This window comes from Pempheris klunzingeri, chromosome 10 (genome assembly GCF_042242105.1).
Source record: "Pempheris klunzingeri isolate RE-2024b chromosome 10, fPemKlu1.hap1, whole genome shotgun sequence".
In the NCBI taxonomy this organism is placed as follows: Eukaryota; Metazoa; Chordata; class Actinopteri; order Acropomatiformes; family Pempheridae; genus Pempheris; species Pempheris klunzingeri.
In genome coordinates, this window is record NC_092021.1 from 26,525,024 (window position 1) to 26,665,366 (window position 140,343).

Consider the following 140,343-nt stretch of genomic DNA (forward strand, 5'->3'; position numbering starts at 1 on the left):
AGGAAATAAATAAACGAGCAGAATAACTGTGACAACAGCTCGAAGCAGTGAGAGGATTTTACCAGTCGCTCTTATTGTGTGTGTATTATGTGTCTTCCTGCACAACATCACACTCACACTCATCATAGGAAGGTGATATAAGTAAGAACTAAAACTTTCCAGGCCTTTAAATCATTCTTTTATATTTAAAGTCTTCATGCTGCAGCAGGAGATGAATGCATGTGATTCATGTGTCCATCAACACCCCATTTGTTTTACAGTGAAATAAACAGACTAGCTTTTAAAACCCAAAATACACACTTTTATTCACTATTTATCAAAATAAACTATATTTGTTTTCTTTTTTTTAAAGTTTGCAAGATCCAAACACTGTTTACACCAGTTTATTACAAGGAAACCACTTTAAGAAGATGACAAATTGAGAAAGAGTGTGAAAAACATTTGAATGTCTTTTTTGCAGTGTATGTGTGTGTGTGTGTGTGTGTGTGTGTGTGTGTGTGTGTGTGTGTGTGTGTGTGTGCAGAGCGCGGCGGAGGGAGCTGATCTCAGAAAGGACCCGCGGAGTGAGACGTGTTCCCACAGAGACGATCTTCGGCCATGATGTCTGCAGCTCCGCGCTGTGAGGAGCCGAACTGTGCGGACGGAGAGCAGGTCTGGGACCGGGTCTGGGACCGGACCGGGCCGCAGTAGGTGAGGATACACCTGTACACACCGGTAGCAGAGCTGTGTGCAGTGCTGGACACCACGAGGGGAGGGGGGGGGTCTACTTCTTCTAAACCCGCTGCCAGCTCTCGTGCTGGTCTCTGTTGCTAAGCTAACGCTGTCAACGGTAAACACATTTAAGCTAGCAGAGCTGAGCCGTGCCGAGCCGAGCTTAGCTGTCAAATCTGAGCTCTTCAAAGCGTGAGAGCCATTTTTAAGAGCTTGTCTGTCAGTCTGTTGTGAGGCAGCTTAGTTAGTTAGTTAGCTAGTTAGCTGGTTAGTTAGCTAGTTAATGTCAAGCTAAGCTAACTCCTGTGAGCACACACACACACGTGAAAGTGCTCCCACTGCCAGCAGGGCCAGTGTGGACACCAGGTGTAACACACACACCAGGTGTAACACACACACACACACACACCAGGTGACCAGATGGGAAACTATGGTGTGAGCAGGAGAGGCAGCTTTAGGGGCTCAGGCTAGCTGGGCTAACTTCAGCTAGCTCACACAGCCTGGGTGTCAAAGGGAGGTGATCTCAGTGTAACTAATCACAACCGTTCAGCCTGCAGCTGGTTCAGTACGACCTCTGCAGACAGACAGACAGACAGACAGACAGGCAGGCAGGCAGGCAGACAGACAGACAGACAGGAACCCTCTTCACTGACTCTGCCTCTCCTCTCCAGGTGTCAGCTGTGGGTGTGTTTCCTCCTGTGGACCAGCTGAAGACGAGATGACGACACCACCGTCTCCTCCTTAGAGCTCGCTCGGCGGTGTGAGCCCAGGCTGCAGTCTTAAGGATCCCGCTGCTCACGTTTCACCCCCCCAGCAGGAGAAATGGCCTCTGGCTCCGATCAAACTGTGTGTGGCCGTTAATTAGAGCGGGAGCCACTTTGTCTCAGGAAGTACAAACCCTCATGTGCCTGCCTGCCGGTCTGGGCCTCTGCTGAAGGCCTCTGGCGGAGCGCACTGCTGTCACTGCGCCTGTGGCGGCAGTTATGTTTTCTGTTGGTCAGGATTTGTCAAGAACTTGTAGTGGATGTCCAGCAGCCCCCCCCTGCTGGAGCTGACACCTGAAAGGTAATTCAGAAGGAGCGCCCACCTCCACCTCAGGCGTAGCTATTGTCCCGACTGTTAGTTCCTGTTCTGTCGATCTCCACCCAGAGGACTTCTGCCTCTAAACCACGTCTTGGTCGCGCAGTGCCATGCCCACCAACCAGTCCTCCCCCTGGGGCGGGGGGAAGCTCAGGGCGTGCTCCAGCGGAGACATTCCCGCCACTGCACCCTCGGTCAGCACGCACGGCAAGGCGGTTGCGGCCACTAAAGTGCCTTTTGGTCAGACGTCCCTGGAGCTGTCCAGGAGGAAGGATCAGTCCAAACCTCTCTGCTGTAACGCTGCCCCACCTGCTGCCCCACCTGCTGCCCCACCTGCAGCAGCGGCGGCTTCTGTTTGCCAGAATGGGGACGGACACAAACCCCACACTCAGAGTCAGGTCACCGCTGTGCCACATGGGTCTCCAAACCTGCCGCAGCAACGAAATGGGAATCAAAGCACACAAGAGGCACCGGCGGCAGGACCGAGCGCCCCTTCCTCCAAGAAGGACCGGCAGATTGGGGTCACCGTGTCGCTCCAGCCCTCCCCGCCTGGAAAACGCGTAGCAAAGAGCAGAAGTCAGGCCGCCGCAGGTGATGCACCGCTGGGCCTGTCAGACTGTGATGGAGAGCTGTCCATCAGAGGGCAGCCGTCCCTGCAGCACACGAACAAGCTGCTGGTGAGAAAAAGAATCAAGCTGTTAAATGTTGGGGCTGTAAAGTTAATATAGTTTGCACTGAATGCTTTGGGTTTGTTGTATGAAAGCTTTGATAAACTGAATATTATTTAGCTTCACTTGAAGGAAACAGTTTAGTCAGTAGATCATAGTTAGGATTATTATTTCTGAAACATTCCTTTGCTGATGAGCTGATGTCTCCTCCTCCACATGTGACCTGTCCTTGCTTTGTCTTCTCAGCCTGAAGCTGCAGACCGCTCCTCCCTGCCGTCAGTGCCTCCTCTCAGCCTTACTCTGTGTGAACATCAGGGGCCGGCGTTTGGAAAAGATGCCTCCAGCTTCGACGGCACAAAAGTAGAAATAAGAAGCACAAGAAGAGAAACGACAACTACCAGGAGGAGCCACTCGGCTAAAGCAGCAACAAGATGCAGTCGGACGCTAAACGGTGATTTAAACAGTCTGCTGGTCAGAGGTGGTCCTCCAGCAGTGGTGGCAGCAGCTACTAACAGCAAGCCCCCAAAAACAGCATCACTAGAGCTTCACAAGCAGGCGGCAGAAGGTCAGTGCCCACCAGGAAGCACCTTGTCCACGTGCAGAAGGACCAGCCCCCTCCCTAAAGGCTCCACGCCAAGTGTGCTCAGTGCCAGTGTCAGTGCCACTCAGGAGAAGCAGCCAACGCCGCTGGAGGCCGGCACAGGTAACCTGAAGACACCTGCTGAAGCTGTCAGAGAAAACTCAGGTGGGGAGAATGGTCCACTGCCTGATCATCAGCTCAGTGTTACTGCTGCTAGTAATACTGAGCTGATGATCAGAGCCACATGAAGTCCCTAAAGGTTCCCCATGCTGCACTCAGATGAGCAGATTTTAGCTCAGTGAAACCAAGATGAAAAAGAGGCAGAGCTGCTGCCCAGTGACAGACTCACTGAAGCTCCTGAGCTAACAGTGTAGCACAAAGCTAAGGGACAGCTGTGGTGTACAGAACAAACAGGAATCACTGCAGCGGGGGTGGAGGAACATTTGTTTTGGTCCGTGTTGCAGACATCTTGTAAAGAGAACCTTAAAGAAACTTTATTAATACTCCCCTTTAGAGACAGAGTGCAGTTATCCCCCCCCAACATGGCAACATGTCCTCTTGCAGATGAGGACACCTGCACATGTGACCGTAGTCTTCTGAGAATATTGTTGCAGCATCAGCTAACAGAATGAAATGACTGTTTCACATGGTTAGAAGGCTTCTGTCTGTTGCACTTGTGAGGAGCTAAATCTGTTAGCTTTATTTCAGAAAGAGTGGCCACAGTGTGTGCAGAGGAGTGTGAAGGGCCCTGAGAGCTCATCTCTTCTAATGGGATCCTGCATGAACACACTGTTTTAGGAGAGTTTGGGTTCTGACGTGAGATTTCCACGCTTCTGTGCACCAGTTAGGATTCAGCTAAGCCCAGAATCTGACCACTGATGAACCAACACACTGCCTGTCTGACCGTCCTTTCTCCCACAGGTGAGGCCCCCGGTCCTGCAGGAGCCTCTGTAGTCTCTGTGACCTCTCGGATATCTGCGATCCAGCTGAGCAGGCCGGGGCAGGCTGCCTCCGTGCCACCTTCATCGCCGCCGCCTCCCTCCCCCTCGCCGACGGAGGAGTGTCAGGCTGGAGACGCCGAGCTGTCTGGGTGAGCTCCAGCTGATCGCTGCTCCAGCTGATCGCTGCTCCACCTGTAGAATCACTTCTGGCTCTTCTCTCACTCCGTGTTTCACCTGCTGTTCGTTGTTTCCAGACAGGTGGATGGAGCTGAGGAGGAGCTGCCTGATGAGCTGGAGAATGCCTGCAGTGATGACGGTGAGACACACACACACACACACACACACACACACACACACACACACACACACACACACACACACACACAGCTGACAGTTTTTATTTATTGATTATGTTTCTTTGTTCTCATCAGATGATTCCGACTGTTCGTCCATCGATGGCACCTCATCCACAGCATCCATGGCTCTCCTCTGTGGGTAAGGCACCATGTTGACATCAGAAGAATTCACAGTAACGATATTATTGTGATTATAAATAGAAGGTTTTAAATAATGATGATGATAATAATAATGATTATTATAACACCACCATCAGTCAATTCAATCATCTTTATTGTGTCTATTGGGCCGTTTGTCCCCCTGTTTGGGTAAATGAATCACACCGGCGTAGGGAGGTAGAGGGAGTCGGTCACAAACAGAGCGGTGAAAAGGCTGAAAAGATAAACTGATAAACAAAAGATCCACGAGGCCGAACATCTGCCGTCAGTCCAGAGTGACGCCCCGGGCTGACCCAGCGCTCTGGGACTCTTCATCCTGACATGCTCCACCTGACGTTAGTGTATCACCACAGGAACAGGAACACTGACAGACGCTGATCTGAGAGAGTCTTTCCTTCACACTCACTTCTAATAGTAATAATAAACTGTATTTACTCAGCACCTGTCATACATTAGATGAGTGAAAGCTCAGAGTGCTTCACAGAAAAGCAACCAAAAACTAAAATCAGTCACTCAGATATAAGAAGAAGGAACAATGATGTGTATCTGTATTATAACATTAGTTTGGAGTACGTTCCAAACCTCTGGGGCTTCTCCTGGTTGTTTGTTGTTCACTTCGCTGTATGTTCGGACCCTTATCTCCCTGTTCTGCACCTGGAGAAGCATAATAACTGTCAGCAGCTGTGAAACCACACAAATCTCTCTATGAACTACGTGTGCCAGTGTTTCACTGAGGCCGTAGGAACGATCGGTGATCAGATAAAAATGAGTCGATAATTAAAAGACATGCTCGTTCCTTCATATATCCTCTCTTTAGTAGTGCACTTAAAAACATTTTTGGTCCATTTCACAGACTGTAAACACACGTGTGAGGGCCCATTCACAGGTGTTTATACAGCACAGCTCAAAAAGTGTCCGTCCTTTCCTTGGACGCTCGGCCCTGGTTTCTAATTGGCCTCCTAAAACCACATAAAACACAAAATCCACCAGATCCTGTGGATTCTTTCTTTCTTTCTCTCTTTCATTCTCTCCCACCGCATTGTTGAAAGAGGCTGAAAGCAGCAGAGCGTGGTGGAAAGGTCTGCTGCTTTGTTCGTCACATTGTTCCACACTGTGATGGCCTCAACAGTAGAACCCCCCACCAAAGACTCGGAGCTGATTCTTTGCTAAAACAGCCTGGATAGGGACAGCTATTGTCACCTTTTTACCCGACAACCAGCTGATTTGTTTATGTGTACATTTACATACCCCCCCCCCGCGGCCACCCCCCCACCCTCTCCTGGAGGCTGTAGCTGTATGTGTAGTATAGTGTTAAGTTGGCTGTAATGCCGTTGTGTACCTGCCGGTGGTGAAGGGATTTTATTTAAGAGAACTTTGAAGAGGATAATCTCGTCCTCTGTCCAGCTCTCCTTCTTCCTATGACTGTCATGTGAGTGCTTTTTTTTGTTTCGTGCCTAAATTCTCATTATTTTGTGGAGTTATGTTGGAAATGTTGGGCTGTCGTAGAGGAGCGTTCTACCGCTGCTGTCGTGGAGGTTATTCATGTCTGCTGTGCTCCGTTATTGGCAGCTTCACCCGTCTGTGTGAGCAGGAGTGCTCAGATTTGAAATGTGGGGACATTAATTTTGAGGTCTTCTTCTTCTTGAAGGCCTGTTTTGTTTGTCCTGACACTTGTCCTCTGTGTGTGCTCACACAAGCATCATGTTACCGGCACACAGTGCAAACTTGTGTTACCGGCTGTGTTGCCAGCTCCTGTGAGTTAGAAGTCAGTGAGCGTAACTCTAGCTGCATTACTTTTTAATTTTGTTGTGATCCTGCAATTAGCTCATGTAATTGGAACAAGCTAAGCGGAGCTGTAGTTCTGGAAGAGCGTATAGAAAGTGAAGGTGTTGTCTGTGGAGTGTTTGCTTTGTTACCTGACCTCCAGTTATGATGCTGGGATACCTGTGTGTGTGTGTGTGTGTGTGTCCACTGATCAGCCGTCTGCTCGTTTGTCTCTTCGCCTCAGTGTTGAGGAGCCGATGTCATTGGGGCCGGACGATGATCGAGAAGAGAAACCGGCTTTGGTTCCCAGTCTGTTCCCCTTCATCTCGCCGACGCTCTACTTCAGCACCGCCAACGAGAAAGGTCAGGACACACACACACACACACACACACACACACACACACAGCAGCAGCAGCAGCACCACAGAGGCTCAACCTGTTTCCACCAAACACAAAAGGGAAAATATTCAACCTGAGCTAAAGATCCAAGCTGCTGACCTGATGATGGCACTCAGACAGGAGAGGAGAGGGCTGGAGAAAAGCCTGCTAAACTCTGATATCGTGTCAGTCACTTGATTCTAGCTTTTGGTTTTACTGATGAAGCAAGTCGGCACGAGCAGTAGCCTGGTCAGCTCCCCAGCTGGCTCTCCTGTCGTCGTGTTCACTCACGCAAGAAATACCAATAAATACAAATGATGAGGCGAGTAAGACGGGGCAAATATTGGCTTTGTGTTCAGTGGAAGTTAGAGAGTCTTAGGATGTCTTCTTAGAACAATCAAAGGTCAAGCAGACGACAAAAACTGTGAATCCCAAAAAATGTTTCCAGGAGGAGAGAGTGTGTGAGTGTGGGGCTGATAAACAGAAGGAAAGAGATCAGCACCCTGCTGAACCTGAGCCGCTCAGACACACTTGTTTTCACACATTTACTGGTTTGTCTGAGGATTTTAGGCCACAGTTGTGGTTATACTGTACTAACCCACCGGTTAACGCTGATTCCTCTCTGAAATGACTAAAGGAAACTGAAGTGTGTTGTGTTTTTCCATGTTGTTAAAACCAGTGTAGATGTGATTGCTGCTGGGAACAGTTTAGGTCTTACATCTTATCGTCGATGATATTTTGAGCCGTCTCAGTATTTGCACTCGGCTGGTGCATCACTCGTAGAAATGAAATCCATCCACCGTTTGTGCTGTGTGCTCTGCAGTGGAGCTGCTGCCTGCAGAACAAAGACGACTGCTGAAATGGAAGGTCAGCAACGTGACTCCAAACGTTGTCAAGCAGACCGTCGCCAGGTCACACTTCAAGGTCACCAAGAGTAAGTCAGGACGTGTCTCACACAGTGAATGATGTCATTTCAAACATGTGGCCGTGTGTTTCTGTCAGTGTTCACAGAAACGGTAGTGTCTTGTAGCCTTGTGTGTGTGTAACAACATGTCAGATAACTGAATAGTTGCTGATGAAAGTCTGCTGTCGATGCAGAAAGCCACGACTGGCTGGGCTGCTGGGGACATCACATGAAGTCGCCCTGCTTCAAATCCCTCGGAGAGCACCAGAAGGTGAGGAGCCTGAACTTTAAAGGAAGCTGAGATCATCCGGTCTGGTCAACCACGTCCAGAATGAACCTGCTCGCTCTGCTTGTGTCTCCCTTCCCAGCTGAATCACTTCCCGGGAACGTTCCAGATCGGCAGGAAGGACCGGCTGTGGAGGAACCTGTCTAAGATGCAGGTTCGCTTCGGCAAACAAGAGTTCAGCTTTTTCCCCAGGACGTTCGTCCTTCCTCAGGACATCAAGCTGCTCCGCAAAGCCTGGGAGGACAGCGGCTCCAGGCAGAAGTGGATCATCAAACCTGTACGTTCTGCTGGAGCGCAGCCGTTTAGTCCATCTGCTTTGTGTGTGTAGAACTACGGCCTGAACAGAAAGATAGATCTGCCTTTAATTTATTGATATTTTCATTTTGTCTTTTGGATTTCAGATGCTCGTTAAGTCGTTATTGACTTTACTTGATAGAAAAGTTGAAGTTTGGAGAATAATTAATGTTCCAAATGAGTCCAAAGGAAAAATCTGTGGAAGTTTAAGGAGATGTGTTATTTGTAGCTGCCACTGTTATCAGTTCACTTGTCCCTGACACTCTCTCTGGTCTCGGGTAGCCGGCTTCAGCCAGAGGAATCGGTATCCAGGTCATCCACAAGTGGAGCCAGATGCCCCGTAAGAGGCCACTGCTGGTCCAGAAGTAAGTAGCCCGGAAAAGGCCGTCACCCGGCACTACATAATTCATCAGCCGACAGGGTAAAACTCTTCCTGGCTGTGCTTCACAGGTACCTTCACAAGCCCTACCTCATCAGCGGGAACAAGTTCGACCTGCGGATCTACGTCTACGTGACGACCTACGACCCGCTGAAAATCTACATCTTCTCCGACGGACTGGTTCGATTCGCCAGCTGCAAGTCAGTTTTCACACAGTGACGAGGTCAAATACTGTAGATTAGTCATGTGAAAAGGAACATAAACGATCCCCAGGTGGAAGCCAGCAGAGTCTGGTGCCGTCTATGTATAGTACATATAGATCTATACAGATGTGTAGTCTAAAGTCAGTATGGCTGCTTGGTGACTCTGAAGATGGAGGTTATAAGTGTCCTAATCCCACTCGTGTGCTTCTCCTCCTCAGGTATTCGTCTTCCATGAAGACTCTGGGGAACAAGTTCATGCACCTGACCAACTACAGCGTCAACAAGAAGAACTCTGAATACCAAACGAACAGCGATGACAAGGCCTGCCAGGGACACAAATGGTAAGAGAGAGACTCAAAGTGAGACAGAGCAGAGGCCTGTTCACCTGATGGCTCATCCTGGAGACGCCTTTCAAAGTAAAAGCTGTCTTTAAGATTCTTATCTTAAAGATCAAAATGCATCAACACTAAAGGACTAAAATCATGTTACACACCAGACTACATTCACAAAAACAGGGATTTTAGCTCACAGAACACAGGAGCTGCTGGTTTAGTTGCTGTGACTTAGAAGTTTCAACACGTTAATTTGGATGCAAACTAACTCATTAAAACACCCAAATCACACAATAACACAAACAAACTAACCCATTGAGGCAGTAATGGACCAAGAACTCCTGTGTCCAGTTCTCTAAAACCCCTGTTTTAGTGAATGTAGTCTGGTGTGTGTGCTGTTTGTGGTTAAACCAAAAGGATCTTCCAGGTCTCTCTCTGTAGGGATCCTTTCCATGATGCTGTCACACACTTAGAATAACACTCTGAGCCTGTCAGTGGATCAAACAAGCTCTTTTAGTGGACCTACTGTGATCAGGTGCAGTTGTCCCAAAGGATCACGTTGCAGCCATTGCAGCCCGTTTGGTGGCTGCTGGCTGAGGTGATCTACTGGACCAGTTCCAACACTTTTACTACCTACCAGTCATTTCAAACCCAGTATATGTGAAAATACCAGTTATCCATTGATTTCTATCTCAAGTGTAATTCTTCTTCTATTTATGAATTTTATCAGAGAAACTGATAATTATTAGACCCATTATAAGAAAAAAAAAAGTTATGAATGAGGCTCTTTGTCACTTTTGAGCAAACTGATTCTTCTCATTTATCCTGACATACAGACGTTAGCACTGCGATTGGTTTCCAGCTCTCTCATCTCCCACAAACGTGTAGAAGTGAAACTGAAATGTGTGTCATGTGTGTTGTTCTTGTGTGTATTCAGGGCTTTGAAGGCCTTGTGGCAGTTCCTTGGTTCTAAAGGAGTCAACACCACTCTGATCTGGGAGAAGATTAAAGACATCGTCATCAAAACCATCATAGCGTGAGTTTGCCTGTTCAGACCTGCAGGATTATCAGTTTCTAATTTATGAAAGTTTTCAGTAATGTTTCTTTCTCTTCATTTTTTTGCATCAGAGTCTAATGAAGTGAGATGTTTCACCTTTTCAGATGAAACGTCAAAGACGGTCTTTAAAACTAGTTTTTCACTTTGCACTAAATGTTGTGTGACGTAGATGATGTGTGACTGTTTTCAAAGGAGATGGACTATTTTTATGAATACAAAAATATTTACTGTGCAGACGAAGTGAACTCTTCTTATTCACCATTTGCTCCAAGCTGCAGTGGTCCAGATGCTCCTCAGTTTGCAGCAGAGCGACCGATCCCTCCTCACTGATTATTTGTCCAGAAATAAAAAATAAAAAATGATGCTGAACGTTAGAAGGAGCGAGGGGTCTGGTCCACTCAGCCGATCTTTGTTTTTAGCCTTGGAGGCTAGCGCAGCTAACGTTAGCAGCTTTAACAGATCTCAGGGTTGCTTTTGACTCCACCCTCTGAGGTGTCGGTCACTTTAAGATAATGGAACAGTGATCATGAAATAAGCTCCCGTGTGTGTGTGTGTGTGTGTGTGTGTGTGTGTGGTGTGTGTGTGGTGTGTGTGTGTGTGTGTGTGTGTGTGTGTGTGTGTGTGTGTGTGTGTGTGTGTGTGTGTGTGTGTGTGTGTGTGTGTGTGTGTGTGTGTGTGTTGGTTTGCAGGTCGGAGCCGTACGTTAACAGTCTGCTGAAGATGCACCTTCGGACGCCCTCCAGCTGCCACGAGTTGTTCGGCTTTGATATCATGCTGGATGAGAACCTTAAACCCTGGATCCTGGAGGTCAACATATCACCAAGGTAGCACGCACACACAGACACACTCACACACTCACACACACACACACTCACACTCTCTCACACACACTCACACTCACACTCTCTCACACACACACACACACACACTTCCAACCACACACTTCTTTCTAACTGCTGTGTTTCTGCTCCAGCCTTCACTCCAACACGGCGCTGGATGTTTCCATTAAAGGTCAGATGATCAGAGACCTCCTGAACCTGGCTGGCTTCCGTGTTCCCCAAAAAGAAGATGTGGCCGGTCCCTGCAGCAGCGCCTCCAGCTCCACCAGCAGGTAGGGAGGGGGAAGTACACCCAAATGATCAGAAAGCCTCAGAAAAGACCCTGTTGTTGAGTCACCTCCTGTGTGTGTGTGTGTGTGCAGTCTGAGTGGGGGCATCAGGGAGAGGACCAAGTCAGATTTGTCTGCTGATGAGAAGGTCAAACGGGCCTTTTACCTCACCCAGCGCTACGCCGACCAGGTAAACGAGGACAAACACAGTCAAAATGTGGACCAATCAAAGTGAATTACTCCGACGCGCCCTGAGCTTTGTCTCCGTCTGTCTCTGTCAGGACTTCCTGTCCACGGTGCTGGACGTCTTGACCCCGGAGGACGTCCGCGTGCTGGCGGAGAGCGAAGACGAGCTGACTCGACTGGGACAGTTTGAGCGCGTGTTCCCGTCCCCGTCGTCGTCTCGCTACCTTCGCTTCTTCGAGTGTCCCAGATACCTCAACGTCCTGCTGGACCAGTGGGAGAGGAAGTACTGGAACAACAGGTCAAAAGGTCCGTGTGTCCCATTTCATTTGCCTAAAATAGCAGAGAGGAGTCGCATCAAGATGTAATGTGTAATGCGAGGTGGTAACTAGATGCAGGAATTCACACAAATGATAGTTAAAGGTGATTAATCATTATCAGAGTCCTGCTGCTCACAATCTGACCAGAGAAGAGACGAGTCCTCATCTCTCTTCAGCTTAAGGAAACAATCAGTATCAGGTTTACTAGTAGCTAAGTGGCTTGGCTAACTAGCCAAGTAAGTTCTGACGTTACGAGGACTTTGTCTTGTTCTATTGAAACACGTCTAAAGTAGAGACAATATGAGATTAAGTCTAAAAAGTAAACATGTTTTTAAATGACAGAGTGAGATCAGGTTCGATGGGTTCTGTGTGTGAAGTGTCTGTTTTCTGTGCAGGTATCAGTCTGCTGAGGACTCTGTGTGGGAAAGGAGTCCACCTGGGAACCAGTGACCCAGCTCACATGGTGAGGAGCCTCTCTGAGACCACGTCTGAGTGTGGTGTTGTTGTTTACAGCCACAAAGTCAGTGGGGTTTTTATTCTCCTCTCTTCTTCTCCAGTGGTCCAAGTGTAGCTACGTCTCCAGGGTTGAGCCCCACAGACAAGAGCTCAGCAGCCCGTCCAGATCCAGGTACACACACACACACACACACTCACTCATGCAGACATGAAAATATTACACAGGTTTTGGAGCTCTGTTCTTGTAAAGAAAGTAATAATATAACATTTATAATATGGATGTGCAGGATTTAATTACATAATAAACATTAAATATTTCTAATTCTATGTTGCACATTAATTGTATAATTAATGAGTAAAATTTGGTTAATAAATGATAAAAATAACAAGACAAAATGCTCAGAACAGTTCAGTTACTTAGTTTTCTCTTAAGAGAATCAGACCGATGCTCCTGTGTGCTCCTGCAGGGTGGTGGTCAGCCATCAGCACCGCTCCCCCCACGACGACGATGACGGCGGCTCAGACAGGGAGGGGCCTTCGGCCTCCAGCCCGCCTGCTTCACCGAGTCCCGGATCCAGTGTCACCAGCAGTGCCTGTACGAGCCCCCAGCCCGGCCACACCCAGAGCCCGCCGCCCCCCCCGCAGTCCGCCTCGCTCTGAGACTCAATTTGCTAACGTGATGTTCAAACCCAGAACACACACCCAGAGTCTACAGCTGGGTTCAGACTACACCACACTCGCCCCCGTATGGAGGAAGAGCACCGGGGGGGGCAACGCTGCTGCTGCTGGGACGTCTGAGCTGTAAAGAAGAGGAGACCAGTGTAGTCTGAACCCAGCACAGGACGACACTCTTCTACTGATCTGATGTCTAGCTGTGATACTCTGGATGTGACATGTGTCTTCAGGACCATAAGCCTGGAGCTCAGACTGAAACACTGTAGGAGAGGGGGGGGGGTCTTTAACATAATTGGATTTGATCAGAAAGAAACCACATGATAACTAAATATTGAAAAGGGAGCAGCTTATGGAGCGCTGGCTAGTTCAGCACTAACATCAGTCAGGAAACGGCAGCTCATCCTCACTACACTTAAAGGACCATACCGGTGTAATGTCTCACTATCAGCATGCGTTAACGCTCATTAAGGCCAAGTACAAACATTAATACTGCATGAAACAACAGCAGGAGCACATTAACTTCAGTCAGACGTTGACGCCTGCTAGACGCTCAGACTGATGCTGCTGTCATCGTTCTGCTGGTCACCCTGCGGTCGTCTGCTAACTCTTCAGATGCACGTACAGCCTCGGTCTTAACGCTCGTGGCTGTACCACTCCATCTTCTCACCTCCACATTAGTCCTCAGCACTGTCTTCAGACGCTGTGAAGCCGGCTCTTAAACTGTGAATAAGACACACTTGGCTTCCTCACGTCCTGCTTTAGCTTCACATTAGCCTACAGGAGACGGTGGTGATAAACGCCGACACAACACTGTGATTTCTCTCATGTCTTAACGCTGAGACTGTTATTGGTTTGGCCGGTGTCACATTCCTGACCTTATGGACTGAGTGTTTGTGTGGAGACGACTGAAGGGAGGGATGAAGCTCAGAGCTCTGCTGCAGCTCTCACACTTCTTTTACTTGATTTTCTTTCCGCTGGTTGATGGTGGAAACTGGTGTGTTTCACAGAACCTCATTTTGATCACTAGTGTAAACTTACAGTCTGTTAGAGATACTTGAAGATGAAGCTTTGGTTGCTCCGTTTTACATGCATGTAGTAGACAAACAGTCTGTGACTGAAGCTTTGAACTAATAACAGCAGCCTACTGTGACTTTTAAAAGGGTTTCTCTGTGGACACAAACGTCCAGCGGCAGTTTAAGCTGACAGTCGGCACAAACATTTGTCCTTAACGTTTTCCTGGACAGCTGCTGCTTTAGGTTTCAGGTTTCTAAAAGACTTCTAATTGTATCCTCAGGGAAAGAGAGAAAAAGACTTTACTGTGAGGACACTTTCAGAAAAATATGTTTCCTTAAAGCCAACGTCTGCAGTAAGAAACTGAGTGTCAGAGCTGGTTGGAGACGAGGAAGATACTTCCTCCTCCTCCTCCTCCTCCTCCTCCTCAGTTTGACCCACGTGAGCACATGAAGCTCCAAACAGTCATGATCAGATCCTAGTGAACTTTATTAGAAAAGGTACCAGAGAAAGTGTTTACCGATGACTTTATTAAGCAGTTTACTACCAGATGCCAAACTCCTGTGCAGTGTCACAGTGTGGCTCATCTTCATCTTCATCTTCATCCTGATTAACATTTGGTTAATTCACATGCAGTAGAGGGACTAACAGAAGGCACTTTGACTGAGGCCAGTTAAACAGAATAGGATGTGAGGCAGAAGCTGGACGTGCTCGCTGTATCTCTGATCAGAGGAGTGGATGCTCCTCATGGAGCTCCTCAGGGAGCACGCTAAGGCCCCACTGAGGAGAAACATCTTAAATTCAGTGTATTTCACGCAGGGCTGCCTCTCGTGGTTATTTCATTCCCTACTAATCTGATTCTAATAAAGATCTACCAATGAAACTACAGGAAATAGAAATAGAAATCTCAGAGCTCAAGCTGACGTCTTCAAAGAGATTCGTCTCAGTAAGAGAAGCTGGAGCCAGTGATGGTTTAAATGAGTCTCAGCCAACCATCAAACCGTTTAATCGACTGGTCAACAGTTAAATACAACAGTAAAATAGATCCAATGAGTGACGAGGGCTTCCAGTCCAGTATTCACTCTCACTCCTGGGTTTGTTTCTCTCTCTCTCTCTCCTCTGATCTGAGCCTCACACAGCGTTAGACACCCGGCCGCCAGCAGCACGTGGTTTTGTACGATTCTGCTCATTCACATTTAACATATCACACATATTAGAATTTATTGTCTTGTGCATTAATCTAAAATATCAGCTGGATGAGCTAAAACATACAAACCTCACTGCTTAGTTTATAAAGTGGGGGAGAACGAATCGTCTTAATGTTTAACAGAAGTTCCAACCTGCTGCCACACATTTAGCTGACTCCACTTCAGAGTTTGTGTTCGTCATGAAGATCAATAACACGGCGTGAAGTTGTTTTTACCATAACAGAAAGAAATAAGTGGGGATGATGATATTTTTTACTAACTCGACAGCTGTAAAATGTCTGTGTTAAAGGGCTGTATGATTAGCTCAGGATGACGATTTCAAAATAAAAGTTATTTGTGGTACAAGTGTCCTGATTGGGTTTTTATCTGGGGGAAGTTTTATGGTGTGTTGTTAACTAAACTAATAGCACTCTGCTTTTCTGGGCTGCCTCTTGAAGTCACTGCTAACATTTAATAACTAAAATATGAAAAACACAACCTGACAGAACCCAAATTTATGACCTTTTACTGAAGGTGCTGAAATTATTACATACATTAAATCTACTTTGCTATAAAAAAATTTAAAAAAAGGACTGACTTTAGTCTAATTAGTTGATTTTTAGCCTCAGCAGTTAAAGGTTATGGCAATAAGTTAGAATTTGTGGCCTTATAAAGCAGTTGGCCGACGGAAACAGGGTCACGTTTGAACTGCACACACACACACAGAGTGTAAGCGAAGTGTGTGTGAGGACACAGAAACCAGGCTGTGGAGCTCTGACTGTGTGTCGGGACTGTAAGCAGTTAAACACTATAAATATCTGAGCTCCTGTCTGAGCAGCAGTGTCAGGAGCTGCACCAGAAACCAGAGTTTCTAAACTCTGAAGAAAGAAAAATCAGCTGGAACAAGTCGGTGAAGTTTCACCACCAGAAGGTAGTTTTCTGTGCTGAGCGCAGTATTTAAATAATGTGTGTGTTTGTCTGGTCTGTTGTTGTGATTTAAGAGGGCAACAGTAAGAACTAGACTAACTGGGTTTGTAAGCTGTGTCTGGAAGATCTTATATTTAGCAGTCTGCAGATCAGTCGTGGTGAATTTAAAGTTTGCATGTAAACAAAGAGCTTTGAGAAGGAGGGGAGTGTCTGTTCGGTGTCTCCAGAAATAGTAGTAGACATGTAGTGGCCTGCTGAAACTGTATCGCCTCCGACAGCAGAGCTGACGGAGACTTACAGCTGCACTGCTCTCATTTTTAAAATCTTTTTGTTAACAAGTGATGCTCAGTGGAGCTCCAGTTATCTCTGAGTCTATAGAAGTGGGCGGAGCCAGCGTGACGTCACCAGCTGCTGTTTTGAAGCCTCTAGTTTGGCTTCACAGGCGTCGCCATCTTGTTTTTTGGAGCCAGAAGAGATGCCTCTTCCTGCTGTGCTGAAGAAGACAGTAAACTAGAGACTGAGAGCAGAAACTGTTCACTGAGCTGATAAATCATTTCCTCATTGACTTCCATCCAATCAGACTTCTGTTTGGAGCTGGTGGAGTCGCCCCCTGCTGGACACTAGAAGTTATCACCAGACTCAGAACATTTTAGTGTCTTTTAGCTCTATTTTTCTTCTTTCAGTTCGTTCTTCCAGCTCTCATCGACCTCGGTTTCTGTCCGATAGTAACCAAAGAGTTAATACTGTATGGTATCATCAGCATATAATCAAAGATATCAGCTAATGATCAGTGCTTGGATTGATTTCCTGTCGTCCATTAGTGTTTTCACAGGAGCATGTCTATCTTCAGCCCCCAGCTCTCCCTGCACGTGTCCCCTCCCACTGCCCCCCCTCCCTGTGAATGCCACAGGCCTCCCACCCCCCAGTCCAGATATAGACCCCAGTCTTTCCCAGACATTCAGACCCGGCTGGCTGGAGCTGGACAGCGCTGCGCAGACTCCCTTGTCTCCCCCCTTCCTCCCCCCCCTCACCATGGCCGGACTTCCCTCCTTCAGCTGACATGGCAGCAGGTCCCGTCAGGTGTCCTGGTCGGACAGACCGAGGCTTCTAGTCCAGGGTGTCCCCGCTCACCCACACAGGCAGGAGAGCTGCTGCTCCTCCCCAGCTATGGAGCCTCTCGGAGAGGTAAGGCCCTCTGCTGACCCCCCCCCCCCCCTCCTGCAGGCCGTCTGCTTGTGTTGGTAACAGAAAAGTCTTAGTGTGTGTTTGGACGTGACTTTGTAACTGAGAAGCTGCAAAAGAGAAACAGTGAGGAGACTTTTACCTTCTGTCCTCTTTACTTCCCTCTGTTTCCCTTCTGAACTAACAGCCTGAGTGCACACTGATATGATTTAACCTGCTGCTGGTCAACATCTTCAGGTCAGGACAGAGGCACTGAAGCTGTTAATCTGAGGGAACAGACACCAGGAGGTTGTTTTCATCATTCTGCTAATTAAATGTCCCATATTTTCTATTTACCACAAGAACTTTTTAATGTTAATCTTGTTTGCTGCTGAACTCTGAGTTTATAGATGCACTTTAACCCACAGCAGACACGTGTGAACTCTGGCTCAGCACACCAACCAACCAAGTGTCCAGAAACACGATCCTGATGACGGATTAGTTGTAGAAATATTGCGCCCATAAAACCAGGGATTATCTGCATCGAAGCTGAGCGCTCCTGTTTTAAGGTCAAGCTGTGAACAAAACAGTTTCACAGCAGAGACGCTGTGGACACACTGATCGGTCCAGCTGCTTCTGTCCAAACAATCACTCCTCAAGTTCATCATAGCAACACTGGACAACAGAGCTGCAGCCACTTCCTCCTCTCTGTCCCTGGTAACTCCCAGGCATGCTGGAAGTTGTAGTCTTTAAATGCTAACATGCTAACAACATGCTGATGTTCAGCAGATGTTCACCATCTTAGTTTAGCGTGATAAAACGAGCTGATGAGCCATAAGCACTGCCTGAGCAGGGGCTGATGGGAGTGCTTTGCATGTATTTGAACAATGCTTCATCCTCAGGGGAGCCAGAATGTGTGCAGCACATTTAATGGCCGTTTATCTAAAAGTTGTTGAGACATTTCACTCAAAACCACAAATGCCAACCTCGAGGGGCTGTGAGGGGATCATGAAAGTCATTAAGATTCATCCTCTGGGGACCACGATTGAAAGCAAGCTTTCAACAGTTGTTGAGATATTTCAATGTCCGGCCAGTTTAACGTAGTATTTTCTGATATTCTGAATATTTTACTGGTTCTTTACCAACATAACTTACTAACAGTTTTATATCCTATCAGTCACCTTCAGTAGGAACCAGCTTCTTCTACCGTGTCAGCTGAGATGTGAAACACTGAAAGGACGAGTCGCCCACAATAGTCCACCTCTGAGGAGCCGTCTGACTGGGCTCAGACCCCCTGGGGCAGGACTTCCTCCCTTCCTTCGGTCCCGTTGAGGAAAGCTTCACGAGTCACCTGATCGTTTTCGTGGACTAGAGCTTGCTTGAATTCCAGGTTTAATAGATGGGCCGTAGTTGTCGACAGCAGCTCTCCGCTCGCTCTGCACGTCGGGCTCTGACTGATTCCTCCCCTCCAAGCTGACGTCCACCAGCAGGTTCCTGGCTCGCTGCCAAGACCTGCACCATCTAAAGCGGACACTAACAGCTGCTTCACCTCCAGCAAACCCTCAGGGTGCATCTGGACAGGCCTGACCGACCCAGTGCAAACTGTCCAACAGCACAAAGGGACTCAGAGGAAGTGTTTCATCTTACTTTAGAGTTAAGTGATGTGATAAACATCCATTTCCACAAACGTGGCTTTAGCCTGGAGCACGGAGACCTTTGGCCGGTGGAGGCCCTCTGAAGCTGTGGGTCCTGGAGAAGTAGAGGACGGGACACTGTGGTGTAAAGAGCAGTTAGTTTACAGCTCAACAGCTGAACCGAGTGAGTGCAGCAGCAGCTCAGATGTCCAACGTCCATCAAGATGAAATGACATTATCTATCCACAGGAGCAGTCAGATGGATCCACGTAGAGCCTCCATGGCCACCAAACATGGACGGTGATCACGGCACAGCTGTTTGTGCAGTTAACTCAGTCTTCACAGAGTAAACTGGTGATGTGCTTCCTCCCTCAGGTCCCCTTATTTGAAATGGACGAGGAAGAGGAAGAGGATGTTCTGTCAATGAAAAGCAGAGGTAAAGAAGACGTGGAGATGCCGTCTCTCCACACATCACTCGTCTCTGTTGCCACTCCTGTATGTGACATGTTCCACGTGTTCCCACGTCTTTATTTTTAGGTGCCTGTACATATGCGGCCCACGGTCATGTGACCCCTGCAGGCCCAGACCCCGACATGTTCATATACATGAACTTCATGAAGAGTCACTGCTGCTACGACGCCATCCCCACCAGCTCCAAACTGGTCATCTTTGACACGACGCTGCAAGTATGGGACCCTTGTTGGGCTCATTGTTCTCCCACAGATGCAGTATTGTGTTGTAGCTAATAAAAAGCGCTGCGTGTGTTTGTGCCAGGTGAAGAAGGCGTTCTTTGCTCTGGTGGCGAACGGAGTGAGGGCAGCGCCCCTGTGGGACAACAAGCTGAAATGTTTTGTGGGTGAGCGATAATCCATCTGTGTGTCCTGCATGCTCACGGTACAGGAGGGTTTCTCCACAGCTTAAAACACGTTGAGCAGCACGGGTCTTATTAGGGAACCTGTTGAGGTTTGGCCGTGAAACCAGCTCAACAGTCCTCCAGGCCTGGCGGAGCTACTTCCTGTATGATGGATGCTGGCGTGCCATTGGCTGATAGGTGTGTGACCTACTTTGGGTCTGTAGCCACAGTTTTGGAGCCGAGGTCTGGGGCTCAGGTTTCCTCGCTGTGGGTAGGTGGTTTCAAATGATCCCGACCCAGTTTGTGTGCTAACATTTAGAGGAAAGAAGGTCAACTACAAGCTGTAAGTGTTGTATTACACAGCGCCGCTCACTGAACACACACAGCTGGTCACCGGACCAGGTCTGTGGGTGCTCATGTCCTGCCGGTAATTAGGACGCTAACGACCTGCAACACGTGTGTTAACATGTCCGTCAGTTTGGGTGAACGGATTCAACCCCAAAGACACAAAATGCCCAGTGGGGTCAAAGTTCTTCTTACACTAAATAGTTCTGTATGTCAGAGCTAAATAAAGTGTGGCTGAGGAACGGTTACATGTAGGATGTATCTGTTCATGTTAAACTACGTTTGAAAAACCTTCAGTCAGGTTTAGGCAGCAGCCAATCACACACACACACACACACACACACACACACAGGTCACTGCTGTCTCTGTTATGTGTGGAAACAGTATTTATAAATTGTAAGGTTTAGAGGTAAGATTATATCTGTTCGTAACACTGCAAACATGTCGTCATGTGAAGAACAGCTCTGCTCTCCATTAGATGTACTGTGTTACTGCTGCTGAGCACTGATAAAGGTGTGTGTGTGTGTGTGTGTGTGTGTGTGTGTGTGTGTGTGTGTGTGTGTGTGCAGGTATGCTGACCATCACTGACTTCATCAACATCCTCCACCGGTATTACAAGTCTCCTCTGGTGAGCTGTGGTCCCTCCTGAGCGGTGTCTCTCCCTCCTGTGAGGCCTTTCAGTGTCCGACCATCACTCCCTGTTTGTTTTGTCTGCAGGTTCAGATCTATGAGCTGGAAGAACACAAGATAGAGACGTGGAGAGGTCGGTGCCTTCAGCGGGGATTCACAGAATGATTCCTTTAAAAATGTGGTTAACAGCTTGTGTGTGTGTGTCTGGACAGAGATCTATCTGGAGTACTCCATCAACAGACTGATCAGCATCACTCCTGAGTCCAGGTCGGCATCAGTCATCACACCTCTCACTATGCACTCACTCCACTCTGGTCAATTATTAAAAGTATAGTGAGAGTTATCGTCCCACAATGCATCACGGTAGTGCACTACTAACTCACCGCTGTCTACCATCATGCATTGCACAGAAAGAAGACATCGTGTCTCAAAGTATTGATGGATATTTGTGGATGAGCTCGCTGTATGGTCACCGTAAACATCGCCATGGTTACGCTCCATCATTTCAAATGCAGTATTCAAAGGAGGTCACCTCAGATACTGTATTAGTACCGCTGGTTAACATGTGATGTATGGTGCTTCACTACTTCAGTGGTCTAACATGTGGTTCATGTGCTCTTCTCAGTCTCTTTGAAGCCATCTACTCTCTGCTGAAGAATAAGATACACCGGCTGCCCGTCATCGACCCGGCGTCGGGGAACGTCCTCCACATCCTCACCCACAAACGCATCCTCAAGTTCCTCCACATCTTCGTAAGACTGGATGATTGGATAGAAACTGAGTAGATGACACTGCAGGTGTTGGTCTGTAGGATTGTTTTCTTTCCTAGTATGATTACTAGTATGATTGTGCCCCCCCCCCCTGCAGGGATCTATGATTCCTAAACCCAGGTTTCTTCAGAAGCGGATCAACCAGGTGGAGATCGGTACCTTCAGGCACATCGCCACAGTCCAGGAGTCGGCGTCTGTCTACGACGCCCTGAGCATCTTTGTGGAGAGGAGAGTGTCCGCTCTGCCGGTGGTCAACGACAAAGGTAGTCTGACACCTGCTGGTCTGACCCCCCAGGAAGAAAGGCTTTTTAGGCTTTTCCTGCTACATGAACCTCTGATCTGCAGCCCCCCGCCCCTCTCTGTCAGTCTGTCTGGCCCAGGGTCTGAGGACACTGGGGCTCAGCCCAGACCTCTGTGGGGGGGCTCTTACATGTTAAAGCCTAAAACATATCATGTGTCTAGCTAACCCCTATTTTCAGTGATGCTGTTTGTGAAGCTTTAGTCATCTCCAGATGATGTGTGACGTCCTCTAACGTCTTCATCTCTGTTTTACAAGCTCAGCACTCCGTTTGGGAATTTACGGCCTGCAGCCCCCAGTTACCTGACGTGACACCAGTTTATGTATTAGAGGCACATAAATGGAGGGTTTCATTCCAAAACCCTTTACATCCATTTTATTACTTTACAATCATGAACTTGATGTCCAGCAGTCAATAATAAACAGAGGAGTCCTTCTGATCAACATCAAGTTTCCAGCAGACGAGGTGACTCCTGCTGTATCTGTAGCTCCGTCTGTAAATCTGTCTGTGTGTCTGCAGGTAAAGTGGTGGCGCTGTACTCCAGGTTTGATGTCATTGTAAGTTCATTTCACACATCCTGCATCACTGCAACTTAGCTAGCTATGAATAAGTAATAAACAGTGTGATTCTGGCTGATCACATAGGGAGTTAGTACAATCTAGTGTGAAAACCAAGTTTACAAAGGTTAAATGAACTGACTCTGTTCTTCATGCTTTGAGGAAACTGTTTTAATCCACAACATCGAGTCCACAGGAATAAAAGACAAAAGGCCCAATGGTTTATTAGCAGTAAACAGTGGACTCAGAGTGGCTGCTCATTTAAAACCAAGAGTTAAACTCACTGAACATCTGTGATGTCAGGCCTGTCGGCATTAAATCAGCAGTACTGTCCCCCCCCCCCATCAGAACCTGGCAGCTCAGAAAAACTACAACAACCTGAACATGACGATGCGGGAGGCGGTCGCCTCCAGAGCCTGCTGCGTGGAGGGAGTCCTCAAGTGTTACCCTCATGAAACACTAGAGACCGTCATCGACCGCATCGCCAGGGCTGAGGTAACACACTCACACACACACACACACACACACACACTCACACACACACACACTCACACACACACTCACACACACACACCTGTAGGACAGATAGTTCCTGACAGAATCACTGTTTCCTCCAGTGAAGCTCAGGTGTCACTGGACAATAATAACGAGACTCTTTGGACATGAAGATGATGATTTTGACTGATGCCCTCCTCCAACCTCCCCGACCCCCCAGCTAATGGCTCAGTGTGGACTTATAAGATGGGGGAGGCCAGTTAGCCGCCACAAAGCACATTTATTTGGATTCAGTTACGTAACTGCACCTGAATTTAAGAGCAAGTCTTCAAAAACCCATTCCTGCTTTTCCAGGTTCTGATAAACAAAGACTGTCTGACTTCTCCTCTGCCTTTAAGGCTTTAACCTTTTGTAAAGTGACTTTCAGTGACGCTCTCTAAACAGGATGTGTTTCTCTGGCAGGTGCATCGCTTGGTGTTGGTGGACGGTGACGATGTGGTGCGAGGGATCGTCTCTCTGTCTGACCTCCTACAAGCGCTGGTCCTCACCCCCGCAGGTATTGATGCACTGTGCTCCTAACGCCAACCCTCCATTCATCCCTCGCTCTTTCTCTCAGTCCGTCCGTCCTCCGATCCTCTAAAGCTTCCAGCTGGTTCCGTGCTCCCATCGACCCTCCTCCTCCTCACAGAACTCTTCTTCGTCCGACCTTTCCTCCTCCTCAGCACGGCGGCCGTCTTTGGTCTCAGCTTCTGAAATATTCTGGTGAAGTTCCACCTTGTACCCCCCCCCCTCATGAAACAACCTACAGCTGGAGGCCGTCTGCTCCTCAAAGATCAACCTCTGACATCTTAATCTTAACTCTTGCTGTGATCATCCAACCTTCTGCTCCTTCAGCTCCGACCAGCGTCTTTACATTTCCTCCAAAACTCTCATTTGAACCATCAAACAAAATGCTCACAGATGCATCGTGGGAAATAAAGCAAAGCTCCACCAGCCATCGTCGACTAACCACCTTCTGCTTCCACTGCTGGACGCTCCAACATTTAAAGCAGCTCAGTCACCTCCACCACAATCCTCTCATCCTACCCACCACCCAACAGTTTTATCGTCTGACTCCAGCCCTCCACGCCGTCTTCATGCTGCAGATCCTCCTCTGAAGCACCAGAACCTGTTAGCCAACACGTCCCAGGTAGGAGGCCCAGCCTGAGCTGCTGGGGGGGGGCTGCCTGTCCGAGCTTGCATCATAGCGTTTCCTTTAAATCACCGCAAGGTCTCGCCGCTGCTTGTTGTGGTCCTTCTCTAGATTCTCCAAAAGGCCAGTGCTCGTGTAGCCATGGCGTCTGTCTCAGATGGAGCTGATTCTGTTTACAGAACGCATGTGCTGCACGGTGGTTCAGTGGTTAGTGATGCTCGTTAGCTGGCCTGGTGAACGCTGCACTGGTTCTGAAGTACGTTCTGCACTGAACCACGACCAGCTGTTACAGACGCTGTAGTTCACACAGTGAAATCCTTTATTTGTGAGCAGCTAGTGGCTGCAGTGGTAGAATGGTTCAGTACAGGACGTCCACCCAGGAGATCAATGTGTGAGTCCATGTGAGGTCTGCTGTCCACCTGTAGACTCACAAATTAAACTTATAGACTTCAGCTTTCTTTTATTATCAGTTTTCAGAGGTTAGCTTTAGGACAAGACGATGGTTTGGGTGAAATAATAAGTCTAATAGTCACATTAATCACAAAATATACTCTTTCCAGCATCAGAAGTCAGAAACAGAAAAACACACCCAGTTAGATTTATAGTTTAGAGATCATTCAGCACTTAAGACTCATTTTCTGCTGACAAATGTGAGAATCTGAGCTTTAAGTCTCCTCGTATGTAACCTGCGTACCTGCAGGACTGTTGATCATTTGTTCTTTTTTAATACAAATGTGTCATTTATAGTTTTTTTTGCTGTCAATTCTTATTCTTATAAAAAAGAAAATCAGAATCAGCCGAGATAATTATTAGAATCAGTGCATCTCTACATTCATCACTTCAGCAGTGAGAGACACTGAGATGTGATTCCCTCTTCTGTCATCTGGAGATTCACGCTGACGGGAGTCGGCATCGGTGTCGGACTGATTTGGTTCAGTTGCCCCCCCGTCCGGCTGTCAGAGGGGGCTCTGCTCTCCTGACATGTCAGAGTAACAGACCACCTCTGGCTTCTTCCTGTTCCTGCACATTTTGTCATTTCAGCCAAACTGAACTAACAACAAGGTTGATTCCAGCTCTGAGACGGTTTGACCAGCCGTCCCAGAATGATACCAGTTTTTAAGACGTCTCATCCACGTCGCTGTGAAACTCCTCTGCTGACGAGGACCAAGTGATATGACTGAAAGCTCAGGAGCAGCTGCTCAGTGGACCTGTGGTGAGATGTGTGAGGCTGCAGACTTCACAGACCAGCTTGTGTCTCAGCATGTCAGTGCAGTGTGCTGCATTTCATCATACCAGATGCACCCTGAACACAAGCTGCCATCTTGGAGGGGGGGGGTATTTGTCCAAGTGGGGTGTGTAGTCCAACAGTGTGAACATGATGCAGTTTGTGGTTCCTCTGATATGATGTGATGGTGGCTGTGACCGCCTGTAGCATCACACCGTGAGCTCACATCCTCCAACACTGACCAGATTCTAGACCATCTGTTGTGAGAAGATTTGGGCAACTGAAAGGCACTTTGGATCAAGTTTCCCTCTTGTTCATGTTCTCATTTCATCTTTTCCAGATGTTTTTGAGGGACAGCGCTGTCAGGACTGAGGAGAACAAGCTGGAGACTGGTGACGTAAAGTGAGTTAGTTAGTGGAGCGGTGAACACTTTCCCAGTAACACTGATGTTCCCCCTAACGAGGACCTTTATTCCCAAGTGATGCTGCTCAGTGGTCGCTGACAGAAAAGACTGTTTGTGTTGAACTGCATCATGGGAGAGCGTTGAACCGATGAAGCACATCCAGAGACGTCAGAACCGAGCTGGACTACAGCATCAGACTGAGGTTCTTTTCAGAGCTGTATCACTTTTTGTAAACGCTCACTGTGACGGAGAATAAACCACTGTGTCGTTCTGACGTCTGAAGTTTTGTAACGAGGGAACTTAGCTGTGCCGAAGAACACCTGAAGGATACTGAGCCGTCTGATGTGGGACAGATGCTGCATCACAACAAGGGTGGAGCCCGATCATTAGCCTGCTGATATCTGCTGTTAATTAGTGCTAATGTTGTGGTTTATTTTTGTAAAAGGGTAAAAATGGAGTGAAAGAATGAGGTAATGAAAACTTAGACTTAGACTTTATTGATGATGAATGAAACACGACAATGTTGTGATGCTGGATAGAAAAAGGCAATAATGAACAATAGAGTGATGTCATTTTATATTTTGGCAGTAATCAGAAGTTTATATCAGTTTAACATCTTCATCTTCATCAAAGTCACCAAATTCACTTTATCTGTTGTGTTTTTTCCCACCTGGAAACAGAAAAACAGTAAAGAAATAAAAAACAAACACATATGTTTGTGTATATATTTGAATGTGTGTGTATATGTGTGTGTGTGTGTGTGTGTGTGTCTGTGTGTGTGTGTGTGTGTGTGTGTGTGTGTGTGTGTGTGTGTGTGCCGGCAGGTGATTGGACAGGTGATGTGATGTGCAGCTGACTGTCTGCTGATCCTCTCTGACTGATGAGGTGTGACCGCTCTGTTTACCAGGGGTGGATTTGTTAACTCTGCCTCCTTCATACATCCTGGTCACATGGTTACCAGTTTACACACACACACACACACACACACACACACACACACTGACCAATGATCAGATTGGCACCAATAATACAATCAATACTACTGCTGCTTTAACATTACTTACAACACTACTACCCTGCTCCTAAATAGAAAAGAAGGTGGAGCATCATGAGAACCATGAACAGACCAAAGTGTCTAACAGTAACAGTAATAATAGTAATAATAACAGTAACAGTGTCTGTGGTGACTCTGAAGCGTCCAGCCGGTGAAGAACCAGGAGGCGGCCCTCCATCAGCCACATGCTCCCTCTGCTTTACAGCTTCATCCTCTGAGCAAACACCTCAGCCGCCAATCAGCTGACAGGCTGTTATTCACCGCAGACTCTGACTCTGTCTGAGCCGACTCTCGCCCACAGACGCAGCCGAGCGTGTCCACCTGCCGATGAGTGACGCCGACTCCTGAACGCCCAGATGGATCCCAAACCGAGGTAGGAGAGCCACGGCGCCGGGGCTTCACCAGGCTGCTGCTTCTCACTTTAACTACTTACTTTTTAGACTCTTCCAACCTGAAGGAATGTGTGAAAAGTCTGTTTTCACACATGAACTTCAGTTTTCCTTCATTCAGATCAAACAAAAGATACTTTTCCAAGTTTTAAAGTCTTGTTTAGGCTCAGAATGCTGTAAGGTAAACCCAGAGACACTGAGGCTGTGTGCAGGTGAACTGCAGCAGCCTCATTCATTTCAATAGGACCTCTGCGTGTAGACCAGGAACAGTAACATCTCTGCAGACCCCTCACACCCCACACATAAACTCTTCAAACTCCTCCTGTCTGGTAGGCGCTACAGATCACTGTACACCACAACCACCAGACACAGAGACAGTTTCTTCCCCCAGGACGTCACCCTGATGAACTCGCACTAGTCTCACAGTCTCAGGATCCCCCCCCTGCACATTTGCAACATTTTGCACTGCAATTTCTGCACCACACCTCCCTCTACTGTACATACCGTTGTTGTTAAAGAGTTCTATATAGTTTATACTGTCCTGTATTCTTTTCCTGCTGTTGTAGTTTATTTCTACTTCACTTCCTCACTGTACAGAGAGTCAAGCTTCACAGAGTCAAATTCCTTGTTTGCCTGTTCAAACTTGGCCAATAAAGTTGATTTGATTTGATTTGAAGAGGGGTCTGCTGCCCTGAGGCAGGTCATGACTAAACCTAACCAATCAGAGGTGGGGAGAGAAAACCCTGTCAAAACGTCAATTCTGACTCTTATTTCTTGTATACTCATATCTTGTTGTTTTGGGATTAGAGAGGAGGAGGAGACGTCATTTAATCCTTTTTTTCTGGAAAAATTATAAGCGGCACAAGTTATTAATCAAAAGCATCAGTATTCAGTATTTTAATAAATCTTAAAGATGTTTGGAGGGATCAGGAGCATCTCAAATACTGAGGGGATCTATGGCACCACAGAACCTCCTGCCCCCCCGAGGAGGTGTTTCAGCGTCTGTCAGAGGAGATTTCACACGTTGGATACCTAAAGCCCCCCAGTCATGGTTGTCATGTGTTTGCATCCCTGTTAGACTCTGCAGTGAACACAGTTGTTCACAGTTGCTGGAACAGAAACTTTTCCTCCACTGAATCAGACCTTCAGACTCACCTGAAGGTTTGTAGAGCAGCCAATAGGAACGCTCGCTCTCTCTGAGGCTGGACATAGTCTCCTGTCTGACAACAGCTCAGAGAAGGAGGTTTGCCTCCCCCTTGTATCTGGACAGGACAGGATGCTCCCCTCCGTCCAGGTGGAGTCTGTTTGTGTCCCAGATAAGGAGAATAAAGACCTGAAGCACAGTGCAGGTTCTCTTGGCTTTCAGCTCCGCTTCAGTTTCACCTCCTGTGACGTCTAACAGGTGAACAAACCTTTTCCCATAAAAAACTAACCATACAGTGCTCAGGGCTACTCACTGCATCAAACTCATATTAATCCATGCCTGAAAATAGTCCCCAACACGGTTTCCTGCTGCTTTTGTTAAAGAAATGTTAAATGTTTTATAAACTACAGTGAGGAGTCTTCAGTAAGACTCAGACAGGCAGGAAACCACAAGACTTTTCCTGTGATTAGCTCTCCCTCCTCTGTATTAATGCCTCTGTGCAGTGATCTAACACCATAAGCCTCAGTCCTGCTCACCAAGCCAAAGACATTCAGCTTTCTCCGGTCTGAAACGGAGCGAGGAGGGCACAGCCCTTCACCTAATCCACAAACCAACACCTCAAACTAAGTGGAACCACAGCAAGTTAAACACGGAGAGCGAAGGGATCCAAATGTTTTGTTTAGGAGCTGAGCTGAGCATCTGCACTGGAAACCAGCCAGAGCCTCTAATCCTGGAGCTGTTGTTGTTCAGCTGAGGCCGAGGCAGGACAGAGAGCAGGGAGAAGAGAGGGAACACGTCCTCTGACAGGTGTTTAGCTGTACACCGAAGGACCTGAAGCCTCCTGCTGCCTGTTTGGAGAAGAAGAGAAAACTCATTAGGACTCGAGCAGAATGGACGTGTCAGACAGTCCTGCAGCTCAGCGCAGGTGAGAAGCTTCACCACGTTAGATGGTCTCTGTTACAGTTAGATACAGTGTTCTGTCTTCAGTGGAGGATGTAGTGATGATGAAGCTCAGTATTCATGATCACATGATCAGGAGCAGCAGCATGTCTGTGGCACCTTCTTTTATATATATATATATATATGTTAGTTTATTCAGTGGAGTTCATTGTTTCTCCTTTTACTAGATCTTCAATGTGTTTTTGAGGAAAGATCTGAACTGAAGATGCAGATGAAAGAAGTGAAGCAGGACTGAAGTCAGCATGTCGGGTAGCAGAGAGGATCCTCTGGTCCTTAACAGGAAACGATCACTGCATTATAAGTAATATAGGTACTAATATAAGTAATATAAGTACTAATATAAGTAATATATGTACTAGTATAAGTAATATAAGTACTAATATAAGTAATATAAATACTAATATAAGTAATGTAAGTACTAATATAAGTAATATAAGTACTAATATAAGTAATATAAGTACTAATATAAGTAATATATGTACTAGTATAAGTAATGTAAGTACTAGTATAAGTAATATAAGTACTAATATAAGTAATGTAAGTACTAATATAAGTAATATAAGTACTAATATAAGTAATATATGTACTAGTATAAGTAATATAAGTACTAATATAAGTAATATAAGTACTAATATAAGTAATGTAAGTACTAATATAAGTAATATAAGTACTAATATAAGTAATATAAGTACTAATATAAGTAATATATGTACTAGTATAAGTAATATAAGTACTAATATAAGTAATATAAGTACTAATATAAGTAATGTAAGTACTAATATAAGTAATATAAGTACTAGTATAAGTAATGTAAGTACTAATATAAGTAATGTAAGTACTAGTATAAGTAATATAAGTACTAATATAAGTAATGTAAGTACTAGTATAAGTAATATAAGTACTAGTATAAGTAATATAAGTACTAATGTAAGTAATATAAGTACTAATATAAGTAATGTAAGTACTAGTATAAGTAATATAAGTACTAATATAAGTAATATAAGTACTATAAGTACTAGTATAAGTACTATAAGTACTAATATAAGTAATATAAGTACTAGTATAAGTACTATAAGTACTAATATAAGTACCATAAAGAGGGCAGGACACTGACGATAGTTTCTGTGAATCCTTCCTGTTGAATTCCTGAATCGTTGAGTCTCTTAATGAAACAGTTTGTTCTGCTCTTTATGGAAAGAGTCTGAGAGAACACTGTTGTGAACTGGAACTCTATGAGTAAAGATTGATTGATTGATTGATTGATGTGACACTATTAGAGGTTTGTTGTGAATGTCTTAGCATGTCTGACGGCTCATCCTTCAGTTTGTAGTCAGATGTGCAGGCTGAAGCAGCTTCGAGTCGACCGTGTCTGTTTCTTGTGGTGTGACGTTGTAGCTGAGCCGTGCTTTGTTCATGTGAGGAGCAGAGAAGATGCAGAAAGGTCCGGCCGCTCTGTTCCTTCTGTCCTTTAAATGTGTTCTTGTCATCTATGTTTTGTCCTTTTTTCGGCTAATTACTGAGGTAACGACAAACTAAGTCACAGCTCAGCTCAGGCTCAACCAGAAATGTAGTGTTTGATGTAAAGTTGTGTAAATGTCACATTATTTATTATCATTTTATAGAAAACCACCATCCTGGATAATAATGGATGAGAATGTATAAACATGGCTGTGAATCCTTCAGTATTCACCCAGTCTGGATGTGAACACATCCGTACAGACCAGTCAGGACCCCAGTCAGGTCTCCAGTCAGGTCTCCAGTCAGGTCTCCAGTCAGGACTCCTGTCAGGACTCCAGTCAGGACTCCAGTCAGGACCCCAGTCAGGACCCCAGTCAGGACTCCAGTCAGGACCCCAGTCAGGACCCCAGTCAGGACTCCAGTCAGGTCTCCAGTCAGGACTCCAGTCAGGACCCCAGTCAGGACTCCAGTCAGGACCCCTGTCAGGTCTCCTGTCAGGACCCCTGTCAGGTCTCCAGTCAGGACTCCAGTCAGGACTCCAGTCAGGACTCCAGTCAGGACCCCAGTCAGGACTCCAGTCAGGACTCCTGTCAGGACTCCAGTCAGGACTCCAGTCAGGACTCCAGTCAGGACTCCTGTCAGGACTCCAGTCAGGTCTCCAGTCAGGACTCCAGTCAGGACCCCAGTCAGGACTCCTGTCAGGACCCCTGTCAGGACTCCAGTCAGGACTCCAGTCAGGACTCCTGTCAGGTCTCCAGTCAGGACTCCAGTCAGGACTCCTGTCAGGACTCCAGTCAGGACTCCAGTCAGGACCCCAGTCAGGACTCCTGTCAGGACCCCTGTCAGGACTCCAGTCAGGACTCCAGTCAGGACTCCTGTCAGGTCTCCAGTCAGGACTCCAGTCAGGACTCCTGTCAGGACTCCAGTCAGGACTCCAGTCAGGACTCCTGTCAGGACTCCAGTCAGGACTCCAGTCAGGACCCCAGTCAGGACTCCAGTCAGGACTCCAGTCAGGACTCCTGTCAGGACTCCAGTCAGGACTCCAGTCAGGACCCCAGTCAGGACTCCAGTCAGGACTCCTGTCAGGACTCCAGTCAGGACTCCTGTCAGGACTCCAGTCAGGACCCCAGTCAGGACTCCAGTCAGGACCCCAGTCAGGACTCCTGTCAGGACTCCAGTCAGGACTCCAGTCAGTTTGACTGGCTGAGTGAAAGTTTCCCTTCTGTCTGTGAGCAGGAAGGCCAGGATGATGTTCGGCCTGAAAGTGAAGAAGAAGAAGAAAGTCAACACAGACCTGGTCCTGGCAAACAAGGGAGCTGTGGGTAAGGCCTGGAAAGCAAACACACACACACACACACAGTATATTTCCAGTGTACAGCAGAGTAATTATTCCTGTCATATAACGGTTGGGGAGACCATCCCTTGTCAAACAGCCACATGCTGAACACCGGTGTACACAGCAACAGTAAATACAGCTAACTCAGAAATACCCAGAATGACTTTAGGGTCATTTTCTCCTGTGGTTCCACCTGTTTCTGCATCCTGTGGGGGTGGAGTTAACCCTTTCATGCACAGAGGTCACTACAGCTCTTCAAAAGCTGTTTTCTTGTATATGCATGAGTTTTGATGGCATAGTTGCACATCAGCTACTACAGTGAAGCTACTGCATCATCTCACACACTGACTGCTGCCCAGAGTGAAGCCAAGATGGCCGACAGACACCCAGAAACACCAAGGTGCTCTTTTTTTTCTGTCCAAACCTTCTAGAAAAAGAAAAATATGGGGACATCAAGTAACATCTAAGGAGGAAATTATGACTAATCACATGTCCACTGAAGTGTACATCATGCATCACTGGCTGTATTTCAACTACTGGACATGAAAATATATCTTTATAAAATATGGGTGGAAACCAAACCTTGTTTTTCAGCCTGAAGATGAATAAAAACACTCCTGACTGAGGTTATCATAGCTCATGGATGAAAGGGTTCATTAGAGCGGACTGAGTATTACTAAATATTTGAAAGGTCATTTCACCTGTGTCTGTGTGTGTGTGTGTGTGTGTGTGTGCAGACAGTGACGTGGAGGGGGCTGAAGCCTCCCCCCTGCTGGAGGAGGGAAACCCTGAGGACCAACCAGGGAGCTCAGCAGTCAGAACCAGAATCAGACCGAACAATAAGAGGTAGGAGGTATTAACACTGCTGTAACTGTTTGGATGTTTCAGAGGCTGAACACTGATGGTTGGTGTCCGTGAACATAAAGAGAAATCAGAGCGTCTCTGTGATGCTCAGACAAAAACTCTTCATGTGTGTGTAGCTTTTCTTTGTCTTGGTTAAAAAGCCTTAAGTCTGTTTGTGCTGTGACGATCAGTCTGAGTTCACTGGTCACTGCTCCAGGTACAGTGTGTTCTTCCTTATTACTCTATCAATAATCAATACTCAGACTGAGGCACTGACCTGAACAGTGAAACTTCCACAGGGCCAAACTGAAAACTCGCATCCAGGACAGCGAAGGGAAACCACAGAGCTTCCAGGTAACAACAGACAGAACACACAGATACAGACCGCACTGGAATCACACTGTGTATTAACTGTGTATTTACTGTGTATTAACTGTGTATTAACTGTGTATTTACTGTGTATTTACTGTATATAAACTGTGTATTTACTGTGTATTAACTGTGTATTTACTGTATATTAACTGTATATTTACTGTATAGGACCTCAGATGTGAGATTATACTGAAGCCAGTGATCATCAAAAGAGACAAATATGTACAAAATACGACAAAACAGCGATAATTAAACTGAACCAGTGACCATTTTAATGACAACACAGAAAATAATAGCACATATTTATGACGGACAATTATACAGAATGGATTTTTAATTAGAATATAAAATAGTGTAATGATATATAAGGATGTGCTTTGCAGTGTGAGACATCGGTAATATAGTATAGAGTATAGAGTCTTTTGTGGGAGTGAATCCTGACAGAATCCTCCTCAGAGTGTGTTTTTATTTTGTACTGCAGATTGCCATTAACATCACAGAGGCCAGGCAGCTGGTGGGAGAAAACATCGACCCCAGTGTGGTGATCGAGATCGGCGATGAGAAGAAACAGACTTCAGTCAAAGAAGGAACCAACGCTCCTTTTTACAATGAGGTGAGAACACAGCAGGACACTGGTTGATCTCACAGAGCGAACGGCTGCATTATAAGGATCAATAAGTTCTGCACTGGCAGGCGGAGGTGGTGGCAGAATGATTGATATACATACACGAGTCAAGTCCTCTGTGAAAATAGCCGTCAAGATTTCTTTAGATATATATTTTTTATATAACTTGTTGACTTCAGGCTTCTGTTATTGTTTTCAGTCACAGTTTGGTTCAGTTTAGGCACCAAAACCACACGGTTAGGATTAAGAAATGATCATAGTTTGGGTACAAGCACATCAAACACACTTTCCTTCTTGGCTGTAAACAGCATCTGCTATAATATTTTCAGCCTTCGTGCTTCATTATTCTGTCCTTCTTGTTCTTCTCCGTCAGTATTTCGTGTTTGACTTCTTCGCCCACAAAGAGGTTTTTTTCGACAAAGTCATCAAGCTGACGGTGAGTTTAGAAATAAAAATAAAGCAGTGAGTTGTAGGTGTCGTGTGTCATGGTCCGTAAGTGAAATACGTAATCTGTCATAGAAATTTAAAGCCAAAAGCGAAGTAATCGTTTGTTCTTTGCTAACATGGTCTTTTAGTTTTAGGTTGGCAGGTTTTTACAGTGTCTCCGTGTGTCTTTCCCTCCAGGTGATGCACTCTAAAATGCTGAGGAGTTTCTGTGTTGGGTCCTTTAAGCTGGATGTGTGGACGGTCTACAAACAGCCGGGTAGCTCACATGTTTCTGACGTCTCTGAGTTTACCAAGAGAAGGGCTTGACAGAGCTCTGCAGTGCTTCCATTGTAATGCTGAAGCAGCCCTGTGAAAACCTGCTCACTGGTTACATCTGCATGAAGACACGCTGACAGTGTTACTCACTTCAGTCACTCTTCCACCCAGAGGTCACCCTGCCGTCTCTTGTTCCCTTTAGGGCATCAGTTCATCAATAAGTGGGCAATGCTGACTAATCCTGGTGACATTAGCACTGGGGTCAAAGGTTACGTCAAGTGTGACATCAGCATGTCAGCGAAGGGAGACGCCATGCAGCCAGGATCAAAAGCAAGTGATGTTGAGGAGCAGATTGAAAAGTAAGACGCCCATTTTTCAGTTCAGTCCAGTTTTCTGGGAAAGGTTTCAGAAACAGGAAGGTTACAGGAGAGGTAGTTAAAGTCTGATATACAACATCATCAACACCTCAGGAACTGTTTTCACCTCTCAGACCCTGCAAAAAGGGTTACACCATCAGTTTAAAATGTCCTGAAAACCTAAAAGTGTAAGAATCCAGAAATCTCCAAAGATGAAATTTGAATAGATGTACAGTGTATAAGAAGATACAGTAGACATGTAGAAGATTTTACTGTTCAATTTTATCAAATTCTTCTTGTAATTTGTTCCACATGTGCTACTAATCTGATCTCTTCCATTATTTTAATGTAAAGCCTTAATAATCGCATCTCTTTGTACGCAGATGACACTCTGCTAAGTTTACATAACATCTGACCAATCAACCCTCTGCCTCATTGAAGCGCATCCTTTTCTGTGGATAATCAGTGTCCCCAGAGGATGGATGCTAATTATTTTGGTGACCCTGTGACCTTTTGTCATGCTGCAATATTGAGGAACAATTACCACTTGCACTTTTAGTAAATGGTGAAATCCTGTGGGCAGATGGCATGAATTTACTGTATGACACATACATGTTCCCCAGAGGATGAACTCCCTCTTTTGTGGATACAGTCAGATCAGCATAACAAGTTTACACATGAGATATCTTATAATTGGATGTAATGAATATTGAAGCCTCTGTATAAGCTATTAGCACTGCTTAAGACCTTTTAGAGTCTTTGTGTAATTTATTTCCTCTTAAATTGTTAACCGTGTTGTTGGAGCGGCTTTATGAATCAGCTTTGGCTGGGTTGGACTCCTGTGTTATCCTCTTCCTCAGGAACCTGCTGATACCAGAAGGTTTTCCGGCCGAGCGGCCCTGGGCTCGTTTCTATGTGAAGGTGTACAGAGCTGAAGGCCTTCCCCGGAACAACTCCAGCATCATGGCCAATGTCACCAAGGCCTTCATAGGAGACAACACAGCACTCATAGACCCATATGTGGTGGTCAGCTTCTTCAAACAAGTGGTGGGCTCAACACAAGCTGCTAGAGGATGACATTTTAATGTGTACCTTAGCTTTTATCTCGTGTTTCTTTCCTGTGTGAGTCCAAATCATCTTCTGATCTCCTCACCTCACCTCTCAGGGTCGTACGTCCACTCAGAAGTCCACAGCAGACCCGGTGTGGAACGAGCAGATCGTCTTCACAGAGATGTTTCCTCCTCTGTGTCAGAGGCTGAAGCTCCAGGTCTGAACACTGTCATGTTGGAGGAGAAGGAATGACTCACAGTTTGATTTAAAACAATTTAAATGTACAAATACATGATGTATAACACGAGTATTCTGGGTTGTCTCTGCTCACAGGTCTGGGATGAGGGAAGCATGAGTGATGTCGCCATAGGAACCCATTACTTTGACTTGAGACGCATCTCCAACGAACAGGATGGTGACAGAGGTATGGACAGGTGAAGGGAGGGATGAGGGATGGAGAGAAGAAAGGAGGAAGAGTTTAGTTTTAGAGGGGGCTCATCATTATGGGAGCTGTTGGCTCATGTAGAGACTCATCCTACACTTTATCTCTTGCTCCTTCTGCAGGGTTTTTACCAACCTTTGGTCCTGCTTGGATCAACCTGTACGGCTCTGCCCGAAACTTTTCATTAGGTGACGACACGGGGGAGCTTAATGAGGGCATCGGAGAGGGCGTGTCCTACAGGTCAGATCTGATAACTATTAACAGACGTGTGTGTTATGAGAAAAGATCAATAATCAACCAACAACAAGTGGTGTAACTCTTGCTGGTACCAGGGGGCGTGTCTACCTGGAGCTGACCGTGGAGATCCTGTCAGGAGGGACGGGTTCGGAGTCCAAACTCAGCAGAATGGTCAAACCTTTAAAGGACGCCAAAGCAGGAAAGGCCGGAGGGAAGGATGGCAAGACTCCTGCAGGAGGAGGAGCAGGAGGTGGAGCAGCAGGAGGAGCTGCCGATGATGACAAAGGAAAAGCTGTGGCAGCAGAGGTCCTTCCTGTGGAGTCTCCTCCTGTGGTAAGAAGACACAGAAATATTTCAAATCTGTTTCTGCTAAATACATTTTCAGGGTGAGACCGGGGTGATAAACACTTAAATACCCATGAGCCTTTGCCATATATTGTATAAAAGATGTGTACATGGCCACCGTGGCATCATCATGACCTGTGTTAACTGAGGTAGTGAATTAAGTGAGAAGTCGGCTCATTTTCACATAGACTTCCATCCAATCTGGCTTGTTTTAGACGCCCCCTGCTGACCGTTAGATAGAATGCAGGTTTAAGCATTCATCCTCAGCACTGGCTTCACTTTTCAGACTGCGTCCACTTCTTTATACAGTCTGTGGACTTTGTTTAGTCCCAGTTTGCCTTAATGATTACATTTGAGTCAGAGGAATAACTTCTGCTCTGTACTGTAAAAGAAACACAGCAGGCTGATTGATCGTGTTTCTGACCTTTGAAGGAGAGCTGTGACGTCTCGCTCGTCATAGCAGCTTCTTAAGACTCTTCTGGAGATGAATTAAAGACACCAGAGTGTTTCCATGTTGCAGTCAGGATCAGAGCACAGAATCATCGTTTCTTAATTCATCCAAAAGAGTCTGACAAACGTCTCTGTGTCCAGCTGAATGCAGACAACATGGAGACGTTCCTGCTGTTCGGGGCCTTGTTTGAAGCCACCATGATCGACCGGAGGATTGGAGACAAGCCCATCAGCTTCGAGTTCTCCCTCGGTGAGTCACCAGATCCACCGAACGCTTTCCCTTCTCGTCCTTTACAGGTGTTCTTTCACCTGAAGCACAGATTAAAGTGGACAGATATGGTAGTCAGGTGATGCTCTGATGTTATTTTTAGAATAGTCTGTTTTATATTGTAAAGAGTTTCTGTTATTTTGTCCACTTGGCACTGGTGTTTCTCTCTCTTGTCTTCACACACTCCTGGTTTAGTTGTATTACTTCCTTCCTGCTGATACATGAAGACGTCCTCGTCTACGTTCGGTTCCTCCCTCAGGTAACTTCGGGAACGTCTTGGAGCCTACAGGCCAGCCCAGCCTCTGCACCCCCAGCCCTGCCGTCAGGAGGAGGAAGGCTCTGGAAGTCCCAGACAGCGGTGACATGTTTGGATCCTCCCCTCTCAGCTCCTCTTCCATGTCCCCGTCGTCCCCCCTCCTACCCAGAGAGCCGCAGGACGCGGCGTTGGCCTCGAAGTCCACCACACCTCCGGAAAAGCCGCTCATCGTCGAGGGGAACAGGTAGAGTCACATGGTGCTCAGACCCTGCAGAGGAAACGCTCCTCAGTTTAGACCTGCAGCCACTTTTGATCTTCATCTTACAGATGATCCCTCAGGCCAGCGAGTGCATGATCCTCAGCTGGACCCTCCTCTGCCTTTGTCCTTAGCAGCCAGGAAGTCACCACATGAGTGCTAACAAGTGTGTCTTTGCCTGAATCTGAGCTCCAGCTGACTTTATGCTGACAGAAAATCAGGGTCTTAAAGCAGATTAGTGGCAAATACATCAGTCACATAGTGAAGTCCACCTCATTCAGTCAGCTGCTTTAATGGTTACAGTCTCTAGATCCACTTACCAGCTTTTTCAGGCACATTCAGCCACATCCCATGGTGCTGTGTGTGTGTGTGTGTGTGTGTGTGTGTGTGTGTGTGTGTGTGTGTGTCTGTGTGTGCGTGTGTGTGTGTGCGTGTGTGTGTGTGCGTGTGTGTGTGTGTGTGTGCACTCAGGTTCTACATGTACCTGCCGCTGGAGACGCAGAAGCCCTGTATCAGTGTGCTGAGCCACTGGGAGGACAGACCCTACCGACTGTACAACTCCAACATGCTGGAGAATATCGCTGCTCTGTTTGTATGCACACACACACATCTTAAACACACACACTCACACACACTCTCTCATCTTAAACATTTCAAACTAACAGGTCTCTCGTCCTGTAGGAGGAGGGGGTGGCCAGTGCTGCTGAACTACACAGGACGTCAGATCCGGGGGCGGAGCCAACGCTCAAAACAGCCCTCAAAGAGTTCTGCATGGACGCCAGGTATCCAGACGGTCTGATGAGAGCACGATGAGAACGTCTGTGTGTCACTGCACTTCAGCTCATTTCAGTCTTTCATGTTTCAGTGTCGTCGTTTAAAACAGAGTAAACCTGCTTTAAAAGCAGATCAGTGATATTCTCAGGATCACTTTGTGTTTTTAAACATTTTTTAAACATCCCCAGTGTGAGTGATCAAACCCTGTTTGGTGGGTGTTTACTACAGTTTCAGCTGCATCAGTATTGATGAACAAACGCCTGATTAGCCAATAACTACTATTAGTTTAGCCTCCACCTTCCACCCACCCACGTCCAGCGCTGCACGACGCCGGACGTGATGTGACGTGTCCAATAAGAGGAGCCATCTTGAACCATTTGATCATGTAAATTAGTGTTCGCTCCATGTTTGGAGCTTCTGCTTCCTTCTCCACTGGCCACATGTTCCTGATGTACAGTTCTGCAGCACTGGAGCCTACGGACGTCACATCCATCACATCCATCACATCCATCACATCCATCACATCCATCACATCCATCACATCCATCACTACGTAGCTAACATGCACCTACTACCTTGAAGCCAGGTTTACGATGCTTTAGCCACCTGGTCTGCTGCTGGTCTCCTCTGCTGGTTTCCAGTGGAGTCAGTGAGGACGACAGTAATCTTCTCCAGTGCCGACCTTCAGCCCACCGTGATCAATACTGTCTATCACAAAGTGAAGCACAGACTGTGAACTCCTTCAGAGAGACAAACCCCCCCTGTGGTTACTGTAAAGGTCACAAAGTGAACGAGGTACCAAACACCTGTCTGTTGTTCCACTGGGGTCGACAGTGAAATGTGACCCTGGACTATAAACTAACACACAGCTGTACCTCCTCCATAGCTGGTGCATGCTGCCACCAGCTGCTCCCTCTCAGCTGCTGCGGAGCTTCATTACAGCACAGACTGACCTCTCTAAAGCCTGCAGGTCCACGTTTACAGGCCTCTGTCTCATCCCGTCAGCGTGGTAAATGTGTGTGTGGTGTTTTTCTGCAGGAGTTTCATCGCAGCAGCCGAAGCCAAACTGAAGGCCGAGCTGAAGTCGAGCTACCTGACACAGCTGGACAGGAAACGCCTCACCATGTGTAAACAGGAGCTGGTAGGAAACACTGAGATCCACACGTAGAAACGCTTATTGAGCTTGTGTTTGGTTCTACAGTTCAGTGGATTCATGCATCTGGACCGTCAACACCTGTGGGCGAACGCTTCTTATGTCATCAAATCTAATCAAATGACACTTTATTTATAAGCACAAGTCATATGCAGCTGAAAGTGCTGAACGTGAGTGGAAATAAAAAAACATTAGAAAGAACATCAGGGTTTAATGATAAGACTGTGTGTGTGTGTGTGTGTGTGTGTGTGTGTGTGTGTGTGTGTGTGTGTTACAGGAGAGTATGATCGGAGAGGCGGAGTCGTTGGGGGAGAGGAAGAGAAAAGCTGGTGGTGTGAAGGAAATGCTGCAGGATGCAACAAAACTCACAAACAAACTACGTTTTCTGGTGGAGGAGGTACGGACACACCCAGTGTGTGTGTGTGTGTGTGTGTGTGTGTGTGTTTAAGACGTGTGTGTTGTCTTACTGTACAGCCCCAGCACACAGTGCCCGACGTCTTTGTGTGGTTGCTGAGCAACAACAAGCGTGTTGCATACGCTCGGGTCCGAGCCAGAGACCTGCTGTTCTCCAGCAGCCAGGAGGCCCGAGGGGTCCACTGTGGGAAGATCATCACTCTGTTTCTAAAGGTGAGCGCACACACACACACACACACACTCAGGACTTCAGCGTCAGCAACTGTAGGAAGGCTGGCAGAGAAAACTGATACACTGTGTGTGTGTGTGTGTGTGTGTGTGTGTGTGTGTGTGTGTGTGTGTGTGTGTGTGTGCAGCCACCAGGGAAGCGTGTTGCAGGCTTGTCTGTCCAAGCGAAGCTGGATGTGTATCTGTGGTACGGAGCCTGTTCAGACTGCGGCCACATGCTGGACGACCTGCCTGCAGGATTCATCCCGGCCACAGGGGGCTGTGAAGCCGGCAGCCCCCCAGCGTACCTCACCTGCACAGGTGAGAGGCAGACACGTCTGTACGACCCCCAGATTCTGTGGACATTTATGGCACTTTGTCTTTAAAGTCCACTCATTGTAAATAACCATGCTCACTGTTCATGGTCTCTTTTTGGGGCTAAACCTGATTCTGCCTGCAGTGTTTGTCTCATTTAGTCTGGAGAACATGATTTACATATATATATCCTGTGTGTGTGTGTGTGTGTGTGTGTGTGTGTGTGTGTGTGTGTGTGTGTGTGTGTGTGTGTGTGTGTGTGTGTGTGTGTGTGTGTGTGTGTGTGTGTCTCCAGAGCAGAATCAGTTCCAGCTGAGGTGCCACATGTATCAGGCTCGAGGTCTGATCGCTGCCGACAACTCGGGCCTGTCGGACCCTTTTGCTCGGGTCACCTTTCTGTCACACAGCCAAACCACCAATGTAAGTGTGTGTGTGTGTGTGTGTGTCAGTGTGTGTCAGTGTGTGTGTGTGTGTGTGTCTTTCATATTAAAATATATAAAATATATTAAAAAAATATATTAAAATAAATGTTTGTGGTGCTGTCCAGGCCTGACTTGTTTATCTGTGTGTGTGTGTGTGTGTGTGTGTGTGTGTGTGTGTGTGTGTGTGTGTGTGCTGTCAGGTCATCAGTCAGACTCTCAGTCCGACCTGGAATCAGTGTTTGCTGATGAGCCGCCTGCAGCTGGGTGGAGATGTGCTGCAGGTCCAGCAGGAGCCTCCTCACATTCTGATCGAGGTGTACGATGAAGATGCTCTGGTAACATCACACGCCTGAGAACATCACACACCTGAGAACATCACACACACACCTGAGAACATCACACACCTGAGAACATCACCCTTCACTCATGAGCTGTGTCTTCATGAGTAACTTGTTTCTAGTGTTTCAGTGAGCAGAACCATGAGTTCTGTTCTAGAGTGCTGTGTTCTACACTAAAACACTAAAAGCTGGTGGCCTCCTCTCCCTGATCAGGGGAAGGCGGAGTACCTGGGAGCCACGGTGGCGGTGCCTCAGGTGTGGCTGTGCTCTGATGCCTACAGCCCCCCCACTCTGCAGTACAGCCCGCTGCACTGTGGCAGCCAGCCGGGGGGGGACCTGCTGGCTGCTTTTGAACTGCTGCAGGTCAGTGACCTTCATCTCCATCAGCTTCTCTTCTTCACGGTAATGAGGCTCTGATGATGAAGCCGATAATGAAGCTGTGGTGAACACGTAGATCCCGGAGTCCGGAGAGTCCGGTCTGCCGGCGTTGGAGGAGCAGGAAGGAGGCACCTACACAGTCCCTCCTAACATCAGACCAGTTCTCAGCACCTACAGGCTGGAGGTGAGGCTGCCTGTGTGTGTGTGTGTGTGTGTGTGTGTGTGTGTGTGTGTGCTCCTATAGTACTTACAAAGTGGAGTCAAACCGTTATTTTGGTGACGGTTCAGGTCGGAGTCAGGGACAGGTTAGTATCCTTCAGGTACCCACTGACACAGAGACACTGTGTGTGTGTAGAGACATTAGTTTGGCTTTCTAAACACTGAAACTATGTATTTGTGACCCAGTTTTAAAAGAGTTCTTCTGGTACATCAGCAGCAGCAGTGTTAGGAATGTGACCAACAGAAGTCTGATAAAGGTGTGACAGTCCAGATCGTATCTGTAACACACCTGTGTGTGTTTGTGTGTGTTCCCTCCACCAGCTGTTGTTCTGGGGTTTGAGGGAGCTGAAGAAGGTTCAGTTCCTGTCTGTGGATCGTCCACAGGTAAACACACACACACACACACACACACACACTCTGACATGAACAAGCTGTGTGTGTTTCATCTGGGCTTCACTTGGTTTCATTAGTTCACCCTTTGACTCTAATGCTGCGTAGCTTTTTTTTATTTTGGTATCATCACACACGACTTTAACAAAGACAGAAGTGGATCCTTCACAGCGGGGAAACAGGATCCTGATACTGGGATCATTTACAGAGCAGAAGAAAGGACGGACGTGGGGACAGGAAGTCATTAGATGAAGCATTAAAGCCGTCGTCTCGTCCTCCAGGTCTTCATAGAGTGTGCAGGGAAAACACTGCGCTCCTCCGTCATTCAGAAGTACAAGTCCAACCCAAACTTCACCACGCTGGTTGATGCCATAGAGCTGGTAAGTAAGCAGAGCACGGCGGGGGGGTCCCTTGGTCTGCATACACCACGTGGCCGAAATATGGGCGTAATGTTCAGGTGTCCACATACTTTTGGCCTCATACGGTGATCTTCATGTTGTGCTGCCGTCCTGCAGGAGCTGCCAGAGAACGAACACCTCCTCCCTCCGCTCAGCATCACCGTCGTCGACTGGCGGGCGTTTGGTCGCAGCACGTTGGTCGGAAACCACATCATCAACAACCTGAAGGCCTTCAAATACACTCCGCCCCCCCCCCTGCCTGCCCCCGTACAGCCACCACCCAGGGACACACACACCCCTGGACCTGCCCTGACGCCAGAGCTGCAAAGCACTGAGGGTAATAAGTGTGTGTGTGTGTGTGTGTGTTCAGTCTTGTTTGATCACTTTGATCTCGGCCTCCTCCAGCAGGACTGTCCCAGCACGCTGGAGAGACCAGCTCATCGGTCGCTCTGACCAATCAGGACTTCCTGATCACCGTGGAGGACGAAGCCCCGCCTCCAGTTCCGCCTCCAGCCCCGCCCACCCTGATGCCAGAATCCAGGAGGAAAAGAGTAAAAGTTTCTGCAGAGAACCTCGTAGATAACTGTGCTGTTGTGGGTCACATCCCTCTACATGAACGTGTGCTTCTTCTAAATCCAGGACGGCAAGAGCACACGAGGTCGTTCCACCAAGAGGAGGAGGAGAACCATCGCTGACGAGTCAGCAGCCTGCGTCATCGACTGGTGGTCCAAGTACTACGCGTCTGTAGAGAAAGAGGTGGAGCTGACCGCTGACTTCTAGTGCAGAATTAACAGAAGGCCTTTTTAAACGTGGGAATGTGAACACGTGTTCTCCTGTTTGTGTTCCAGGCCAAACAGAAGGACGGCTCTTTGTTCCCCCACGTCTTCGAAAAAGGTACAAACACAGAGGTCTTCTAACTGTTTGTCTCCATCCACCAACACAGATGTGTCCTCTTTTGTCTCCTTCACTTCAATAATAATAATAAGAGCCCCGTTCACAGTGAACATACGTCCACAGCAGGTCAGCTAAATGTGATTAAAACATCTCCTCTGGTTTCAAAAAGAGAGGACGAGTCTGGAGACGCTGCCTGTGGCTCCTTTAGACGTCACTGCAGATGTTCATTAACCTTCACTGGCAGTAGAAACATTAGAATTTTAGAGGTGCACAAGTTAAAAAGCCTTTATTTTAGTTAGCTGGATGGTTAAACACAAGACTGATGTGTAAAACATGGAGACTTTTAGATTCTCTGTTTACAACCAGCAGCAGTAAGTGACCCCCACTAAAAGTCACTCCTGAGGAGCAGCCGGTGAAAAAGGTGAAGAAGAAGAGCTTTAGTCGTGTTCCTGTGGCTCAGGTGTTTCTCTGAGACACAACTTTAGGTTCTAAACAGTTTGAGTAAGCAGGTCTGCAGCACACTGTTTGATCCACACACACACCGTTGTGTATTGCAGCTTTGCCGTACCGCAGCCTGCTCAGCGATGGAATAGACTCCTTGGGTAAGGACGAGGAGAAGGAAGCTCTTCTGCTGGGTAACTGGTCCGCTGACAGCCGGAGGAATCACTGGTGTCTGTGGGGCAGCCTTGGGGACACAGAGCTCTGTGATTGGTGCAGCCTTGGAGACACAGAGCTCTGTGATTGGTGCAGCCTTGGGGACTCAGAGCTCTGTGATTGGTGCAGCCTTGGGGACACAGAGCTCTGTGATTGGCTGGTTCAGAGTGACCCTGCGGATGTGCTGGATGTGTGTTTCTGTCGCTGCATGATGACTTCTGGTTTTCCAGGCACTTTCAGCAGTGGACACTTCACTGGGTGCACAAACATCTCTGGTTTTTTTCTAGAGGGATCAGTTCGGGCTTCACAACTGAACGGAAACAAATCAATGACGGCACTTTTTCCACCATAAACTTTCATCTTCTGTGGTTCTTCTGTTGCAGATGAGGGGAACTCGTTAAAAGCACTGAGATCTCTCCTAGATTTCTGTCTCTTCATGTGTTTTGTGTCTGAGTTTACCTCTGAGGTTCTTTTGTTCCACCAGTCAGCCACTCAGACGGAGACAAGAAGAAGAAACAGAAAGGAAAAGGAACGCTGGAGCCAAACCTCGGTCTGCCTACGAAACTAGCCACACTTAAGGTACCCCCCCCACACACACACACACAGCTACTCTACAAATCTGTGCTGTAACTGCTGATGTTGTAAGTGTTGGAGAGAGAAGAGCTCCGTGGGGTCATGCTCTCCGTCTCTCTGCAGCTGTACAACAAGGAGCTGGAGGCAGACTTCGGGCCCTTCGACGACTGGGTGAACACATACGAGCTGTTCAGGGGGAAAGCCAGCGAGGAAGAGGGGGCGGCTGAGGAGAGATTCGTAGGCAAATTCAAGGTGAGACGACGGCGCTGAACGTCCTCTACGGAACCCACAGATCATCCAAACTGCTGCTCTGATCCACTGGGCTTCTCTGCAGGGCCGGTTCTGCCTGTACAAACTGACCGACGACGATGAGGAGGACTGGGACGAAGCCGCCGACGCTGGACACAGAGTGGACAGAGGGATCCCTCCCAACAGCCCCGTCCAAGTCCTCATTCGGGTCTACGTCGTCTCTGTGGGTCCTCATTTCTAAGGAGCAGTTTTACAGCACGCCTGCCCACCGCTCTAGAAAACATGGAGAGATTTCCTTTAGAGTAACGAAGCTTTGAAATTCACCAAAACTTTAACAGGCAGATTTTGCTCTTGAAGCATGAATCAGTAATAATTCTATGTCATCACATTAAACATCAGGTCAGCTTTACTGACAGCAGGCAGGACGAGGAGGCACTTTACAACCTGGACACTGAGGCAGAATTAACGTCAATGAAATGAAAAAGACCTCGAAACAATAAGGAGAAAATAAAAACCAGAGCAAAAAAAGTGATTATTTACTTGAAGATTTTCTCCAGATGAGTTTCTTTTATCTCCTCCTCTCCTGCCTCTAGTCCTCCTAATCCAGCTGTTGCTTCAAACACCTCATTTACTCACAGGTCATGATAAAACTGGAGGCTGATGGTTCCTTCTGCTGATTTTGAGGCTTTTTTTTTAAATCAATCTTACAGTTTTCTGATCGCAGGAGTTTTCCCACAAACCTTATTAAGAAACACGACCTGCATGTCAAACATGTCAAAGTCTACATTTAGTTTCTGCCATCCAAGTCCCTTCTTTGGGTACACGGCAGAATATTACAAGGATTTTCTGCAGGTCTGCTTGCGACCTTGTAATTCTGTTGTTTGACATGAATCCACAGTCTGTTCCCTTAACAAACATGCAGCTCTGTTAATGTTTGGGAAGCAGGAGAAATAACCACACATGGGGCTCAAACCCAGAACCTTCTTACCTGCATGCACCTGTTTTATGTTTTATGTGTGAGGTCACAGCCTGGTCCCTCCTCTCCCCTCAGGCGTCTAACCTGCACCCCGCTGACCCCGACGGGAAGGCCGACCCTTACATTGTTATTCGGATCGGCAAGAACGAAATAAAAGACAGAGACAACTACATCCCCAAACAGCTGAATCCTGTGTTTGGAAGGTGAACACAGCTCCTGTTTGAAAGCAGAGTCTGTCCCTGTAGTTTCAGGTCCAACGTCAACACGCTCCTCCTTCCTTCCTTCTTCCAGATCTTTCGAGATGCAGGTGAAGTTTCCTCAGGAGTCCCTGCTGTCCTTGCTGATCTATGACTATGACCTGGTGGGAGGGGACGACCTGATCGGAGAGACTCGCATTGACCTGGAGAACCGATTCTACAGCCGACACAGAGCCACCTGTGGACTCCCCTCTGAGTACAGCCTGTGAGTCTGCTGGCTCCTGCTGTTTGTGAAGCAGAGCAGAAAAGATGATTCTGAGTTAAAGGTGCAATGTGTAAGATAAAGCCAGTGTTCCCCCGCTCCTCCAGTCTGCACGTCATGTGCTCTGAAGCACACCTTCAGTGTGTGGATGTCGTTTTAAAGCACTTTGGGTAGTTAGTTAAGTTAGCATGCTAACCAGCTAGAGTCCACCACATTAAAGTTAACGTGATGAAGAAGAAGAAGAAGAAGAAGAAGAGGTGCTGCCTCAGCGAACAGCCTACAGTTATTAGAGATGGATAACAGACTGATACTGTTCTGTCCCATGAGAATTGTTTGCCTGGTTTATACGACAATAATCTTCCAGGTTAGGTTCAGATTATGCAGCCTACTGAATATGTGCTGCAGTGTTAATTCCCATCATGCATCTGGCCCAGTCAGGCTGCTGATTGGCTTCTACCACAGCGGTGAAACTTACCCAGTTCTCATACATCCATGGCTGGATCAAACATCAGCGGCCGTAGCTCCTTCAAACGTTTCTACCTTTTTACTTCAAGCTGTTATTTACTGTGTTTGGATTCAGAGCAGCTGACTTTGAAACAATAAATCCAGTCTATCTGATCTAGTTTTTATTTCATATTGGACCCTGGTGCTCTCTAAGCGTGTCTGTGTACAGTATGCTCTGCTGTAGCATGACGGGCTACAGTGACGAATGAATGAACCTTGAATGAGATGTGATGGTTGGAGGAGGAGGAGGAGGAGGAGGAGGAGGAGGAGGAGGAGGTGAAGCGGATCTACACACTGCTCCTTTAATAACAGCACTGTGCCCCCCCCCCCCCCCGTCAGGGACGGCTATAACGCCTGGAGAGACTGTCTGAAGCCGTCGGAGCTGCTGTCCAAGCTGTGCAGAGAGAACAGGCTGGACGGGCCTCACTTCAGGCCTGGACGCATCACTGTGGCCGACAAAGTGTTCACTGGAAAGACGCTGTTCATGGACGAAGGTAAAGACCGGCCAGGTTTCCAGACACTGAGGACACATTTAATACACTGATTATAATGTGAGCACCTTTTTATTAACGTACAGCAGCATCTTGTCCTTAAATCATTACCGTGTGACCTCAGATCAGCCGGTGGAGTCCTATGAGCACTTGTCTCTGAAGATCCTGCATCGGTGGGCGGAGATCCCGGGTGGGGGCTGCAAGCTGGTGCCAGAACACATCGAGACCAGAACTCTGTTCAACAAGACTCGGCCCGGCATGGACCAGGTACCTGCAGTCCTGCTTCAAAATAAGGGCACGCTCTTATCTGACTTCCTCCAGCCTCAGTCTTTCAGAATAAACCAGTGGCAGCTGGTGCCTTAAAAAACCTCCAGTCCTCCAGACATCAATTTAAGATTAAACTGTGCTTTTATTCTGAAAGACCGAGGCCCACAGAGGGCGTTTTAACACATGCCCTTATTTTGAAGCAGAGTTTGTGAACTTTTATCCTTTAGTTTTTGACGTCTGAGGAAACGTTTGTTAAAAGTAGTTTTAAAATTAATATAAAATCCAGTTTTATACAGTCTGTGTGCAGAGGAGGAGAACTGGAGATTCTCAGTGGCTGTTGATGTTTTGGCCAATAACAGATTATCATGAAAGTACATTAAACCAATGTCAGAGATCTGACCCCCCCTCCAGCACCACACCACAGACTGACCTTTACTCTTCTAGCTGAAGCATTTTAATCAAAGTAAATATGTTAAAAATGAAACTTAAGCTTGGAAATGTATTTTTAGGAGCCTCCTCTGATTTAAAAATGTAATCACATTAGTATTTTCTCCTCATACTGGTGATAACTTCCTGCATATTTAGAGAAATAAGTTAGACTCCTTATTACTTCCAGCACAAAGTCGATATTAAAATACCGCTTTAATCTGGAGGGACAGAATAGTTTCAGGAGGATTACAGCCAAAGTCCCAATCCACGCTGACTTTAATCCTGCTTCTCTACATCCTGGACACAGACTGTTGTGGCATTATTGTCAAGTTCAGTGTTGTTTCTAGATTAAATAGAGATTAAAGATTAAATACTCGTCCTCTCTGCACATCAGCTTTCCCCTTTGACTGCAGCTGGAACTACAGAGGGGGGGCTGTGGTCTTTTAGGCACTAATGTGTGTGTGTGTGTGTGTGTGTGTGTGTGTGTTTAGGGTCAGGTCCAGATGTGGGTCGACATGTTTCCCTTGGACTTACCTCATCCAGGACCTTCAGTGGACATTTCACCTCGAAAACCAAAAGGGTGAGAGCTGCTTCTGTCGGCACCGACCGGCCAATCAGTGAGGTCCTGATAATAAAACATTATGTGTGTGTGTGTGTGTGTGTGTGTGTGCGTGTGTGTGTGTGTGGTGTGTGTGTGGTGTGTTCAGGTACGAGCTGCGTGTCGTCATCTGGAACACGGAGGATGTGATCCTGGAGGACAGCAACTTCCTGACCGGTCAACAGTCCAGTGACATCTACATCAAGGGGTAACACCACCAGCACCTGCTCTCCTAACAGGCCCTTAGCTGCCCCCCCACCAGGCTGTTAACTCTGCTGCCTCCCTCCCTCCCTCCCTGCAGCTGGCTGAAAGGTCTGGAGGACGATCGACAGGAGACAGACGTCCACTACAACTCTCTGACTGGGGAGGGAAACTTCAACTGGCGCTTTGTGTTTCCTTTCAGCTACCTGCCTGCTGAGAAGGTACGACAGCTTCTTCTTCTACTGAGACATTTACTGCACCTCACTTTATTAACTGGACGAAGCCGTGTAATAATCACAGGAGTCTTCCTCTCTCTCAGGTGGTGGTGGTGAGGAAGAGGGAGAGTATTTTCTCTCTGGACAAAACAGAGCAGAAGCTTCCTGCCATCCTCAGTCTGCAGGTCTGGGACTTTGAGACGCTCTCCTCAGACGACTTCCTGGGTGGGTGAGCGGTGGCTGCTGCATCACTGTTTCTGTGTGTCTATGTGACTGACTAGGAGTGTGTGTGTGTGTGTGTGTGTGTGTGTGTCTGTGTGTGTGTGCAGGTACGCTGGAGTTAGACCTCCATGGTTTCCATCGGGGGGCGAAGACGGCCAAGTCGTGTAAAGCCGACCTGTTGCTGGACCGGACGGAGAGAATCTCCATCTTCCAGCAGAAGAGAGCAAGAGGCTGGTGGCCCTTCAGCAAGTGTGGAGAGCTGACGGTGAGTTCACAGACCAGGTGGTGCAGCTCTAACCCCACCTGTGGACACTTCAGACCAGGTGGTGCAGCTCTAACCCCACCTGTGGACACTCCAGACCAGGTGGTGCAGCTCTAACCCCACCTGTGGACACTCCAGACTGAGTGTGTGTGCTCTGACTCCATCAGGGGAAGGTGGAGGCCGAGTTCCACCTTGTGACGGCTGAGGAGGCCGAGAAAAACCCTGTTGGTCGAGCACGCAAGGAGCCGGAGCCACTGCCGAAACCAAAGTAAGAGCAGACAGACAGGGACTCCCTGTCTGTCTCTCTCTCTCTGGCTGTGTCTCTCTCTCTCTCTGGCTGTGTCTCTCTCTCTGGCTGTGTCTCTCTCTCTCTCTGGCTGTGTCTCTCTCTCTGGCTGTCTCTCTCTCTGGCTGTCTCTCTCTCTCTCTCTGGCTGTGTCTCTCTCTCTGGCTGTCTCTCTCTCTCTCTCTGGCTGTGTCTCTCTCTCTCTCTGGCTGTGTGTCTCTCTCTCTAGCTGTCTCTCTCTCTCTCTCTCTCTCTGACTGTCTCCCTCTCTCTGTCTCTCTCTCTGTCTCTCTCCCTCTCTCTGTCTGTGTGTCTGTCTGTCCTGCTAACCGTCCTGTCCCCCCCCAGTCGTCCAGACACGTCCTTCTCCTGGTTCGTGAACCCCTTCAAGTGTTTCTTCCACCTGGTGTGGCGAAGCTACAAGAAGTACATCATCGCTGCCCTGGTGCTGCTCATCACGCTGCTGTTCCTCGCTCTGCTCTTCTACACACTGCCGGGGGCCATTTCTCAGAAGATCATCAACGGATAACACACACACACACACAGATAACACACACACACACAGATAACACACACGCACACACACACACACACACAGAGATAACACACACACACATACACACAGATAACACACACACACACACACACACACACACACACAGATAACACACACACACACACACACACACACACACACAGATAACACACACACACACACACACACACACACACAGATAACACACACACACACAGATAACACACACACACATCACACACACACACACACACACAGATAACACACACACACACAGATCACACACACACACACACAGATCACACACACACACACACACAGATCACACACACACACACACACACACACAGATCACACACACACAGATCACACACACACACACACACACACACAGATCACACACACACACACACACACACACACACACAGAACACACAGACACAGATCACACACACACACACACACAGATCACACACACACACACACACAGATCACACACACACACACACACACACACACACACACACAGATCACACACACACACACACAGACACACACACACAGAACACACACAGACACCTGGAGGGTTTCCAGCATCATTACCTTTAATAGAGGTCCTGACCCTCAGTGTGGACTCAGGACAGTTTCACCACTCTGTTGGTGTTAAAGACCAGCGAGCACATTTGTTTTCAGTCTTTTCATCACAATAACGTTATGGACGATAACAGATCGAAGAGCCGTACGGACGCTGAAGGAGCTGCTGATCGCTGGAATTCATCTTCCTGTTACTACGAGGAGATCCAGCTGTTCTCCCTCTACACAGCAGGACGATATCCCCCCCCCCCCCCATCTCTCACAGCCTGTATGAATTACAGCGACTACGATCTGTCAGCGTGCGGTCATATGACCACTGAACACCTGAACCTTTGCTGTCAGACAAAACCCAGTCCGTCCGAGTCCGTCCGCTATTTCAGGCGGTCACGTGCACAGAAAACAACCACGATAAGAAACGGTGTCACGTCAACAGGCACCAAGTACAGGAGGAGGTGACTACATGATATTTTATAGAGCTTCACATCACAGTCTGCTGTATATCACACACTGGATGTTGCTGAAATGCTTTTATCTGAATATCTGACTGCATTACATTTGATCAGATGTATTAAAGACGCGTTGATTCACATCAGATCTTCTGTCGCTTTGTGCTGAGAATAAAGTTCAGTGTAAGAGAAGCCAGACGGCCTCACTGCAGGCTGTCGGCGTCTATCAGGGAGACGCTCTGCTGCGATAGGCTGACCTGCGGGTACGAGGACGACGACGACGATGATGATGATGTCACGGCGTGCTGATGTGGAGCCATGTTGAGGCCTCTCAGGAGCGGCGAGGAGGAAGGTACGAACTGGAGAGTGGCGGAGACGCCGTTTGTTGCCGACAGGTTGAGGAAGCTGCTGGACTGAGGCAGCGGTGAACTCTGCTCACTGCTGGAGGCTGAAACACAAGAGGACGAAGTAAATGGTGAACGGTCTGTATTTATATTTCTCCTTTCTAGTGATTTCAACTACTCAAAGCTCTTTACATCACATCCTCATTCACTAATCATTCACACAGGAGGGATGTAACCTGGAGCAGACTATTCTTTCACACTCATTCACACACTGAAGCTGCTTCAGGAGCTTCTGATTGAGGGACGTCCCACTATACCGCTGAGCCACAGCCGCCAATTTACTGGTTAAGATTCACTTTAACAGCCTCGACCTGTTAAACACTGACAATAACTACATTTTCCTTCCAAACAGGCCTCTGCATGGTTTCACCCCCTGGAGATTAAAAAAAGCATGAAGAAATATAGAAATATAAATAGTGCTGTCAGTGTTAACTGTTTATTTATCTGAAATATTTCAGCCTGTGTGTGTGGACACAAGTCTTTCAGCACTAAAGTCAGAAACAGGTCACAGCTGCTGCCTCAGTTTCACTCTGGTTAGTATTATTTTGTCGTGGTTCAGTCCTCGCTCATGGAGACGAAGAGGTGAACACAAGACCAAGACAGTTTTTTGACCAACCATGTACCACCTGTGTGAATCCTGTTGTGTGCAGGTCATCTTACCATAAGCTGCATGCTGGCTGCCGACAGGAAAGCCGCTCTGAGAAAGGTCTGCAGCGCCACCTTGAGCCTGAGAGTGAGCAAGACAGAGAGTGACTGCTGGGGAGGAGGACACCTGAGACCAGTGACCCCCGGCGGAGAGTAATGGTGAGGCCCGTCGGTAACAGCTCACTGGTTAATTATTCAAAAGAGACCCGTGTAGCAGATACGGTGCAATTAGCTGATGCATTGACCAGAACATGTGAAGAGGGACCTGCTGCTCTGTTAGTGACGCCGAAACCTTAACCAGCAGCACTCAGAGGTGTTTATACAGACTTTATCTAACACAGGAAGAAGCTGAAGCTAATCACTAATGAAGTGGGTTATGAATGTGACTGTGCCCCCTCCCTGCCTGATGGGGGGGGCTGTTCACCCTGCTGAGGCCTGAAATCAGCCCTTTTTTCTTTGCTTCCTTTTTTTGTTAAGAGCGGATAAGAAGCCGTTTCTTTAGATGTATTTTGTGACGGTGGGAAAGTTAGTTGGTGCTATTACAGGTGCTTTTGGTCGTTCTCGCCCTGATGAATCTTTGGGGGGGGGGTCATTTCTATGTTATGCTCAGTTTTCCCCTCCACCAAGAACACACCTCCATCCACTGCCTCCCTCTGTGATGGGAAGCCAGACTACTAACCTGAACCTGGTCCAGACAGGCCTGGAGTTTCCTCTTGGCCCTCCATCTGGCCACCCTCAGCCTGGTTTTCTCTCGCCGCTCTCGCACCTTCAACACGACAGGTTTTACATTAAAAGAGAAAGCGTCCCTTCAGGCGCTTGTATGTGAGTGTGACATCTCCTGTCCTCCACTTGCCAGATCTGCCAGCAGAGGCTGAGGCAGCGTTTTCTCCAGCTCTCTGCGTCGGCTCAGGTTTCGCCGGCGGAGCTCGTTCCTGCGCAGCTTGTATTCTTCGTAGAGGCTGAGGTCTTTGGTCCAGGGACGCATGGCTTGGCGAGGTGGGATGCCGGGCGGTAAGGCCACCATGGACTGCAGGCAGGCCACCGGCTGAGGCAGATCTGAGAACACACGTGGAAGTGAGCACAGACTACTGGTGGGCAGGTTCATCATCTTCACAGTGGTTTCCCCTTATTACAGATCAGCTCAGAGCTCCATTACAGAGAGAAGGAAGCATCAGCCTAAGTCAGTGGTCACCTATTGTACAGACTAGACTTCATAGTGCACAGAAATAATGAACGTTAATGGTCCTATGATGAGTTACTGGAGCCTCCTGCCATGTTTCCTCAGTGTAGGACAGACTGGAGGTCTCCCTGGGTGAATGTTATTCTACTCAGCTCTTTAAACTAGTCAAGTTTCCTCAGTTAATTTCCACGGGCGGGTTGACATGGACAGATTAAGGTCCAAGAATACAGAACAGGTGTTTTCAACACTTTCATTTTCAACCATGTGGTTAGGTTTAGGAAAAGATGATAGTTCAGGTTAGAATAAGACTCTTCTGGTTCCTCAGGGGACAACGATCCAGCGTCCTCTAATACAGGCGTGTGTGCAGCAGAGGGAAATAAACCCCCCAGACAATACTTGAGGAAATCTGCTGGTATAAAGTCAGAACACAGAAGAACAAACTGTAGCATGATAGTATATAAAGTCACTCACAGGTGCTCGGTTCAGCTGGGCTGAAGGCTACGGTGTGATTCCTCAGGCCTGCTGGGAGTCCTGACCACTCTGTCAGTGAGCTCTGAGCCTGGAGGAACAGACGGCAGCATGATTATCCTGCTTATTATCCTCCACACCTTCTGAACGCCGTGATCAAATTCAGCCTCCAGTCTCACCTCCGACTCTGGGACGAGGCCCTGCTGCACCTGGCAGTCCAGCAGCAGCGTGGCCATCACCTCCTGCTCGTCCTCTGGCTCCTCCTTGATACAGATCACCTCCTCCTCCTCCTCTTCTTCTTCTTCTTCCTCCTCCTCCTCCTCCTGCTCCTGCTTCACCTGCATCACAACAGGACAAAACCAGAACTGTAGAGAACCGTCCAGTAACTTTACTCAATTCAATATGCCAGTATAGTACATGTGAAGTTATTGGTGTGTTTGTATTTAAAGCACAAGGAACTAATAATCAAAGATCAGAAGATCTGAAGCATTTGTTTCTCATACTGTGTCCACTTCAGTAGGGTGTGTGTGGTCACCTGTGGAGCAGAGGCAGGCAGGGTGGAGCTATCGGCCTGGGTGGAACCATCTGGGGACGGGCAGCCGAGGGCGGTCTGCGGCCCCGGATCCAGAGCCTGGAGGTGAGGAGGGGCCGTGACAGCGTCCACACATCCTGTTTGAGGCTGCAGACTGACGGTCCACTCACAGTCGTCCTCCTGATCACCGCCCCGGCTCTGATCTGTGGGGCAGAACAGAACTGCACAGACACCGACATCATGTGACGTGTGGATGCTTTCACATAGATAAATACTGTGACTGTACAGATATTTTCCTCCAGCCTGAACAACACAGGACTGTCGAGGACAATCCTCACACCAGTATCTGAGATGTTAAAAAATATCAGTCTAGTTATTTAGTGGTCTCAACTGATATTCTCAGGCTGGAAAACAAACTCCTTTGTGCTCTCTGGTGGACAAACTGAGTAATGAGACTCAAAGGAGGAGCTCAAATCAGTGATTTTAGAAATAAAGCTGCCTTCCTTCAGATTAGAGTTGGAGCACATTTTATCACAGAGAAACTCACTGTGCTTCAGATTTAAAAAGAGACAGATGATATATTTATACACACACAGAGTTCACAGGCCGGAGAGAGCAGGAAGGTTTAGATATACATGATATAGATGTGGAGATATTCAGCAGCTCCTCGTCTTATTCTGGAAAGTCTGAAGACCTGAGAGTCTGATGGGGTCTAGTCAGTCAACTTTAATCTAAACATTCAGAAATAACATCCATCCTCAGAATCACTGCTGAACACAGAGTCCTGCAGTTCAGGGAGCTTTAATCAGGAGGTTTTCCTGCCGATATATAAAATAATCTAATAATAATATAATATCTGATGCTGCTCATGAGGAGATTCTTGAATCTTTGGGCCTCTTAAATAAAGAGTTCGGTCTGAGCTGCTTCTGGAGACCAACCCTGAAGAACTGAAGGCCAAAAGGGCAAAGCAGGAATTTCATTTTGGTGAAACTTGTTTTTATTATGACGATAACAGACGGCCTGGTGCTTCATAAATAAAGACTGACTGACTAAAGGCACTCGTTTTAATACTAATATATATAACTGAAGTCTTACGTGATGAGAAGAAGAAGAAGGAAATTAACTTTGGAGGGAACTAATTTAAGAAAGCATCAGACAGACAGACAGACAGACACACAGACAGACAGACAGACAGACAGACAGACTCTGTACCTGTGCTGCTGTCCACAGACTCTGCTGGTGTGTTCACAGACAGTGAGACAGGCAGCAGCACGTCAGACGGGTCCGAGCTGGCGACATCCATGTCTGCATGACAGCGCACTCTGACAGCTGGCTTGCTGGTGCTCTGTGGAGAGGTGCATTCTGGGAGCACAAACACAGGAACAGTGAGAATCACTGAGGTGCCATCAGCCAGGTAGGAGGAGGAGGAGGAGGAGGAGCTCGCTCCGTGGTCTTTACCTTGACCGTGTCTGGTCGAGGCGGGTGGAGAGGTCTCGGTGGAGGAGACCCCGGCGCCTCCTCTGTGTGCTGGGCTGAAGGCGGGCGGGTGGATGCGGACCAGCGCGGAGGCGGAGGCCCTCTGCTGCAGCTCCTCCTCCACCCCTTGCCTGTAGTACTTCAGCTTCAGCTCGGTGTAGCGCAGCTTGGCCCGAATGTTGTCAGCCTCCTTCTCTTTGAGGGCCTTCTCCCGGTGCAGCGCCGCCACGTCCCTCTTCATCAGACACACTTGGGCTTTCAGCTCCTCGAATTTGACTCCGACCACTTTCAGCATCTCCGCCAGCACCATCTCCACCGCTCCGTTCACCGCTCGCTCCACCACGGCACCCATCTGGCCTCGAATCAGCGACACGGCGATGCTGACGTCCATTTTGAAACGGAGACGTTTGACCTGCAGGCAGTTACATCAGTAAAGTGAACTTTAATCATTCAGCTCAAAGACGCCACCTCATCCAAAGGTCTGAACAGCAACAGGACATTTACATCTTTCTTAGCTGAAGTATCATCATGTGATGACACACTTCTGACAAAAACAGAGGGGGCAGAAAGGATCATGGGAATCTCTCCTCCTCTCCAGAGCTAAAAAACAAACAAACTTAAAACTCTTCAGAAACATTTTACACATTTTCAGACAAAAAAAGAGAAAAGTGAGCCAAACAATTACTTAATAAATAATCCAGTTATTCTGACCTGCAGATCAATAACTAGAGATCAAGTACGCCGGAAACAACTCGCCGAGGTAGCCTGTTACCATGGTTTCTACAGTTACCACGGTTTCTACAGCTGACCTCCATCCCGGCTTTGGTCCCTGTGACTGATCATGTGCCATCACTGGATCTGAAGCATCAGTGTGTGTGTGAGCAGATCCACAGACAGTGTTCAGGCTGTTTGAGCTCCCTAATGACTCAGATTGATCATATTGATCACATTGATCAGCTGATCAGCTCACAAAGATAGTTTCTCTGTTCCACTGAACTTTTACAGCCACTGCCGGATGTTCACTTCTTCCAAAATAAAAGAGCAAAATGTTATTCCCTGCCTTTTTTATTCCTGCAGAAGCCAAACTGGAAAACACACCGAGGTGGATCCAGTCTCAGGTGTCACTGCCACCGTCAGCTGCGGCCTACAGGTGTCTACCAGAAGTGATCACTAGGATCAGATCAGCAGCCTCCACCTGCTCAGGTGTTTGGTGTGTGAAATGCTGTTCCCCCTCCTGCTGCATGTCAGAGCCGCTTTAGTTTAGAGCAGCTGTGAACATGAAGCATCTTCTCCTCTGTGTTAAGAGTCAGAGGAGCTGGAGGGCAGGTGAGAACAGGTGAGAGCGGCTGCTGGACGTTAAACGGTGCTGCACACACGGTTGGAGAGCTAAGCTAACGTTAGCACGGCACCTTTCCGTCTGCCTTTACTAGTCAGGCCTCCACTAAAGTCACAGTCAGGGTGAAAACACCTCACTTACCGTTTAAGCTCGTTTGTGAAGAGCAGTTTAGCCAGTTAGCTCCCTGCTAACTTAAGCTAGCTGACGCGGAGCCTCTAATGTAGCATTAGCCGGTTGGAAACAGGCGCAGAGTTAAACAGCAGCCTCCCTGAACTACCTGCTGTCGAAGAAAGTCCGCTGTTACACAGCAGCAAGAGATGTGACTCTAAAACAGCATCTCTTTCGACATAAATGTGGCAGTTAGCTGAGAAGTAGTGAGGTTTTACCGACACTACGGGGCGCTGAATGCGGAAGTACCGAGTAAACAAAGCTCGTCTATTGGAGAGATGATCTTCTTCTTCTTCTTCTTCTTCTTCTTCTTCTTCTTCTTCTTCTTCTTCTTCTTCTTCTTCTTCTTCTTGTGCATTACCACCACCTACCGTGTTGCAGAGTGCAGGTAAATCAAATAGAAAGAATAAATAACTCCAAGCCTCCTTCTTGATTTCCCTCTCTAATATTTCTAGAGAACTTCTGACAGTGAAAGAAGACATGACTTATTAAAAGCAGTTGCATGAAGCCTTTCACTGGCCAACAGCACACCTGGAGGTCACTAGACAGGAAAAGGAGAAGTCAGAGAGCCTTTGTCTGTGTGCTGCAGGATGGAAACCCCAACGTGGACCAAAGTGTTTGTCTTCTTCTTTTCTTGGTTCAAGGTTTTTCAAAGTTTTCAAAAATCAAAAGTCAGGTTTCTAAAAAAAGGCGCCAGGAGACTTCAGGATTCAGCACAGTAGAAGTTTACTGTCAACAACAAAACCAGAGACCCGAACAAGATCAGAGCTCTTTTTCACATAATGTTTGTCTCCCATGCGTTTCCAGCGGCGTATTTTACTGATGAACTGAGCAAACTTCAGTTCACACGGCGCTTTGCTGACTTTAAAGCGTAGAAATTTAGTTTTGAGCTGCTTAGACATCCATTTGCAGTTGACGTGGAGAAAGCACCTGTAACCATCCAGGTGGAACTGATAAAACTCCAGTGTAACGGCCTACTGAAGGCAAAGTATGACTCTGTGGGACCCGCACAGTTCCCCCGCTTCATTCCTGAAACGATGCCCCAACTCTGCCAACAGGCTGCTCGAATGCTCTGCATGTTTGGTAGTACACACCTGTGTGAGCAACTTTTCTCTGTGATGACGAAGAACAAAACCACACAAAGAAGTCGTCTCACCGATGCACAACTCCTTCCTGGGAGTTTCCACAGCTCAGAGCCGAACCCCAAACATGAATGAACTTAGCGCCAAGAAAAGGTGCCAGGCATCTGGCTCGGACAAAGTGAATTCAGTGTGAAAACTAAATATTTTTTTCATTGTTTGTTTTTGCACTTCTTCCTGAAATCACATCACCATTTTTCATTTGAAAGATTTACAAGTTTTCACCAGGTTCACATTTGAAATACTCTCAATTTGCTTTATGTTATTGTTGAAGAAAGAAAATATTTAAAATGTTATTTATTTTATTGGGGAAAAGGTTGTTTTAGTTTGGCTGTTCAAATTGATATTTCTTAACAAAACTTTAGACTGTTCAATAAATGATAAGCCCGTTTGGCCAGCGACTTAGACAGTGTTTTAAAGTTTGGCCCCCCTCCCCTAATGGCCTAACCATGAACCTGGGTTTAATTCCAGCCAGTCGCCCTGAGCTTTGTGATAAGTGTCCTCTTCAGAAGTTCCTGTAGTGGAAAATCGCTATTTGAAATAAAATCAAGCTCGGTACAATGTCAAACAAACTGAACTCTTTATTATCTTGCGCAAGAGAGTCAAGTCATCCACACCACAGGAGAGTGAAGGAGTTGACTGGCACAAAGAGATATCAGACAGAATATTATAGGCAATTGGGCGTATCATAAGCACAAATGGTTTTCTTCCTTATAAGGTAAGAATCTAAGTAAAACATAGCATTATAAATCACAAACACAAAGAGCGACAATAGCCGAGGTAACTCCCTAATTTCTGGTCATCCTCCCCAACGCTAAAATCAAGGTGGTTTCCTGTTTTCTGATCAAATGCCCTCAAACTCAACTCCAGGTGTTTTCCTGTTTTCGCCATGTCCTTTTCTTAGGATCAGTTGCAGGGCAGATATATACATTTGGCATGTTTCAGTGTTGTTACACTTGTGCTTTCAAAGGTCATCAACAACTAATTGTCATTTCAGTATTTTTCCATCACATTTCCCCCCTTTTGATTACAAAATCACACAGGTCAAAAATGCTCCTTAAAAAAAAGTTACGAAAAATAGAATAAATGTAAAATTCACTCAAACGTTGACGCTATCAGGTCCAACGGTATTTTCACAGGCATATAACATCAGACATGGCAAGTCACATTGTGTGATTTAAGACATCTCATCATTAAGTTATGCTGTGCATAAATAATATTGTAGAAAGCTTTTTTTTGTGATCCAAAAGATCTGAGGATGTAGCAAGCTTATCAATGAAGTATAAATCTGTCATGGTGAAGGTCATACTTACACATGAATTGTCCCATCGTCTTCATCAGACGATGTGTCATAGTCAGGTATGGGAAATAAGTCGGGTTGGTCAGTCGTGAGTGGAGGGTCAGTTGGTAAGGGTGTATACATAGACAACATGGTGGTGACGGATGATGAGACCACACAACTTATGAAAGCCTTTCCGCATGGAATAAGACAGCACCCTACTAATGCCAGAATCAGCAGGCACACAAGGATGCCAGTCGTTATTGACAGGATCAATGGTTTCCATTGTCTGAAAGCGTCTCTAAGCCAACCAAGATGATCAGGTACACCTGAATTTTCTGCCAGCTCAATTTGCAAAGCTTTCAGCTGGTTCAAAGACTTGGTTACTGTTCCATCTGAGCCTGTCTTATTTGGAATAACGGTACAACACTGGTCACCTATCAGTACACAGACACCTCCTCGGTCTGCCAGTATCATATCTAGAGCTAATCTGTTCTGCCATGTCATCTGAGAAGTTGCACTCAGTTGTTCAGCTACACCCTGAATTCCAGCGGTGGTGTGGTTCAAGAAACGTTGTTATTATAATAGTTGTTATAATAGATGTAATTTATCCACTCTGTGTTTTTCTGAGCTTCAATAGCAGTACCAATATATGGAATGAAGTGAGTGAAACCCCCTGCTATTTCGTTTCGCGCTTTGTACTCATTCGGAACTCCCCTTGGTTGCCCAATAGCATCAATGTATACTCTAGTGTCCACGGGAGGTAGGTTAATATCACGCTTTCTGCGGTGTCTGGAATTCTGTCCAAATGGTCCTACGGCCAGGTGAACTTCCTGTACCAACACCACATGAGCACATAGCCCCGTCCAATTCGCCGGTAACGTTTGTCGGAGCCGTCGACCACCACACTTCCAGAATACATCTGGTACCGCTCGGTCTTGTTTGTTAAGGTAGATTGCAATCAATATATTACGCAGACACGCCGACCATTCAGAGTGAGAGATATTTGACAGTACATCAACACAGTTTCTAAGAGATTCCATCTCTGGAATTTGTACAGTCACATTACACTTCCCTGTGAACTTACCAACCTTCGCACCTGTACCTGTATTATTGTAACATACAACTACACTGTTCTCCAACTGTGTTAATCCCTCTCCAGGCGGCAGACTAAGGCGTCGCCGTGGAACCTTACACTGGGACTTCCATGGCTCCACTCTCCCTGCCAGGCTGTTGCCTGCTGCTAATAAACAATGTACATAACTGAGGCTCCATTGAGAATCATTCTAAATACCCATACAGGTGTACAGGTCGGTGTGGTTTACATATTTCACATTAACTACCTTGGACCAACACTTAAAAGGGGTTGATTTCAGAAGGAATACCAGTGAAGTGTCGCGGAGGTGCTGCACCCATGCATATTACACAAGTGTCGTTTGTCAGGGATCGTGCTGTAAAATTAGTCAATTGAAACCATGTGTTTTCTTGTAACCACTGTCCTCTAAACATATTTGGAGGTGTTGCTTCTCTTTTGGTTCGGTTGTGGGTTAGGGTAAGTCTAGTCGAGTTGGTCAGGTCAGTGTCATCACTTTTGTTAAACGTCAACAGTATTGGAATTACTATCACTATTGCAATCCAGAGAAACACACATAATGTACCTCTTACCCCACAAAGTCCAGGGTGCCATGGACGATGTCTTTCCATTGTACAATAGTTTGTTCTAAGCTGTTTGAATGTCAGCCAGTCAGTTTGTATGGAGTTCACCCGAGCAACTGACCCGTATGGTGAAGGCTCGCTTGTGTTATCACCGCTAGGTTTCCACGAGCAGGAGATTGTTGGCACCGTTAGGTTACTTCTCCTTGTCAACACCAGAGACACTGACAGTCAAACTCACAAATTTGATCAATTACAAACTTTCTGCAAACTGATTAAGTATGCAATGTCAACGTTTTGATACTATAATATCTAGTTGCAAATTTTCTTCGGGTGTAGATCTCCCTCTGTGGTGGCACGAAGTTGTCAGGGCGTCACTTGGTATGTTGTGATGTCATCTATCTTTCTCTGATGCTTCTAACAGTGTTTTCAGCGTAGCCACTAAGCGGCGCTAGGCTCACACTCTAGTGGGTATGGATCAACGTTGGATGCTTGTCGCCTTGATTTGCTCCCTCTACTGCAGCCACCTTCACGGCCATTTGGGTGATGAGTAACACTTGGAACGGTCCCTGCCACCTGCAAGCTTCCCAATTCTTTCTCCTGAAGTCCTTCACCACTACGTTGTTGCAAACTGTGAAGAGAATTAGTGGCTTCCTTTGGAAAGGCAGCTATCATCTGTTTCCTTACATCAGACAGAGCAGAGGATAGGTTAGCACAATAGGTTAGCATATCATTCATATTCATGCAGGGTCTTTGGCGCTTCTGTCCCGATGTGAGGAGGTGCTGCAAACAAAATTTCATAAGGACTGAGATTGTTTTGCGTTCTTTTCCTCATTCTCATGTACATCAGCACAATGGGAGAGCCTGTGTCCATTTTAACCCTGTCTCTGCACAACATTTTGCCAGTTTTGTCTTGATGAGACCCATTGTTGAAGCAGTTTGGTTTTTTGTGGGAAAAACATCCACCCACTTTGACCACATGACTACCATTACCAAACAGTGCTTTTTACCTTCAGAGGGTGTTAGTTTAACAAAGTCCATCATCGCATGTTTGAAAGGTCGTGTTGGTGGTGGATGAGCTGCTTGCTGTGTTATAGGTAATGCTCGCCCAACATTGTGTGTTGCACAAATCACACATGCATGGCAATGTTTTTGTGCCTTTTGTGAACCAATTTGCATCCATCATAGTCAACATCCCTCCTTTTGACACATGGTCGGACCCGTGTGTCAACTTGGCATAGTGAGGGAAAAAGTGTTTTGGAAGACAAGGGTTATCATTAGGTCCTATCCAAACAGTGGATTCAAACCGAGCTCCACAGGAGGACCATACACATTTTTCATCAGGAGTAGCAAGTGACTGCATAGCCTTAGCCAGTTTACAGGCCTCTGTGAGGGCAACAAGTTCGGCTGCCTGTGCTGAGTAACATGAGGGGAGAGGTCCAGAAGTGACCACAGTAGACTCAGTAACCACAGAGTAGCCAACACGATCCAGGCCAGTTGTAGAGTCCCTGGAAGCAGAGCCATCTACATAGAAAACCAGATCAGGGTTAGTCAAAGGAATGTCTTAAGTCTGTGCGCAGAGTGCACTGATGCTGAAGTTGGAACACACAGTCATGAGGTTCACCATCACCTGGAAGAGGGAAAAGAGTAGTTGGGTTAAGGGTGTTACAACGCTTAAGAGTGACATTAGGCATATCCAGGAGACAGGTGTGGTATTTCAGGAATGTGCTTCAGACAAATGAGAAGAACGTTGTTAAGTCAAAATCAGAGATGCAGAATGTGGTTCGAACAAAGTCAACGGAGCATAGCCTACTACGTCTCTAATTATAATTAACTATATCTATAATTTTGACAGGCTAGCCTTATATCCAGTTGCAGCCAGATGTTTGAGGAGAGCCACAGTGTTTTGAATACTCGTGTGTCATGGCTCTCTTCAACCAGATGGACAGACCGAAACACTTTGACCTTTGTCTGGTATGGAGTGCGACGGATTGTTAGTCGACGGAGAGAACATGATTTGTGGGTTTTTGGTCGCTTCCCAATCGGAGACAGCCTCACAGTGACGCATGAATGGGCCAAGATGTCTCCATTGCTCATTTGGTGATTTAGACATTGATACGTCTGGGCGCGCATCATCCACTTAGTATAAAGCTAGCTGTGTGGAGGACAGACAAACTGAAAAAAAAAACAGTTCCCTGAAAAAAAAAAAAAAAAAAAAAACTCTTTTTCATACAATGTGTCAGGGCCTCAGGACACATGCGCAGTGCAATGCATGTGCTCAGGGTCCATGTGATCTGAGAGTGGATCCAAATGAGGTGTGGCCAATTGGAGCATGTCGACAGCTGAAACTAAATTTACTCTCCACTGATATACATATACAAAGGTGTGGCTGGACTGAAATGGACCATGGTCATTATTTCTCTTTGTCTTTATACTTGTACACCTTCTGGTGTGGACAACAGGTTTAAGCCAATTGCACACATGAGATCTCTGCCCATTAAATTTATAGGGCACACCGGTGACAGCAGAAAAGAATGCTTAACAATCATGCAAGGGTCAGAGTCAGTCAAGTCAGTATGTACACATGTCAACGGAGTTGTAAAAGTTTCTTTAGTTACCACCCCTGAGGCGCCCTTTGAGTTAACAGTTCGGCCGCTGAGTTTTACATTAGGTATGAGTTGTTTGTGAATCACCAAATAAGTAGTCCCAGAATCAACCAAAAATGTCAATGTGTTTCCCCCTACCATTAGTTGTGTTGTGGGAAGCTTTTTGAACACCTCTTGTGTATATTTGTCATATGCGTGTGTTCGTTCAGACTCAAATATATATATATATTTTTTTTTAATTTATTTTATTTCTTTTTTTTTTTTTTTTTTTTTTTTTTTTTTTTTCTAAATGTGCTATCACTTCTTGCAACAAACACTGTTGTTCAGGCGTATGTTTGTGTGGTGTGTGTGTGTGTTGGCTGTAGCTGTAAGCATGTCTTCCTTGCGTGTGTGAGCAATAGCTGTAAGCGTGTCTTCATTGCCAGGCAGTTCAAAACTTGTGTGATCTTGTGGAGCAGAATGTGTGTGTGTGTGTGTGTGTGTGTGTGATCAGTGACTGGTGGTTGTATGTGCTTGTGGATGTGCATGTGTGTGTGTGTGTCTCACTTCCTTTTCCTCGCTCTGTCAGCACCTGCCTCGTCTCCCCTGCACATGCGCCACACCGTTGACCACCATTCTCGTTTCAGTCAGATGTTGGCCTGGGATGCTGTCTGCTCGGCCCTCCATGCCCATGTCCTCGTCCCCGCGAGCGTCGTGGATAAGGACAGTCTCTGATCCAGTGATCAGTCATGCCACAATTGTAGCAGGGGCGGTTTTGTTGATTCAAGGGGCCCTGGGGGTTGCCCTGGTCTCCTCTGAATTTGTTCATAGAATGTTCATGTCGCTCACTTCGTCTCCGTTGGTTGAAATAGTCCTTATCTTGCTGTTGCATCACTGTTGTCACAGCTTGCATCATTGTTGTCACAGCTTGTACCATGGTGAGCTGAGCTTCCTCCTGTCGTTTTGAGCGTTTCTTTTCTTCACGGTCTTTACTGTCACACAGCCCCTTTTGTGCACGAATGGCATGTCTTCTCACTTCTGCTAGTCTGGCCTCGTCCATGTCCGCACAGGATGTCACCATTCGTTGTCTGATTTCAGGTAGCACACCACTCATAAAGGTGTTCTTCAGGTGTGCTTCCCAAATTTCCATGGTCTGGGTGGCGGCGTGACCACCTTCAGGCTCAGTAAAACCACAGTGTTCACGATAGACTTCTATCAAACGCTTGAGGTATGCGTGAACGTCTTCTTCAGGTCGTTGTTTTGTGGCTTTGATTTTTGACATGTCTATTTTTGGAGGAAAGGCAGTGCGGATATCGTCTGTCTGGGTCTTCTTTTTTGTCCTCCATGGGAGAGAGGTGTATTTATGTGGATCATCTTCTGGTGGTGGTGGTGGTGCCGAGGCTTCCAGTCTCTGCCCAGGTCCAGCGGTAGCTTGTGGTGGTGGTCTCCGGGGAGGGCATGTGTTGAGGAGAGGATCTCGCAGCGCCTTTAAACTAGGATACAGAGGAGAAGAGGGAGAGTGTGGAGTATTTGATTGTTTTCTTTTCTTGCTCCTTACTGACAAATCAGTCATTTGTTTTTGCAGTACTTTTATTTCCCCTCTTTCACATTCATCTTCCCACATAATCAAAAATGTCTTGTGCTTTTCAACATTTTCTAAATCTATAATTTTAACCTGTTTCTTCTGTCTTATCCTTTTTACCTTCTTCTCTAACTTTTCCTCTCTAACACTTTCCTACTCAAATAACCCCATTTAGGAAAACCAAAATTGTTTGTCCAATCATTTAAATATTCGATTGCTTTAGGTCCATGTTTTTGTGACATTATATCAACTATTGGTCCTTCAGGAGTGTTCAACTCCTTCCCACTATGGTTTCCCCATGATTTATTTCATCTTGAGCTGCGCCTCGCTCTCAGAAATCTGAATTTGGTATTCATCTTGAGTATTACCTACTCTCAGAAAATGTCCAATAGTATATTCTGGGAATTTGCACCTCCAGTAATATACTGCCCCTTTCATTCTTAAAATACAGTCGTCACTGTAAGTTCTGGATTCCCTTTGGGTTGAATCAAGATTAAAACCCCCACGAGTGGTACGTTACTCAGTGGCAGAAACTTCACCGATTTGCCAAGACCTTCCAGTCTGCGCGGAGTCTTAGTTTCCTTCAAACCTAAAGACCATGTGTCTCTATAATGTCACAAACACACGTTGCCTCCTGTAATTTTCAAGATTTCTTTTTCAAACAATTTGTGTATTTTAAGGATCCACAGAAATCAGAATGTCAACATCTCACCGGCTTTCAGCGATTGTTTCCTTTTGGATCGCAGTGGAATCGGGTCAGGCTCCGTCAGACCACAGTCCTCCCATCTCTGAATGATGGTTAGTCGAGGTTGGAGGTGGAATCAGTCGTGATCCATGGTTGTTAACCCCCGTGGTCCTTCAGCTCCATGACGAGATCCCAAGCGATCCCACTTCTGACACCAAATTGTAGTGGAAAATCGCTATTTGAAATAAAATCAAGCTCGGTGCAATGTCAAACAAACTGAACTCTTTATTATCTTGCGCAAGAGAGTCAAGTCATCCACACCACAGGAGAGTGAAGGAGTTGACTGGCACAAAGAGATATCAGACAGAATATTATAGGCAATTGGGCGTATCATAAGCACAAATGGTTTTCTTCCTTATAAGGTAAGAATCTAAGTAAAACATAGCATTATAAATCACAGACACAAAGAGCGACAATAGCCGAGGTAACTCCCTAATTTCTGGTCATCCTCCCCAACGCTAAAATCAAGGTGGTTTCCTGTTTTCTGATCAAATGCCCTCAAACTCAACTCCAGGTGTTTTCCTGTTTTCGCCATGTCCTTTTCTTAGGATCAGTTGCAGGGCAGATATATACATTTGGCATGTTTCAGTGTTGTTACACTTGTGCTTTCAAAGGTCATCAACAACTAATTGTCATTTCAGTATTTTTCCATCACATTCCTCACTTCAGTGAAAACTGTGACCTCTGCTAAGCACTGATTTAATGTCTTTATATGTGAGGCCAATCTCATGGGATCTTCATGTGAAGGCCAAAGTAGTCTTCAAAACAGAAATCTTTTCGTGACCCTTATGCGGCTCAGTTTATGTCACCTGACCAATCTAACATGCTGTAATATCAGGCCCAGAATCAGATAACTAGACCACAGCACTCAGCCCTCCTCTCACCAGGTCTGATCCCTTCAGACATCAGAACAGTGAATAGTGATGTCAGGCAGAAATAACAACTATTTCTGTGTTGCAATCACAAAATAAAATCCACCTGAGCTGCAGCGTTGATAGATTGTAGGTTTTCTTTCTAGAGTTGTGAAATATGAAAAATTTGTGAACTTTCATTCTATAGTTTTTAATGGAGTTCTGTTGGCTGAGCCTAAAAGACAGTTTAGGGCTGATATAAAATCTCAGTAGACTGAGCTGTTTTTGATTTCTTGTGTTTTCCAGTTAGGTTTTCAGACACGGATACTTTGATAATTGTTTCAAACTGCTCAGTTATTTTGGTGAAATCTTATATGTAGTTTTGGCCAGTTTGATCTGATCTGTTGTCTTTGTTCTCTCTGGGCAATGTTCCAACTTTGGCTAAACCGGTGCCGGCTCTGCATCAGGCACTGCTCCATTTCCATCACACAGTAGCAATTTTTCACTCAGTTCCCCTGTCCTCTCTAGAGAGGGCTGGACAGCTGTAGTAACTCTGACCAATGAGCAAAAACAAATGGTTTACCACTCAGACTCTGCCCCTCTTACTCCCATGAACAATCTACACCTCCTCCTAATTTGCAATTCTGCCTTCTTTGCAGTTTATTGTGGGATTGGCTAAAAAACAATGTATGCTTTGTAACTTTTGGTCCTCCACATGAAGTGACTTTGAAAACAAATGTAGTTTTGCTACTCATTACACAAGACCATCCACCTCAGGGACAGTTAGAGGGATTAAATACACACACAAAAACACTTTAAAGCTTTCCAAGAAATACACAAAGATAGCATGAATAAATCCAAGATTAACCAATCTAACATTAACTACTAAATGCTTGTTGAAAATATCCTGCACATCTACATATGGTGAATAACTAAACTGTGTATTATTTACATTATCTATTAACATTAGAACAAACCATAGAAATCAAATACCTTCACTGTGTGATAAAGTTTCAATGCTTTTAATGTTACAAACCTTTTAAAAGCATGTCTGATTTTTGACAACTTGAGACCATAAATCATTGGATGTACAAAAGGTTGAATCAGTCCATACAATGACAAAACAGCACGCAGCTCAAGTGGAATAACAGTCATGTCAAATCTTTGAGTGATCATGTTATAAAAACAGGCTGAGACAAAGCTGATGAGTGAAACTAAATGTGGAGTGCAGGTATCAAAAGCTTTCATCCTGGTCTCCTCTGAAGCTTTTAAACACACAGCCAAAATATTAACGTAAGAGAAGAAAATGAAGCTGAGAGGAGCAGCAACAGTGAAAATAAGGCCAAAAACTATATCATTAACATACGACACAGTTCTATCTGGTGAACAAGACAGTTCAAGCACTAGATGGTTCTGACATAAAAGGTCATTGATAATCCTCCCACAAAACTTCAAACGAAAAGTGAACGACAGTAAAACTCCAAATTCTACAAAAGAAACTATCCAAATAACAAGAATGACCTTTTCTACTTTTCTTTCTGTCATTAAGACATTGTAATGTAAAGGTTTACAAATACATACATATCTGTCATAAGCCATTATTGTCAAAGTGCCAAATTCAACAGCTACATATGTTTGAATATTAAATATCTGAATGAAGCAGTAAAATGTGGAAATTTCATGAGTCTCTGATAAAAAATGTACCATAAAGCAGGGCAATATGGATGTGCTGCCGTACATTTCATTCACAAACAAACAACACAGGAAGAGATACATGGGCTCATGCAGATTTCTGTCAACATATATAATGACAATAAGAATAGTGTTGGAAAATATAACTAATATGTATAATAGCATTGCCAGGAAAAAAAACAGGTTCTTAATGTTTCCTAAGTTACCGTACTGAGCCAAGACAAATGACACAATCTGTGTGGAGTTCTCCATGATCCCAGTAACAGATAAAAACATATGACTGCAAATTCAGAAAGAAATGCAGTGTTTCAACCCATGTGCTTCACAAGAATAGAGAAGAGAAAAAATGCAGTTATAGCACATTGACACAATAAAGTCTGCTCTTGTACTATTAGACATTTTTAGTAGAGGTTCTTCTATATGAAAACATTGTATAAGAGCCTGTTTAAAAGCATGAGCAATATAAAACCTTGAATAGCTGTGATGAATGTGTCTGACAGCCAGCAGTGAGGTAAGACTCTGCATGTGCTCCTCCCTTCCCAACTGAGACAAACACAAGCTGCTGCTGAGCTTTATACTTATTTTTCAGCATGTAAACACATGACTAGCACACCAAGGAGTTAATTAAGATGAGGCTGATGTTTGCATTGACTAGCACAGTGTTTAGATGTAGAAAGTACACATTCTGTGTGTTGGCCACATGTTTCTTGTCCTCTGAACAAAGTGCTCACTCTCTGAACTCAGTTTGCAGAGTCCCTAAGTTTCATACCTATGTGGTAAAAGCACCCCTGGACCAAGCTTTTCGGTCACCAGAGGTCAATGTGTGGCACATGACCCCCACAACTTCAGGTCAATATAAGCAGAGTTCCCCCACTACCCTTTTTATCCCTTGGCTCCTCTTCTTTCCTGGCCCCTGCAGGGGGTCCAGCTCCAGCCTTAGTGTGGCCTGTACCAAGCACTCTACCTTTTCATGGCAGTGACAAGTTTACTCAGCACCAGCAGGTATGACCCAAAGTCTGCGAGCTGATCTTACAAGCAAACACAACCACACAAGCAGTTAGCACCAAGTGGCTAGCTAGCAAGGAACAAAGGAGCGACGGGATTCCTCCACCTGCGACCAGGACAGCAAGGACAAAGAACCACAAACCTTCTTCCAGCCTGACTCACCAACACATTTGCCAGTTGAGAAAGCAGCACACTGAAGGACCTCTCTTTCTTCCCTTTTAAGGACTGGCAACAAACTCTAACTGAGCACATACATAGCAAAGCACAACTATTGGTGATCAATATGGTTATTTGGTTGTGATTATTAAGTTAATTATCAATCATAATACCAAATAATAATTGCCAGATAATTTAGTTTCCTAAATGAAATTGAACCAGTTAGATTACAATCTTTTTCTTAATTTCACAAAGTGATGCCCATATCACGGTGGACTTTACAGTAAGTCCAATTAATCAATCTAATCATTAATCAGCTCTAGTAATTATTAATTAGTTGTGATAGCCAAATTGCCCCAGAAACGGTGCAAAACCTTGGTATATTTTGATGGCCGTGTCAGGCAGAGTGCTGCCAACAACATACTCTGGTGCCCCGTGTGAGGCAGTATACTGTTGGCAATTATTCATTAATGTATAATAGTAATTTTCAGCATAATTTTGATCAACACTATTTTTCAATAAAACTTAAAAATGAGCAAAAGTCCTCATGTTAATCACTTAGTCTACCACAGAAGTACATGTCCCATATTTTGATGCCCGTGTCAAGCAGAATACTGTTGACGACAGTAAATAAGTACGTTAAGATTATTTAATATAGCACCTTTCACACAACAAAGTCATAAAGTACCTAACAAGAGTAAAAATACTTAAAATAAGACATCAGACAATAATAGTTAAAGATAATACAAAAACAAAATGAGACAAAAGAATCAATGATCAACCGCAAGCAACAACAGATCTAAAAACACACCAAATCACCAACACTAGACAGCAGAAACAGAGACCTTGGAGGCTATGCTATCTGAAGCTACGATAAGGACGGATTGTATCTGCATTTTGTGTTAAATATAGTTTGCCATCCAGTTCTCCTCAAAACAACTAGTCAGTCTCATTAGGTTTAAAGGACAAACACAGCTGAACATCATCAGCATAACAATGATAAGAAATATTCTTAAAGTTTGCTGATAATACCCCCTAAGGGAAACATGTACAAGGAAAATATTATGGGGCCCAGAACAGAACCTTGAGGTACACCACAGGACAAAGCAGCTGATTTAGATGTGTAGAGACGACGCGACACAGATAAACCCCCACCCACTGCCTAAGCCTTTCAGTCAGGACACTGTGATTGATAGTATTAAAGGTCCAGCAACATTAAAACAGTGCATTCACCCACATCAGACAACATCATTAGACTGCCCACCAGATCAATCAGGTCTGGCAGGAAAATTTGAGAATAATATTACAAAATTCATTCAGTGTCATTAAAAAAATCAGCCGCTAAGTTGCACAAAGCCTCATCTACATGAATGTTACAATCGCCAACCATAATATCAATGTCCAGCATAATGATATAAAATAAACAAACATGAAAATCAGGAGGGTCAGTGAATCAAAACACAACAAACTGGATTTGACGGCACAAACGTCGTTATCTGCAGTTCAAACGATGAGAAAACTCGCTGTTCTCACTCACTGTTTGATTTGGGAATCGACTCTCAAAACCCCATAGAGCGCTGATGAAAGAACATTCTGGCAGGCACAGTTCAATAAGGGGGACATATTCCATACTCCTACGCCAAGTCTGTGTCAGAAACTCAAATTCTCTGGCGCTCTGGTGCCTCAACTGGTGGAGCGTGTGCCTTATGGCCTAACCATAAACCTGGGTTTGATTCCAGCCTGTCGCCCTGTGCTTGGTGCCAAGTGTTGTAATGGAATGTGCAAAATACTGAAGAAAGGTCTGTAAAAGTGCCGTGTATTCTGCAGGATGTGTCCTGGCTGGTTTAAACCACTTCTGCAGATAACCCCCCACTGCCCTACAGCAATAAAAGGACAACGCCTGTTGGGCTTCTCTGAGCTTCTCTAACAGGCTGCATGACCACTCTGTGACTGTTTGCTCCTCTTTGCAAAGAATAAAACCCACAAAGACAGTTTTGGTGACTCTGTTCATTCAGAGATAGTTTTTCCAGCTCAGTGTCCTCTTCAGAAGTTTCTCACTTCAGTGAAAATTGTTCCCTCCACTAAGCACTGATTTAATGTCGTGAGGCCAATCTCAGAATGAACTCTATGAACCTCTGCCATGGTTGTGTGCTACATGATTGTGGCTGTTTCTATGATGCCGGACTGCCCTGAATGTACATTAACTGAAATAAAAAAAATTTCCCAGGGAACACAAAACACATTTCATGTGAAGGCCAAAGTAGTCTTCAAAACAGAGATCTTTCCGTGACCCTTATGCGGCTCAGTTTATGTCACCTGACCAATCTAACATGCTGTAATATCAGGCCCAGAATCAGATAACTAGACCACAGCACTCAGCCCTCCTCTCACCAGGTCTGATCCCTTCAGAAATCAGAACAGTGAATAGTGATGTCAGGCAGAAATAACAACTGTTTCTGTGTTGCAATCACAAAATAAAATCCACCTGAGTTGCAGCGTTGATAGATTGTAGGTTTTCTTTCTAAAGTTGTGAAATATGAAAAATTTGTGAACTTTCATTCTATAGTTTTTAATGGAGTTCTGTTGGCTGAGCCTAAAAGACAGTTTAAGGCTGATATAAAATCTCAGTAGACTGAGCTGTTTTTGATTTCTTGTGTTTTCCAGTTAGGTTTTCAGACATGGATACTCTGTGTGCTCTGATTTCTGCAGGTTTATATTTGATGAAAAATTGTTTCAAGCTGCTCAGTTATTTTGGTGAAATCTTCATATGTAGTTTTGGCCAGTTTGATCTGATCTGTTGTCTTTGTTCTCTCTGGGCAATGTTCCAACTTTGGCTAAACCGGTGCCGGCTCTGCATCAGGCACTGCTCCATTTCCATCACACAGTAGCAATTTTTCACTCAGTTCCCCTGTCCTCTCTAGAGAGGGCTGTGCAGCTGTAGTAACTCTGACCAATGAGCAAAAAGAAATGGTTTACCACTCAGACTCTGCCCCTCTTACTCCCATGAACAATCTACACCTCCTCCTAATTTGCAATTCTGCCTCCTTTGCAGTTTATTGTGGGATTGGCTAAAAAACAATGTATGCTTTGTAACTTTAGGTCCTCCACATGAAGTGACTTTGAAAACAAATGCAGTTTTGCTACTCATTACACAAGACCATCCACCTCAGGGACAGTTAGAGGCATTAAATACACACACAAAAACACCTTAAAGCTTTCCAAGAAATACACAAAGATAGCACAAATAAATCCAAGATTAACCAATCTAACATTAACTACTAAATGCTGAAAATGTTGAAAATATCCTGCACATCTACATATGGTGAATAACCAAACTGTGTATTATTTACATTATCTATTAACATTAGAACAAACCATAGAAATCAAATACCTTCACTGTGTGATAAAGTTTCAATGTTTTTAATGTTACAAACTTTTTAAAAGCATGTCTGATTTTTGACAACTTGAGACCATAAATCATTGGATTTACAAGAGGTTGAGTCAGTCCATACAATGACAAAACAGCACGCAGCTCAAGTGGAATAAAAGTCATGTCAAATCTTTGAGTGATCATGTTATAAAAACAGGCTGAGACAAAGCTGATGAGTGAAACTAAATGTGGAGTGCAGGTATCAAAAGCTTTCATCCTGGTCTCCTCTGAAGCTTTTAAACACACAGCCAAAATATTAACGTAAGAGAAGAAAATGAAGCTGAGAGGAGCAGAAACAGTGAAAATAAGGCCAAAAACTATATCATTAACATACGACACAGTTCTATCTGGTGAACAAGACAGTTCAAGTACTAGATGGTTCTGACATAAAACATCATTGATAATCCTCCCACAAAACTTCAAACGAAAAGTGAACGACAGTAAAACTCCAACTTCTACAAAAGAAACTATCCAAATAACAAGAATGACCTTTTCTACTTTTCTTTCTGTCATTAAGACATTGTAATATAAAGGTTTACAAATACATACATATCTGTCATAAGCCATTATTGTCAAAGTGCCAAATTCAACAGCTACATATGTTTGAATATTAAATATCTGAATGAAGCAGTAAAATGTGGAAATTTCATGAGTCTCTGATAAAGAATGTACCATAATGCAGGGCAATGCAGATGTGCTGCCGTATATTTCATTCACAAACAAACTACACAGGAAGAGATACATGGGCTCATGCAGATTTCTGTCAACATATATAATGACAATAAGAACAGTGTTGGAAAATATAACTAATATGTATAATAGCATTGCCAGGAAAAAATACAGGTACTTAATGTTTCCTAAGTTACCGTACAGAGCCAAGACAAATGACACAATCTGTGTGGAGTTCTCCATGATCCCAGTAACAGATAAAAACATATGACTGCAAATTTAGAAAGAAATGCAGTGTTTCAACCCATGTGCTTCACAAGAATAGAGAAGAGAAAAAATGCAGTTATAGCACATTGACACAATAAAGTCTGCTCTTGTACTATTAGACATTTTTAGTAGAGGTTCTTCTATATGAAAACATTGTATAAGAGCCTGTTTAAAAGCATGAGCAATATAAGACCTTGAATAGCTGTGATGAATGTGTCTGACAGCCAGCAGTGAGGTAAGACTCTGCATGTGCTCCTCCCTTCCCAACTGAGACAAACACAAGCTGCTGCTGAGCTTTATACTTATTTTTCAGCATGTAAACACATGACTAGCACACCAAGGAGTTAATTAAGATGAGGCTGATTTTTGCATTGACTAGCACAGTGTTTAGATGTAGAAAGTACACATTCTGTGTGTTGGCCACATGTTTCTTGTCCTCTGAACAAAGTGCTCACTCTCTGAACTCAGTTTGCAGAGTCCCTAAGTTTCATACCTACAGTCCCTGACAAAAGTCTTGTCGCTTACCGAAGTTGTTGGAACAACAAATAATAACTTGACTTGTAGTTGATCAATTGGAATCTGAAATGGTTTATATGAAAGGCAAAGGCCTCTGGATTATGTGTATTGTACCAAAATAAGGTTTTGTATCATTCATTGAGTTTTATCATTTAATTAGAACAGAAAGGTCAGATTTGGCTTGGACAAAAGTCTTGTCGTGCCTTTAAATGATTCAACCAATCACAGATTAGAGCTTCACCTGTGACAAATACTGTAATTAACACATTCCCAGGTGTGTATAAAAAGAACCCCAGCACACCAGACCTTCATCTGAAGTGCAACCTGACCTCTCACAAATGCCAAAGATTCAACCACAGATCAAAGTGCTGATCATCAAGGACCTGAAGACCAAGTCTGCCGCTGAGGTGGCAGACATCTTCAGTGTATCCAAACGTCCAGTGGAGAGGATAAGAAAACAATTTGAAGAAACTGCTGAAGTTCATGACAAGCCCAGGTCAGGCAGACCCCGTAAGACAACTGTTGGAGAGGACCGTTTGTTGCTTCGACAGTCCAGGGCCAGCCCTTTTTCAACTGCAGCGGAGCTGCATGAGAAGTGGTCACCAGAAACCCCTGTATCTTGAAGAACAGTTTGTCGAATTCTCTCACGCAGTGGTCTCCATGGCCAAATTAGTGCTCAGAAACCAGCATTAAACAGAAGGCAACTAAAAAATCGTGTTGCATTTGCAAAGGCCCACAGCTTGGTGAAAGGATGGACAGAGGAAAAGTGGCAGAAGGTAGATTTTTCTGATGAATCATCCATTGAACTGCATCCCAAACGCAGCAAATACTGCAGAAGACCCGTTGGAACCCACATGGATCCAAGATTCACCCAGAAAACAGTCAAGTTTGGTGGAGGAAAAATCATGGTTTGGGGTTACATCCAGTATGGGGGTGTGCGAGAGATCTGCAGAGTGGATGGAAACATCAACAGCCTGAAATATCAACAAATTCTTGCTGCCCACTACATTCGAAACCACAAGAGAGGGCAAATTCTTCAGCAGGATGGCGCTGCTCCTCATACTTCAGCCTCCACATCAAAGTTTCTGAAAGCGAAGAAGGTCAAGGTGCTCCAGGATTGGCCAGCCCAGTCACCAGACATGAACATTACTGAGCATGTCTGGGGTAAGATGAAGGAGGAGGCTTGGAAGATGAAACCAAAGAATCTTGATGATCTCTGGGAGTCCTGCAAGACTGCTTTCTTTGCCATTCCAGATGACTTCATCAATAAATTATTTGAGGCGTATGGATGCAGTCCTCCAAGCTCATGGGGGTCATACACGATATTAATTCTTTTTCTCAAGGGACCATAGCTTTATACTGTGATGTTATTGTAGCATGTTTGTGTATTTTGTCCAAGCCAAATCTGACCTTTCTGTTCTAATTAAATGATAAAACTCAATGAATGATACAAAACCTTATTTTGGTACAATACACATAATCCAGAGGCCTTTGCCTTCCATATAAACCATTTCAGATTCCAATTGATCAACTACAAGTCAAGTTATTATTTGTTGTTCCAACAACTTCGGTAAGCGACAAGACTTTTGTCAGGGACTGTATGTGGTAAAAGCACCCCTGGACCAAGCTTTCCGGCCACCAGAGGTCAATGTGTGGCACATGACCCCCACAACTTCAGGTTAATATCAGCAGAGTTCCCCCACTACCCTTTTTATCCCTTGGCTCCTCTTCTTTCCTGGCCCCTGCAGGGGGTCCAGCTCCAGCCTAAATGTGGCCTGTACCAAGCACACTACCTTTTCTTGGCAGTGACAAGTTTACTCAGCGCCAGCAGGTATGACCCAAAGTCTGCCAGCTGATCTTACAAGCAAACACAACCACACAAGCAGTTAGCACCAAGTGGCTAGCTATCAAGGAACAAAGGAGCGACGGGATTCCTCCACCTGCGACCAGGACAGCAAGGACAAAGAACCATAAACCTTCTTCCAGCCTGACTCACCAACACATTTGCCAGTTAAGAAAGCAGCACACTGAAGGACCTCTCTTTCTTCCCTTTTAAGGACTGGCAACAAACTCTAACTGAGCACATACATAGCAAAGCACAACTATTGGTGATCAATATGGTTATTTGGTTGTGATTATTAAGTTAATTATCAATAATAATACCAAATAATAATTGCCAGATAATTTAGTTTCCTAAATGAAATTGAACCAGTTAGATTACAATCTTTTTCTTAATTTCACAAAGTGATGCCCATATCACGGTGGACTTAACATTAAGTCCAATTAATCAATCTAATCATTAATCAGCTCTGGTAATTATTAATTAGTTGTGATAGCCAAATTGCCCCAGAAACGGTGCAAAACCTTGGTATATTTTGATGGCCGTGTCAGGCAGAGTGCTGCCAACAACATACTCTGGTGCCCCGTGTGAGGCAGTATACTGTTGGCAATTATTCATTAATTAAAAATGAGCAAAAGTCCTCATGTTAATCACTAGTCTACCACAGAAGTACATGTCCCATATTTTGATGCCCATGTCAAGCAGAATACTGTTGACGACAGTAAATAAGTACGTTAAGATTATTTAATATAGCACCTTTCACACAACAAAGTCATAAAGTACCTAACAAGAGTAAAAATACTTAAAATAAGACATCAGACAACAATAGTTAAAGATAATGACCCTAAGTACTTAAAATCCTCCACCTTCTTTATCTCTTCTCCCTGTAACCTCACTCTTCCACTTGGGTCCCTCTCATTCACACACATGTATTCCGTCTTGCTGTGGCTAACATTCATTCCTCTCCTTTCCAGGGCAAACCTCCACCTCTCTAGCTTCTCCTCCACCTGTTCCCTGCTCTCACTACAGATCACAATGTCATCTGCAAACATCATAGTCCATGGAGATTCCTGTCTAACCTCGTCTGTCAGCCTGTCCATCACCATAGCGAACAAGAAGGGGCTCAGAGCTGATCCCTGATGCAGTCCCACCTCCACCTTGAACTCCTCTGTCACACCTACAGCACACCTCTCCACTGTCTTACAGTCCTCATATATGTCCTGCACCGCTCTAACATCCTTCTCTGCCACTCCAGACTTCCTCATACAATACCACAGTTCCTCTCTGGGTACCCTGTCATGAGCTTTCTCCAGATCTACAAAGACACAATGCAGCTCCCTCTGACCTTCTCTGTACTTCTCTATCAACATCCTCAAAGCAAATACTGCATCTGTAGTACTCTTTTTTGGCATGAAACCATACTGCTGCTCACAAATGCTCACTTCTGCCCTTAGTCTAGCTTCAACTACTCTTTCCCATAACTTCATTGTATGACTCATCAGCTTTATTCCTCTGTAGTTGCCACAACTCTGCACATCTCCCTTGTTCTTAAAAATGGGCACCAGCACACTTCTCCTCCATTCCTCAGGCATCTTCTCACTATCTAAGATCCTGTTGAACAACCCAGTCAGAAACTCTACTGCCACCTCTCCTAGATACTTCCATACCTCCACAGGTATATCATCAGGACCGAGTGTCTTTCCACTCTTCATCCTCTTCAATGCCCTCCTCACTTCATCCTTACTAATCTTTGCTACTTCCTGGTCCACAACAGTCACCTCTTCTACTCTTCGTTCTCTCTCATTTTGTTCATTCATCAACTCTTCAAAGTACTCTTTCCATCTTCCCATCACACTACTGGCACCTTTCAATACACTTCCATCCGTATCCTTAATCACCCTAACCTGCTGCACGTCCTTCCCATCTCTGTCTCTCTGCCTTGCCAACCTGTATAGATCAGTCTCTCCCTCCTTACTGTCCAACCTAGCATACAAGTCATCGTAAGCCCCTTGTTTGGCCATTGCCACCTCTACTTTCACCTTACGCTGCATCTCCCTGTACTCCTGTCTTCAGTCCTCTCAGTGTCCCACTTCTTCTTAGCTAACCTCTTTCCCTGTATACACTCCTGCACTTCCTCATTCCACCACCAAGTCTCCTTATCTACTTTCCTTCCAGATGACACACCAAGTACTCTGCTACCTGTCTCCCTGATCACATTAGCTGTAGTTGTCCAGTCATCTGGAAGCACCTCCTGACCACCCAGAGCCTGTCTCAACTCCTTCCTAAAAGTCATGCAACACTCTTCCTTTTTCAGCTTCCACCATTTCGTCCTCTGCTCTGCCTTTGCCCTCTTCATCTTCCTCAGCACCAGAGTCATCCTACACAGCACCATCCTATGCTGTCTGGCTACACTCTCACCTACCACTACTTTGCAGTCACTGATCTCCTTCAGATTACCCCGTCTACACAAGATATAGTCTACCTGTGTGCCCCTACCTCCACACTTATAGGTCACCCTATGTTCCTGCCTCTCCTGGAAGAAAGTATTCACTACAGCCATTTCCATCCTTTTTGCAAAGTCAACCACCATCTGTCCTTCTGTGTTCCTCTCCTGGATACCAAACCTGCCCATCACCTCCTCATCATCTCTGTTTCCTGCACCAACATGTCCATTGAAGTCTGCACCAATGACAACTCTCTCACTTCTAGGGATGCTCTGCATCACTTCATCAAGGTCCAACCAGAATTTCTCCTTCTCCTCCAGCTCACATCCTACCTGTGGAGCATACCCACTAACAACATTGAACATCACACCTTCGATTTCTAGCTTCAGACTCATCACTCTATCTGACACTCTTTTTGCCTCCAGGACATTCCTAACAAACTCCTCCTTCAAGATAACTCCGACTCCATTTCTCTTCCTATCTACACCATGATAGAACAACTTGAACCCTGCTCCCAAACTTCTAGCCTTGCTACCTTTCCACCTGGTCTCCTGGACACACAGTATGTCTACCTTCCTTCTCTGCATCATGTCAACCAACTCTCTACCTTTTCCTGTCATAGTTCCAACATTCAAAGTCCCTACACGCAGTCCTAGACTCTTTGCGTTCCTCTTCTCTCTCTTCCTACGAACACACCTTCCTCCTCTCCTTCGACGAACAGTAGTCCAATTTCCACCGGCACCCTGTAGGTGAACAGCACCGATGGCGGTCGTTGTTAACCCGGGCCTTGACCGATCCGGTATGGAAGTCATAGATTCGATTCGCATGTTTGATTTGGCAAAAGTTTTACGTCGGATGCCCTTCCTGACACAACCCTCTGTATTTATCCGGGCTTGGGACCAGCACAATAAGACACTGGCTTGTGCCCCCTTGCGGCTACATTATTATTATTATGATTATGATTATCATATGTTATTAGTAGTAGTAGTGGTATTACTTGTATCATTATTATTATTATAATATGATACAGCTCCTCACTCTGAGTGTACATGTTGTTATATGTCATTGTTGGTAGTAGTAGTAGTAGTAGTGGTAGTATTATTAGTATTATATAATACATCTTCTCACTCTAAGTGTACATGTTGTTATATATTTTTATTAGTAGTATTATTAGTAGTGGTATTATTGTTATTATTATTATTATTATAAGATTCTGGACTCACCTGGTGTAGTAATTTACCTCTGTGTAATAATTTGTAATAATAATTTTTAATACATATTTTTTTATTCATACTTTTATATATTTATATTTTACTTTGTGTTTGAAGTTTATTCTTATTCTTATCCTTATTCTTTTGGAGCTGTGTGTAACAAAAAGCAATTTCCAGGCCCAGAATCAGATAACTAGACCACAGCACTCAGCCCTCCTCTCACCAGGTCTGATCCCTTCAGAAATCAGAACAGTGAATAGTGATGTCAGGCAGAAATCACAGCTATTTCTGAGTTGCAAGTCACAAAATAAACTTGTCCACCTGAGTTGCAGCGTTGATAGATTGTAGGTTTTCTTTCTAGAGTTGTGAAATATGTAAAATTTGTGAACTTTCAGTCTAAAGTTGTCACTGGAGTTCTGTTGGCTGAGCCTAAAAGACAGTTTAGGGCTGATATAAAATCTCATTCAACAAAACTGTTCTTTTTGATTTCTGTGAGTTCTGCAGTGAACTTTTTACGTCAGGATGCTCTGTGTGCTCTGACTTCTGTTTAGATTGGCCACATTTTAAACAATACCAAATAGCTAAGCAACTGGCATACAAATAAATCAGAATGTAAGAATTATTAGTATATGATTATATTATCATTAGTAACATTAGTAACGAACCATAGAAATCAAATACCTTCACTGTGTGATAAAGTTGCAATGTTTTTAATTTCACAAACTTTTTAAAAGCATGTCTGATTTTTGACAACTTGAGACCATATATCATTGGATTTACAAGAGGTTGGATGACCAGTGCATACATTGACAAAACAGCACGCAGCTCAAGTGGAATAAAAGTCATGTCAAATCTTTGAGTGATCATGTTATAAAAACAGGCTGAGACAAAGCTGATGAGTGAAACTAAATGTGGAGTGCAGGTATCAAAAGCTTTCATCTTGGTCTCCTCTGAAGCTTTTAAACACACAGCCAAAATATTAACGTAAGAGAAGAAAATGAAGCTGAGAGGAGCAGCAACAGTGACAATAAGGCCAAAAACTATATCATTAACATACGACACAGTTCTATCTGGTGAACAAGACAGTTCAAGTACTAGATGGTTCTGACATAAAACATCATTGATAATCCTCCCACAAAACTTCAAACGAAAAGTGAACGACAGTAAAACTCCAAATTCTACAAAAGAAACTATCCAAATAACAAGAATGACCTTTTGTACTTTTGTTTTGGACATCATGACATTGTAATGTAAAGGTTTACAAATACATACATATCTGTCATAAGCCATTATTGTCAAAGTGCCAAATTCAACAGTTACATATGTTTGAATATTAAATATCTGAATGAAGCAGTAAAATGTGGAAATTTCATGAGTCTCTGATAAAAAATGTACCATGAAGCAGGGCAATATGGACGTGCTGCCATATATTTCATTCACAAACAAACAACACAGGAAGAGATACATGGGCTCATGCAGATTTCTGTCAACATATATAATGACAATAAGAACAGTGTTGGAAAATATAACTAATATGTATAATAGCATTGCCAGGAAAAAGAACAGATATTTAATGTTTCCTAAGTTACCGTACTGAGCCAAGACAAATGACACAATCTGTGTGGAGTTCTCCATGATCCCAGTAACAGATAAAAACATATGACTGCAAATTTAGAAAGAAATGCAGTGTTTCAACCCATGTGCTTCACAAGAATAGAGTGGAGAAAAAATGCAGTTATAGCACATTGACACAATAAAGTCTGCTCTTGTACTATTAGACATTTTTAGTAGAGGTTCTTCTATATGAAAACATTGTATAAGAGCCTGTTTAAAAGCATGAGCAATATAAGACCTTGAATAGCTGTGATGAATGTGTCTGACAGCCAGCAGTGAGGTAAGACTCTGCATGTGCTCCTCCCTTCCCAACTGAGACAAACAGAAGCTGCTGCTGAGCTTTATACTTATTTTTCAGCATGTAAACACATGACTAGCACACCAAGGAGTTAATTAGACTTTAGACTTTTCTTTATTTGATCCCCCATAGGGGGAAATTTTCATGTTACAGCAGCAACAATTGAACAGGGAGAGTGAAAAGAAGCAATAGTAGAAGAAAAAATAGCAATAGCAAAATAAATATAAATATATGGCTGTGATGAAATAAATATTTACACTATGGGATATTTACACTTGGTTCGGAAATGTACAGGTATGGACAGGAATGAAGGAATGAAGGAATGGAATGACATGGATAGAAAAACAGTATATTAACATCAGCCAGTGATGCTGGTGTTATAGAGTCTGATGGCTGATGGAGAAATGACCTGCGGTAGCGTTCCTTCTTGCAGGGTGGGGGCCTCAGCCTGCTGCTGAAGGAGCTGCTGAGGGCCCCCACAGTCCTGTGCAGGGGGTGAGAGGGGTTGTCCATGATGGACTTGAGTTTTGTTAATGTCCTCCTCTCACACACCTCCTCTATGGAGTCCAGGGAGCAGTCCAGGACAGAAGCGGCCCTCCTGACCAGTCTGTTCAGTCTCTTTCTGTCCCTCTCCGTGCTCCCTCCTCCCCAGCAGACCGCTGCATAGAGGACTGCAGACGCCACCACAGAGTCATAGAAAGTCCTGAGCAGAGTCCTGCACACTCCAAAGGACCTCAGTCTCCTCAGCAGGTGGAGACGACTTTGGCCCTTCTTGTACAGGACGTCTGTGTTGTGAGACCAGTCCAGTTTGTTGTTGAGGTGAACACCAGGTATTTGAGGGTCTCCACCCTCTCAGTGTCCAGTCCCTGGATGTTCACCGGTGCAGTCTGGGATGTCTTCCTGCGGAAGTCAATCACCATCTCCTTTGTCTTGCTGGTGTTGAGCTGAAGATGGTTTAGCTCACACCAGTCAACGAAGCTGGAGACGACCTCCCGGTACTCCTGTTCGTCCCCCTCTGACACACCCTACGATGGCTGTGTCATCGGAGAACTTCTGGAGGTGACAGCTCCCAGAGTTGTAGCTGAAGTCCGAGGTGTACAGGGTGAAGAGGAAGGGGGAGAGTACTGTCCCCTGTGGGGTCCCTGTGCTGCAGACCACCATGTCAGACACACATTCCTGGAGCCTCACGTACTGCGGTCTGTTGGTGAGATAGTCTGTTGTCCATGCAGCCAGGTGACAGTCCACTCCTGCTCTTTCCAGCTTCACCCTGAGCAGTGACGGCTGGATGGTGTTGAAGGCACTGGAGAAGTCAAAGAACATGACCCTCACAGTGCTGGTGGTGTTCTCCAGGTGAGTCAGGGATCTGTGAAGCAGGTAGATGACTGCATCATCCACTCCAGTGCTCGGTTGGTAGGCAAACTGCAGTGGATCCAGATGTGGGCTCACCAGGGGGCGGAGGTTTTTGAGGATGATCCTCTCCATGGTCTTCATCAGGTGAGAAGTGAGGGCCACAGGTCTGAAGTGGTGGGGCTCCCTGGGGTGCGTTGTCTTTGGGACCGGAACCACGCAGGAAGTCTTCCACAGAGCTGGTACCCTCTCCAGACTCAGGCTCAGGTTGAAGATGTGCAGGAGCACCTGACAGAGCTGGTCTGCACAGTCCTTCAACAGTCTGGAGCTGATGCCATCAGGACCTGCGGCCTTCCTCGCCTTGGTCTTCCTCAGCTCACTTCTCACCTGATCAGCTGTTATCTCCAGACTGCCCTTGCATTGTTAATCTGCAAGTGGCTCTCCATCTTGGTCCTGTATCTGGCCTTGCACTCCCAGATCTTCTTCTTCAGCTCCTTCTGCACCCTCCTCAGCTCCTCCTTGTCCCCAGATCTGAAGACCCTCTTCTTCTCCTTCAGCAGGGCCTTCAGTTCTGAGGTCACCCAGGGTTTGTTGTTGGAGAAGCACCGTACTTTCCTGGTGGGTACGGTGTTCTCCACACAGAAGTTAATATAGTCTGTGATGCAGTGGAATAGTCTGTGATGCAGTGGATAGTCTGTGATGCAGTGGATAGTCTGTGATGCAGTGGAGATGAGGCTGATTTTTGCATTGACTAGCACAGTGTTTAGATGTAGAAAGTACACATTCTGTGTGTTGGCCACATGTTTCTTGTCCTCTGAACAAAGTGCTCACTCTCTGAACTCAGTTTGCAGAGTCCCTAAGTTTCATACCTATGTGGTAAAAGCACCCCTGGACCAAGATTTTTCAAGCGGCAGTGATGGATATACTGGAAGGACTGGGTGCTACAGTATACATTGATGATGTTTTCATTGCGGACGATGACGAAGAAGAGCATCTGGAAAGACTGCAAAAGGTGATCTCACTCACTGAAGCAGGCCTAAAATTCAACCTGAAGAAAGGACAGTTTGGACAGTTTTCTGTAAACTATCTGGGATTCCAGGTAGCAACAGACCTGGGACTCGCCGATGGCTATCGAGAGAAACTGGAGCAGATAACACCACCAGCAACTCTGAATGAAATACAGAAGATTTTAGGTCTTTGTAACTACGTGAGAGACCATGTGCCAAACTACCAAAAATACGCAAAACCTCTGTACGCTAAGTTGAGAAAGGTGCCACCAAGTACAGATGGAAACACAAAAAGCGAATGGACATGGACCGCCAAAGATCAGGAGAACCTGGAAAACCTCAAGAAGGTAATAAAAGGAGCAGCAAGATTGGAACTCAGGAGCCTCACCACCAGGCTCGTAGCGGAGGTAACTTGTGTTACGAGTGTGTAACGAAGGAGGGGGCCTTGAGGCCCTATGGAGTTGCACCTTGTCCAGCGTGGAAAAGAAATTCCCCATGCAAGAGAAAGAGCTGGCAATTCTAGCCAGGGACTGGAGCAGCCTGAAAGACCTAGCACAAGGTCAAAACATCAAAGTCATCACCCAGAGTCAAGTTCATCGGTTCCTGCAGAAAGAAACCATTGAGGGCACCGAAGATGGGATGACAGCTTACTAGACCCAGAACTCGAGCTAGGACCAGCACAAAAAGGAGGACAGAAACCACCAAAAACCGGACAAGACAAAGAAGAACCCTACGAGTGGATACTGTATACAGACGGGTGAAAGAAAGGCCAAGATAATACAGCCTACTGGGGTTTCATTCTTAAAGACAATGCTAAGGAGAGACACCGACAACGCGGCAGAGTACCAGGCAGTGCACAAACAGGAGAAGTAACAGCAGTTCTAAAAGCTCAGGAAACGTAAGATAAAAAGAGCAAAAATTGTCACTGACAGTTTCTACTGTGCCCAAGCCCTAAAAGAGGACTTGGACATATGGGAAGAAAACAACTTAGTAGGGGCTAAAGGAAAACCAGTAGCTCATCAAAATTTGTGAAAAATAGCCGAGTTGAGGCTAACATTAGACCTGAACGTCATTCATCAGAAGGCTCATGGAAAAGAAGGAGCGCATTGGCGGGTAACGTCAGACTAGCCACTGTCCATGGGGTGGTTGTCCTAAGAAGAACCACATCGAGCCTCTGGGCAGGCAGAGGGCTCAGGAAGTTGGCGTGTGCGGAACAAGGATTCCTGTCGGAGGAGAAGGAGTTGTTGGAGTGGAAAGAAGTGAAGAATTCATGCGTGGTGTGTGGAGACACATCAGAGCTGTCGGCCCAATGGGAAGGACCCGGGAGCGCCAAGCCCGTGGCGCACAAGGGAGCAAAGTACGAGTTCCGAGGTATGGTCTATCAGCCAGTCAAGGTGATGGACGCCTATGTTTGTGGGATATGTCACATAACTCAGCTACCCAGAGTAACCATCCTGACCCAATGGGACCTGCGAGGAACGCAAATGGAAGCAACGGAGTGTACCTGCCAGTGGGATGGAGACTACCTCCACCCATGTGACAACTGTGACGGTCTCCAGAGATTCCGGAGAGTGTTACTAGCAGGCTATGCAAGGGGATGGACTCCCTTAAATGATCAACGGGGAGAAGCATATGGGAATGTGCTCACACCATGTGCTTCTACTGACTACAGACCCAGTACCACCCCGGTGCAGGACCATCAGCACCCCCACTGTATCCAATATTGGAAGAAGCAACGGGAAGAGTGGCTCCCCAGAGCCACCTGGGGGAAGCAATTCACTCCTGCTGGCCATGCGACGCGAGTCAGGGATAAGTACTGAGCCCACCGTTTGCCACCACCCAAACCCCACGGGTACTAAGGGTATTCAGGGATCCTGCCGAACCAGGCTACACCACTAGGCTGGAGGACCTGCCTAATGACACAAGAGAGTGTGCCCGCAGAGACACATTGGGATGGACCATGGGAGCTGACAACCTGGGGAAAATTGATAGGAGAAGTGATAAAAGATCCAAATCTTCCCTTGGAAGATATGCCAGAAGTTCCTATGGAAGAGGGGCTTTGAAGAACCAATTTGTATTGCTGTACAACAGGCCTGGATGCATGGGGACACACCGGAGCCAAGGCAAAGAGCAAGAGGAAGAAGTATTACGTAACGCCTGAGGGATGGTGCAGAGGTGGAGTCATGCAGATCCCAGGAGGAGCGGCTAAAAGAGCAGACACCCCTGTAAGGCCGGATCAAACAGTGAAAGTAGAGATAGTGGTATGTATGGTAGTGGTACCGTACAGAGGAATCTACTCAGTTGGAACTGAGATCAACGTTGAGAAAGAGGCACCAAAGCCTGAGGAGCCAAAGTCCAAAGGGGGAAAAACCAAAAAGGCTGTGGCTGTGTCGAGCACTATCACTAGGCTGGGGATCAAAGAAAGAACCTAAGCTGGACGTGGACGTGAAAATTCTGGGGTTACTATACACTGACCTGCAATCGAGCCAGAACCTGGACCCCTGCAAGGGTAAGGACCAGAACTACGACTACTACCACCCCAACGAAAGGTAACACAACAGCCAATAGAGGGACCGGTAGTACCCCTACACCAGCACCAGGCACGGCCTCACCAGGACCTGTAACACCGAAACCAGGTACCCATGCACCAGCACCACCACCAACACCAGAGCTGGCATCAACCCTACAGAGGCTAGAACCACAAAGTAAATCCGGACAGAGCATACGACAACAACAGCTTTACAACATAACAGTAAAATGTGTAAAGCAGCAAATAACCAACTTGTCAAGGTGTCACTGGAACCTTGCTAGAGAATGCAAAATCCAGAACTACATGGTCTTGGCCAGAGCAACCAGACCTAAGTTCTTTATCCAAAAAGGACAATATGGAACTGAAGAGGCTTCAAAATATGAGAGATGGCTTAATGAATCTCTGCCATGGATTTGGAAACAACCACTGTACCATTTTATTGGGATACCTTTGGACTGGAGAAGGGCTACAAGGAACCTATCGGACTGACATGTATGTTCAAAAGGTACCAAAGCCCGATGAACTAATGTCAGTCCCCAAAGATCAATTCCGACAAATCGATGCCTGTGTAGCACAGAGGATCCATAGAGACCTCAATGGAACAGCATATGTCAACGATGGAAAGTCCCCAAGATGTGCAATAACACAAACCGGAGAGAGCTGGGGAAATTGGATCTACAATTGTAAACATATCTGAAACAGCCAAACGGTGAAGACGGTGTTAAGCGCCGTGGCCATATGGTGCGTAGCCTGGGGAGTGATCTCGGTGCTGTACTGGACAGGCCAAGTGGACCAGATAACCGTGGTGATGTGATTCATGACTTATGCAGCATGCTTCCCGCGACCCAGGAGAGAAGGCGAACAAGGGATGACACCACCACCGATTCCCCTGAGGTCGCCTTGGCTCAACCTGCTGGCACAGAGATGCACTGAAGGGAACGCTCCGAACGGAGAAGGGTGACCCAGCAGTGTTTAAAAGAAACCCTATCTTACGGGTTTCTGCTTGCTTGCTGAAACGCTGAAAAATGAAACAAATACAAGTAATCATGAAAACCTGTATTATTGCTTTGATAGGAACAACTAAGCTGTGTGTGCTGTGGCATCAGTCTGAAAGAAGCAGAACTGTTGTGGGACGAGGTCTCACTACGCTGGTGTTCAACATGTTTTGCCACCCACCACCTAATCTACACAGCAACAGGCTTGTTGCTTAGCAAGTCACTACACAGCATTCCAACAATCTCATCACAAGCCATCCTGGACTTGGAGCACGGGGCCAGAACGATTTGGCGGTCCACCGCTACCAGGGGAAGATCGTGGCTGACTGAGGGGACGTTTGAAGACTACACCCCCTGTGCTACCTACACCAAGCTCTGGCAGCACTCTGATGGGCAGAGAACGTCATCAATGCATCTGACCCAGGGCAGGTATGTGGCGATTGGACCCAGCCTGCCTCCAGTCTGAGGGTTCGGCGCTTCTTCAAGTAGATGCGCTACGGCAGAGTCCAGAAATGTATGAGTTCAAGCCCAAGTGCTATCCTGGTACTGGGACGACACAATGGAGCAGCTGATCGAGTCGGGAGGTTTCACCGAGGCAGACATTGCAGTTGTAAGGACCCCAGAACGGCCAAGGTCAGCTACTAACACCCCTCCATCACCAGTACTGCAGCCCTTCACTCTACTTCATCCAGACGACTCCAGAGTTACCTCGACGGAGGCAACAGAAGATCCACCCGCGGGCGGCGACACAAAATCCACTGTGACGACTCCCTGCCCTGCTGAGGACGACTCTCCGTGGCAAGATGGGCTGGGAACTATCGACTCCTGGGAGCTATCATCAGTGCTCGGTTCCAAGGTTGAGGTATTGTCAACAAGGGAGGAGGATGAGCTCGTTATAGATTTGGATTAGGAGGAGCTCTGAGTTCCCAGAGTTAAGGGACCTCGGGAGCAGCAGGGGATATCAAGGAGGGGGTGTCAAGTAAGGGTGAATCCCCTCACTGCACAGAACTGTTCTTGAGGCCTTTAGGCCTCTGTGGACTGAGTGATTCATGATGCAACAGATGTTTTATATGATTGACAAACTGATTCTTCCTGGGTAGGGAGATTTTGGGGAACTCCACACCCTAGTTCCTCTTATTTATAATATTAAAGAGTTTGGTCTAGACCTGCTCTTTATGTAAAGCATCTTGAGATAATTAAAAAAATCAGCCGCTAAGTTGCACAAAGCCTCATCTACATGAATGTTACAATCACCAACCATAATATCAATGTCCAGCATAATAATAGAAAATAAACAAACATGAAAATCAGGAGGGTCAGTGAATCAAAACACAACAAACTGGATTTGACGGCACAAACGTTGTTATCTGCAGTTCAAACGATGAGAAAACTCGCTGTTCTCACTCACTGTTTGATTTGGGAATCGACTCTCAAAACTCCAGAGAGCGCTGATGAAAGAACATTCTGGCAGGCACAGTTCAATAAGGGGGACATATTCCATACTCCTACGCCAAGTCTGTGTCAGAAACTCAAATTCTCTGGCGCTCTGGTGCCTCAACTGGTGGAGCGTGTGCCTTAATGTCATGAGGCCAATCTCAGAATGAACTCTATGAACCTCTGCCATGGTTGTGTGCGCTACATGATTGTGGCTGTTTCTATGATGCCGGACTGCCCCGAATGTACATTAACTGAAATAAAAAAGTTTTGCCAGGGAACACAAAACACATTTCATGTGAAGGCCAAAGTAGTCTTCAAAAAAGAAATCTTTTCGTGACCCTTATGCGGCTCAGTTTATGTCACCTGACCAATCTAACATGCTGTAATATCAGGCCCAGAATCAGATAACTAGACCACAGCACTCAGCCCTCCTCTCACCAGGTCTGATCCCTTCAGAAATCAGAACAGTGAATAGTGATGTCAGGCAGAAATCACAGCTATTTCTGTGTTGCAATCACAAAATAAAATCCACCTGAGCTGCAGCGTTGATAGATTGTAGGTTTTCTTTCTAAAGTTGTGAAATATGAAAAATTTGTGAACTTTCATTCTATAGTTTTTAATGGAGTTCTGTTGGCTGAGCCTAAAAGACAGTTTAGGGCTGATATAAAATCTCAGTAGACTGAGCTGTTTTTGATTTCTTGTGTTTTCCAGTTAGGTTTTCAGACATGGATACTCTGTGTGCTCTGATTTCTGCAGGTTTATATTTGATGAAAAATTGTTTCAAGCTGCTCAGTTATTTTGGTGAAATCTTATATGTAGTTTTGGCCAGTTTGATCTGATCTGTTGTCTTTGTTCTCTCTGGGCAATGTTCCAACTTTGGCTAAACCGGTGCCGGCTCTGCATCAGGCACTGCTCCATTTCCATCACACAGTAGCAATTTTTCACTCAGTTCCCCTGTCCTCTCTAGAGAGGGCTGGACAGCTGCAGTAACTCTGACCAATGAGCAAAAACAAATGGTTTACCACTCAGACTCTGCCCCTCTTACTCCCATGAACAATCTACACCTCCTCCTAATTTGCAATTCTGCCTCCTTTGCAGTTTATTGTGGGATTGGCTAAAAAACAATGTATGCTTTGTAACTTTAGGTCCTCCACATGAAGTGACTTTGAAAACAAATGTAGTTTTGCTACTCATTACACAAGACCATCCACCTCAGGGACAGTTAGAGGCATTAAATACACACACAAAAACACCTTAAAGCTTTCCAAGAAATACACAAAGATAGCATGAATAAATCCAAGATTAACCAATCTAACATTAACTACTAAATGCTTGTTGAAAATATCCTGCACATCTACATATGGTGAATAACCAAACTGTGTATTATTTACATTATCTATTAACATTAGAACAAACCATAGAAATCAAATACCTTCACTGTGTGATAAAGTTTCAATGTTTTTAATGTTACAAACTTTTTAAAAGCATGTCTGATTTTTGACAACTTGAGACCATATATCATTGGATTTACAAGAGGGTGAATGACCAGTGCATACATTGACAAAACAGCACGCAGCTCAAGTGGAATAAAAGTTATGTCAAATCTTTGACTGATTATGTTATAAAAAACGGCAAAGACAAAGCTGATGAGTGAAACTAAATGTGGAGTGCAGGTATCAAAAGCTTTCATCTTGGTCTCCTCTGAAGCTTTTAAACACACAGCCAAAATATTAATGTAAGAGAAGAAAATGAAGCTGAGAGGAGCAGCAACAGTGAAAATAAGGCCAAAAACTAAATCATTAACATACGACACAGTTCTATCTGGTGAACAAGACAGTTCAAGTACTGCATGGTTCTGACATAAAACATCATTGATAATCCTCCCAAAAAAATTCAAACGAAAAGTGAACGACAGTAAAACTCCAACTTCTACAAAAGAAACTATCCAAATAACAAGAATGACCTTTTCTACTTTTCTTTTTGTTATTATGACATTGTAATGTAAAGGCTTACAAATACATACATATCTGTCATAAGCCATTATTGTCAAAGTACCAAATTCAACAGCTACATATGTTTGAATATTAAATATCTGAATGAAGCAGTAAAATGTGGAAATTTCATGAGTCTCTGATAAAGAATGTACCATAATGCAGGGCAATGCAGACGTGCTGCCGTACATTTCATTCACAAACAAACTACACAGGAAGAGATACATGGGCTCATGCAGATTTCTGTCAACATATATAATGACAATAAGAACAGTGTTGGAAAATATAACTAATATGTATAATAGCATTGCCAGGAAAAAATACAGATATTTAATGTTTCCTAAGTTACCGTACAGAGCCAAGACAAATGACACAATCTGTGTGGAGTTCTCCATGATCCCAGTAACAGATAAAAACATATGACTGCAAATTCAGAAAGAAATGCAGTGTTTCAACCCATGTGCTTCACAAGAATAGAGAAGAGAAAAAATGCAGTTATAGCACATTGACACAATAAAGTCTGCTCTTGTACTATTAGACATTTTTAGTAGAGGTTCTTCTATATGAAAACATTGTATAAGAGCCTGTTTAAAAGCATGAGCAATATAAGACCTTGAATAGCTGTGATGAATGTGTCTGACAGCCAGCAGTGAGGTAAGACTCTACATGTGCTCCTCCCTTCCCAACTGAGACAAACACAAGCTGCTGCTGAGCTTTATACTTATTTTTCAGCATGTAAACACATGACTAGCACACCAAGGAGTTAAGATGAGGCTGATTTTTGCATTGACTAGCACAGTGTTTAGATGTAGAAAGTACACATTCTGTGTGTTGGCCACATGTTTCTTGTCCTCTGAACAAAGTGCTCACTCTCTGAACTCAGTTTGCAGAGTCCCTAAGTTTCATACCTATGTGGTAAAAGCACCCCTGGACCAAGCTTTTCGGTCACCAGAGGTCAATGTGTGGCACATGACCCCCACAACTTCAGGTTAATATCAGCAGAGTTCCCCCCCCCTTGGCTCCTCTTCTTTCCTGGCCCCTGCAGGGGGTCCAGCTCCAGCCTTAGTGTGGCCTGTACCAAGCACACTACCTTTTCTTGGCAGTGACAAGTTTACTCAGCACCAGCAGGTATGACCCAAAGTCTGCCAGCTGATCTTACAAGCAAACACAAGCACACAAGCAGTTAGCACCAAGTGGCTAGCTAGCAAGGAACAAAGGAGCGACAGGATTCCTCCACCTGCGACCAGGACAGCAAGGACAAAGAACCACAAACCTTCTTCCAGCCTGACTCACCAACACATTTGCCAGTTAAGAAAGCAGCACACTGAAGGACCTCTCTTTCTTCCCTTTTAAGGACTGGCAACAAACTCTAACTGGGCATATACATAGCAAAGCACAACTATTGGTGATCAATATGGTTATTTGGTTGTGATTATTAAGTTAATTATTAATAATAATACCAAATAATAATTGCCAGATAATTTAGTTTACTAAATGAAATTGAACCAGTTAGATTACAATCTTTTTCTTAATTTCACAAATTGATGTCCATATCACGGTGGACTTTACAGTAAGTCCAATTAATCAATCTAATCATTAATCAGCTCTGGTAATTATTAATTAGTTGTGATAGCCAAATTGCCCCAGAAACGGTGCAAAACCTTGGTATATTTTGATGGCCGTGTCAGGCAGAGTGCTGCCAACAACATACTCTGGTGCCCCGTGTGAGGCAGTATACTGTTGGCAATTATTCATTAATGTATAATAGTAATTTTCAGCATAATTTTGATCAACACTATTTTTCAATAAAACTTAAAAATGAGCAAAAGTCCTCATGTTAATCACTAGTCTACCACAGAAGTACATGTCCCATATTTTGATGCCCGTGTCAAGCAGAATACTGTTGACGACAGTAAATAAGTACGTTAAGATTATTTAATATAGCACCTTTCACACAACAAAGTCATAAAGTACCTAACAAGAGTAAACATACTTAAAATAAGACATCAGACAATAGTAGTTAAAGATAATACAAAAACAAAATGAGACAAAAGAATCAATGATCAACCACAAGCAACAACAGATCTAAAAACACACCAAATCACCAACACTAGACAGCAGAAACAGAGACCTTGGAGGCTATGCTATCTGAAGCTACGATAAGGATGGGTTGTATCTGCATTTTAGTGTTAAATATAGTTTGCCATCCAGTTCTTCTCAAAACAACTAGTCAGTCTCATTAGGTTTAAAGGACAAACACAGCTGAACATCATCAGCATAACAATGATAAGAAATATTCTTAAAGTTTGCTGGTAATACCCCCTAAGGGAAGCATGTACAAGGAAAATATTATGGGGCCCAGAACAGAACCTTGAGGTACACCACAGGACAAAGCAGCTGATTTAGATGTGTAGAGACGAAGCGACACAGATAAACCCCCACCCACTGCCTAAGCCTTTCAGTCAGGACACTGTGATTGATAGTATTAAAGGTCCAGCAACATCAAAACAGTGCATTCACCCACATCAGACAACATCATTAGACTGCCCACCAGATCAATCAGGTCTGGCAGGAAAATTTGAGAATAATATTACAAAATTCATTCAGTGTCATTAAAAAAATCAGCCGCTAAGTTGCACAAAGCCTCATCTACATGAATGTTACAATCACCAACCATAATATCAATGTCCAGCATAATAATAGAAAATAAACAAACATGAAAATCAGGAGGGTCAGTGAATCAAAACACAACAAACTGGATTTGACGGCACAAACGTCGTTATCTGCAGTTCAAACGATGAGAAAACTCGCTGTTCTCGCTCTATGTTTGATTTGGGAATCGACTCTCAAAACCCCATAGAGCGCTGATGAAAGAACATTCTGGCAGGCACAGTTCAATAAGGGGGACATATTCCATACTCCTACGCCAAGTCTGTGTCAGAAACTCAAATTCTCTGGCGCTCTGGTGCCTCAACTGGTGGAGCGTGTGCCTTAATGTCGTGAGGCCAATCTCAGAATGAACTCTATAAACCTCTGCCATGGTTGTGTGCTACATGATTGTGGCTGTTTCTATGATGCCGGACTGCCCCGAATGTACATTAACTGAAATAAAAAAGTTTTGCCAGGGAACACAAAACACATTTCATGTGAAGGCCAAAGTAGTCATCAAAAAAGAAATCTTTCCGTGACCCTTATGCGGCTCAGTTTATGTCACCTGACCAATCTAACATGCTGTAATATCAGGCCCAGAATCAGATAACTAGACCACAGCACTCAGCCCTCCTCTCACCAGGTCTGATCCCTTCAGAAATCAGAACAGTGAATAGTGATGTCAGGCAGAAATAACAACTGTTTCTGTGTTGCAATCACAAAATAAAATCCACCTGAGTTGCAGCGTTGATAGATTGTAGGTTTTCTTTCTAGAGTTGTGAAATATGAAAAATTTGTGAACTTTCATTCTATAGTTTTAAATGGAGTTCTGTTGGCTGAGCCTAAAAGACAGTTTAGGGCTGATATAAAATCTCAGTAGACTGAGCTGTTTTTGATTTCTTGTGTTTTCCAGTTAGGTTTTCAGACACGGATACTCTGTGTGCTCTGATTTCTGCAGGTTTATATTTGATGAAAAATTGTTTCAAGCTGCTCAGTTATTTTGGTGAAATCTTCATATGTAGTTTTGGCCAGTTTGATCTGATCTGTTGTCTTTGTTCTCTCTGGGCAATGTTCCAACTTTGGCTAAACCGGTGCCGGCTCTGCATCAGGCACTGCTCCATTTCCATCACACAGTAGCAATTTTTCACTCAGTTCCCCTGTCCTCTCTAGAGAGGGCTGGACAGCTGCAGTAACTCTGACCAATGAGCAAAAACAAATGGTTTACCACACAGACTCTGCCCCTCTTACTCCCATGAACAATCTACACCTCCTCCTAATTTGCAATTCTGCCTCCTTTGCAGTTTATTGTGGGGTTGGCTAAAAAACAATGTATGCTTTGTAACTTTAGGTCCTCCACATGAAGTGACTTTGAAAACAAATGTAGTTTTGCTACTCATTACACAAGACCATCCACCTCAGGGACAGTTAGAGGCATTAAATACACACACAAAAACACCTTAAAGCTTTCCAAGAAATACACAAAGATAGCACAAATAAATCCAAGATTAACCAATCTAACATTAACTACTAAATGCTGAAAATGTTGAAAATATCCTGCACATCTACATATGGTGGATAACTAAACTGTTTATTATTTACATTATCTATTAACATTAGTAGCTGTGTGATAAAGTTTCAATGTTTTTAATGTTACAAACTTTTTAAAAGCATGTCTGATTTTTGACAACTTGAGACCATAAATCATTGGATTTACAAGAGGTTGGATGACCAGGTCATACATTGACAAAACAGCACGCACCTCAAGTGGAATAAAAGTCATGTCAAATCTTTGAGTGATCATGTTATAAAAACAGGCTGAGACAAAGCTGATGAGTGAAACTAAATGTGGAGTGCAGGTATCAAAAGCTTTCATCCTGGTCTCCTCTGAAGCTTTTAAACACACAGCCAAAATATTAACGTAAGAGAAGAAAATGAAGCTGAGAGGAGCAGCAACAGTGAAAATAAGGCCAAAAACTATATCATTAACATACGACACAGTTCTATCTGGTGAACAAGACAGTTCAAGTACTGCATGGTTCTGACATAAAACATCATTGATAATCCTCCCACAAAACTTCAAACGAAAAGTGAACGACAGTAAAACTCCAACTTCTACAAAAGAAACTATCCAAATAACAAGAATGACCTTTTCTACTTTTCCTTTTGTTATTATGACATTGTAATGTAAAGGCTTACAAATACATACATATCTGTCATAAGCCATTATTGTCAAAGTACCAAATTCAACAGCTACATATGTTTGAATATTAAATATCTGAATGAAGCAGTAAAATGTGGAAATTTCATGAGTCTCTGATAAAGAATGTACCATAATGCAGGGCAATGCAGACGTGCTGCCGTACATTTCATTCACAAACAAACTACACAGGAAGAGATACATGGGCTCATGCAGATTTCTGTCAACATATATAATGACAATAAGAACAGTGTTGGAAAATAGAACTAATATGTATAATAGCATTGCCAGGAAAAAATACAGGTTCTTAATGTTTCCTAAGTTACCGTACTGAGCCAAGACAAATGACACAATCTGTGTGGAGTTCTCCATGATCCCAGTAACAGATAAAAACATATGACTGCAAATTCAGAAAGAAATGCAGTGTTTCAACCCATGTGCTTCACAAGAATAAAGAGAAAAAATGCAGTTATAGCACATTGACACAATAAAGTCTGCTCTTGTACTATTAGACATTTTTAGTAGAGGTTCTTCTATATGAAAACATTGTATAAGAGCCTGTTTAAAAGCATGAGCAATATAAGACCTTGAATAGCTGTGATGAATGTGTCTGACAGCCAGCAGTGAGGTAAGACTCTGCATGTGCTCCTCCCTTCCCAACTGAGACAAACAGAAGCTGCTGCTGAGCTTTATACTTATTTTTCAGCATGTAAACACATGACTAGCACACCAAGGAGTTAATTAAGATGAGGCTGATTTTTGCATTGACTAGCACAGTGTTTAGATGTAGAAAGTACACATTCTTTGTGTTGGCCACATGTTTCTTGTCCTCTGAACAAAGTGCTCACTCTCTGAACTCAGTTTGCAGAGTCCCTAAGTTTCATACCTATGTGGTAAAAGCACCCCTGGACCAAGCTTTCCGGCCACCAGAGGTCAATGTGTGGCACATGACCCCCACAACTTCAGGTTAAAATAAGCAGAACACTATTTTTCAATAAAACTTAAAAATGAGCAAAAGTCCTCATGTTAATCACTAGTCTACCACAGAAGTACACGTCCCATATGTTGATGCCCGTATCAAGCAGAATACTGTTGACGACAGTAAATAAGTACGTTAAGATTATTTAATATAGCACCTTTCACACAACAAAGTCATAAAGTACCTAACGAGTAAAAATACTTAAAATAAGACATCAGACAATAATAGTTAAAGATAATACAAAAACAAAATGAGACAAAAGAATCAATGATCAACCGCAAGCAACAACAGATCTAAAAACACACCAAATCACCAACACTAGACAGCAGAAACAGAGACCTTGGAGGCTATGCTATCTGAAGCTACGATAAGGACGGGTCATATCTGCATTTTAGTGTTAAGTATAGTAACAGCTTAAGTAACAGCTCATCAGTCTCATTAGGTTTAAAGGACAAACACAGCTGAACATCATCAGCATAAGAATGATAAGAAATATTCTTAAAGTTTGTTGATAATACCCCTTAAGGGAAGCATGTACCTGAATACACAGTTTGCAAAGGTTAATTGTGGTTTAAGTTTCACTGTGATATGTTTGGAAGAGTTTGATCAATAAAGTTGAGAAGATAAACACTTTATTTATCAAGAATAAATCACGTTGTCACAGTCATTTCATGAGAAGAGGTAAAAAACATTTTATTCCAACTTTATGGGCAACAGTGTACAAGGAAAATATTATGGGGCTCAGAACAGAACCTTGAGGTACACCACAGGACAAAGCAGCTGATTTAGATTGTCAAGTAAGGGTGAATCCCCTCACTGCCCAGAACTGTTCTTGAGGCCTTTAGGCCTCTGTGGACTAAGTGATTCATGAAAACAGCGATGTATGATGTCTGAATCTATGATGAAGTGAGTAAAAGCAGAATACATGAAGTACACATAAAAAATTTGTTATTTTATAAAGGTACAAATTAAGAAGTTATTTACAAGAGTTTGAAATAATGAGAGTTTTACAAATGTTATGATTAAATAATCATGAAATGATTAAAAAGTTAATCTTGAAATAAGTAGGAAATGTACTGATGATTTATAATGGAAATGTATTAAGATTATAGTATGATTTGACAGTTAAGAGGTGAAATGAGGACAGAGTGTTATAATAGTGAATCACAAGATGTGTACGTAACATAAAAAGATGATTAAGCGTAATCAGCAACAGATGTTTTATATGATTGACAAACTGATGCTTCCTGGGTAGGGAGATTTTGGGGAACTCCACACCCTTGTTCCTCTTTTTATCAAGAACATGCGGGAAACACCTTGAAGTTGAGACCACACCTTGTAAGGACAACACCTTAGCGTACGGGACAAACTGCACGTAGGCAGTTGAAATTAACGTATAAAGAGGGCATAATAGAGGAAGCTCTTGGTCAGTTCTACGCGGATTCCTGACGCAAAGACCTTCGTTGGACTTCAGCGGACTCAGAAAACATCTATTCAAGAAGTGAGAATCGAGCAGCTTTAACAACACAGAAAAGGGACTTTTGTTAATTAATTTTAAGCTGTTTGCCTTACCCTGCTATATTTTGCAATAAAGTTAGAATACCTGCATTTAAAGAGAAAAAAAATGTGGACATTGAGCTTTTTGAATCTTCTTAGGATATAAAGTAAAGGTTAGACTGTTTAACATCAGTAGACTCAACTACCGTTAACGGGCGTGGCTGGTGCGTAGTATCCGGCACACAGGCTATTCTGCCGGGTGCTCCATCAGTGGAAGTAGGGCAGAAGTTCGGAAGAAGGTAGTGAGACAGAAACAGCTTAAAAAGCCAATAGTTGAGACACTAAGTTGGTTACTCCTGATATATACCCGTATAACGGAGAGCTGTTCGTCACCTTCCATGAGGATCTGACAGTTGGCGCCCAACGTGGGGCTCGACGGAGTAGGTCCAATGATGCTGCAGCGGAGCCCAGCAGAAGGAGCAGGAGGAGCTGCAACGACTTGCCGAGCCAGAAGGACCCCCCCGACGGAACGACCAACTGTCGGCACTGCAGAGACCAGTGACAGAGAGCGGTCGAAAGGACTTCGACCTGGGCGCTGGAGCACAGGAGAAGGGCAGAGAGATCCCTTTCTACGCCAGAGTGTACACAGACGGGGAGAAGTTGCTGTACAGAAAGGAGCAACCGATGGAGCCCAGCTCAAGAGGAGCTGCGCCAGAAGAGCGGTGCTGGATAGCCAAGATAGGTCATTGCTCATCCCTGGCCCAACAGCCTACGCGAGGCCTTGAGTAATGAGCGACTCAAACCTACAAGCTGCCTCTGAGCCGGCAGGCCGAGAGGGCCTTGGAGGACCCAAGAGGGGTCCACCAGCGGCGTCAGGAGGACCATGAGACAGAAGAGAAAGATGAGCTTAGAGAAGAGGCAGGCGTCCGAGTAACCCATAGAATAATATTCTATGGAGATGGGTTCCACACCTGGAATGGGCCGCTGCAAAGGTTCCTACTTGGGTGGAGCTACTCAGCCAAAAGAGGCAACATGGGAGAAATCCTAAAACAAGCCATGGAGGGACACCAGTACTACTGTGCCGACTTGGTGCAAAAAGGGTGTCGATTGATTGTGCTCAAAAGTCCCACACAAGTGAAGACCAAAGAAGATATAAAAGATTGGTTAACCTGGTGGGGCAACACTATGGAGGGCTGGCTGGCCCCTATCGAATGGCTAGGGAGCCCGTCCGCAAAAATATGACCCCATAGTGATGCTGCTCAGTAAGATAATGGAAACCTCATGCATACTTGGAGAGCATGAAGGAGTTTCAGCTGCGAAGCAGTACAGAGAACATGCGGGGCTGATAAAGAAAATTCAAGACCAGAAACCTAAGCTGCTGGACCCCTGTCTAGAAGAAGACATAAATAGTCTGGCTAATAATCCATCTGGGCCAGAGAGCGAAGAAGACAAATCGGAGGCGATGGGGGAGAAACTCCAGACAGGATCAGATCCCTACATTGACCCTGAACCCGATGAGGGGGAGATCCTGGTGGATCTGACGCTAGACGACCTGCCAAGATTACCAGAGGCACTCCCGTGCCCTCTGACCCCACTGGTCCAGAAACATAGCGGACAGCTAACCGGGATAGAGTCGGATCCGCTGACTTCGGAGTTTGCGGGATTCCGTAGAATAATGGACATCAGGGAGAACGCCTAGAGCATTCTCCCTGATGTTCCTGATGGATATACTGGAAAGACTGGGTGCTACAGTATACATTGATGATGTTTTCATCGCGGACGATGACGAAGAAGAGCATCTGGAAAGACTGCAAAAGGTGATAGAGAAACTCATTGAAGCCGGCCTAAAACTCAACCTGAAGAAAGGACAGTTTGGACAGTTTTCCGTAAACTATCTGAGTCTATCTGTTATTTTTAACATAAAATAAAAAGAGCAAAAATTGTCACTGACAGTTTCTACTGTGCCCAAGCCCTAAAAGAGGACTTGGACATATGGGAAGAAAACGGCTTTGAAGGAGCTAAAGGAAAACCAGTAGCTCATCAAGATTTGTGAAGAAAAATAGCCGAGTTGAGGCTAACATTAGACCTAAACGTTGTTCATCAGAAGGCTCATGGAAAAGAAAGCGCATTGGCAGGGAAACAATAAAGTGGACAGTGAAAAAGTGAAAAATTGTGCCTGTAGGTAGCGAGAAGTGGGACGAATCACCTAGAGGAAAGGTGGTCCTGAAGGAGTCCGTGGCGAGGGTAGTGCAGGCCGTACATGAAGGATTAGGCCATGCAGGCACAGTACCTACACAGAAGGAGCTGGAAAAGATACAACTTTGGATTCCAGGTGACCAGGTACAGCGTGTTCTCAAAGACTGTGAGGTGTGTGGTCAATACAATGCAGGGTGGAGAGAACAGCGCGTGGACGGACTCACCATAAAAAGCACCGTGCCATGGGGGTCAGTATGCATGGATGTAACTGGACCCATGGGCACAACAGGGAAGAAAGGTGACCTACCTTTTGGTGCTTGTGGACTCTATGTTAGGCTATGTGGTAGTCAAACCAGTGAGAAAAGCCAACAGCAGCAGCGTGATCAATATGTTGGATCAAGTCTGCTGTGTGTCAGGAAAACCAAAGGAAATGCAAACCGACAACGGAACGCACTTTCGGAACAAACAAGTGGATCAGTGGTATCAGAGAAACGGTGTGATGAGAGTGTACTCCCCACCTTATACCCCTCAAGCCAACGGTGTGGGTGAAAGGACCATCGGGCTAGTAAAGAACTGGATTGGGAAAAATGCTAACACCAAAGAATGGAGCAGACATCCCGTCGACAGACCCTCCCCTCAGAGGAGTTAAACAGACGCCCCTTCACGTCACCGGAAGTGGGGCGAGGCCAAGTCACTACACAGCTTTCCAACAATCTCATCACAAGCCATCCTGGACTTGGAGAACGGGGCCAGAACGATTTGGCGGTCCACCGCTACCAGGGGAAGATCGTGGCTGACTGAGGGGACGTTTGAAGACTACACCCCCTGTGCTACCTACACCAAGCTCTGGCAGCACTCTGATGGGCAGAGAACGTCATCAATGCATCTGACCCATGGCAGGTATGTGGCGATTGGACCCAGCCTGCCTCCAGTCTGAGGGTTCGGCGCTTCTTCAAGTAGATGCACTACGGCAGAGTCCAGAAATGTATGAGTTCAAGCCCAAGTGCTATCCTGGTACTGGGACGACACAATGGAGCAGCTGATCGAGTCGGGAGGTTTCACCGAGGCAGACATTGCAGTTGTAAGGACCCCAGAACGGCCAAGGTCAGCTACTAACACCCCTCCACCACCAGTTCTGCAGCCCTTCACTCTACTTCATCCAGACGACTCCAGAGTTACCTCGACGGAGGCAACAGAAGATCCACCCGCGGGCGGCGACACAAAATCCACTGTGACGGCTCCCTGCCCTGCTGAGGACGACTCTCTGTGGCAAGATGGGCTGGGAACTATCGACTCCTGGGAGCTATCATCAGTGCTCGGTTCCAAGGTTGAGGTATTGTCAACAAGGGAGGAGGATGAGCTCGTTATAGATTTGGATTAGGAGGAGCTCTGAGTTCCCAGAGTTAAGGGACCTCGGGAGCAGCAGGGGATATCAAGGAGGGGGTGTCAAGTAAGGGTGAATCCCCTCACTGCACAGAACTGTTCTTGAGGCCTTTAGGCCTCTGTGGACTGAGTGATTCATGATGCAACAGATGTTTTATATGATTGACAAACTGATTCTTCCTGGGTAGGGAGATTTTGGGGAACTCCACACCCTAGTTCCTCTTATTTATAATATTAAAGAGTTTGGTCTAGACCTGCTCTTTATGTAAAGCATCTTGAGATAATTTTAAAAATCAGCCGCTAAGTTGCACAAAGCCTCATCTACATGAATGTTACAATCACCAACCATAATATCAATGTCCAGCATAATAATAGAAAATAAACAAACATGAAAATCAGGAGGGTCAGTGAATCAAAACACAACAAACTGGATTTGACGGCACAAACGTCGTTATCTGCAGTTCAAACGATGAGAAAACTCGCTGTTCTCACTCACTGTTTGATTTGGGAATCGACTCTCAAAACCCCAGAGAGCGCTAATGAAAGAACATTCTGGCAGGCACAGTTCAATAAGGGGGACATATTCCATACTCCTACGCCAAGTCTGTGTCAGAAACTCAAATTCTCTGGCGCTCTGGTGCCTCAACTGGTGGAGTGTGTGCCTTAATGTCATGAGGCCAATCTCAGAATGAACTCTATGAACCTCTGCCATGGTTGTGCGCTACATGATTGTGGCTGTTTCTATGATGCCGGACTGCCCCGAATGTACATTAACTGAAATAAAAAAGTTTTGCCAGGGAACACAAAACACATTTCATGTGAAGGCCAAAGTAGTCTTCAAAAAAGAAATCTTTCCGTGACCCTTATGCGGCTCAGTTTATGTCACCTGACCAATCTAACATGCTGTAATATCAGGCCCAGAATCAGATAACTAGACCACAGCACTCAACACTCAGCCCTCCTCAGCGTTGTTAGATTGTAGGTTTTCTTTCTAGAGTTGTGAAATATGAAAAATTTGTGAACGTTCATTCTATAGTTTTTAATGGAGTTCTGTTGGCTGAGCCTAAAAGACTGATATAAAATCTCAGTAGACTGAGCTGTTTTTGATTTCTTGTGTTTTCCAGTTAGGTTTTCAGACACGGATACTCTGTGTGCTCTGATTTCTGCAGGTTTATATTTGATGAAAAATTGTTTCAAGCTGCTCAGTTATTTTGGTGAAATCATATATGTAGTTTTGGCCAGTTTGATCTGATCTGTTGTCTTTGTTCTCTCTGGGCAATGTTCCAACGTTGGCTAAACCGGTACCGGCTCTGCATCAGGCACTGCTCCATTTCCATCACACAGTAGCAATTTTTCACTCAGTTCCCCTGTCCTCTCTAGAGAGGGCTGTGCAGCTGTAGTAACTCTGACCAATGAGCAAAAACAAATGGTTTACCACTCAGACTCTGCCCCTCTTACTCCCATGAACAATCTACACCTCCTCCTAATTTGCAATTCTGCCTTCTTTGCAGTTTATTGTGGGATTGGCTAAAAAGCAATGTATGCTTTGTAACTTTAGGTCCTCCACATGAAGTGACTTTGAAAACAAATGTAGTTTTGCTACTCATTACACAAGACCATCCACCTCAGGGACAGTTAGAGGCATTAAATACACACACAAAAACACCTTAAAGCTTTCCAAGAAATACACAAAGATAGCACGAATTAATCCAAGATTAACCAATCTAACATTAACTACTAAATGCTGAAAATGTTGAAAATATCCTGCACATCTACATATGGTGAATAACCAAACTGTGTATTATTTACATTATCTATTAACATTAGAACAAACCATAGAAGTCAAATACCTTCACTGTGTGATAAAGTTTCAATGTTTTTAATGTTACAAACTTTTTAAAAGCATGTCTGATTTTTGACAACTTGAGACCATAAATCATTGGATTTACAAGAGGTTGGATGACCAGGTCATACATTGACAAAACAGCACGCAGCTCAAGTGGAATAAAAGTTATGTCAAATCTTTGAGTGATTATGTTATAAAAAACGGCAAAGACAAAGCTGAAGAGTGAAACTAAATGTGGAGTGCAGGTATCAAAAGCTTTCATCTTGGTCTCCTCTGAAGCTTTTAAACACACAGCCAAAATATTAACGTAAGAGAAGAAAATGAAGCTGAGAGGAGCAGCAACAGTGAAAATAAGGCCAAAAACTATATCATTAACATACGACACAGTTCTATCTGGTGAACAAGACAGTTCAAGTACTGCATGGTTCTGACATAAAACATCATTGATAATCCTCCCACAAAACTTCAAATGAAAAGTGAACGACAGTAAAACTCCAAATTCTACAAAAGAAACTATCCAAATAACAAGAATGACCTTTTGTACTTTTCTTTTTGTTATTATGACATTGTAATGTAAAGGTTTACAAATACATACATATCTGTCATAAGCCATTATTGTCAAAGTGCCAAATTCAACAGCTACATATGTTTGAATATTAAATATCTGAATGAAGCAGTAAAATGTGGAAATTTCATGAGTCTCTGATAAAAAATTTACCATAAAGCAGGGCAATGCAGACGTGCTGCCGTATATTTCATTCACAAACAAACAACACAGGAAGAGATACATGGGCTCATGCAGATTTCTGTCAACATATATAATGACAATAAGAACAGTGTTGGAAAATATAACTAATATGTATAATAGCATTGCCAGGAAAAAATACAGGTACTTAATGTTTCCTAAGTTACCGTACTGAGCCAAGACAAATGACACAATCTGTGTGGAGTTCTCCATGATCCCAGTAGCAGATAAAAACATATGACTGCAAATTTAGAAAGAAATGCAGTGTTTCAACCCATGTGCTTCACAAGAATAGAGAAGAGAAAAAATGCAGTTATAGCACATTGACACAATAAAGTCTGCTCTTGTACTATTAGACATTTTTAGTAGAGGTTCTTCTATATGAAAACATTGTATAAGAGCCTGTTTAAAAGCATGAGCAATATAAGACCTTGAATAGTTGTGATGAATGTGTCTGACAGCCAGCAGTGAGGTAAGACTCTACATGTGTTCCTCCCTTCCCAACTGAGACAAACAGAAGCTGCTGCTGAGCTTTATACTTATTTTTCAGCATGTAAACACATGACTAGCACACCAAGGAGTTAATTAAGATGAGGCTGATTTTTGCATTGACTAGCACAGTGTTTAGATGTAGAAAGTACACATTCTGTGTGTAGAATAGAATAGAATAGAATGGAGTTTATTGCCATTTGTACGAGTAAGAACAGGTACATAGGAACCCTTTGAGTCAGCTTTGTAACAAAATACAGAATAACAATAAGGGAAGCAAAAAAAAAGAAACAATATACAAATATACATGTGAAAATGTGAATAAAATATAATTGATTGATTGGTCCTGTTACAGGTGGGTGGTGGTACTCCCAGGTCTGCCAGCTTAGCAGTCAGCTTCATCGGCCTGATCGTGTTAACGGCGGAGCTGTAATCCAGGAACAGTAGCTGTCCATATGTCTTGTCAGTGTCCAAGTGTTGCAGGATGGAGTGAAGTGGCAGAGCCACCACAATCTCCACTGATCTGTTGGAGCTGTAGGCAAACTGAAGATGGTCCACTGTGTCTGGAACCATAGAGTTTATGTGATGTAAAACCAGCTTCTCCAGACACGTCATGGCAGCCGGTGTGAGTGCAACAAGTCTGAGGTTGTTCATTGTGGTTATGTTTGTTTTTTGTGGGACCGGCACTATAACAGAGGACTTAAAGGTACATGGGACTGTTTCCTGTGAGAGAGAGGTGTTAAAGATGTCTGTGTACATCTCTGCCAGCTGTTCTGCACAGGCCTTTAGGACTCTCGGTGCCACACGGTCCAGTCCCACAGCCTTGCAGAGGTTCATGCTCCGCCTTCAGATCAGGTGACGCACAGGCCTACAGCATATCCAGGGCAAACCTGAGGGGGGGCATCCTCAAGGCCAAGCACTGCTACAAGCTGAAGGTAGAGGAACACCTTTCCAACTCTGATCCCAGACGCATGTGGCAAGGCATTCAGGTCATCAGTGACTACAAGCCCAGCAAGTCCACCTCGATAACCACAGACATCTCCTTCCTGAATGAGCTAAATCACTTTTATGCTCGCTTTGATAGAGACAACAGGGAGACGGCAACCACGACCAGACCCCCTGCAGACAACAAGCCCTTCTCACACACCCCCATAGACGTCCATGTTGCACTAAGCCGTATCAACGCACGAAAGGCTGCTGGCCCAGACAGCATCGCGTGCTTAGAGCATGTGCGGAGCAGCTCATGGGGGTTTTTACGGACATTTTCAACCTGTCCCTCGCCCAAGCAGCAGTGCCAGCTTGCTTCAAATCCACCTACATTGTTCCAGTGCCAAAACACTCCAGCCCGGCGTGTCTGAATGACTACCGCCCCGTAGCACTCACACCCATCGTTATGAAGTGCTTCGAGCGACTGGTCCTGGCACATCTGAAGAACTGCCTCCCTCCCATACTAGAGGGACACTTACGCACGGATGCTGTTTATTGACTTTAGCTCAGCATTCAACACTGTCACCCCCTCCAAGTTAATCACTAAACTTGGAGATCTGGGCATCAACACCCCCCTCTGTCAATGGATAATGGACTTTCTGACAGACAGACCCCAGCATGTTAGGTCAGGACACACCTGCTCAACCACCATCACACTCAACACAGGCGTACCACAGGGCTGTGTGCTGAGCCCATTCCTCTACTCCCTCTTCACCCACGACTGCAGACCTGTACATGGATCCAACTCCATCATCAAGTTTGCAGGCCAACACAACGTTGATTGGCCTCATCAGCAACAACGATGAATCAGCCTACAGGGAGGAGGTACAGCGTCTGGCCGCTTGGTGTGCTGACAATAACCTGCTCCTTAACACCAGCAAGACGAAGGAGCTCATCATTGACTTCAGGAGGGAGAGCGGAAACACGCACAATCCCATTCACATCAACGGGATGGCTGTTGAACGTGTCTTCAGCTTCAAGTTCCTGGGGACCCACATCTCTGAGGACCTCTCCTGGTCAACTAACACCTCCAACCTGGTCAAGAAGGCTCACCAACACCTCTTCTTCCTGAGGACACTGAAGAGACACCACCTGTCTTTAGTCGTACTGGTGAACTTCTATCGTTGTGCGATTGAGAGCATACTGACCAGCTGTGTCACTGTCTGGTATGGGAACTGTTTTGTCGCAATGTGCTACAGCGGGTGGTGAAAACTGCCCAACGCATCACAAGGACTCCTCTCCCAGCCATTGAGGACGTTCAGAGGAAACGCTGTCTGCGTCAAGCTCGCAGCATCCTCAAGGACTCCTCCCACCCTGCCCATAGACTGTTGGTCCTCTTGCCTTCCGGCAGGCGCTTCAGGAGCCTCTGAACCAGGACCAGCAGACTGAGGAACAGCTTTTTCCCCAGAGCTGTCTCCCTACTGAACTCTGCCCCCTGTTGACCCCCCTGCCCCTACACATCACTACATACTCATCACACCCCCCCGTCACTCCTCCTGGATATATGCACACGTCTCTCACCCATCTGTAAAATATGATCATAGTACTTAAATCTGTTAGTATGTTCATATCACCTCATTCTGTTATCCACCTGTATAATATGTATATATGTCAATATCATTCATATATATTCATATATCCATATATATGTCCACTAGTATATGTTCATGCACTTTAATCTGTATATATTCTAATGTAATCTGTATATTATGTCTATATCCATCCATATATATCCATATATTATGTCCAGCAGTATAGTTTGTTCATAGCACAATCTGTATATATCATCTGTTTAACATTTTTATCCTATATTCTGTATATACTTTATTATATTATAATGTTGCACTTGTTACTGATTGCACTTCTGGTTAGATGCCAAACTGCATTTCGTTGCCTTGTACTTGTACATGTGTAATGACAATAAAATTGAATCTAATCTAATCTAAACCAAGTCTATGTCAGAAACTCAAAGCCTTTAAAGTAGAATAGATCATTCCATGCCATAGGAGGACCTAGCGTTGAAACAGAGGCTTGAGATTATACAGGAGAGGAAGAAGGGGATTCTGGGGGATCACTGCATGCTGTATGTTAGTTAGTGGTGAATAGTGATGTCAAGCAGAAATCTGAACTATTTCTGTGTCGCAAGACAAAATATACTCTTCCACCTGAGTTGCAGCGTTGATAGATTGTAGGTTTTCTTTCTAGAGTTGTGAAATGTGTAAAATTTGTGATATTTCCTTCTATATGATGGCTGCGCCTACAGGACAGTTCAGGGCCGATATAAAACCTCATTCATTCAGTGTCTTGATGCTCTGTGTGCTCTGATTTCTGCTGCTTCATATTTGGAGCCTCATGATGAACAATGGCTTCAAGGTGGTTTGTTTTTTTTTTGGAAAGTTTAATGTGCACTTTTCACCAGTTTGATCTGATCACCTTTGTTCACTTTGGGTGATGTTTATTGTGGGATTTACATAAAGACTATGAATGCTTTGTAACCATGGATCCTCCACACAAAGTTACTTTAAAAAGAAATGTGGTTTTGCCTCATATTAAGCAATACCCACACTCATAACCATCCAAACCATAGAAATCAAATACCTTCACTGTGTGATAAAGTTGCAATGTTTTTAATTTCACAAACTTTTTAAAAGCATGTCTGATGTTTGACAACTTGAGACCATAAATCATTGGACTTACAAGAGGGTGAATGACCAGTGCATACATTGACAAAACAGCACGCAGCTCAAGTGGAATAAAAGTCATGTCAAATCTTTGAGTGATTAGGTTATAAAAACAGGCAAAGACAAAGCTGATGAGTGAAACTAAATGTGGAGTGCAGGTATCAAAAGCTTTCATCTTGGTCTCCTCTGAAGCTTTTAAACACACAGCCAAAATATTAACGTAAGAGAAGAAAATGAAGCTGAGAGGAGCAGCAACAGTGAAAATAAGGCCAAAAACTATATCATTAACATACGACACAGTTCTATCTGGTGAACAAGACAGTTCAAGTACTAGATGGTTCTGACATAAAACATCATTGATAATCCTCCCACAAAACTTCAAATGAAAAGTGAACGACAGTAAAACTCCAACTTCTACAAAAGAAACTATCCAAATAACAAGAATGACCTTTTGTACTTTTCTTTCTGTCATTAAGACATTGTAATGTAAAGGCTTACAAATACATACATATCTGTCATAAGCCATTATTGTCAAAGTGCCAAATTCAACAGCTGTATATGTTTGAATATTAAATATCTGAATGAAGCAGTAAAATGTGGAAATTTCATGAGTCTCTGATAAAAAATGTACCATAAAGCAGGGCAATATGGACGTGCTGCCGTACATTTCATTCACAAACAAACTACACAGGAAGAGATACATGGGCTCATGCAGATTTCTGTCAACATATATAATGACAATAAGAACAGTGTTGGAAAATATAACTAATATGTATAATAGCATTACCAGGAAAAAATACAGGTTCTTAATGTTTCCTAAGTTACCGTACTGAGCCAAGACAAATGACACAATCTGTGTGGAGTTCTCCATGATCCCAGTAACAGATAAAAACATATGACTGCAAATTCAGAAAGAAATGCAGTGTTTCAACCCATGTGCTTCACAAGAATAGAGAAGAGAAAAAATGCAGTTATAGCACATTGACACAATAAAGTCTGCTCTTGTACTATTAGACATTTTTAGTAGAGGTTCTTCTATATGAAAACATTGTATAAGAGCCTGTTTAAAAGCATGAGCAATATAAGACCTTGAATAGCTGTGATGAATGTGTCTGACAGCCAGCAGTGAGGTAAGACTCTGCATGTGCTCCTCCCTTCCCAACTGAGACAAACAGAAGCTGCTGCTGAGCTTTATACTTATTTTTCAGCATGTAAACACATGACTAGCACACCAAGGAGTTAATTAAGATGAGGCTGATGTTTGCATTGACTAGCACAGTGTTTAGATGTAGAAAGTACACATTCTGTGTGTTGGCCACATGTTTCTTGTCCTCTGAACAAAGTGCTCACTCTCTGAACTCAGTTTGCAGAGTCCCTAAGTTTCATACCTATGTGGTAAAAGCACCCCTGGACCAAGCTTTTCGGTCACCAGAGGTCAATGTGTGGCACATGACCCCCACAACTTCAGGTTAATATCAGCAGAGTTCCCCCACTACCCTTTTTATCCCTTGGCTCCTCTTCTTTCCTGGCCCCTGCAGGGGGTCCAGCTCCAGCCTTAGTGTGGCCTGTACCAAGCACACTACCTTTTCTTGGCAGTGACAAGTTTACTCAGCGCCAGCAGGTATGACCCAAAGTCTGCCAGCTGATCTTACAAGCAAACACAACCACACAAGCAGTTAGCACCAAGTGGCTAGCTATCAAGGAACAAAGGAGCGACGGGATTCCTCCACCTGCGACCAGGACAGCAAGGACAAAGAACCATAAACCTTCTTCCAGCCTGACTCACCAACACATTTGCCAGTTAAGAAAGCAGCACACTGAAGGACCTCTCTTTCTTCCCTTTTAAGGACTGGCAACAAACTCTAACTGAGCACATACATAGCAAAGCACAACTATTGGTGATCAATATGGTTATTTGGTTGTGATTATTAAGTTAATTATCAATAATAATACCAAATAATAATTGCCAGATAATTTAGTTTCCTAAATGAAATTGAACCAGTTAGATTACAATCTTTTTTTTCATTTCACAAAGTGATGCCCATATCACGGTGGACTTTACAGTAAGTCCAATTAATCAATCTAATTATTAATCAGCTCTGGTAATTATTAATTAGTTGTGATAGCCAAATTGCCCCAGAAACGGTGCGAAACTTTGGCATATTTTGATGGCCGTGTCAGGCAGAGTGCTGCCAACAACATACTCTGGTGCCCCGTGTGAGGCAGTATACTGTTGGCAATTATTCATTAATGTATAATAGTAATTTTCAGCATAATTTTGATCAACACTATTTTTCAATAAAACTTAAAAATGAGCAAAAGTCCTCATGTTAATCACTTAGTCTACCACAGAAGTACATGTCCCATATTTTGATGCCCGTGTCAAGCAGAATACTGTTGATGACAGTAAATAAGTACGTTAAGATTATTTAATATAGCACCTTTCACACAACAAAGTCATAAAGTACCTAACAAGAGTAAACATACTTAAAATAAGACATCAGACAATAGTAGTTAAAGATAATACAAAAACAAAATGAGACAAAGGAATCAATGATCAACCACAAGCAACAACAGATCTAAAAACACACCAAATCACCAACACTAGACAGCAGAAACAGAGACCTTGGAGGCTATGCTATCTGAAGCTACGATAAGGACGGGTCGTATCTGCATTTTAGTGTTAAGTATAGTTTGTCATCCAGTTCTCCTCAAACCAGCTATTCAGTCTCATTAGGTTTAAAGGACAAACACAGCTGAACATCATCAGCATAACAATGATAAGAAATATTCTTAAAGTTTGCTGATAATACCCCTTAAGGGAAGCATGTACAAGGACAATATTATGGGGCCCAGGACAGAACCTTGAGGTACACCACAGGACAAAGCAGCTGATTTAGATGTGTAGAGACGACGCGACACAGATAAACCCCCACCCACTGCCTAAGCCTTTCAGTCAGGACACTGTGATTGATAGTATTAAAGGTCCAGCAACATCAAAACAGTGCATTCACCCACATCAGACAACATCATTAGACTGCCCACCAGATCAATCAGGTCTGGCAGGAAAATTTGAGAATAATATTACAAAATTAATTCAGTGTCATTAACAAAATCAGCCGCTAAGTTGCACAAAGCCTCATCTACATGAATGTTACAATCGCCAACCATAATATCAATGTCCAGCATAATAATAGAAAATAAACAAACATGAAAATCAGGAGGGTCAGTGAATCAAAACACAACAAACTGGATTTGACGGCACAAACGTTGTTATCTGCAGTTCAAACGATGAGAAAACTCGCTGTTCTCACTCACTGTTTGATTTGGGAATCGACTCTCAAAACCCCAGAGAGCGCTGATGAAAGAACATTCTGGCAGGCACAGTTCAATAAGGGGGACATATTCCATACTCCTACGCCAAGTCTGTGTCAGAAACTCAAATTCTCTGGCGCTCTGGTGCCTCAACTGGTGGAGTGTGTGCCTTATGGCCTAACCATAAACCTGGGTTTGATTCCAGCCTGTCGCCCTGTGCTTGGTGCCAAGTGTTGTAATGGAATGTGCAAAATACTGAAGAAAGGTCTGTAAAAGTGCCGTGTATTCTGCAGGATGTGTCCTGGCTGGTTTAAACCACTTCTGCAGATAACCCCCCACTGCCCTACAGCAATAAAAGGACAACGCCTGTTGGGCTTCTCTGAGCTTCTCTAACAGACTGCATGACCACTCTGTGACTGTTTGCTCCTCTTTGCAAAGAATAAAATCCATAAAGACAGTTTTGGTGACTCTGTTCATTCAGAGATAGTTTTTCCAGCTCAGTGTCCTCTTCAGAAGTTTCTCACTTCAGTGAAAACTGTTCCCTCCACTAAGCACTGATTTAATGTCGTGAGGCCAATCTCAGAATGAACTCTATGAACCTCTGCCATGGTTGTGTGTGCTACATGATTGTGGCTGTTTCTATGATGCCGGACTGCCCCGAATGTACATTAACTGAAATAAAAAAAATTTCCCAGGGAACACAAAACATATTTCATGTGAAGGCCAAAGTAGTTGTCAAAAAACAAATCTTTCCGTGACCCTTATGGGGCTCAGTTTATGTCACCTGACCAATCTAACATGCTGCAATATCAGGCCCAGAATCAGATAACTAGACCACAGCACTCAGCCCTCCTCTCACCAGGTCTGATCCCTTCAGACATCAGAACAGTGAATAGTGATGTCAGGCAGAAATAACAACTGTTTCTGTGTTGCAATCACAAAATAAAATCCACCTGAGCTGCAGCGTTGATAGATTGTAGGTTTTCTTTCTAGAGTTGTGAAATATGTAAAAATTATGAACTTTCAATCTAAAGTTGTCACTGGAGTTCTGTTGGCTGAGCCTAAAAGACAGTTTAGGGCTGATATAAAATCTCATTCAACAAAGCTGTTGTTTTTTATTTGTGTAGGTTCTGCAGTGAACTTTTTACGTCAGGATGCTCTGTGTGCTCTGACTTCTGTTTAGATTGGCCACATTTTAAACAATACCATCTAGCTAAGCAACTGGCATACAAATAAATCAGAATGTAAGAATTATTAGTATATGATTATATTATCATTAGTAACATTAGTAACGAACCATAGAAATCAAATACCTTCACTGTGTGATAAAGTTTAAATGTTTTTAATTTCACAAACTTTTTAAAAGCATGTCTGATTTTTGACAACTTGAGACCATAAATCATTGGATTTACAAGAGGTTGGATGACCAGTGCATACATTGACAAAACAGCACGCAGCTCAAGTGGAATAAAAGTCATGTCAAATCTTTGAGTGATCATGTTATAAAAACAGGCTGAGACAAAGCTGATGAGTGAAACTAAATGTGGAGTGCAGGTATCAAAAGCTTTCATCCTGGTCTCCTCTGAAGCTTTTAAACACACAGCCAAAATATTAACGTAAGAGAAGAAAATGAAGCTGAGAGGAGCAGCAACAGTGAAAATAAGGCCAAAAACTAAATCATTAACATACGACACAGTTCTATCTGGTGAACAAGACAGTTCAAGTACTAGATGGTTCTGACATAAAACTTCATTGATAATCCTCCCACAAAACTTCAAATGAAAAGTGAACGACAGTAAAACTCCAAATTCTACAAAAGAAACTATCCAAATAACAAGAATGACCTTTTGTACTTTTGTTTTGGACATTATGACATTGTAATGTAAAGGCTTACAAATACATACATATCTGTCATAAGCCATTATTGTCAAAGTGCCAAATTCAATAGTTACATAAGTGTGAATATTAAATATCTGAAGGAAGCAGGAAAAGGTGGAAATTTCATGAGTCTCTGATAAAAAATGTACCATAAAGCAGGGCAATATGGACGTGCTGCCGTACATTTCATTCACAAACAAACTACACAGGAAGAGATACATGGGCTCATGCAGATTTCTGTCAACATATATAATGACAATAAGAACAGTGTTGGAAAATATAACTAATATGTATAATAGCATTACCAGGAAAAAGAACAGATATTTAATGTTTCCTAAGTTACCGTACTGAGCCAAGACAAATGACACAATCTGTGTGGAGTTCTCCATGATCCCAGCAACAGATAAAAACATATGACTGCAAATTCAGAAAGAAATGCAGTGTTTCAACCCATGTGCTTCACAAGAATAGAGAAGAGAAAAAATGCAGTTATAGCACATTGACACAATAAAGTCTTTAGACATTTTAGTAGAGGTTCTTCTATATGAAAACATTGTATAAGAGCCTGTTTAAAAGCATGAGCAATATAAGACCTTGAATAGCTGTGATGAATGTGTCTGACAGCCAGCAGTGAGGTAAGACTCTGCATGTGCTCCTCCCTTCCCAACTGAGACAAACAGAAGCTGCTGCTGAGCTTTATACTTATTTTTCAGCATGTAAACACATGACTAGCACACCAAGGAGTTAATTAAGATGAGGCTGATTTTTGCATTGACTAGCACAGTGTTTAGATGTAGAAAGTACACATTCTGTGTGTTGGCCACATGTTTCTTGTCCTCTGAACAAAGTGCTCACTCTCTGAACTCAGTTTGCAGAGTCCCTAAGTTTCATACCTATGTGGTAAAAGCACCCCTGGACCAAGCTTTTCGGTCACCAGAGGTCAATGTGTGGCACATGACCCCAACAACTTCAGGTCAATATAAGCAGAGTTCCCCCACTACCCTTTTTATCCCTTGGCTCCTCTTCTTTCCTGGCCCCTGCAGGGGGTCCAGCTCCAGCCTTAGTGTGGCCTGTACCAAGCACTCTACCTTTTCTTGGCAGTGACAAGTTTACTCAGCGCCAGCAGGTATGACCCAAAGTCTGCCAGCTGATCTTACAAGCAAACACAACCACACAAGCAGTTAGCACCAAGTGGCTAGCTATCAAGGAACAAAGGAGCGACGGGATTCCTCCACCTGCGACCAGGACAGCAAGGACAAAGGACCATAAACCTTCTTCCAGCCTGACTCACCAACACATTTGCCAGTTAAGAAAGCAGCACACTGAAGGACCTCTCTGTCTTCCCTTTTAAGGACTGGCAACAAACTCTAACTGAGCACATACATAGCAAAGCACAGCTATTGGTGATCAATATGGTTATTTGGCGAGCGGAGAGTCAGGAAAATAAATAAATAGTCGTTCTTACTCTACTTTTAACAAATCAAGTTGCCAGACAACGCCAGTTTGGGATCTCTGCCCAAAGAACTGAATGATGCACCTTTAAAAGCGCACAGGTCCGTTCACTCAAGCGGCAAGAGACAGTGTTCCGATCTCAAAAATAAGTTTTATTGACAAAGTTTGATTCAAATAATATAAAAACACACCATTCACACAGGGATTAAACTAGGGGACTAAAGACACCCAGCCGTGACAGTCACACACACACGTGAAGGATACCCGCATCCCAGGGAGCACAGCACACAAAAGGGGATCCCACCACCAGACCACCGGACCTCAGCAACTAAAGGAACACACACACACGGGTTAGTGGGGTTACAATAATCCAACAGAACAACAAACAATATACAAAAACTTGGAAACAAATAAATGGCAGCAGAAAACAATTAAATTAATTAAACAAAACTACCGGCTGCCAAATACAAATTACTCAAAATACAAAGAAAAACAAACAATGTAAGAAACAAGAAAAACCCTCTGCCCAAATGAAATATCTAAACAAATAAATCTAAATACAAAAATAATCAATATAAACAAATCAAGGGCAACTAAATTAAAACAAAAATGCAACCCACACCCCCAGCAAACAGACTTTAAAAGGGCTCCAATCAAGCCAGTCAATAAATAACAGTCAGCACACCAGAGTACCACGCAATACTTGCGAGTGACTTAATCACAAGGGAAAAACAATTGTCCCGAGAAGGCAGGTTCACCACTGGTGAACTAGAGCCTCTCCACACAGCAGATCCTAGAAATTGGCGTTGTAGTGGACACGCCGAACAGTCCCACCAAAGCTGAGCTCTACAAAACAGGTCCTCACAAAGCAGCAGCGTTCCCCAGCTGCGAGCGACGCCAACTGTGTGGTACGCTGCTACGCCACACGCACCCGACCGCAGGAATCTGTAAAACAGAGTCACTAAAAAGGAGGCGAGAAAGAGACGACCCACCCACATCAGCCCAGCGTCAGCGACAAGGCGGCCCCAATATAAACAGCGAGCAGAGTATGCCAATAATTGGACTCCGGTACACTCAAACCAGGGGCCCTGCAGTGCGACACAGCGGTTAGTAGCAGCCAAGAGGTCAACACAGCAGGTGGGCAGACTAGCCGCCTTACCTGCCTGACGCGAGCGTGGTTGAACCGGAAATAAAGCAAACCGATCAGGAAGCAGAGAGAGAGAGCCAGCAGGGGGGGAAATTCACCCCTTAAATAGCCATGGCGCCTCAAGTGGTTGGGTGTGGTGCTGCCAATCAGCACTGCCAAAGCATAGTAATGGCAACACGATTTCTATGCTGCTACAGTTATTTGGTTGTGATTATTAAGTTAATTATCAATCACAATACCAAATAATAATTGCCAGATAATTTAGTTTACTAAATGAAATTGAACCAGTTAGATTAATTATTGTTAGTTGTGATAGCCAAATTGCCCCAGAAACGGTGCAAAACCTCGGTATATTTTGATGGCCGTGTCAGGCAGAGTGCTGTCGACAACATATTCGGGTGCCCCGTGTGAGGAAGTATACTGCTGGCAATTATTCATAAATGTGCAATAGTAATTTTCAGCATAATTTTGAGCAACACAAAAGTTTTCAATAAAGCTTAAAAATGAGCAAAAATCTTCATGTTAATCACTAAAAAGAAATATTTTTTGTCAGCCTTTGTTAACACCAAACATGGCTGGGTAAGATAGGTTATCCAGGTTATTGAAGCATAAAAGCTACGGGCATCATCACTGCTTTTCGTGCAGATCCAGTCGGGGAATAAAAAAGACGGTCCGCTCACAAGCATGTCAGAAAGACACTGTGGTGCCAGACCATGTAGGGTCCTACAAGAGACATGATCTGATTATTCAGATTCATCGCATTTGTAGTTGGGGGTCCTACTAGAATATGTTCACATGCTGTGATGTCCAAAAGAAAAATATTTCTTATACTGTGCACACTGTATACTCCTCCATTCACCTTCTGTCTTAATGTTTCATTTAAGCACCTGTCTTTTGGCCTCTCTGCTCTTATTGGTCAGCTCCAACAAGCCTAAGCAGACACTCAAGCCACGCCAACTAACTCCCTCATCGGCTCTGCAGTCTCCAAAACGGTCTCCACTCCTAAGGGGAGCCACATGCTAACGCCAAGTTCAACAGACAAACATCCCAAATAAACAGCAACAACATAAAACATTACAAAACGTATTTGTCTTGAAAATAAATTTTAAAAATGCATTTTGCATGTTCTAAAATTTACTGGTAAGACTGGTCTGTCTTACATCAAGTACTGTGTTGGGAACGTCACTGTGGATAAATGTATCCAGGTGTTCCCAAACCAGAAACCTTGGATGACAAGCCACGGAGGAGCCTTTAGGCCAGCCGACCTGCCCTGTACAGCACCGCTCGTGCTGACCTGAGAGGAGGCATCAGGGCTGCCAAAACAGACTACAGGAGGAGAATAAAAGACCATCTCACCAGCAACAAACCCCGGCAGGTGTGGCAAGGTATCCAGAGCATCACAAACTACAGAGGCTGTGATGACGCTTTGAGACTTCAACACAGCACTCTGCCACACCACTGCAGGCCCCTCCAGCCTCCAGCACCCCCCCACTCACTCTAGAGGTGCAGGGTGTAAGACGTACATTCAGGTCAGTGAACCCCAGGACGGCTGCGGGTCCAGATGGAGTACCTGGGAAGGTGCTCAAGGCATGCGCCCACCAGCTCTCACAGGTCTTCACTGACATTTTCAACCTTTCTCTGGAACAAGGTGTCATCCCGGTCCCAAAGCAGTCACGTACAGCCAGCCTCAACAACCATTGTCCCGTAGCACTCACCCCAATCATCACCAAGTGCTTTGAGAGACTGGTTCTACAGCACATTAAAACCTGTCTCCCTCCCACCCTGGACCTGCACCAGTTTGCCTGCCGGGCAAACAGATCCACTGAGGACACCATAGTCATTGCTCTCCATTTAGCGCTGAGCCACCTTGAACACCGGGGGAGCTATGTCACGATGCTCTTCATTGACTTCAGCTCAGTGTTTAATACAATAATCCCGGACATTCTGGTTTCCAAGTTATTTAACTTGGGGCTCCCACCACCCACCTGCGCCTGGATAAAGGACTTCTTGATCAACCGACCCCAGCGCGTGAAACTTGGCCCCCCACCTCTCCTCCACCCGCACTCTCAGCACCGGCTCGCCCCAGGTCTGCATGCTGAGTCCACTACTCTACTCTCTCTACACCTTCGACTGAAGTCCCACCCACCCGGAGAACACCATCACCAAATTTGCAGATGACGGTGGTGGGGCTGATTTCAGGGGGAAACGAGGCAGCCTACAGGGATGTTCACAACTCCCGCTGTCTCAGCAGGGCCAGGAACATTATGAGGGATACCACCCGGTTCCCACCTCTTTGACCTGTTGCCCTCTGGCAGGCGCTACAGGTCCATCCGTTCAAGAACAAATAGACTCAGAGACAGTTTCTTTCCCAAAGCTGTTACCTTATTGAACTCAAACCTGCACTGATGTAACCTGCACTGATGTTACCTCATTACTGTATTCCAGCACTGATGTCACTTTCTTGGGCAATATTCTACCCCATACCTGTGCAATATCAACTCATATCTGTGCAATATCCACATATTTATACTTATACTGTGTATTTTATACTGTGTGCACTTTAAGGAGCTGCCCTTTTAATCTCGCTGTACCCAATACAATGACAATAAAGGCTTTCTATTCTATTCTATTCTATTCTATTGGTAGCCAGTGTAATGACCTCAGCACAGGTGCAATGTGGTCGTATTTCCTTTTTTCTATTTAATACTCTAGGAGCTGTATTTTTTTGTAACCCTAACCCAATGAAAAGCATCTTACACTAGTCTAGTCGACTGGAAATTAAAACATGGATGAGGTTTTCAGCTTCTTACTGGGATAAACTAAACTTCGCAATATTTCTTAGATGATAAACTCCAGTTTTTACTATACTATTAATGTGGAAGGTGAGGTCAAGGTCCACGATGATCACTGACACAATGTGACACAATTTAGTACTATATAATAATAATAAAATGTTATCTTGAATAATTTACTGACTTAATTGTACTGAGGTGTCATGTATTTGCCTAGAGGAGCGTCCACTGAGACCAACACACAGTAGCTGTTGGGTCACACAGTAATTAGCTGTGTGAAGTGTGGCTGCAGTCGGGCCTGTTCCCCGAGGCCTCTTCACCACTGTACAGATGGCACACTGGGGAGGTCACAGCAGAGGACATAATGACATGTCATTACAGTAAGCTTACATCACCACAAACAAATCTGAAGGTGAGCTAATTATATTTTATCATAGCGAGTGGAAAATTCCTTTCAATCCATCTCTCTGACAATGCAGTGGCCCACCGGTTACAAAGTTACAATTAAAGTTATAATAATGTTGCTAAAACGTTAAAAAAATCAAAAATAAGGAGAAAAATACAATAATCTAAACAATCATCCATCCATTCTTTGTCTATAGCACTTATCGTTAATGATCGCAGGGGGGCTGGAGCCAATCACAGAGGCGGGGTACACCCTGAACTGATCGCCATTCATTCACAGGGCTTGAACATCAATACATCGTAATTTATGTGCCAATCAAATGCAGTATATACAACGCATTCTATATCCTCTGTGCAGTATATATAAACTGTGCGCTTTGGGTAGACATGACTAGAAATACACTACACAAGTACAAGCCATTTGGTCCATAGTCTCAGGGGGGCAGGGGGGAAAAGTGCCTCTCTCCCTCCTGTAAACTTCAGGTAACAAACGGGTACAATGTCCTTGACGAGCAGGACTTTCCCTCTCTGATGGAAGACTCATCCCACCTCGTCATCACAGCCACTTGCTCGTAGTGCTCTGGTGCTCCGTACTGGATGCCCAGCTGCTCCGTTAATCTCTTTGGCTGCCAATCAAAGCCTGTTGTCACTCCTGCAGACCCAGCCAGCAAATACATCTCTCTCTGGGCTGCATCCACGTCTCGTCACCGCAGCTCTCCACTGCAAAGTCTGGCGTCTCTAATTGTTGGGATTCCATCGTGAGACACATAAAACCAAAACCTGCAGTAACAGACTACCTGCCAGGTGCTAAAGCTGCAGATGTGATGCAGCTGATCCTGTTTCTGCTCAGCAAACATCCACGTTAAAAATGTTATCATCCATATGGGAACAAATGACACAATGCATAAGCAGTCTGAAGTTTTAAAACAGGATTTCAACCATCCTTTTAATACTCTTAAGAACTGTGGAAAGTTTGTCTTCATCTTCAGCTCCAGTTTTAACTTAAAATGGCTCTTCGTCATGTAAGATGCCCCTCAAAAACACATTTATTTTAAATTATTTTATTTCTTCTGCAGATTTGAATTCTATGTTTTAAACTGAATCCTGGTGACGACGTGGTGACCACGTCAGCTCATTGAATCGTGCCCTCCAAATTATGACTGTGTTAACCAACCTGGGGACTGTGGTCATGGTGGTAGCCTTGTTACTGTCCATAAGAATCTTTTCAAATGTAACCCAGTAGCTTGTGATGATTTTCCTTCCTTTGAAGTGCTCATGATTAAACTTCCACACCCTGTAACTTTTGCAGAGATTTATTTTAGTTTGCTGTTTACCAGTTTTGTCCCAATTCATTTTAAAACGGCCTGTGATCAACCAGTTCTAAAAAGAAATACTGGGCTTGATCCCACCCTCCTCGATAATCATTGCCAGATTTCACAACTGCCCCTTATCTCCAAGAGCCATGAAAAAAAGCAGTTTCTTGCCGCTATGGAAAACAATACTATCTTTTATTTAAATGACATTCGTTTAGATAGACTGGGGCTCTGGGTGGGCATTTCTGGTGCTGCATTGGACTGGTTCTCATCTTATTTGTCAAATAGGAAGTTTGTGTCTGTGTTAATAACTGTGTCTCATTCTTTTTCCCATATTAACTATGGTGTACCTCAAGGGTCGAGTCAATTATTGTTCTGTTCTGAATGTTCTGAATCCCAAGTTCACTATCCCGTGACTCTAATCAGAAAAACTGTGATGTTTACTCAGTAACCAGTTGAATAAGTTTGGCATAATGGTCTAAACTTAGTCCTGACGATAATTTTACGACCCATTGAATTATATAATCCAAAATGTCTTGTTCACGGTAACTTCAGCAAGATAAAATGGAAAATGTGTACTTTCTACAACTGTGTGATGAACTGTGTTGATCCCATTTGGGCTGCGTGCTGTTTTGTCAATGTATGCACTGATCATCCAACCTCTTGTAAATCCAATGATTTATGGTCTCAAGTTGTCAAAAATCAGACATGCTTTTAAAAAAATGGTGACATTAAAAACATTACAACTTTATCACACAGTGAAGGTATTTGATTTCTATGGTTTGCTACTAATATTAATAGATAATGTAAATAATACACAGTTTGGTTATTCACCATATGTAGACGGGCTGGTTACACTGTAAAACCTAACAGCACATCTTAATAAAAGAAATAAGTTAACATAACTTAAATGTAAGAAAAAGTTTAGGTCACTCATTTGCATTAATGTAATTTAACACTGAATTGAGTGCACTTACATTTGTGGAACACTTTAAGTAATGGCATTGTAATTCTAGTGAGTTTCATCTACTAATTTTCTTTAAGTTGACTTAATGCCCTATGGCAGTTATATGCAGATTGTGTTGCTGAGAACGTCTGGTGTTGGCAACTGAACGACTCTGTGTTTGGAGCCGAGTCGGTGGTTAGAGAGTTTGGAGACTTGTTGAATTCTTTTAATTGGGTTTCTTGCTTTAGTGATGTCATTCATTCTCATAACATGAGACACCTGTCTGTGATGCAGCGTCCTGTTCTACTGCCTTTCTGTATAACATTGATGGTTTCTATAGCCGTGACGTCATAATGATGGTATTAAGAGGTGGTTTGATTCAGGTAGGACGCCACTGAAGGCCCAGGTGTAAAATGAATGGCCCGCCACTGGTTTTCAATTGTGTTTTTCTTTGTCTTATAATAAAGTAAATTTAATATCTTGACTTGTCATTGCCAACCTAAAATTAATTATCCAAAGGGAGTTGAAACTTGGACTTTGTGGTTTAGGCTCTTGAAAACGTTTCATCCAAGAGTTCTTAGTGCTTATACTGTTCTGGATGGATGGAGGAGAATCTCCCATTTATTTTTGAACAATTGAAGGCAGCTAGTTTGTCTTATTGTCATTGAACACATCACTTCAGCTCGCTGTGTTTGCACCCTGCGAGGAGAGACACACACCTGCTCCTACCTGTGTCACCGTTGAGCTCCGCCCTGGAGACCCTCCGCCCTGGAGACCCTCCGCCCTGGAGACCCTCCGCTCTGGAGACCCTCCGCCCTGGAGACCCTCCGCTCTGGAGACCCTCCGCCCTGGAGACCCTCCGCCCTGGAGACCCTCCGCTCTGAAGACCCTCCGCCCTGGAGACCCTCTGCCCTGGAGACCCTCTGCCCTGGAGACCCTCCGCCCTGGAGACCCTCTGCTCTGGAGACCCTCCGCCCTGGAGACCCTCCGCTCTGGAGACCCTCCGCCCTGGAGACCCTCTGCTCTGGAGACCCTCCGCTCTGGAGACCCTCCGCTCTGGAGACCCTCCGCCCTGGAGACCCTCCGCTCTGGAGACTCTCCGCTCTGCTCTCTGTGCCGCTGGAGTAACGGTTTGCTGAGTCAGTCCGGTCAGTCGGTAAGGTAACGCTGTTGTTGTTATTTAAATTACTGGATGTTTGAATGTCGAATTTTGAATCTTGCTAAGTGCTCGAGCCACCGAGTTGCTATTCGTGCTTTAGTGGTTTCAAATTAGTTATAGAAAAAATAGAATACAGAATATTAAAAGGCTAAAGTTATCGCTAGCTAAGTTACATGCTATCGCTAGCTAAGTTACATGCTATCGCTAGCTAAGTTACATGCTATCGCTAGCTAAGTTACATGCTATCGCTAGCTAAGTTACATGCTATCACTACTAGCTAAGTTACATGCTATCGCTAGCTAAGTTACATGCTATCGCTAGCTAAGTTACATGCTATCGCTAGCTAAGTTACGATTTGGAGCTTTGAACCGTGTTTTTTCTCCACACTGAGACAGTTGTTGCTTTTGTTCATCAGTCAGATGTAAAACATGACCTGGAAGATGTAAAACTAGAGTCGGGCTACTGAGGCTGACTTTGACACAAAATAATTCACATTATTTTACAGAAGTTTTCTGTGTCATGTTCTTTAGGTCAGTTATCCGTATGGAGAAACTAAAGACAAACTGGAGAGCCAGAGGCTTGAGATGGTGGACCAGTTCAAGATCACATCAGCAGAAAGAGACATGATTCTCATCCATCAACATATGCAGCGCACCTTTGCACCCTCCCATTGCTGTACTAAAAGAAAGATGGCTTAAGATGAGTAAAGTGTTTATAAGACATACATGCAGCCAAAGTCATCATTGTAGGACTGTTTAATGTTAAATATATGTTCATTTTCTGAAAATGTTGTGTGATTTTGCTTTCCATGCAGCTCTACAGTGAATTCCTCAGGATCACAAATCAAAATCTGCCATTCTCCTTCTATGCTGCACTTGACAAATATACACCTCAGCTGCTGAAGCTCAATGAAAAGAGGAGAACTGGAGGTTCTGGTGAAAAAAATGGAAGCGGTTCTGAGGGCGTATGAGGAGCAGGTAAAAATATGCATCGTGGTGAAAGAATGGTGATTGTGTACAGCGGATGCAAACATCACACTGTGCATTGTGTTTTTGCAACAGGATAACAGTGACGTCACTGCAGCTGGAACAGCAGCCCTGGCTGGCCTACCGTTGTACCTAAAGGAGGATCCTTCACCGGTCTTCAAAACTTGCAAGGTATTTTTGTATTGTCTTTCTCCCATACTAGCGCAGTATCTTTTGTGCGAGGAGAAGAAAAACCATTAATAAACATGAAGATTAGAAAACACAAGGGTGGCCTTGATTATGTCCTGAAGCAGTTAAAAAGGAGACATCTTATCTGTAAACTGATCATTTTATTAGATATTGTAGGCTAAACATTGGTAACAAGACCCAGACTAAAGCTTTTTCGAACCCCCCTTCCATTGGACAAATCAAGGTAATAATTATACTAAACAGTACATAGAATTGTAAAGCAGCATTTCTCTCTTAAGCTGACACATTTGTCCTTTTTGATATTGCTTCTATTAGCATGTACATATCTAGAAGAGATGTAATAATAAAGTTTTCTTTTTCATCATTAGCCTTTTAAGCTACATGTACAATAACACTCACACACACTTAACATATATTTGCTTTGTGGTTATTTCAGTGAACTTTGTAAAGCACTGTGAGACACTCTGTTGTGATATTGGGCTATACAAATAAATTGAATTGAAAAATTGAATTGAATTTTCAGGATGAGTTGGAGGCACCCCAGGAGGGAGCGGTGGCTCTGGTGGCAGTGGTGAACGAAGATGAGGTGCCTGCAGGAGTTCCCTTTGAGACTCACCATGTGGCAATCATCCTTAAGGATCAGGTTGTAATGTCTCACAGATCTTGGACTGATTCACTTTTGTTCGGGCTGATGTGTGCTCTTCACTTGAGCTACCCTGAGAAGCTAAGCGGCTTCTTTGAGTTCATCCAGGTAGTCCTTTTAAATTGTGATGATGGAAGGAAACAACTCATCCCAAAGTTACAGACCTGAGAAATGAGCTTGAATAAGTTGTTAACAGGTAAACAAGTACAAATACCTTCAGGGCAGTTCTGATTGTTATGTGTTCAAACAGGCACAGAAGACTTCTACTTTGACTTCATAGTTTTTAATACAGTGCATTTCTGCATTGTTTAGGTCTTCACACTTTTACCACAAAGGGAAAACATTTATTTCAGTTTGTTATTATGAGGCTTATTTTTTTTTTGTCAGCATATAAATGTGTATGACATTTTATTCACAAGCTTCACAGTATTAAATTATGGACACTAACTCAAAGGTGCACAGATGTATCAAAACATCAATTGAATTTTTTTTTTCAGATCAAGCACATCTATAGCTACAGAAAGACCCCCTGGCATTAAATCAACATTTTTGCTGCAAATTTACATGATTATGATTATTTTATTTTTGAGTCCTGTAAGTAAATGAAAATAAATAGGCATTATACTGCCTGACAGAGACAATACTTATTAATCCTCAGTGTCCAGAATATTTACCAATGAAGCTTGTGAGTAAAATGGCATGGCTGGTTTCCTTTTTCAGTTTTTTTGTTTAATATGATTGATCTGTAGATCAGACACATAATGTGGAGGAGGGTGAAGAAAATTCAAATGAACAGTAAGTAAGTGGAGAGGAATAAACGGTTTGAGCTGTAGACATGTTATGTATTCAATAATGTGCTTTCAGAGCTCAAGTAAATAAATTGTTAAAGTAGTTGTGCCAGATGGTTGTCTATATTTTGTTAAAGCAACTTACATGGTTTAAGGCAATCAGTTTCCTCAAATACAGTACTCACATCAAGTTTGAAGTTCATTAGTTAGTTATTTGTTTTCATTACATCTAATTTTTCCATTCTGGTTTTAATGAGTAAATACAACTTAGCCTGTAATATTTGTGGCAGGAAGGTACATTTAAGTTAGCATAATGTCATTCCAATAAGTTCATTAAACACATTTCAAATAAGTTACTTCTACCTGTGAACATATGAATTGTGTTGGAGGAACAGACTTATGGGGACATGCGCGTCTGCTGCCACCTGCTGTTCATTCAGAGCATCACATCTGTCAGAGCAGAGAGGGTCCAAAAACATTCAAACTGGAACCTTTATGGTTTTATAAAATAAGTTAACATATAAAGCAGTTGTGGCATAATTCAAATAATAAAATTCAGTGATGCTGTTGACTGGATCAAAGTCTGATGGTCAAACAAGTCATTTCACAGGTTGCGACGCTCCAAAACATTTATAGGCTGATTTACAGACGCCTCTGGTCACTATATAAAATTGGCTTCAAATCCTTGAGCACTTCCTGTGGGGGCGTGGTCTGATGTTGGGGCGGCCATTTTGTTCAAACTTGTAAATAAATATGATGACACGTCAACATTCTAGATGGTTCTGACGCATCAACATTCTAAAATGCTTTGATGACACATCAAAGGCATTTAGAATGTTGACCCTCAGTTTGAGTATATATAAGGTACAAGTTTGAAACTCACCAGTTTCACACTCACAGGTACACAGCGATCATCACAGATATCAGATACACACAGCGATTTTGGAGAGCGATTTTAGATAGCGATTTGGGTTAGCGATTTTGGTTAGCGAGTTTAGATAGCGATTTTGGTTAGCGATTTCAGCGAGTACTTCAAGTACATTACATTCAAGACAGTTAGTCTACAGAGAACATCAATGGAAGAAATCACCGATCCCATTTGCACCCGGCCGTGCCGGATGACTGAATACGAGCCGCTGAGGCAGCCGCATCAGAAATGGCCACTGAGGCAGCCGCCTCAACACGAGCCGCTGAGGCAGCCGCCTCAACACGAGCCGCTGAGGCAGCCGCCTCAAAACGACAAGACAGTTTGTCTACAGAGAACATCAGTGGAAGAAATCCATCCCATTCGCACCCGGCCATGGCGGCTGAATGAAAACAAGCCACTGAGGCATCCTCCTCAAAACGACAAGACAGTTTGTCCACAGAGAACATCAGTGGAAGAAATCCATCCCATTCGCACCCGGCCATGGCGGCTGAATGAAAACAAGCCACTGAGGCATCCTCCTCAAAACGACAAGACAGTTTGTCCACAGAGAACATCAGTGGAAGAAATCCATCCCATTCGCACCCGGCCGTGGCGGCTGACTGAAAACAAGCCACTGAGGCATCCTCCTCAAAACGACAAGACAGTTTGTCCACAGAGAACATCAGTGGAAGAAATCCATCCCATTCGCACCCGGCCGTGGCGGCTGACTGAAAACAAGCCACTGAGGCATCCTCCTCAAAATGACAAGAGGGGGCAGCCGGAAAGTCAGAAAGACGTCGATGTAAAGAAGCAGCTGGATGAGAAGACCAGCTCCGAACTCAAGCCTGCTTCTAGTCTACAGACTCAGCAGGAGGTCAGCACACAGACTGATGAGCAGTTTGAGGAGGTCAAGAGGCAGCTGGAGGAGAAGACCAGTGCCGAACTTGAACTGGCCTCCCAGCTGAAGACTCAGCAGGAGGTCTGCAGACTGACTGCTGAGGAGCTGAAGGAGGTGAAGAAGCAGCTGGAAGAGAAGACCAGCGCCGAACTCGAGCTGGCCTCCCAGCTGAAGACTCAGCAGGAGGTCTGCAGACTGACTGCTGATCAACTGGAGGAGAAGACCAGCGCAGAACTTGAGCTGGCCTCAAGTCTGCAGACTCAGCAGGAGGTCTCCAGACTGAGTGCTGAGGAGCTGAAGGAGGTCAAGAAGCAGCTGGAGGAGAAGACCAGTGCTGAACTCAAACTGGCCTCCCAGCTGAAGACTCAGCAGGAGGTCTCCAGACAAACTATCGAGCAGTTTGAGGAGGTCAGGAAGCAGCTGGAGGAGAAGACCAGTGCCGAACTCGAGCTGGCCTCCCAGCTAAAGACTCAGCAGGAGGTCTCCAGACTGACTGCTGAGGAGCTGAAGGAGGTGAAGAGGCAGCTGGAAGAAAAGACCAGTGCCGAACTCGAGCTGGCCTCCCAGCTGAAGACTCAGCAGGAGGTCTGCAGACTTACTGCTGATCAACTGGAGGAGAAGACCAGCGCAGAACTTGAGCTGGCCTCAAGTCTGCAGACTCAGCAGGAGGTCTCCAGACTGAGTGCTGAGGAGCTGAAGGAGGTCAAGAAGCAGCTGGAGGAGAAGACCAGTGCTGAACTCGATCTGGCCTCCCAGCTGAAGACTCAGCAGGAGGTCTCCAGACAAACTATTGAGCAGTTCGAGGAGGTCAAGAAGCAGCTGGAGAAGAAGACCAGTGCAGAACTCGAGCTGGCCTCCCAGCTGAAGACTCAGCAGGAGGTCTGCAGACAAACTATTGAGCAGTTCAAGGAGGTCAAGAAGCAGCTGGAGAAGAACACCAGTGCCGAACTCGATCTGGCCTCCCAGCTGAAGACTCATCAGGAGGTCTGCAGACAAACTATTGAGCAGTTCGAGGAGGTCAAGAAGCAGCTGGAGAAGAAGACCAGTGCAGAACTCGAGCTGGCCTCCCAGCTGAAGACTCAGCAGAAGGTCTGCAGACAAACTATTGAGCAGTTCGAGGAGGTCAAGAAGCAGCTGGAGAAGAAGACCAGTGTCGAACTCGAGCTGGCCTCCCAGCTGAAGACTCAGCAGGAGGTCTGCAGACTGACTGCTGAGGAGCTGAAGGAGGTGAAGAAGCAGCTGGAAGGAAAGACCAGCGCCGAACTCGAGCTGGCCTCCCAGCTAAAGACTCAGCAGGAGGTCTGCAGACTGACTGCTGATCAACTGGAGGAGAAGACCAGCGCAGAACTTGAGCTGGCCTCAAGTCTGCAGACTCAGCAGGAGGTCTCCAGACTGAGTGCTGAGGAGCTGAAGGAGGTCAAGAAACAGCTGGAGGAGAAGACCAGTGCTGAACTCAAACTGGCCTCCCAGCTGAAGACTCAGCAGGAGGTCTCCAGACAAACTATCGAGCAGTTCGAGGAGGTCAAGAAGCAGCTGGAGAAGAAGACCAGTGCAGAACTCGAGCTGGCCTCCCAGCTGAAGACTCAGCAGGAGGTCTGCAGACAAACTATTGAGCAGTTCGAGGAGGTCAAGAAGCAGCTGGAGAAGAAGACCAGTGTCGAACTCGATCTGGCCTCCCAGCTGAAGACTCAGCAGGAGGTCTGCAGACTGACTGCTGATCAACTGGAGGAGAAGACCAGCGCAGAACCTGAGCTGGCCTCAAGTCTGCAGACTCAGCAGGAGGTCTCCAGACTGAGTGCTGAGGAGCTGAAGGAGGTCAAGAAGCAGCTGGAGGAGAAGACCAGCGCCGAACTCGATCTGGCCTCCCAGCTGAAGACTCAGCAGGAGGTCTCCAGACTGACTGCTGATCAACTGGAGGAGAAGACCAGCGCAGAACTTGAGCTGGCCTCAAGTCTGCAGACTCAGCAGGAGGTCTCCAGACTGAGTGCTGAGGAGCTGAAGGAGGTCAAGAAGCAGCTGGAGGAGAAGACCAGTGCAGAACTCGATCTGGCCTCCCAGCTGAAGACTCAGCAGGAGGTCTGCAGACTGACTGCTGATCAACTGGAGGAGAAGACCAGCGCAGAACTTGAGCTGGCCTCAAGTCTGCAGACTCAGCAGGAGGTCTCCAGACTGAGTGCTGAGGAGCTGAAGGAGGTCAAGAAGCAGCTGGAGGAGAAGACCAGTGCTGAACTCGATCTGGCCTCCCAGCTGAAGACTCAGCAGGAGGTCTGCAGACTGACTGCTGATCAACTGGAGGAGAAGACCAGCGCAGAACTTGAGCTGGCCTCAAGTCTGCAGACTCAGCAGGAGGTCTCCAGACTGAGTGCTGAGGAGCTGAAGGAGGTCAAGAAGCAGCTGGAGGAGAAGACCAGTGCTGAACTCGATCTGGCCTCCCAGCTGAAGACTCAGCAGGAAGCCTATCAGGCACTGGAGAGGGAAATGGAGATGATGTGCGAGCTGACTGCAACGACCTCCCCACTGGAGAACGCAGAGGTCATGGAATGGGTCAACGCTCCTGAGAACATCCAGGAGGAGCACATCTCAGTTTGGAGGCTCTTCAAGAAAGCTATGACGCCAAAACACCGGCGCAAGTACAAGGTCCAGAGGCTGGACTAACACACACACACACACACACACACACACACACACACACACACACACACACAGTAACGGGTTTTCTCCGGGTGCGCCGGTTTCTCCCACATAGACAATATGAACAATAATTGGAATAAAATACAAATAGATAAATTGTATCTGTATCGTTGTATTTCTGTAGAACATTATTCATCATCCTTCAGACTGTTGTCTTACTGTTCATATCATAGTGTGATCAAACACTGGTTTTCTACGAAGGGTTTCATGTGTAAATTGGCTTAACTGTTGTATTATTAAAAAATTACACTGGAAATCAAATATACTTGCACACTGTTAAAAACTTAGAATGAAAGTATGAGAACTGTTCTCACATTTGATTGGTACAAAGATAAAAGTGTCAAAGTGTTGAACAAAGCAGAATTAATCAGAATCAGAATTACTTTAATAATCCCCAGGGGGAAATTGCTTTTTGTTACACACAGCTCCAAAAGAATAAGAATAAACTTCAAACACGAAAGTAATAATAATGATAATAATAATAATAATAATAATAATAATAATAATAATAATAATGATACAAATAATACCACCACTACTAATAATAACATAACAACATGCACACTCAGAGTGAGATGTATTATATAATAATAATAATAATAATGTATAACAACATGTACACTAAGGGATCATGTAGCACTTCAAAGTTTTACCACACGAGCACGGAGCCCGTTGTGAGACTAAAATTTCACACTAAATTCAAAATGGCCGACTTGCTGTTGAGTTCAGGTCGTGGCACCGAGAGACTTTCTTTAGGTCTGGACAAGATAAACGTACCGACCGAATTTCAAACATCTCTGTGAGATGTGAAATGTACCACAAGAAAGTTTGTAGGGGCGCCGTCAAGCGAAGTGTAAGAAGTGGACGTGGCCACCATGACGTCACCCGTTAGCTTGTCGACCGCCATTTTGAAGCCTCGAGTTTGGCTTTATAAATATTATAAATGTATAAATATCAGAATGATATTTGATCATTGATATTGATATACTGTATATTGACAGTGATATTTGTCAGAAATAACAGACACAGCTAATAATGTTTGTGGAGGAAGAAATCTTTATTTAACGATAGATGTGTGTTATACAGATTGTTTACATGGACATGCTCATTCACTGGCTCATAGCTGAACAATCTAAACTACACAAAGTCAAACTTAAACAGCCCAAAACAAAGAAGAATCGTCATTTAAAGTTCAAAAACAAGACTTTATCATTATTAGGATCCCAAAACAGAAATTACACTACAAAGAGGATAGTGGGTAGGGAGCAAGATGACCTTTAATAATCCCCAGGGGGAAATTGCTTTTTGTTACACACAGCTCCAAAAGAATAAGAATAAACTTCAAACACAAAGTAAAAATATAAATATATAAAAGTATGTATAAAAATTATTATTACAAATTATTACACAGAGGTAAATTATTGCACCAGGTGAGTCCAGAGTTGGTTTCTTGTCATTTTAAGGAGATCAGTAGACTGGATTGTAATCTGCTCTCTACAGGAAGCCACGAGAGATTTCTGTGCACCTGTGGAGAGCTAATCTGGATGCTTTGTTTTGACCAAATTATTATTATTATTATTATTATTATATTACTTGGACAATATACAAGATATGGCCAAACTAAAGCTTGGATCACTTGGTTCAGACAGCTTGATGTTACATTACAGTCACCATTATCAGAATCAGAATTACTTTAATAATCCCCAGGGGGGAATTGCTTTTTGTTACACACAGCTCCAAAAGAATAGGAATAAACTTCAAACACGAAAGTAATAATAATAATAATGATACAAATAATACCACTACTACCAACAATAATATATAACAACATGTACACTCAGAGTGAGGAGCTGTACTATATAATAATAATAATAATAATCAGGTGAGTCCAGGGTCCAGGGTCCTCTCCTCTCTGGTGGAACAGTTCCCGTACTGGATGAAGTTGGGCAGTTCCGTTGCCATGGTGACATGGTTGAAGACAGAGATAGCAGTGAGTGCCCTCAGGTGTAGAGTCTGTACCCGGGCTGTGGCGGAGTGGATGACGTCACACGCCAAAGTCGGGTTGGCAGAAGGAGGAATGTAAACAGTCACCACGACAACATGTGAAAACTCCCGTGGCAGGCAACGAGGACGAAGACCAACAGCAGACAGTTCAGTGTCCGGGCTGCAGATGAGCTCCTTGATAGTAACATGAGCAGGACTGCAGTTCTTCTGGAATTTGTGAAGATCTCGTGGTCAAGATGCCAGCAGGTTTCAGAGCGATCAGCTGATCACTGGTGTAGCCAAAACAGCTACCAACGGCTACCAACGGCCACCCGGCAGAGTTAAAGTAGTACTTTCACAGCATTATGCACTTTATCTTGTGTGTATGTATCTACCCTGTATTTGGATGGTTGTCTATATTTTGTTAAAGCAACTTACATGGTTTAAGGCAATCAGTTTCCTCAAATAAATTGATTACTCACATCAAGTTTGAAGTTATTTGTTTTCATTACATCTAATTTTTACATTCTGGTTTTAATGAGTAAATACAACTTAGCCTGTAATATTTGTAGCAAGAAGGTACATTTAAGTTAGCATAATGTCATTCCAATAAGTTCATTAAACACATTTCAAATAAGTTTAGACAAGCACAGCTTATGAGTGCACAGTACCTAATAGATTCAAGTACTCGTAACTTGATTTACTCAAGTTGTTGTAACAATAAATACTCAAGTTACCTGTTCTCAAATCAAATCATTACTGATGAGTTAATAAACTTGAACGATTTAAGGCAATCAGTGTCCTCAAATGGTTTGAGTTGAACTAACTCATCAGGTTTTACAGTGTATTTTCAACATGCAAATTGTAGTTAAAGTTAGATTAGTAAATATTGGATTTATTTGTGCTATCTTTGTGTATTTGTTGGAAAGCTTTAAGGTGTTTTTTTATCAATGCTGCAACTCAGGTGAATCAGGCAATTTTATTTGATTTTTATCTAATAATTGTTGATTATATTTGCGACTTGCAACACAGAAGTAGTTCTGATTAGTTCTGATTTGTAAAGGGATCAGACCTGGTGAATGAATGGCCGGGTGCTGTGGTCTAATTATCTGATTCTGGGCTGGGTTTAGGAGCGCCCAGTCTGCATAGTGGGTCGGGATACTGCAATGTTATATTTCACAGCTGAAAAGCAGTAGTTTTATCATATTCGCTCCCCACTTTGAGAGACTGTTGTTCTAATCTGAAAAAAGGGCACCGTGACAGCAGTCTTGGGCCCAGGGAACACAAGTCAAGTGAGATTTTGAGAGCCAGACACTTCATTTACTGTGTTGTAGTGAATGTTTATGCACCAGTTTGTGCTTTTAATGCTCGATTTCGACGTTCTCTGCTACTCTCAACATGCATATAAAGGAGAGTGCATCAGTTATATCAACGATTGAAACATCAGATCACACAAACATTTGGAAAAGCAAAGGCTGTTACAGATCGGAGGTGCAGACGGAGCAGTGATCGGTTAACTTTAGCCTCACCTTGTGCACGTCTTTAGTCCTCACTCTTCATACTGATCATATATTATTGCTGTTACTGCAGGAGCTAAGGGGGGAAACACACAAAGACACATTCTCTGAATGTCTTTTATTATTAGGTTTTAATATTGATGAAATTATAACAAATGGGAAATTATGTAAAATTCTATTTAATTAAATAAATGCATGTTACTAATTCAATCTTAGCTCAGGATATCGGCTGTTATGGAAACGAAGGGGGAAAGAATCCAGTAAAAGTAGGTGGAAATTTCAACAAATGGACTCTGGAGAAGGTGTTTTAGCCACAGATGAGGAGCACAGTGTGGACGTGGAGGTGCTCGTCACAGGTCACACTGGAGGTTAAAGGTCAGGGGTCTTAGTCTCAGCTTCAGCAGGATTTAATCCAAGTAGCTGTAACAAAGTGAAATAAGAGTAGATCCAGGGTCTGGAGATACCCTGAGTTTTCTCCAGACCTCCAGCCTCCAACACGAGACCCCGTTTAAAGGCCAAATGCTGCTGCAGCAGCGCCGCCTGTCTGCAGGGAGGACGGAGAGACAGAGGGAGTTGTCTGTTTATTCCCGATTTATTTGAACTAATTGCAGATATCATTGTTCCTCCTCCAGAAATGTAAATCAGAGGGATGTAACATCTGAATGTATATGGATTTCTAACACACTCACACACACACACACACACACACACACACACACCTGGCCAATGACGCCGCCTGCAGCCTGCCCTCCTCTGCAGCCTGCAAGGCCTCCTCCTCTTCTCTCCTCACTCGCTCCTCCTCTTTGTTCCTCCTCTCCTCTTCCTCCTGCTGCTTCTTACCAAGGTACTCCACCCTCTCACCCTCATCCATCTCCTGTATCCTCCTGGTCTCCTCCTCCCGCCTCCTCTCCTCCTCCCGACGCAGGAGCTCCAGTTCAGCTGGAAGGTACAAAACATGAGCACGTTAAATAAGAACAGGCGCAAGTTAATACGTTGTTGTGGTGAAATTAAAAGTGCAGCTAACACTTTAAACTAGCCAACTAGCCAACGAACCAGAGATTACACTTATCTTAAGCATTTATTCACAGTATATCATTATGGATTTCATAATATAATTTAATATTGAACACACTGTGTTTGGTTGCCATCTGTTGTGGAGGAAGTATTCCCATCCTTTAATAAAATAAAAGTGCTGCAAAAATACATGTGAAGTAAAGGTCCTGCAGAGGAAATGTAATTCAAGAAGTAGTGAGTATAATCTGGAAAATGTACTCAAAGTATCCAAAGCAAAAGTATTGCAAGCAGAAAAGTGTCTCCTGTGATTGTTAGACTATTATATCATTAACGGTCTTTTAAAAACCTTTCACCATCACTCTCTCTGTGAATCCACTCCTCGAATACATTTGGGTAGTTCCAACAAAACAAATTCTAAAAACCCTCCATGAGTTTTGTATGAAAAAAGTTTGATTCAAAATCTGAATTTGTAAAGTATCTGGTAACTAAAGCTGCCGGACAAATGTAGTAAAAGTACAACACTTCCCTCTGAAGTGTGTAGAAGTATAAAGCAGCACTCACATAAACTGTACTTCCTGCTCTCCTCCTCCTCTTCCTCAACACTCCTCTTCCTCTCTCACCTCTCCTCCTCTGTTCCTCTTCCTCTCTCATCCTCTGGAATCTCTCCATCTGCCGCCTCCTCTCCTCCTGCCTCCTCCTCTCCCTTTCCCTCTGCGCCTCCTCCCGTCTCGCTCGCTCCTGCTCCTCTTCGTCGCGCCTCCTCCTCTCCTCCTCCTCCGCCAGCCTCTTCAGTCTGGAGATGCAGACAGAGCGTTAGTGTTTGTGTGCTGCAGCGCTAGTTTAGTTTGGCACTTTTTAGAAGATACAAACAGAATATAGTTGCTTTATTTGTGGTTTCCTGCAAATTAGGTTTCAGATGAAGTTTTAGTGAATGTGGAATATTTATTGGTTTCAATAATAATATCCTGAGAAAATAAATGTGCTGTCGACGTAGTTTTGATCGCACCAATGTGATCTCTGTACTAAAGGCTGTCTGTGGACCTTTCTTCATCTTTATAACGTTAAAGACAAAGCGGGACCTGTGCTCCTCAGCTCTCCTCTTCCTCTCCTCGTCCAGCTCGCTCTTCATCCTGTCCTCCGTCTGCTCCCTCTCCCGCTGCTTCCTCTCCTCTTCCTCCCGCTCCCTCCTCTTCCTCTCCACCTCCTGCCTCCGTCTCTCCGCTCGCTGGGCCAGACGCAGAGCTGCGGCCTCCTCATCCTCATTCTGTCTGGACCTGGAGGCCTAAAACACACACACACACACACACACACACACACAATATTCACAACTAAAATCGACTGTGTATGATGTGTGTGTGCTTCCCACCAACCTCTGGCTTTACTGGGTTCAGCATCAGCTGCTCCTCCGGTACCATAACGGCCGAGCATGACGACAGGCGGCCGCGGGATGGCGACAGGCCCGCGGCGCTGGCCGGTGCTGCCCCCTCACACGAGGAGGCGACAGACCTCCTGGAGCTCCTCTGGTCGGGCTGAGACGCTGCACCAGTGGAGCCGAGTGAGCCGCTGCTGTGAACATCAGCACTGGTGGGACGACGGTCTGCGTCTGCCTCTGGGGGGGGGTTGGTTTTCTTGGTGTGTCTTAGTGTTGCAGAGGAGCTTTCAGTAGATTTTCGATGGGCCTCTTCTTCCATTTCCTGGGTGACGTCCACCTCCTCTTTCTCCAGAGGTTCCTCGGGTTCTCCAATAACAGAAGAAAAGCAAAGAAAACAATATAAGAGGCTGCAGAGACGTCTTTTCACCCATAAATCTTCAAATTAGGGATGATGACAATAAAATGGCTTTAGCCTTTATCTTTTTTAGTCAGAGCTTCAGCACAGATGACAAAACACTGTGGGACTCTGGTGAGTTAATTAGTTCCCTCTGACAGTGCTGAGCTGAGCTTTGGGAGTCTGCTGCTTCTTGTTCTGCGTCCTCTCTGTTTGTACAGAAGAGTTTTCAAGTTCCTTTGTACTTTTGTGACGTAAAGCTAAGCTGCAGATATGCTGATTTGTCATTTTAAAGTAGTTATATTGGTGTGTACGTGCTATATAACACATGCAGCAGGTGTTTTGGTCTGATACCCAACTGAAAGATAAAACTTTCCTTCTAGACTTGCTTTGCATCAACCCCAGATTTACTCCGATGCACCATGTTTTACATCTGGGTCATACATTTCTGTGTGTTGTAGATGTTTAGATGTTTCTGCTTTCACCATCTAACTGAATGTTTGATGGCAGATTTTAGGTCCTGAATGTTTGCAGCGTCTCACCAACAGCTAACTCTTTGTGTTGCTGCCTTCCTCTCGTCCTCCTCGTCCTCCTCCCAGCAGACTTCCTCTGCCTCGACCCCTCTCCTCGCTCTCCTCCTCTGTCTGTCATTCTCTTTTTCTGGAGGACAATGAAATAATGGTAAACCTGAACCTGCTTTAGACAGATGCAGCTCAGTCTGGCTTCAGTCAGCTGTAAATTGGTTAAAACTCACCACAGCCGGCAGAGCAGACTGCTCCAGAGTCTCTGCTGCTCCTCTGCTGCTCCTCACCGCTTGTTTCTGGCTCCTTTTTGATTGAGCATCACTTACTGTCTTTTGTCTCTGCTGTCTTCCCTCCTTCTTCATGCCTAATGCCTTCTGTCCATCTGATTCTGCACTTTTCACTGCTGTCATGTCCCTGAACAGATGGAGGACATGGCCATGTGTGAGTCTGTTTCTAAACCGAAGTGTCTGTCATGTTTTAATCTTGTGAGTATTCCTGCTTCACCCTGAGCTTTCTGCAGCTCCCTCCGTGTCCCTCCTCTTCGTCCTCGTCCTGCTTGGATCCACAGTGCCCTCTGTTTGTTCTTCATTTGGGTTGATGCTCTGCTGGCTGATTGACTCGTCTTCTTTAACCTGCAGATTCTCTCTGGACAAACATGTTTCACACCATCAGCTGTGATCCTGTTGATGTGCAACATCTAAAACATGAGGGACTGATGCAGATGATGAAGACTGATGCACATAGAGAGGCATCTTCACCGTCCACAGTCTGATGTAACAGCAGGGTAACACACTTTGCATGATGGAATCTATCAAGACCAGAAAGATGGAAATTTAAGACCTTGAGCGCTCAGAAATCCTGCAGAAGAAACGGGCAGAAAGATGTGATGCTGGAGGAGTCCGGCCTCGTGTTTGGCTGCTGGACACAAAGTGGTCAAATAGGAATTAAATAGATTTAATGAAACTTTCCATGCAGGTCTGAGGGATGTGGGCAGAGACAGAGAAAGCTCCCACTGACTCTGCTGGTCCTCTGCTGCTCGCTGGGGTGTTTAATCACACTTAAATTGCAAGAATGGTGATTGATTTTATGAAACAGGACTGAAGCATGTAGGATCTATAGTTAAAGACAAAAATGAAATGATCCTCATTGGTGCAAAAGAAGTAGAAAGGCTCAGAACTCTTAGATTCCTACATATGAAGACATCCAGTTAAACGTGGCTGACACCAACCCTGTGTGACCCAGCTCTTCCTCTTCCTCCTCGTCCTCCTCCTCTGGCCCAGTGTTGCCTCCTCCTGGCTCCTCCCTCCCCACCCGCTCCCTCAGTGGAGGCATCCTAACACTTTTAGCGCCCTTCTTTGGTCTCCTCCATGTTTCCGCCTCTGCTCTCTTTGTGTTTTCCTTGGTCACATCCACTGGAACGACAAACAAAAGGTTTTGCTGAAATTTGTTCACATTATGATCGAATGAGCAGCAGGTGTGGTTACCTGGGTCTGTGTGGCTGCTGGGGGAGGGTGTGTTGGTCTCTGTCGGCCTCTGAAGGTCTAGACGCTGGATGAAGATCAGAATTACAAAATTAAACACAAAAGACGTCCAGTGTCTAAATAGTAAAATCAAATGTTGGATTCTTTCACCCAGCCTTTGTGCTGAGCTGGACCTTTAAACCTTTAAACAGTCGTCACCTTGTGTGAGGACTGACGGAGCTGGCTGTCACCCGCAGGAACATCTGGGAGCAGCTCCTCTCCATCTGCACACAATCAACAACCAGTGGTCAGAACAAGGAACAGAAGTCTAAGGAAAGGAAATCCAAGCGGTGAGTCTCGGCTCACCCTGGAGGCAGCTTTCCAACTTCTCCAGTTCTTAACAGACTCTTCCTGAACTGTTCATAATGGTGAGGAACAAAGTGGTAAAGAGGCTCTTGACAGCGACGAGCAAAATGACACCTTTATGTGTCTTTTGTCTC

At 44.7% G+C, this 140,343-nt stretch overlaps 13 protein-coding genes across 16 annotated transcripts in view; 3 read left to right on the forward strand and 10 right to left on the reverse strand.

The window, feature by feature from the left end:
• The first annotated feature begins 4,257 nt into the window (after positions 1–4,257).
• Positions 4,258–15,387, forward strand: ttll4 (tubulin tyrosine ligase-like family, member 4). Its single transcript, XM_070838568.1, has 17 exons — positions 4,258–4,296; positions 4,412–4,475; positions 6,504–6,622; positions 7,461–7,571; positions 7,736–7,812; positions 7,910–8,104; positions 8,404–8,486; positions 8,572–8,700; positions 8,922–9,044; positions 9,973–10,071; positions 10,782–10,916; positions 11,066–11,203; positions 11,294–11,390; positions 11,482–11,692; positions 12,099–12,166; positions 12,261–12,331; positions 12,627–15,387. The coding sequence occupies exons 2-17, from the start codon at positions 4,459–4,461 to the stop codon at positions 12,817–12,819; spliced, it is 1,866 nt and encodes a 621-aa protein (XP_070694669.1). The 5' UTR covers positions 4,258–4,296; positions 4,412–4,458; the 3' UTR covers positions 12,820–15,387.
• A 1,548-nt stretch (positions 15,388–16,935) lies between these two features.
• prkag3b (protein kinase, AMP-activated, gamma 3b non-catalytic subunit) lies at positions 16,936–26,198 on the forward strand. Of its 4 annotated transcripts, XR_011585187.1 has the most exons (15): positions 16,936–17,144; positions 19,130–19,190; positions 19,292–19,440; positions 19,529–19,610; positions 20,522–20,580; positions 20,670–20,715; positions 20,795–20,849; positions 21,208–21,334; positions 21,450–21,615; positions 22,171–22,208; positions 22,557–22,703; positions 23,166–23,259; positions 23,346–23,892; positions 25,461–25,522; positions 25,600–26,198. XR_011585187.1 is itself a non-coding variant. In XM_070838571.1 (14 exons), exons 1-13 carry the CDS (start codon positions 17,127–17,129, stop codon positions 23,858–23,860), a joined length of 1,557 nt encoding a protein of 518 aa, XP_070694672.1. In that variant the 5' UTR covers positions 16,936–17,126; the 3' UTR covers positions 23,861–23,892; positions 25,461–26,198. The 4 variants fall into 4 exon arrangements, 3 of the variants coding, with proteins under 3 accessions (XP_070694672.1, XP_070694674.1, XP_070694673.1); XM_070838571.1 differs by having other exon boundaries at positions 25,461–26,198; XM_070838573.1 differs by lacking the exon at positions 23,346–23,892.
• A 2,740-nt stretch (positions 26,199–28,938) lies between these two features.
• On the forward strand, positions 28,939–50,883 carry fer1l6 (fer-1 like family member 6). The gene is made up of 46 exons (XM_070838575.1): positions 28,939–29,035; positions 31,765–31,850; positions 32,602–32,710; positions 33,007–33,061; positions 33,561–33,692; positions 34,078–34,140; positions 34,329–34,407; positions 34,609–34,765; positions 35,623–35,809; positions 35,928–36,029; positions 36,146–36,236; positions 36,377–36,494; positions 36,587–36,824; positions 37,428–37,536; positions 37,814–38,054; positions 38,538–38,658; positions 38,748–38,848; positions 39,879–39,981; positions 40,271–40,390; positions 40,468–40,620; positions 40,764–40,935; positions 41,225–41,349; positions 41,552–41,686; positions 41,903–42,052; positions 42,144–42,251; positions 42,608–42,670; positions 42,958–43,056; positions 43,192–43,426; positions 43,480–43,625; positions 43,714–43,830; positions 43,923–43,968; positions 44,526–44,570; positions 45,107–45,201; positions 45,319–45,447; positions 45,530–45,667; positions 46,496–46,623; positions 46,712–46,882; positions 47,723–47,877; positions 47,999–48,141; positions 49,062–49,150; positions 49,278–49,376; positions 49,470–49,590; positions 49,689–49,809; positions 49,914–50,071; positions 50,236–50,336; positions 50,703–50,883. The coding sequence occupies exons 1-46, from the start codon at positions 29,001–29,003 to the stop codon at positions 50,881–50,883; spliced, it is 5,670 nt and encodes a 1,889-aa protein (XP_070694676.1). The 5' UTR covers positions 28,939–29,000.
• Positions 50,884–51,476: 593 nt separating this feature from the next.
• LOC139208821 (uncharacterized) lies at positions 51,477–58,168 on the reverse strand. The gene is made up of 10 exons (XM_070838569.1): positions 58,112–58,168; positions 56,617–57,046; positions 56,371–56,520; positions 55,162–55,379; positions 54,806–54,964; positions 54,630–54,717; positions 53,832–54,034; positions 53,658–53,744; positions 52,994–53,060; positions 51,477–52,377 (listed from the first exon to the last, which is right to left on the reverse strand). Exons 2-10 carry the CDS (start codon positions 57,023–57,025, stop codon positions 52,133–52,135), a joined length of 1,626 nt encoding a protein of 541 aa, XP_070694670.1. The 5' UTR covers positions 57,026–57,046; positions 58,112–58,168; the 3' UTR covers positions 51,477–52,132.
• Positions 58,169–58,361: 193 nt separating this feature from the next.
• Positions 58,362–69,916, reverse strand: LOC139208702 (olfactory receptor 13C4-like). The gene is made up of 3 exons (XM_070838430.1): positions 69,009–69,916; positions 65,729–66,287; positions 58,362–58,505 (listed from the first exon to the last, which is right to left on the reverse strand). The coding sequence occupies exons 1-3, from the start codon at positions 69,914–69,916 to the stop codon at positions 58,362–58,364; spliced, it is 1,611 nt and encodes a 536-aa protein (XP_070694531.1).
• A 4,273-nt stretch (positions 69,917–74,189) lies between these two features.
• On the reverse strand, positions 74,190–75,167 carry LOC139208703 (olfactory receptor 13C4-like). Its single transcript, XM_070838432.1, has one exon. The coding sequence runs from the start codon at positions 75,165–75,167 to the stop codon at positions 74,190–74,192; it is 978 nt and encodes a 325-aa protein (XP_070694533.1).
• Positions 75,168–77,496: 2,329 nt separating this feature from the next.
• Positions 77,497–82,837, reverse strand: LOC139208704 (olfactory receptor 6B1-like). Its single transcript, XM_070838433.1, has 4 exons — positions 81,923–82,837; positions 80,044–80,323; positions 78,627–78,862; positions 77,497–77,559 (listed from the first exon to the last, which is right to left on the reverse strand). The coding sequence occupies exons 1-4, from the start codon at positions 82,835–82,837 to the stop codon at positions 77,497–77,499; spliced, it is 1,494 nt and encodes a 497-aa protein (XP_070694534.1).
• An 8,998-nt stretch (positions 82,838–91,835) lies between these two features.
• Positions 91,836–92,816, reverse strand: LOC139208706 (olfactory receptor 13C4-like). The gene has a single exon (XM_070838435.1). The coding sequence runs from the start codon at positions 92,814–92,816 to the stop codon at positions 91,836–91,838; it is 981 nt and encodes a 326-aa protein (XP_070694536.1).
• A 3,398-nt stretch (positions 92,817–96,214) lies between these two features.
• LOC139208707 (olfactory receptor 10A6-like) lies at positions 96,215–97,639 on the reverse strand. Its single transcript, XM_070838436.1, has 2 exons — positions 96,725–97,639; positions 96,215–96,265 (listed from the first exon to the last, which is right to left on the reverse strand). Exons 1-2 carry the CDS (start codon positions 97,637–97,639, stop codon positions 96,215–96,217), a joined length of 966 nt encoding a protein of 321 aa, XP_070694537.1.
• A 4,966-nt stretch (positions 97,640–102,605) lies between these two features.
• LOC139208708 (olfactory receptor 13C4-like) lies at positions 102,606–106,126 on the reverse strand. Its single transcript, XM_070838437.1, has 3 exons — positions 105,212–106,126; positions 102,831–102,904; positions 102,606–102,732 (listed from the first exon to the last, which is right to left on the reverse strand). Exons 1-3 carry the CDS (start codon positions 106,124–106,126, stop codon positions 102,606–102,608), a joined length of 1,116 nt encoding a protein of 371 aa, XP_070694538.1.
• Positions 106,127–109,379: 3,253 nt separating this feature from the next.
• Positions 109,380–110,941, reverse strand: LOC139208709 (olfactory receptor 2D3-like). Its single transcript, XM_070838438.1, has 2 exons — positions 110,031–110,941; positions 109,380–109,401 (listed from the first exon to the last, which is right to left on the reverse strand). The coding sequence occupies exons 1-2, from the start codon at positions 110,939–110,941 to the stop codon at positions 109,380–109,382; spliced, it is 933 nt and encodes a 310-aa protein (XP_070694539.1).
• Positions 110,942–114,594: 3,653 nt separating this feature from the next.
• On the reverse strand, positions 114,595–115,652 carry LOC139208711 (olfactory receptor 13C9-like). The gene is made up of 2 exons (XM_070838439.1): positions 114,738–115,652; positions 114,595–114,606 (listed from the first exon to the last, which is right to left on the reverse strand). Exons 1-2 carry the CDS (start codon positions 115,650–115,652, stop codon positions 114,595–114,597), a joined length of 927 nt encoding a protein of 308 aa, XP_070694540.1.
• A 19,672-nt stretch (positions 115,653–135,324) lies between these two features.
• Positions 135,325–140,343, reverse strand: part of LOC139208023 (uncharacterized protein KIAA2012 homolog) — a 9,804-nt gene continuing 4,785 nt past the window's right edge. Inside the window, exons 10-20 of the mRNA XM_070837563.1 lie at positions 140,063–140,127; positions 139,868–139,931; positions 139,612–139,795; positions 138,888–139,028; positions 138,614–138,797; positions 138,402–138,519; positions 137,464–137,831; positions 137,173–137,375; positions 136,714–136,886; positions 135,799–136,018; positions 135,325–135,623 (exon numbers count right to left, since the gene is read on the reverse strand). Of these exons, the coding sequence (XP_070693664.1) occupies positions 135,449–135,623; positions 135,799–136,018; positions 136,714–136,886; positions 137,173–137,375; positions 137,464–137,831; positions 138,402–138,519; positions 138,614–138,797; positions 138,888–139,028; positions 139,612–139,795; positions 139,868–139,931; positions 140,063–140,127 (1,895 nt within the window). The 3' untranslated portion in view covers positions 135,325–135,448. The remainder of the gene's footprint in view (positions 135,624–135,798; positions 136,019–136,713; positions 136,887–137,172; positions 137,376–137,463; positions 137,832–138,401; positions 138,520–138,613; positions 138,798–138,887; positions 139,029–139,611; positions 139,796–139,867; positions 139,932–140,062; positions 140,128–140,343) is intronic.

Excerpts from the sequence above, each read along its gene's own strand:
- ttll4 (XM_070838568.1), top strand. Across the intron at positions 10,072-10,781 it reads GTCATCAAAACCATCATAGC|GTCGGAGCCGTACGTTAACA; the intron begins GTGAGTTTGCCT and ends GTTGGTTTGCAG. Across the intron at positions 10,917-11,065 it reads GAGGTCAACATATCACCAAG|CCTTCACTCCAACACGGCGC; the intron begins GTAGCACGCACA and ends TTTCTGCTCCAG.
- prkag3b (XM_070838571.1), top strand. Across the intron at positions 20,716-20,794 it reads CAAGATAGAGACGTGGAGAG|AGATCTATCTGGAGTACTCC; the intron begins GTCGGTGCCTTC and ends GTGTCTGGACAG. Across the intron at positions 23,260-23,345 it reads GCTGGTCCTCACCCCCGCAG|CTTCCAGCTGGTTCCGTGCT; the intron begins GTATTGATGCAC and ends GATCCTCTAAAG.
- fer1l6 (XM_070838575.1), top strand. The coding sequence starts at position 29,001 with ATGGACGTGTCAGACAGTCCTGCAGCTCAGCGCAG. Across the intron at positions 33,062-33,560 it reads GGAAACCACAGAGCTTCCAG|ATTGCCATTAACATCACAGA; the intron begins GTAACAACAGAC and ends TTTGTACTGCAG. Across the intron at positions 50,072-50,235 it reads GCAAGTGTGGAGAGCTGACG|GGGAAGGTGGAGGCCGAGTT; the intron begins GTGAGTTCACAG and ends TGACTCCATCAG.
- LOC139208821 (XM_070838569.1), bottom strand. The coding sequence starts at position 57,025 with ATGGACGTCAGCATCGCCGTGTCGCTGATTCGAGGCCAGATGGGTGCC. Across the intron at positions 55,380-56,370 it reads GTCTGTGGACAGCAGCACAG|TTCTGTTCTGCCCCACAGAT; the intron begins GTACAGAGTCTG and ends GTGTCTGTGCAG. Across the intron at positions 53,745-53,831 it reads AGCCTCTGCTGGCAGATCTG|GTGCGAGAGCGGCGAGAGAA; the intron begins GCAAGTGGAGGA and ends GTCGTGTTGAAG.
- LOC139208702 (XM_070838430.1), bottom strand. The coding sequence starts at position 69,916 with ATGGAGAACTCCACACAGATTGTGTCATTTGTCTTGGCTCAGTACGGT. Across the intron at positions 66,288-69,008 it reads ATCAGACATGCTTTTAAAAG|TTTAAAGGCGCTGCGAGATC; the intron begins GTTTGTAACATT and ends TCTGTATCCTAG. Across the intron at positions 58,506-65,728 it reads AGGAAGCTCAGCTCACCATG|GTGGTGGTAATGCACAAGAA; the intron begins GTACAAGCTGTG and ends GCAACACGGTAG.
- LOC139208703 (XM_070838432.1), bottom strand. The coding sequence starts at position 75,167 with ATGGAGAACTCCACACAGATTGTGTCATTTGTCTTGGCTCTGTACGGT.
- LOC139208704 (XM_070838433.1), bottom strand. The coding sequence starts at position 82,837 with ATGGAGAACTCCACACAGATTGTGTCATTTGTCTTGGCTCAGTACGGT. Across the intron at positions 80,324-81,922 it reads GACATGCTTTTAAAAAGTTT|GTAGGATGTGAGCTGGAGGA; the intron begins GTGAAATTAAAA and ends TATGCTCCACAG. Across the intron at positions 77,560-78,626 it reads TGGACAGGCTGACAGACGAG|CTGGCAGACTTTGGGTCATA; the intron begins GTTAGACAGGAA and ends TTGTAAGATCAG.
- LOC139208706 (XM_070838435.1), bottom strand. The coding sequence starts at position 92,816 with ATGGAGAACTCCACACAGATTGTGTCATTTGTCTTGGCTCTGTACGGT.
- LOC139208707 (XM_070838436.1), bottom strand. The coding sequence starts at position 97,639 with ATGGAGAACTCCACACAGATTGTGTCATTTGTCTTGGCTCAGTACGGT. Across the intron at positions 96,266-96,724 it reads GACATGCTTTTAAAAAGTTT|AGTTACTGCAGCTGTCCAGC; the intron begins GTAACATTAAAA and ends CTCATTGGTCAG.
- LOC139208708 (XM_070838437.1), bottom strand. The coding sequence starts at position 106,126 with ATGGAGAACTCCACACAGATTGTGTCATTTGTCTTGGCTCAGTACGGT. Across the intron at positions 102,905-105,211 it reads GACATGCTTTTAAAAAGTTT|TGCATCTACTTGAAGAAGCG; the intron begins GTAACATTAAAA and ends ACTCTGCCGTAG. Across the intron at positions 102,733-102,830 it reads TCGCCACATACCTGCCATGG|CCACGATCTTCCCCTGGTAG; the intron begins GTCAGATGCATT and ends CCCCTCAGTCAG.
- LOC139208709 (XM_070838438.1), bottom strand. The coding sequence starts at position 110,941 with ATGGAGAACTCCACACAGATTGTGTCATTTGTCTTGGCTCAGTACGGT. Across the intron at positions 109,402-110,030 it reads ATCAGACATGCTTTTAAAAA|GTCCTCCTATGGCATGGAAT; the intron begins GTTTGTGAAATT and ends TTTCAACGCTAG.
- LOC139208711 (XM_070838439.1), bottom strand. The coding sequence starts at position 115,652 with ATGGAGAACTCCACACAGATTGTGTCATTTGTCTTGGCTCAGTACGGT.